General features: G+C 37.2%; 10 protein-coding genes across 14 annotated transcripts in view; 5 read left to right on the top strand and 5 right to left on the bottom strand.

The window, feature by feature from the left end:
* The window catches only part of trit1 (tRNA isopentenyltransferase 1), a 40,683-nt gene extending 36,631 nt beyond the window's left edge, over window positions 1-4,052 (bottom strand). Inside the window, exon 1 of one of the 2 annotated variants that reach the window (XR_009647535.1) lies at window positions 3,843-4,052. Coding sequence is in view for 1 of the 2 variants with exons in the window: in XM_060857132.1 (XP_060713115.1) it covers window positions 3,843-4,001 (159 nt within the window). In the remaining variant the exon portion in view is untranslated. The remainder of the gene's footprint in view (window positions 1-3,842) is intronic. The other variant, XM_060857132.1, reaches the window with a different exon arrangement.
* A 1,421-nt stretch (window positions 4,053-5,473) lies between these two features.
* On the bottom strand, window positions 5,474-10,529 carry myclb (MYCL proto-oncogene, bHLH transcription factor b). The gene is made up of 3 exons (XM_060857157.1): window positions 10,252-10,529; window positions 9,138-9,750; window positions 5,474-7,849 (listed from the first exon to the last, which is right to left on the bottom strand). Exons 2-3 carry the CDS (start codon window positions 9,700-9,702, stop codon window positions 7,206-7,208), a joined length of 1,209 nt encoding a protein of 402 aa, XP_060713140.1. The 5' UTR covers window positions 9,703-9,750; window positions 10,252-10,529; the 3' UTR covers window positions 5,474-7,205.
* A 30,785-nt stretch (window positions 10,530-41,314) lies between these two features.
* Window positions 41,315-55,272, top strand: mfsd2ab (MFSD2 lysolipid transporter A, lysophospholipid b). The gene is made up of 14 exons (XM_060897554.1): window positions 41,315-41,546; window positions 43,159-43,284; window positions 45,900-46,024; window positions 48,448-48,571; window positions 48,704-48,782; window positions 49,719-49,885; window positions 50,003-50,093; window positions 50,722-50,840; window positions 51,027-51,110; window positions 51,835-51,918; window positions 52,093-52,205; window positions 52,293-52,436; window positions 53,027-53,203; window positions 53,696-55,272. The coding sequence occupies exons 1-14, from the start codon at window positions 41,460-41,462 to the stop codon at window positions 53,748-53,750; spliced, it is 1,575 nt and encodes a 524-aa protein (XP_060753537.1). The 5' UTR covers window positions 41,315-41,459; the 3' UTR covers window positions 53,751-55,272.
* A 2,697-nt stretch (window positions 55,273-57,969) lies between these two features.
* On the top strand, window positions 57,970-64,384 carry yars1 (tyrosyl-tRNA synthetase 1). The gene is made up of 14 exons (XM_060896926.1): window positions 57,970-58,045; window positions 60,203-60,282; window positions 60,467-60,613; window positions 60,936-61,111; window positions 61,391-61,520; window positions 61,631-61,711; window positions 61,824-61,916; window positions 62,015-62,150; window positions 62,248-62,333; window positions 62,849-62,978; window positions 63,103-63,203; window positions 63,449-63,642; window positions 63,732-63,873; window positions 63,972-64,384. The coding sequence occupies exons 2-14, from the start codon at window positions 60,226-60,228 to the stop codon at window positions 64,080-64,082; spliced, it is 1,584 nt and encodes a 527-aa protein (XP_060752909.1). The 5' UTR covers window positions 57,970-58,045; window positions 60,203-60,225; the 3' UTR covers window positions 64,083-64,384.
* A 1,281-nt stretch (window positions 64,385-65,665) lies between these two features.
* Window positions 65,666-107,074, bottom strand: nhsl3 (NHS like 3). 3 transcript variants are annotated; one of them, XM_060896924.1, is made up of 8 exons: window positions 106,985-107,074; window positions 96,369-96,649; window positions 71,561-71,716; window positions 71,389-71,429; window positions 71,150-71,282; window positions 70,782-70,889; window positions 67,229-70,666; window positions 65,666-67,121 (listed from the first exon to the last, which is right to left on the bottom strand). In XM_060896924.1, the coding sequence occupies exons 2-8, from the start codon at window positions 96,616-96,618 to the stop codon at window positions 67,111-67,113; spliced, it is 4,137 nt and encodes a 1,378-aa protein (XP_060752907.1). In that variant the 5' UTR covers window positions 96,619-96,649; window positions 106,985-107,074; the 3' UTR covers window positions 65,666-67,110. The 3 variants fall into 3 exon arrangements, with proteins under 3 accessions (XP_060752907.1, XP_060752906.1, XP_060752908.1); XM_060896923.1 differs by lacking the exon at window positions 106,985-107,074 and adding an exon at window positions 97,564-97,814; XM_060896925.1 differs by lacking the exons at window positions 96,369-96,649; window positions 106,985-107,074 and adding an exon at window positions 88,918-89,347.
* Window positions 107,075-108,970: 1,896 nt separating this feature from the next.
* Window positions 108,971-113,299, top strand: sync (syncoilin, intermediate filament protein). The gene is made up of 5 exons (XM_060897016.1): window positions 108,971-109,121; window positions 110,245-110,993; window positions 112,097-112,519; window positions 112,656-112,780; window positions 112,866-113,299. The coding sequence occupies exons 2-5, from the start codon at window positions 110,259-110,261 to the stop codon at window positions 112,921-112,923; spliced, it is 1,341 nt and encodes a 446-aa protein (XP_060752999.1). The 5' UTR covers window positions 108,971-109,121; window positions 110,245-110,258; the 3' UTR covers window positions 112,924-113,299.
* Window positions 113,300-113,533: 234 nt separating this feature from the next.
* On the bottom strand, window positions 113,534-119,077 carry rbbp4 (retinoblastoma binding protein 4). The gene is made up of 12 exons (XM_060897017.1): window positions 118,918-119,077; window positions 118,317-118,464; window positions 117,537-117,682; window positions 117,252-117,425; window positions 116,179-116,294; window positions 115,901-116,061; window positions 115,236-115,362; window positions 115,056-115,133; window positions 114,888-114,964; window positions 114,723-114,780; window positions 114,497-114,607; window positions 113,534-114,213 (listed from the first exon to the last, which is right to left on the bottom strand). The coding sequence occupies exons 1-12, from the start codon at window positions 118,931-118,933 to the stop codon at window positions 114,151-114,153; spliced, it is 1,275 nt and encodes a 424-aa protein (XP_060753000.1). The 5' UTR covers window positions 118,934-119,077; the 3' UTR covers window positions 113,534-114,150.
* Window positions 119,078-119,950: 873 nt separating this feature from the next.
* On the bottom strand, window positions 119,951-132,006 carry bzw2 (basic leucine zipper and W2 domains 2). 2 transcript variants are annotated; one of them, XM_060857285.1, is made up of 12 exons: window positions 131,919-132,006; window positions 127,681-127,751; window positions 126,527-126,703; window positions 125,521-125,624; window positions 125,195-125,260; window positions 124,327-124,462; window positions 122,916-123,025; window positions 122,445-122,615; window positions 121,488-121,634; window positions 121,021-121,159; window positions 120,361-120,483; window positions 119,951-120,226 (listed from the first exon to the last, which is right to left on the bottom strand). In XM_060857285.1, exons 2-12 carry the CDS (start codon window positions 127,742-127,744, stop codon window positions 120,201-120,203), a joined length of 1,263 nt encoding a protein of 420 aa, XP_060713268.1. In that variant the 5' UTR covers window positions 127,745-127,751; window positions 131,919-132,006; the 3' UTR covers window positions 119,951-120,200. The 2 variants fall into 2 exon arrangements, with proteins under 2 accessions (XP_060713268.1, XP_060713267.1); XM_060857284.1 differs by lacking the exon at window positions 131,919-132,006 and adding an exon at window positions 128,621-128,721.
* Window positions 132,007-132,373: 367 nt separating this feature from the next.
* On the top strand, window positions 132,374-138,742 carry LOC132837544 (ankyrin repeat and MYND domain-containing protein 2-like). Its single transcript, XM_060857265.1, has 10 exons — window positions 132,374-132,458; window positions 133,065-133,129; window positions 134,624-134,762; window positions 134,997-135,095; window positions 135,213-135,373; window positions 136,444-136,658; window positions 136,771-136,906; window positions 137,804-137,932; window positions 138,097-138,226; window positions 138,564-138,742. The coding sequence occupies exons 1-10, from the start codon at window positions 132,374-132,376 to the stop codon at window positions 138,740-138,742; spliced, it is 1,338 nt and encodes a 445-aa protein (XP_060713248.1).
* A 3,438-nt stretch (window positions 138,743-142,180) lies between these two features.
* The window catches only part of sostdc1b (sclerostin domain containing 1b), a 2,442-nt gene continuing 443 nt past the window's right edge, over window positions 142,181-144,179 (top strand). Inside the window, exons 1-2 of the mRNA XM_060897590.1 lie at window positions 142,181-142,415; window positions 143,630-144,179. The exon at window positions 143,630-144,179 is cut by the window's right edge and continues 443 nt beyond it. Of these exons, the coding sequence (XP_060753573.1) occupies window positions 142,214-142,415; window positions 143,630-144,015 (588 nt within the window). The 5' untranslated portion in view covers window positions 142,181-142,213 and the 3' untranslated portion in view covers window positions 144,016-144,179. The remainder of the gene's footprint in view (window positions 142,416-143,629) is intronic.

Raw genomic sequence — 144,179 nt, 5'->3', positions numbered from 1 at the left:
AACAGGAAGGAAGCTATTGGAAGACTATTTCAAACATCTGACCTCGCTGTGACTGACCCTGGATCAGTTTCCAAATCTTTTCAGTTCATCTGCTGGTTAAAATGATAATAGTATATAAATCCTAAAAACATTCAACCATTCGTTCTTGAGATATCACGCTAAAGAGAATCTCAGTAGATGAATGGCCAGTGGAAAAAAAGCATAAAAATAATAAAGTAATATGTGGAATAATAAATTGTTTACATTAACAATAATATAGTGGGGCATGTTCTTAAACCTACAGAAAAAAAAATTCTAAGATGATGTATTAAATTTGATTGTATTCCTAAGAGAACAACATATATTTTTTATTAATATACATTTTATGAGGGGAAATAGTGGCTCAAGCAGGCTCTGGGTTGTTGATTGAAGGATTGGGTTTTAAGCCCCAGCACTGCCAAGCTGCCACTGTTGGGGCCTTGAACAAGGCCCTTAACCCTCACTAATACAAGCACTGTTTTTCGTGGCTGATCCTGTGCTCTGAGCCCAACCTCCAAAGTTGGGATATGCAGAAAAAGAATTTTGCTGTGCTCTAATGTATATGTGACAAAATAAAGGCTTCTATTCTATACATTTTTATCCTTTTAGAGTTATATTTAAGTTTGTGGAATGTGTGTAAAACAATCTAGTTCCTGTTATCACTTACATTACAGCAGCTATTAAAAAAGCATTCTCTCAGCAACCTCTCTATAAAAATATGTTACTGAGAAATAAATACAAAGTCCTCTGTACCGAAGACTCTTCCATGGTGGAACATTTTCTCTGTCTCTGTGAATAAACTGTTACTATAATAATAATAACAATGAGGCATTGATATAAACCTGTGATCTGAATTACAGCACCGCAGTCAGAGCTGATCTTTTAGAAAATTCTTATGGCAACACCTTCTGCCAATCATATTCAAGAATTCAGTTTGTTTTAATACACAGGAAATACTGAATTCTCTTAGCAATAACATCACAAGCAGACAGGACAGCAAGTAGCAAGTAGTCTCAATTTACTTTGATATATTCTCAGTGATTTATTTAACAAAAGCCAAACCTACATATAGCCACAATATATACCCATGCCATATACCCACAATCCACACTGTGATATCCAATGCTAACTTCTAACCTACTAGCTTCCCACCTCAGCAGATTCTCCTAAGCAAAAGTGCTCCAAATATTACTACCAAAGAACAATTTATTGCAAAAGTTCTTTAATTTGGAAATAATCATCATACAGCATTACTACTAGCCTCTGGTGACAACATCAGAGCACCACAGAGTTCACAAAATTTTAAAAAGTTTACAAGGGATCAGTAAAGATGCATTTTTGAGACACATGTAGGTCAGGTGTGCACTTGTGACTAATCACCTGAGGCGGATGTTAATACAAAGGCAGTGATTATATTTGGTTTTCACCATATGCATGCAACATGGCTAGTCCGCATGTTGATTGTGCATGTACACAATCTGCTCAGGTTGCAATACCAACATAAACAATGGGAGCTGTATGTGACTCAACACCATGGCGTCTCTTAATTTCTCAAACGTACTCAGGAAAGATTGGTTTAATTATCAGAGATACTATGTATACTATATCCATCTTGGTGCTTCCTTTAACCTGCTGCTTGTTAGATGGAGTCTTTAATTGACAAGGTCAGAGGTCGTCCATTGGTGGACTGTGATCAGAATGCCGACACAGTACAGTATTTCAGTGCATCAAACCGAGTACTGAAAAAAAAGCCAATAAACAAGTGAGAGCAGGGAGAAAGGGGGGAAAAAATTGAAAAGTTTAGCATTCCAGGTTTTCTAAACTTTTTTTTTTTTAATTTCATTTATCGTCTCCAGTCTGATGACATTGCCTGTTTAAAGAAAATTAAACAATGAAAACTGAACGTTTAAAGTTGAATGTAGGGAAAATGTAGTACGTGTTTATTCACACCGTATCAGTTTCTAAACAGTTGCGTCTCAGGGGTTATAGAGTTAAGTAAAAAGTGGTAACATGAGGTGTAACTACAAAACAAAACATAACCACTACAAACTGACTTAATTATAGCCAGGAACTAGTCAGTGATGCTTATTAAAAAGTAACTCCTGTTGCCTTGATGTAATGACACTTACTTATCTAGTCTTTTGTAAGCAGGGGATTTTGTGTATCTTTCATTCTTTAAATTTTAGTTGAATCCCCCTGTTCTAAATGTACAAATGGTACAGATAAACAAATGGCCTGGTAACCACAAATCAAACGTCGCTCCTGTCTACATATGGACAAGCTTTGTGTGCAATTCAACAGTCCTGAAGCCTCCTGAACACACTGTTATTTAACATGGCACAAGATGGAAACACAAAACAATGCAGAGCTGTCTGACCACAGAGCATCAAGACCACACATTCAAATCAAGAAAGCCTTAAAGGGGTTGTTTGAAATTTTGAGAGCCCTCTGCTGCATGCAAGGCAAAATGCAACTTTGAACAAATTTTTTTTAAAGAAACTCTTCCTTTTACCACCGAGTTTTTCTACTGAAACCGTATATATAGTCTTTAGGGAAATTACGTAAAGCTGTTCAGTTCTGTTCCTGCTAAGAGCTGAGCTAACTTCTGAACTAAAAAAAATTTCCTAGATCTTGAAAGGAAATCCTAGTTATTGAAATTTCCTAGAATGCAATATTGCATATTTAAAAAAAACATTGTCCAATCCAAATGCAGCTCAGAAGCAGTCAATCTTAGTACGATCTCACAAGAACCAGTATTTCTCACGTTTCCTTGTTATGTGTAGTGCGTAATGATTATTTGTTATTTTCTGTTGCCACATTTTATTAAAACTATTTAAAGTTTATTAGAATTATTGTATATTAAATAAAACTAAACCTTATTAATGCTTAAACTATTGAGATTTTCTGATGGTAACGTCAAAAAAAAAAAGCTTTCTTTATTTTGTAATTATGTCACAATTTCTATTTTTTAGGGAATTTAGGAAATCGTCTGGGGTTTTCAGGAGATTTAGTAAAAGTTGTAAAGCCTGTAAACATCATTGTTTGGTGCCACAGGGACCGAATAACATGGTCTAACCTCAAGAAGGATGCAATTAGTTTACAGTGATTTATGTTTCATCCGTATCAGCTTTGGGTTTAAACGCTTAAACGTGAAAGAAATAATTTGCCATCTCTCTCTCTCTCTCTCTCTCTCTCTCTCTTTTCATCCTCAGGAACATTACATAAAATAAATCTGTTCACACAAAAATGACTTTTGTAAAATATTAGAACAAGTTTAGTAAGAGTTGGACATTCATCTGTACAGTGTTTCTACAGAGTACTGCATGCTTGCTGTAATCTGTAGATTGTATATTGATAAGAAACATCACCATTTTAGATTTAGCTCATCAGACAGCATACTGTCCTGAATAGAACAAAACCAATATGTTCAGACATAAATAATCAGCAAAAAAAACAAACAAACATGGGATATTAATGTATGAGAACATGTCAGAAAATACATCTGTTTTAAATCATCACTGCATCAGTATTTTAGAGCTGGTTTACGGAAACAAGATGCATGCAACACAATGACAGGTCATGTTAGTAATAGTAATGTTAGTAATGTTAACTAAGCAACCTGTTCAACATTTAATATACGAGTAAAATCAATAAGAGCCATTTTATGCATCTCTTGTGATTCTGTGGGACGTCTTGATACAAGTACAAAACATTCCTGGAGGCCTATAAAACCTATAGATTCATAATCGAAACTAATGCATGTAGTTGTTGTTCAGTCTGATCTTCATGTCCAGCATTTATTTAGCAATGTAATGAAAACACACCTGCATTGAATCGGCGCTTATTATTTCCCCTTGAAGTCGTTTCCCGATCTCGAGCGCTAATTTGGACTTTCCAGTACCGGTTGCCCCTAAAATCACGACCAAAGGAGGGATTATGCCTTTCCCAAGCACACGCTGCACACCAAGAGTGGAGGCCGCCATGATGGTAGAAACTCGACGCTGCACTGCGCATGCGCACTCGAAGCGGCGCGCTGAAGGACTCTAACTTAGCAACCCAAAGTAGTTCCCATAGAAACATTGTGGCAGCATGAGACACGAGCCCCTGTGCTGAGCTTTAGTTTCCCGGAAATCCTGCGTTTGCCTATTAGACGTCTATGTTATAAAATATTGTAGATGCGTAAACATTTCGGGTAATAATGGCATTGTTTTATTGTTGTTGTTGTTTTTTTTTTGTTTTTTTTAACAAAATAGTTTTTTTTCCACATTAACAGTAACAGAACAATAAGTGGCCTTGCTCACTTACAGCTGCGCACGTGGTTTTGTTGACTTTCCAGATCCAGTTGACTCACGCGCACGTCCCGGAGTACACGAATAGCCGCCCGGTTGCTATGGAAACTGCGGCACGGGGTAAAAAAGAGATGTCAGTTGCCATGGTGATTTGTCTGGAATACGCGTCTTCGTGCCGTGCGTGAAACAATCACCGAAAGTAACACAGAAAGGAAGGCAACGTTTATTAAAAGAGCCACACAGACATCTGTAGACGGTGATAGAGATATTAAAATTGATTCCCATTTATCCCAAAGTTGGTGTAGTTTTACACTTAAGCCATGATGCTGAAAAGTAAGAAAATAAAAAAACCTTTTCTGAAAAAATCAAAAGTACATTATAACTATGTTAACATCCTTATAATCATCAACATACAGTTTTCTCTAAAATTCCTAATGCAGACTTTTTTCAGATTGGAAAACTGATAATACATTAAAGTGTAGAACTGTCAACTTTGTCCTTTTTTTAAACAGACTGAATTTTACACTCTGTAAATACATTATGAAATTATATTATCTTTAACTTCAATTTTCTTTCAATTTTCAATTTAACTTTTTAATTTTTTCAATTTATTATTATTATTCTTATTATTATTATTATTATTACTACTATTACTATTATTATTATTCATTTTATTTATTTGTTTATTTATTTTTTTCCAATTTTCTTTCCATTCCTAAAGACTAACAGTTTTATTTTCTGGAGATGGGAGACGTTTTAATATTTCACAGGTGAAGGACAATTATAAGTCAATTTTATCAGTGTTAATACGATATGTTTTACCTGGAGCTTCCATGGGCTTTTAAATGCTTATGCAAACACCATATTCAGTTTTTGATTTTGTTTGAAATACTTAGTAACCTGTAATAAATTTTAAATGTATTCACTGCATGAAATATGTTTACAATAAAAAAAATACTAAGAGGAATAATATTGTGTTATTATCATGTTATTCAGCCCAATCTGCTAAAGTCCAGAATACACAAATCATCATAACTGTAAACACAAAAAGTGCATTAGTTTTTGATTAATTCATAAAAATAAAAGGTTGTGTTTTTTTTTATTATTATTTGCTTTAAATTATGTTTTATTCCATAACATTTACTAAAGAAAACACTGAGACATGATGGTTTTCATTTTGAATTTATTAACTGTGACTTCTATGGGCTCATGAGGTACTGAACAGAAAGTGCTTAATGCTGCTGTCATGCTCCAAGTTTAACAATTAACCACAAGGAGAGACAAAGTGTAATTAGTAGCAACAAAAAAATCTAAAACAAACACAACACAAAAAAAAAAAAAAATCTGCAAAAAAGTGAAAACACTGTGACAAACCTTAATAGGAACATATGAGCTCTTAAAGCTTGGCTTTTCCACTGAAAAATAACTATAAATAAGACAGAGTGTGGAGCTTGCTGATGGTATATGCATCTTAGAGATACCTGAAAAGCCTGAAATGTCAAGAAAGGTGAAAGTGATCAGTGATGAAACAAAACTATGAGCTTCCATAGGTTTTCTTTGGATTATTTTTCAGCGCAATTAAACCTAGTCCAACACTGAAAGTGATTTACAATAAAGAATTGGCATTTATAGTGACTTAAACTTAAGACAAGGTTGAATCTAAAAAAGGATTAAGGCAGAAGATGGGAGGTGGTCATCAGTTAAGTGTAGAAAAAGTTTAGGAGTGAGAAAGCAGTGCACCGTGCAGCATGATGACATTATACCAGAAGAACTGTAAAGTTGTGTGATTCAAAGGATATTGCACTAGGAAGAATAAATGTACTGTAATAAAAAAGAAATGGGACTCTAGTAAATGAATAAAGATGCATATACCACTAGTAAAGCTTTTGTTTAAAAAAAAGGGGGGGGGCAATGAAATAGACATTAACATTACAAAGAAACACAGAACTCTGTAAGAAAATAGATTATAAAACTCTTCTCAGCATTTTGGAATTACTAACCTAATATTATCTAAACCCCTTAAAAAAAGATGATTAGGCAGTGGAAACATCAAGGTGTCAAGCAATGCAAAGTAAAGTTTTATATAGTGATTTCAGTGTTTTACTTTTTTTTGTTGTTGTTTTTACTTTTGTTAACAAAAATAGAAGCTTTGAGAAACTCTGAAATAAGATTAAGCCAAGTGGGCCAACCGGGTTTCAGAACACAGGAGGGTAAAAAATTTTCAAACAAAAAAATCTTTTTTAAATCAACAACCTCGATTTTGGTTTTAAAAAGAAAAGCATATAGAATATAATTTTACACACCTATACATCTGAGCTATTATGTACAAATGGTTACAGATGTCACAGTTTATATACACGACATATCGATAAGGCATGGACTCAGATGTGCACCAGAACAAGAACAGTTAGAAAACTGCTAAAAACTAAATAATGTGATCTTTGTAGACAAAACAGCATACAGTAAAAACCTCCTGTCTCCAAAACTCCGATCCTGATATAGTATTGTAAATGCCACACAAACTTCACTTTAAATTGTTCAAATGGCACAGCAGGGCAAAGACTTATTAAACCAGATATTATGCAGATTTCTTCACACAAATCCACCTTTGTTACGGTGGTTGAATGTGCATACAAGTTAAATGCTACGTTTCAAGCAATGTCCAAATGGAATACAATTTTCAGCAGGGCATTCTTTGGAAATTTCAGTGAAGTTTATGTAATCCACAACACACCAGGAGTATCCGTCCCCCTAACTACAGAATGAAATGTGCAAAGATCGTTGGAGAAGGAAACAAACAATAAAAGTACAGATGTGTTAAATCTTAAATAATCCCCATTTTTTACCAGGCACGCTCACAAACAGTTCTTGCAAGTGGCCCAGGTTCTGTGAGCAACTTTAAAAGCGTTTCAGTTCTGCTATCCTCCGAAGGAGCTGTTGATGCCTGTTTTTGAGATGCTTCTTCTCCTGGGCTTTTTGCTTGTCTGTGGCATGTAGCAGATGCAGGTACTCAGTCGCCTTGGTCAGAATCACCACTTTGGGTGTCTTCGGACAGTCCACGAGGCCGGGAATCTCGTCTCTCAGGGCCAGGAAGCGTGAACGCAGGTCGTTGCGTCTCTTCCTCTCCAGGAAATTGTGGTTTTTGCGTCTGTCCATGTCTTCGCTGTCTGAGCTTTGAGGGCTGGCCGGCTGCGATTTAAGGCCATGATGGGATGAGGCGAGGGGTGTCGAGGTGGGTGTTGTGGAGTGTATGGGAATGGAAACAGATGCAACAGGTGTGTGTGGTTTGCTCTCGAGCTCGTGGAGTGTGGATCCTGGCTGGGTCTGGGAGGTCTCCTGGCGGATCCTCTTGCGAGGGGGCTCTAAATCAGGGGACGGGGCGGCATAGTTGTGCTGCTGTTGGTGGATGGAGATGTGGAAGCGCTTTGTGCATGGGTCGTGTGGGTCAGCGCGCACTGTGATGGTAACCGGCTTGCGTGAGTTCACTGCCCGTGACTTGCCATGCTTGTGTTCCACCGTCACGACGTCAATCTCCTCATCATCTAAAACAAGAGATATTACAAAACATTTAACACTCAACCACTTAGAACAAATTCTACAACATTCATTTAAGATGTATCATCTGCTGTAAAGTAGGTTATTTAATACTGATCTTAGTGCATTTACATTTGGCAGATGCCTTTATCAAAAGCAACTTGTATTTTATCTAATTTTATACAACTGAGCAATTGAGGGTTAAGGGCCTTGCTCAGGGGCCCAGCAGTGGCAGCCTGGTGGACATGGGAATCAAACTCACAACCTTTCGATTGGTCCAACACATTAACCACTAGGGTACCACATCCCTTAGTACAGCTAATGTCCCATACAGCTACTGATCCATCAGACAGCATCATACATATTCTGTGGGATACTATAAAATCTAGCACTGCCTTGGTTGGGATACTATAAAATACCAAAGTAATAAACACTGACCAAAATGTTTTTTTTCCTACAGCAGCCTTTTGGTATGAATCCAAATGCATTCAAGGCCTATACTTGCGTCATAACTTTCAAGTTTCCAAAATTACTACACCATTTAATAAATGGATTTATTCAGTGACAAAAGCCAGCTTAGCTGAGTCACATGAAAATCATGCACAAGCTACAAAAGAACATTAGTAACTTGATGAAATATTCATTGGGACATTTTACGTCTGGTGGTTCTGAAGTCTAAGAGAACTGCTTGGTTTCAAAAAACTGTCTTCTTTCAGGCTGGCATTTTCTATGGTTAAGGATTTAAATTGATAAAAAGCCTTTTAAGTTTTTCCTCTCAAACATACTTTAATCCTCCATTAAACCTATCCCAAACCTTTCTGTATCTGACACAAGTCATTAATTTCAGCCACTTTTCATTGGCTCGGCCTCCAGCCCTTCACTTTCATTGCCCCGCCCATCAGTAAAACAACCCATCCTGTTGTTCAAGCTCAGGAATGTAGGACCATGGCACAAGTCCACAGAGACATTCCACATGGAGCCCGGAATGATGTTAACCTCAAAACCTGGGCAAACACACCTCTGCATGATTCTCGCGTGTTACCGTAACTGTTTAAAATCCCATGCAGAAACAGCATATTACATTGAAAAGGACAATGATGAGCAGAACACTGACTTCAGAGGTTTAATATTAAACATCAGCACACTTTTGAGAGGTTTAATCTGAACAGAAACAAGTTTTCAAGTACAACTAGACTTCGTTAAGGCGTTAATGACTCTTTCACTTGCGTTGATAGAGTCTGTGAAGCGTACTGCCCTATAACAGATGTAAATCAAGGTCAAGGACTCTGCACCTACCAGAAGAGTCTGTGTGTGACTCAGAGCCAGAGGACACCTGCTTCTTGCAGCCGCTCAGCGGGAAGGTCAACACAGCAGCCGGATCCACACAGTCGGCCATCGGATTGCTGAGAGATAACGACTCCACGTGACCACTCTGTGACCTCGAAGGGGGAATCTGGGGGACAAGAGGCACCTTGGCCACACCCTGGCATAACATGTGCTCACTGACAGCCTTTTCAAGCCTTTGAGTGGCTGAAAAGCCGCTCCACATGCAGTCCTGTAAAATTATAGAGCTGAGGTTACACTGGGCCTCTTGCTCATCGTCCTGGCCAAGAAAGTGGGACACCCACTCAAGTTTGTCCCCCAGAGATGGACACACAGCTGTTTCATCCACCCTCCTCACAGGAGACATGGGCGGTGTGGGCACCAGCTCAAACTTCTTCCAGATGTCCTCACTTGGTGCAGTGGACTTAAAGACGTCTTCATCTGGATCATGGTCATCATAGAAGTAATGTTGGTACTGATCCGGCTCCCCCATGTCCCAGCATGCATAAGGTAAAAGGCTCGCGCTGATTCCCGGCATCTAGTCTTTCAGAAGTAACCAGCAGCCACAAGTCAGAACAAACAAGACCTAAAGGAAGAAAAACATCAGAGCAACTCATCAATAAAAATAAGTCATCAATGTGTCCTTAAGCAGCCTGTAAAAGCTGTATCGAGCATAATTTGTCCTCTTCCATAAGTGTCAAATAAAGAGATTTGCATCTAATGAATAGTCAATGAAGTCATATTAGTTTATTAAAATAACGCGGCAGATAAACAAGTATTAAGTCTATTATTCAGATGAGCTCGACGCAGTCACACCGCTCCCTTAAAGGTACCGCAGAAACATATAAAAGCTGCAAGACGAGAAAAGTGTCAAAGTAGAAGTTAAAAAAAAAAAAAAAAAAAGTTTCGCAACACGTTTATATTACACAACACGATCTACACCGGGAAGTGGGTTTAGACTCTGGGTACAGAACCGGGATGGAGGAAAACAGCGCGCTTCCTCTAGCAGACTAACGCACGTTCAAATAAACAAATGTAGCTAAAAACAGCTAAAAATTAAATGAGCAGAAACAACTAATGAGCTCACCGTAAAATATTCCCCGGTGTCTGTGTCCCGCAAAACATTGATTTGAGCTGCGAAATGTCCCTTTTTCCTGTACACCAGTTTATTCACAAAGATTTCAGAGCCATAAACTCAACTCATGAAGACAAGATTCCTAATAAATCCTGAAGAAAAAAAATATATATTTTTGTATTTCTTGCGTGCAGGTTTATAGGTGCAGTTGGTCCGTGTTTTCAGTTGTCTTTTGTCAAAGACTAAGTCCAAGCTGATGTAGAGTATAAACGCAGGATTGAACCAATGCCGCTTCAGCGCACTATAGAGCTGTTAAACAACTACAGCTCTGTATTATCCTGCAGAGCGGGTGAACTCATTTACATAAAGGGCTGGTAGTATTCACGTAGCCACGCCCATTTAAAGTGACAGGCTCCAAGAAATGGTATGAAACATTTAGCCACCTGATCATTCAGAAGAATTTCATTAAATTGGTAAAGGCCAGTTATAAAATATTATATTCTAATGCTTAACCTTCTAATGCCATAACCTTATAATCTTCTACTTTTAGTGTCTGCACATTTTTTTCAATGCCATAGCTTTAGAACCATTTACTTGTACTTTTCAACAATGTCCACACATCTCTGCACTGCTCTAGCCTTTCTATTTATTTACTGTACATATGTTTACATATATATATATATATATATATATATATATATATATATATATATATATATATATATATATATATATATATATTACATGCTGTACATATGCTACATATTTATCTGCACTTGTCTATTTGCACAATTGCTACTCTTTGCACTTCTAGTAAATGTTATCTTTGCACTCCATTTTGTTGCTGCGTACCTGTACTATGCAACGACAATAAAGTTGCATCTATCTGTCTAATGTTTCTGTAAATAAGTTTGTTTTGTAAAAGGATATGAATAGATATGAATTGATGCAGAGATGATAAATGCATCCGTTACTGTCCGAACAACGGAACATAAACATTCAGCTTTAAGTATTGTTTGTTTTCAGAAATCAGGCCAAGCAGAGGAAAAAATTATATTAAAATTATTTTTCACAACCTAATGTTTTGTCCCAGTATAGCCAGTCTACAGTCTGATGAGCTGCCTTCAGATTAATGATTGATTTAAATTCATGTGACTGGCTAACCCACAATAGAGCCACAAAAGCCATGCTGGTTTGTGTTTAGCAAACTGGAGTTACTGAACTACGACCAGTTTAATCTGCTACAGTGTTTTTTCAGGTATTTAGTCCTGGAAAATGTTAATATTTTCCGTGTTTGTGAGTTTGCTGAGATTGTAAGTGGTTAAAGTAACACACAGCTGACTATATACAGTTCATGTCCAGTGGCATCCCTGCTCATCACGATAGTTTGGCTTAAGATAAGTGAATAAATGTTTGTTTTTAAGCAGAACAAACACCAGAATGAAAAATAAGCTCCTGGCTTGGCATTGTAGTTTCATGCAACTTGTGTTCAAATAATTTCTTTTACACCGAATGTAGCAGAGCCACATTATAGACTACTAAAATGAACTTCTAATTTGGACTATAATCCCTTTTGCACTAAAAAATGAGAAAATATGCGATAGTGCTAGTTGTATGTATGACAATGTGTGTGTATGTCTCTGTGTGTGTGAAATTCTTTCACACTTATCTATCACACTTATGATACTCAAAGTGTTATTTAAGAAGTCTGTCCTCAAAGCTGTGCACCAGTAATGGAAAACTTGAATGGACACCTTGAGTGAGGAAGAGAAGAGATACAAAATAGTTTCCAGCATCAGATCTGTTATCTTAAACCCTTTGTTGTTATTGTTGTTGTTGTTGTTGTTTTCAAACTAATGTTACAATGATTGTTTATGCTTTATGCTGTTTCATCTGACCAATGTCTTACCAATGCCAGTGTAAATATTGCTAATCCTTAATCTTACCCTTTAACCTAACCTGAAAATTAGCTTTAACTGTAACTGTAAGCATAAATAATGGATGTAGTCTACGGGTAAAGCATAAGTGAGGAATAAAAAAAACCTGTGTTTTAAAATAATTACTTTAAAAAGAAAGTATTTTCAGTATTTTTCATTGTAATAAATCTGTTATTCTGTCTTCACTGTAGTGCATATATTCAGTGATCACTAACTGCCTTTAGCTCGAGGCTGAAAAAGACACATTGACAAAGTGCACTGAATGCCATCTGGTGCCTTCAAGCCCTAAAGATATAGCATAAGAGGTCAAACCAGAGGTAATGTGTCTCTCAACCTCATGACTCTAAGGCTGTAATCTGGCCATGTGATCTCTGGGCAACAGGTTTATGTCCAGTGAATACCATGCTTTTCCTAAAACCCAGATTTAATATGAAATATATGATTTTCTTTCATTATAAACTTAAGTAATTAAAGTCAATGTTTATAGTTAACTCTTATTCCTTCTAGTAAAGTCATATGTACAATATGTATATCTCTATATCTATCTATATATATATATATATATATATATATATATATATATATATATATATATATATATATATATATATATATATATACATATATAGCAGCTTTTAGTAGCTCAGTCATGACAAGCATACAACCAAGTACTGTGTCCTTGGCTCAGGAGGATTTAGTAATCCTCTCTAGTGAAATGCAAATAAACCATCCTAAATATGCCAGTGCATTTTTGGTAACTCATTGGATATATCTCATTTATTGTGAAATGATTTAGTCTGCTGTGCTTTCACATAATAGCTTCCATGTCCACTGAAAATTTGACACTCAGAGAAGTGCCTGGCAAAGTTCTTCAAGTAAAATTGATTATCACATTACAATGAGCTGTAGTTTTATATGTTACAGCCTTTTACATGTTACAGATTGTGTAGGCGTATTTCCTTGGGGAGCCATTTCAAATCAATATTTATATCACAACTTTTTCAGTGACACACATTCAAGTCCACCAAACCAGAACACCAAAATGTGACGATCCACGTGTTTTACTTTTGCAAAAGTTCTACAAGCATTTGCACATTCACTTAAGATTGTAGCTATGACAAACACATCTATACCGAACCGTGGACCAAAACTAAAATATCACGCTATTACCCAATGAACTCGAGGTCAGCTGAACTTCCAGAATCTATCCTTCTTTTGCAACTTAGTTTCCTCTCAGACCCATGGATCCACCCAAAAGCCTTGCAATAACAGCTTTGCTCTTAACTTACTTCTCTTTCTCATAAACTATAGATGGATATGCACACCTCTTTTATTAAAAAGTAAAGTACAAAGAACTGGATACTTCTGTCTTCTATGACCTGATATAACCTGAATATCTACCTAGACATGCTACAAGATACCAACATCCTCACTCCAACCAAAAGTGTCTTTGCATTTGAACATTGCACCTGAACATTTGCACCTGAACATTCAATTATAGCACAATTGAATGTTGCTGTAAGAAATGTAAATCACACTTAGCACAGACATTTTGCAATTAAAATCATTCACTTACCTTACAAACCAACATGTATGCATTTTACCTCTAAATTTCTTTAAATAGCATAAAGTGTAATATGACATGAAAGTTCATTAAGTTTGGTATTGAGTTGTTTTTAATGTTGTAAATGTTTTCATTTGCAGTGAATTTTATTTCTTTATTGATATTGATTGTTCTTAACAAATGTAATTAATAATTATTATTACTATTAAAGTGTAGGCACAAAATAGTCTCATAGTCTTTCAATCCTTTTGGGAAGCTGTGCCATGGCTGATTGTTGTTTCTGCACTAAAAACAAAGGTCAGGATCCTGCGATCATGTACAATCAAAAAATGCTTTACATTAAGAATTGTGACTTTATTTTATCTTTTTTATTACAGTGTTTATATGTATAATTATATATACTTTTAAACAATTCTTTCTAATGATCATTACATTAGGAACCTCTTGATAATATTAAAACATGAATGGTTTAAAAATTCACTGCATATTAAAGTTGATGAGATACAGTGAGCAGCTTGAACAAGCCCCTTTTCGTGGCCCCTACCACAGAGACCACAGAGATTGGGAGAGAGAAGGAGAGGGAAAAGAGAAGCCTCCTCCTGAGTTGGGTGTGAATGTGGAGTGTTGGGGGTCCTTGAGCTCCTCCTCCTCAGGAGGTCCTAGCTATTTCTGATTGGTTGACTTTTAAAAGATGCACAGCTAGAGGAGACCCTCTTGTCCTCTGCAATGTCCAAATGCAAATCAAGAGCAATCCTGAGTGTATGGCCTTTTCTGTAGGAACAATCACATTCTCTATTCCATATATCCCATCTCTCTCTCTCTCTCTCTCTCTCTCTCTCTCTCTCCCTCTCTCTCTCTCTCTCTCTCTCTCTCTCTCTCTCTCTCTCTCTATATATATATATATATATATATATATATATATATATATATATATATATATATATATATATAAGGTTCAAGGATTTTTCACATAGGATTTATTGAAATATAATAGAGATAATAAAACAGTATATAGAAAAATATAATGTGAATAAAACAGAATAGAATAGAATGCATATCATTTATACAATATATATATATATACATCAAATGTTTACATCAAACATTTTGCCACATCTTGCTGATAAAATAGTTCAAAATGGCCAGATTTAAATAATCACTATTTACAGGCATTGTAAGTTGAAAAGCATCTCAGTATACACAATACATTGAGGTGGATAGGTTTTATTAGCTGAAGACCAAATCCATTTAAGTCAACCAAGAACAGGAATGTCAGGCTACAGTGGACACGAGTTTGTCCAAACTGGACAGTTGAAGATTGGAAAAACATCACCTGGTCCGATCTCAGATTCTGCATCAACACACATAGTGTAGTGTTTTCTTGGTATACACTGGGCCCCTTAATTTTATTTCAGCATTGTTTAAATGACACAGCCTAGTAGTACTGCTGACCATGTGCTTCTTTTTATGGCAAAAAGTTACCCATCTTATAATGATTACTTCCAGTATGATAGTGATGATAGTGTGCCATGTCCTATGTCAAGAGCTGCATTTAGATTAATGATAAAGGTATCAGTAAACAGGAAATAACCCTGTATGTGATCAGACTGTCAACACTACTACACAGAGAGATAATATAGTGTTGTTATTATTATTATTATTATTATTATTATTATTATTATTATAGACATGTGGGGAAGAAGTGATATGATCAGATGAGTCACCCTTTAATGCATTCCCCCAAGTGCATGTGTGGTTGTTAATGGCCTTTCACTTGTCCACTTTGACTGAAGGTTTATTATCAGTGCAAAGTTATTCTGACTGATCACCTGTCCAATGATTAAACATTTATTTACTGATGGAAGTGGTTTCTTCCATCACAATCCTTCTTCCATCTACAGGATGTAAAAGCTCACAGAATGGTCTATGACAAGACACACTGACTCAGTGTTAATGGCTCATAGGCTCAACACCTACTAAGAGATTGTATATAGATGTGTATTAACATGCATAACAAACACGGGTAGATAGATAGATAATTACATTACTGCATCAATCCCTTTATGCCTAAAAACCAATGTGTCAGAACATATTTTTAGCAACCTTATACAGTATTTTTGAATGTTTTCTATGACTATTCTGGTAGTGTAGCTGGCTGGTCGACCGTTATTCAATAAATGAACAGATGTTGCTGGTGAGATATATATGTGGAGACAGTAAAGTCAGAGAGAAAGAGAGAGAGGCAGAGAGAGAGAGAGAGAGAGTGAGAGAGAGGCAGAGAGGGAGAGAGAGCTTAATGTAGAGCCAGACAGTGAGAGAAGGTGGGGATTCTGCATAGTTGTGCTGATCCGTCACTTCAGAGGTAATGCGGACCGTACAGCTGATGCCTGATCTGATAAAATCCCAACCACACCCAGTATCTGCAAACAGCAACAGCTCAAGTTAAGTTTCTCATCATACACTTATAGTGCTCCCGTCATGGTGTCCTCAAAATCTAGATGGCAGCCAGCCAAATTAGTACATGTGATTTACACAAGGTGTGAAGCAGCACTGACATACCCCATTCCTGTCTGACAGAAAATGCCTTCAGATAGCACACTTTTTCTTCACATACAAATCAAAAACAGCTAAAGTATATATTTTTCTCTTTTAGCTTTACTACAAGTGTCTTGTGTATTGAATTTCAGGGCGTGGACTTTGTGTCTCATCTCCTCTTAGTAATCAATTTACAAAATGCCTTAGAGGATTTTCTGTGAACTGGAACAGCAGTGCTTGGTAGTGCAGTGCTGAATCGATATTATTCCTTATGGGCTATATTAAGGACAGGACTTTTTGCAGTGACTGGTATCATCTAAAGGGTGGAGAACATGGACTATTGACCAGAACAGAGGAATGAGTGGGTTTGTCATGTGACCTGATTGATAGATCATCGTTAATCCTGAAAACTGCAAGGTCTGTACTGCATTCTTGGCTGAATCAACCCTGAGAGAGACAGAGAGAGAGAGAGAGAGAGAGAGAGAGAGAGAGAGGGAGAGGGAGAGAGAGAGAGAAGAGCATGAGCTCAGCTCTGTGTACAGCTTGTTCTTGTTGAAAACTGTGCCTTGGCAGTGACAGGGTGAGAAAGATTGTGAGAGAAAGTTACAGAATTCAAGGGAGAGAGAGAGAGAGAGAGAGAGCGAGAGAGAGAGAGAGAGAGAGAGAGAGAGAGAGAGAGAGAGAGAGAGAGAGAAAGACAGAGGGAGAGAGAGAGATACAGATACAGATTGACTGAGAGTTGGGAGGGTGGTGAAGAAGGAGGCGGTGTATTTCACAGCAACAGACTCTGTTAAAACATTTCATAATCATTATCTGGTGATGAATAAATTGTCAAGGCAGAACACGCAGAGTGTTGGCATGCCGTTATGTTTAACATGCAGACTGTACAATTACTCCTTATGCTGGCAGCATATGCATTTGTACTTAAGCTTTATGTATTATGCTTTATGATATCCATTAATGACAGATTTATGGATAACATTAACAGCATTGGAAATGATGGCAACCTGCTTTTCTATCTCACCAACACACCACCACAGCTATACTACAGCTGTTGTGTCCCATGGCCAGTGCTCAGTGAAACAAACATATGAATTTAAAACGATCCTTTTGAATGCAAGTTATGAGCCAATAACTGCAAAACTGCAATAAATAAATAAATAAATAAATAAATAAAAAATACAAGCAAGCACACTAATTCTAACTAACTGAGGTTGTAAACAACAAAGTCCACTGGCTCAAACACTAGATATAAAAGACAAACAAACAACTGCCTTCTAAAAACAGGAGTCATTTCTTTACTTAAATTTGACAGTCACAAAAATTCATGTCAATGATGTATTATGTGAACACAGACTATATGCTACATATAGAGTAATAGCTTTGTAAAATTTCAATTGCCTTGCTGTTGCACTCCTAATATATTTAGATAAGAGACCTGCAATAGATATTTGTGCATATATAACTACCACCAATTATTTTCACAGTGTAAACATAGAAAACGGGTGTTCAGTGTTTCCTTTTAAAGGGAATTAAATGAAGCTTGGATTCACTTCCCTTTTCAATTAAATATTAGGACATAAGTAGAGTTCAGCTTTAAAAATATAGTCCCTACTTCCCTTTGTGAGAGTCTGAGAGAGAGAGAGAGAGAGAGAGAGAGAGAGAGAGAGAGAGAGAGAGAGAGAGAGAGAGAGATCCCTCCTCTTTCTTTCATGCTGAGTACTTCTTAATACCCACCTTCCCTATTCTATCATATGGACTAGGCCAAGTGGGCAACATCTGCCACCATTCCTCAGACTCCTTCTTGTTTCTCTTCTTGCCATGATTCTGTCCTAATCTTTTTCCTTTCTACTAGCCATTCATGTTCCTTCATCCCATCATTTAAAAATTTCAGGATTTTGCCATGTTTACTACCAAATGTATAGCGGTGACTTTATCCTGTAAGGAGGATTCCTTCACCCAGATTTATTTTGATCTCCTGCTAAAAAACACAAAGGTCATTCTTACAAGGAAATATGTTTACTTTGCCCTTCACTTAAGTGTATACTTGGGCCTTGCTCTGATTTCATTCCTCTCTCTTGTAAATGTTGTCAACATGTCACATGAGATAAGCCATTTTTGCATAAATTGTCGAGATAGGAGTGTCTTCATGATGTGTACATGGTCTAGAAACAAAACATTCCCAACATTCGCTGTTTTTATTATATATACTTGTTGTAGGGCTTGTGGCTGCCCCTGATAATTACTAAATGATTTAATGATGAAACAATGGTTATTATAGTTTTTGTTGCTTTACCATGATTACTATACATACTTTCTTCATAAAATGTGCTTTAACACATAAAAACGAAAGCTTTACAAGCACTGATTCATTCAGATTCACTGCATTTTTCCTGCTCAGAGTTGTGGTGCATCTAGAACCAGTCCCTGGAACACTGGGGCGAATGGGATGCTAGACACACCGCAGGACACCATACAGACATGTTCACACCTAGGGACGATCCCACTACCAGCATGTTTCTGAAAAGGTGGGACGTGAAGGAACTGGAGACGTGAAGGAACCTCATGCAGACACATGGGGAATGTGTGAAACACCACACAGACAGTAGGGATCCTGGAGCTTTAAGGCCACCATGGAGCACTGTAGCACTGCTTTATTAACATGGAGATAAAATGTAAAAAGTGTAAATAAGTGTGAAAGGTTATTGTGTTTAATGAAGATGAATGTAAGAGTCACTGTGCTGTAAAGTTAAACATCAATTTACAAAACATGACAATATAATGTCAATTGAAAATCTAATTTTTAAATGAGAACACGATAAAACTTATAACTTTCTATGCAGTTCCGTAAGTTACTCTGTATAATAGTGTCTGCCTCTAAATGTAAACCTTTCTTCTTCACTGCTCAAGCTGGTAGTAGACAACAGTACTGAAAAAGAAAGGATAAGTAAAATATAAAGAAAAAGGTGAATGTAAAAAATGTATTTAAAAAAAAGTTTTTTGATGCATGTGGGAATGACTAAGGTTTGGATCAAGGACACCTAGTGGTAGAATAGTGAAAATGCATCCTGCATACTTGATAGGAGTTCCAGTAAATGTAAAAATGCTGATGTTTATCTGACGCACTAATACAGGCTGGTGATATTTTGACGTTCATCTTTTTTCTTTTTCTTTTTTTTGTTCTCCAAAAATTCAAAAGAGCAGTGAGTTTTGGCAGCACTCAAAAGACTGTACCATTCAATTTCTTTGAGTCACAAAGCAGAAGCCTACTACATTCACCAAAGAGCATTTACATTTCAATACCACACTGAGTTCGCAAAGGGAGGCTGACTCTCTTCCCACTCACTCTAATAGAATACCCTTGTCATCTGGTGGGTTTTCTTTTTCTTGTGAGCCTGTGATCAAGGCTGAACCTGTATAACTTATGTGTGTTTAGGCTGAATTGTACAGTAGGAAATGAGCTCAAAGCCCCATGCACTGTAGGATCAGTGTCCTGGCCTTGCTTCAAGGCCCCCTTTTATTCACACCCACTCATCTGTAAACTTCTGCTGCCTCTGCAGTCATTGTTCAATCAGTCTACTGCACAGCTACACACACACACACACACACACACACACACACACACACACACACACACACACACACACAAACACAATAAGAGCTCATAATAACAATCCATATATACATACATATGCAGTTTATTACCCTTTTACACATTTCCATTTTCTCTTTTTTTCAAGTACTTATTTATCTTAGTATTTATTTATTTATACAGTGACACTTTAATAAGGAGACATGGCAACATATCTGTAACTGAATGAATCTATAAAATCTTTTAGTTTCCCTTAAGGCTTTAAAGTGTCTGTATCGTTAAAAATTGTGTGTAGTGGGTGGGAAAACTTTTCACATGGTCAAATATTGATATTTTCTACTGTACAGTATCTGACAGAAGTGAATACACCCCTTACATTTTTGTAAATATAATATATAATAAAATATTTTCATGTGACAACACTGAAGAAATGATACTTTGCTCTAATGTAAAGTAGCGAGTGTACAGTTTGTATAACAGTGTAAATTTGCTGTTCCCTCAAAATAACTCAACACACAACCATTAATGTCTAAACCGCTGGCTACACAAGTGAAAAAGTCCAGTTGCCACTGGAGTCCTCTTTCACTCCTCCATGTCGACATGACGGAGCTGGTGGAGGTTAGAGACCTTCCGTTTGAGGATGACCCACAGATGTTCAGTAGGGTTTAGGTCTGGAGACATGCTTGGTCAATCCATCATCTTTATCCTCAGCTTCTTTAGCAAGGTAGTGGTCATCTTGGAGGTGTTTTTGTTCTGAGTGGAACCTGTCCTGTTAAACCGCTGTATGGTCTTGGCCACCGTGCTGCAGCTCATTTTCAGGGTCTTGGCAAACTTCTTATAGTGTACGCTATTTTTATGTAGAGCAAGATTTATTTTTTAGATCCTAACAGAGTTCTTTGCCACAAGGTGACATGTTAAACTTCCAGTAACCAGTATTAGCGAGTGAGAGTGATAACACCAAATTTAACACACCTGCTCCTCATTCACACCTAAGACCTACTAACACTAACAAGTCACATGACGCTGGGGAGAGAAAATGGATAATTGGGCCAAATTTAGACATTTTCACTTAGTGGTGTACTTACTTTTGTGGGCAGCAGTTTAAACATTAATGGCTGTGTGTTGAGTTATTCTGAGGGGACAGCAAATTTACACTGTACACGCTGTATACTCACTACTTTATATTGAAGCAAAGTGTGATTTCTTCACTGTTGTCACATGAAAAGATGAAATATTTACAAAAATGTGAGGGGTGTACTCACTTTCGTGAGATACTGTGTATAGCTCTGAAAACTACCGGTGTTCCTGAAATGTGTGGTAAAATTGGCACAACATAATCTCTGTAGGAACAAGATTAGTAAAAAACAAAAAAGAATACTTCCACATTTTGAAAAAAATATCTTTTCAAGTGTAAAGTGAAGTGTTAAAGGATGTGTTAAAGTCAATACACCGTCAGGCTTGTGCATCAAATTTTCAAAAAGGAGTATTAACAAAATTAAGTAAAATTAACAAAAAGGAGTCTTTTTGCTGTTTCCCAAGTGAAGGAGTGAACTATCCATGTCCTTTTGCACTCCTATCAAACTTTTCAGCAATGGCCTGATGGAATGTGATGGTCGTTGACAGAAGAAGTGTACATTGTGGTCTGTTATCTGGTCAAGATCAAGATTAGCAGGCCGGCACAAAGGGCCATGTTGAGTCAGGAGGTCCAGATGACCCACCATGACCTGCAGCCACAGACATGTTCCCTACTTCAAAGGGCTGAACTCTCAAAACTCAACACCACATGTCAAGAGGAAGGAATGTGAGTAGCACTTGTGAGGAAAGAGGTATCAGTGTGCATAAACAGAAACCTGATTATTTCAATTTGTACAATATCAGATAATTAAGTGCTACAGATGTCTTTTCACAGTATAGGAGCTGCTTCGTATAGAGCTTTAAAAAACTACTCATACTTGAATGCACCAACTTGCTCTAACTAAACTATGAGGTAGAACCGTGTGAACATTCAGATCATTCTCAAACAGGATCAAAGACTCACATGGTGTCTCCTAAAAGTACGTAATGACCATGATATTTTGTAACAAATGTGATAGGGTCCATTTCTCAAATTATAAACAAACTAGTAGCCTGATTTAATCACAGCATCCCTGACAACAAAATTAAAGATGAATGAAAATATGGTCTTGGTTTGTTTCACAAGCTTAGTATAAGTTATTGTAATTGTTATTAACTTGACCAGTATAATTCTGTTGGTAGAATAAACATTTGAAGGTGTATGGTGTCTTTTTCATTGTGGAATTTAAGATACATTGTTTTGGTGACGTGAAAGTAAATGTAATTAATGTTCCCTGTGTCCCATGGACTAATTTAAAGATTTCTCTCCGTCATTTACCATGACACAGGTCCTGAAACAACATTCACACACTTTAAATGTTTATTTCCACAGCTCGAGGATTAAAAAAATGAGGATCAGCAGTCAGGGTTGCACTTACAATCTTTTATTGTTCGTATCATCGGAATCTCTGGAGCTGTGTGATATTTCACAGTTTTTCTCTGTGCTGTGAATGGTAATGTATCCTTGTTGCATCTTTCCTTTGATTAAGTCTGAGAGACTTTGCCTTTGTCATGCACAGTAAAGACCCAGCTGTGCCTAAGAAAACAGCTGTAGTTTTGTGATTGGTGCTAAAAGTCTATTGCTTCCTCTTTGTATACTGCACCTACAACCTAGTTGCCTCCTACTTCTCTGTGGGATGGTAAGTGTCTGTTTGTGTACGTGTAGGCGTGTAATTTAGAAAAAGAGACATCAAAAGAATCATCGTTGAACTACACTTATTGGTATTCATTGTTACTTGTACCAAAAACATCTGACGGCATGTACACAGTTCTGGTGAATCAGGCGAATGTCGGGAAGAGAATCACAACTGTTGTAAAGCAGAGACATCCTTAGCTGCCAGGACTGTACAGGGTACATCAATGATTTGCTGGGAAATCCTGCACATTCAGTATGTTCCTGATTATTCCTGGTTTAAGTAATTTAACAGAAGAAAGGTACAAGGGAATCTGTCATCAATAAAAGCTACTCAGATTTATTTAGAGAATGAATCCTGCCTCTTTTAAAACCAAATCTATTTCTACTGCATCTGTAGCATATGTGCAGTTAACAAAGACAATCATTCTGTCATGTTCCACTATAGAGAGCAAAAAAACTCTCTGCCAGGATACTAGAAAAACACTTATAGTAGCGATGTAACAGAATTGGAATATATTATCAGAAATGAACAAATAATCTGCTCTGAATGGACACACATAAGATAAGATAAGACAGATAAGAATAATCAGCACACATTTAAAAAAAAATATTTATGCAGTATTGAGTGTCACGCGGGGGGGTGACGGTGGCTTAGTGGTTAGCACATTCGCCTCACACCTCCAGGGTCGGGGTTCGATTCCCGCCTCAGCTTTGTGTGTGTGGAGTTTGCATGTTCTCCCCGTGCCTCAGGGGTTTCCTCCGGGTACTCCGGTTTCCTCCCCCGGTCCAAAGACATGCATGGTAGGTTGATTGGCATCTCTGGAAAATTGTCCCTAGTGTGTGATTGTGTGAGTGAATGAGAGTGTGTGTGTGTGCCCTGTGATGTGTTGGCACTCCGTCCAGGGTGTATCCTGCCTTGATGCCCGATGACGCCTGAGATAGGCACATGCTCCCCGTGACCTGAGGTAGTTCGGATAAGCGGTAGAAAATGAATGAATGAATGAGTGTCACAGTAGAAAATCATTCACCCTATTGTACAGAGATCGTGAGTCTGAATCCCAATGATCCCACAGCCATCTGAGGCCTTGAGCCCAAGAGTGCAAAACTGACTGTGATCTTAGTGTGGAAGGGATATACTCTCTCTCACCATATCAATCACAGTGACATTAGCCAATCATGGCCATCTGTGAACTTGTACATGCAGAAGGAGGTGGATAGTTCTTTCCTCTGTGTGTTGTGCTGCCACGTTACGTACCAGTTTGAAAAGATGAGATTGGAAGTATGTGTTTGCCTTCTTTGCCTCCTGGGCTGGGAGTTGCTGTATGATAATAGAGAGCTGGCTTGTGGGTGGGAATTTAAAAATACCCCCCAGGCTTTTTATTTAAGTCGCCAGTAACATCTACTTGGCATCTAGGGTAGCATCACATATAGGTGTTTGTCATGACTAGTATCATGCAGAATGCAACGGTGCAACAAAAAACACCCCACACCTAGATGAAAAAAAAAATTAGGCCACACCCTCTTTGTTTTAAAATCTAAATCAATATTCAGATTTCATTATTTAAGCCACTAAACAGATACAGATACACAATACAGATACAGATAGTGGTATTGCATTACATCCCAACTTATATTGGAAGTGCAGTTATTGTGCCAATTGATAGATTATCTTTAGACTACTTTTTAAGAGCCTTGTGGTTAATAATTACTGGTGTAGTTATGTGGGTATCATTAAGCAGAATATATTTTTACTGTATTGCTTGAGAATTTGAAGATTGTCTCCTATGTCACATCTTAAGACCTAGCGAGTAACAACATTACCATTAAGATTGAATTAGACTGTAATGGCTTTAATTTTGAATACACAGATGCTAAGTGTTTAATGAGAGAATTCTCTCAGCTTCCATTATAAGTAAATACTGAATTAACTGTTTTTTGTTGCTTTCTTGACACAGAAAATGTCCATAGTAAATCGCACATATTGTACAGATGTAATAAACAGATATTGAGTAGAATTAGTCCTTTAGTTTGAATGATCCCTTTAACCTCTGCTTAGTCAACAAGCATTAGGTCTGTATGTTGGAGTCAAATAACCAAAGATTCAAGTGTGAAAATAACATATTCATTAGCCTAATAGCATGCAAATAAGCCAGTCGTTTCTTTTGCTCCCAAGCCATGGTTGTGTTTTCATTGTTAACATCATCTTAACATTCATATTACTTGTTTTTTTTAAATTGGCCGTTCACAGGGGAGGATGAATAAACCTCATGAATATCACTTTGCCTTTGTTCTAGCTTTTCCAGTCAAGACCTTTGCATCAAGCCTGCATTTGTCTTTAATACCTATTGTCTTATGAGACAATTTCACTGTTTTGTCACCACCCCACAAGCTGCTGCGCTTATGAGCCAGTGCCTGAGAGAAAGCCAGACCCTTGGCATCTTTTCCACCCAAAGCAGCCATTTGTCCTCGCTCTGAGCTCTGATCATTGTGTTCCACCATTTGTACTTCAGCCACAACAATGCTTAAGACAATTCTTGTTTTTACACTGACGAGCTCTACAGGTTAAGTGAAGCTGAAGATAACTCAACTCATCCTCCTCACGCTGCATCCCTTCACACCCTCACACCCTGTCTCCTTTGTTTCTGTAGCATATGTTGCAGAAACAGTGAGGGCCAGAGGGCATCACTACCATTAGGGAGAAGTCAAGCAGGGCACATTAGCACATTAGCAGCCAGTCACCCCAGAGAGATGGACCACTACTGAGTCTGCATGGGGTTAGTGGGTGAGGGGGACTGGAGACGCACCACAGGAATTCAGATCATTCAGAGAATCCTTCTCATTGATCCACTGATCCCGCCCCTACATTATTCATTCAGGATGCTCCTCCGCAAATTCTAGCTTCTTTGTCCTACAATCACCTCTTATATGGCTTTACTCTAAAGATGTAATCTAGAACAGATTGAAGAGAGAGGAGGCTGTTATTACTGGCAGGGAGGAACAGTGTGTCTTTTGTAATGTATGCAGCTAAGAGAATGTCTGTCGAAGGGTTGTGTAGTGAGGTCTACCCGGGTCAGTGCCTGCTCTGGCCATGCTGGTGGGAAGAAAGAAACAGACAAGATAGAAAAGGAAAAAAGGGGGAAATGATGCCAGACACCATTCTCAAGAACATGTGCAGTGCCATCACTTACTCCTGTTGTCCTGGAACACAGAGAGGCCATGAGGGAGGCCATAAGGCATATCCAGGAGGCAAAGAGATGAGACCTGGTCTGTCTTATAGAACTCTCAGCAGTCACTCAGCTCTTCATGTGTGTGGGGAAAGAAGGAGTACATCTGTTTCTTACATAAGACATGAGATGGAAACCTAGCAACAGTCTTTTATTTACCGCAATTGGAAAAGAAAAAAATAGTTTGTGTTATGATACATTGAATATTGTAGATTAACATTAGTAGGGCAGCACTGTGGTACAGGAAGTAATGTTGCCACCTCACAGTTACAGTTACAGAGTTCATGTTCCTGTGTCTGCTTTGGGGTCTCTGGGCTCTCCCATTGTAAAAAAATCAAGCTAGTAAGTGTATGGACTAAGATAAATTGCCCCTTGGTATATTGCCCATATGTGTGCACTGTGCTGTGTGAAGGAGTGGCATCCCATCCAGGGTGTACTCCTATTTCATGCTCAGGTTCCCAGGATGAGCCCTGGAACCTCCTCAACCCTGGATTAAGTGGTTGAGGAAGCAATTATAATTCAGACATCATTTAATCTTTCCACAAATACACCAGATTGAGCAGTCCATTTGGTTCTGGCTAAATCACTAGTCCATGAGCTGGGGACATGCAGATTTCATGACCAGGCTTTTGAATGCTGGAACTAAAGCATGCACTCCTCCGTCCAAATCTCACTGCCTGCTGTATTACTGTGGCTGAAATGCTGTTTCTTTTGACAGTAAAGCATTTTTTACTATGCATAATAATTAGTGTACATGAATGTGTGCAGGAACACACAGGTATGTGGAAACTTTGATGAAATGTCCAGTGGAAAGCTGTAATTTAGAGCAACATGTAGTCTTGGTTTTAACTATATATTGGTAGAAAATAAAGAAGCTAGTCAGAATAGAATAATATATTTTATGCGTAAATTGTGCAGATGAAACTAAAACTTATAGTCGAAACAGTGACCAATGACTAACACAAACACAAAGTGATCGATACATCGATATTCTTTATGATCATACTCTTGTTAATTTTCCTCCATTTGTATTAATGCAGGGGGGCACGGTGGCTTAGTGGTTGGCACGTTCGCCTCACACCTCCAGGGTTGGGGTTTCTTATTACAAACAATAAAAATAACAAATCTTTGCTTATTTTAATTATGTTTTTAATACATTTGCTTTCTTAGTGTAATCATTACATATGTCAGAACTCATGATTCATTTATTTTTTTGTCAAATCACATGTTTCAAATCACTGTGTATATTAATTCTATTTATTAATTTGTATAGAAACCACAACAAATCATTTTTTACACACGGACTATTACACCTGCTTTTTAGATTAATAGTTATTAATAGTTAATGAAAAATAGGAACTGAATCTCATGAATTATTCCTACAATGTTAACTGTGTTTGGGTACATAAATAAATAAATAAATAAATCTTTACTTAAATACTTTTGTGTGATTATGAATGACTTCTGAACAACTGCAACAGCCTTAAATTGTCCAAGCCCTAAACACATGCTCTCAGCTTAAATAGGAATTTATTGAACGCTTATTATTATTGTTGGTGTGACTGCTGAGTTTGGCCAAAGATGAAATCTTCACTGTGTGTTAGCTCGATTTGAGTCCATTAGCTGTAATGAGTATGGATGAGTCTCAATACATCACAGCCCAGGTTTTTGTCTTGGCCAAGGCTTAATAGGCTATCAATCGGAGCCTCTAACGAGAATCTATGCACTGTAGCCTTGTGTGGTTATAAGCTTAGTGCTTTCTAGTCGATAAAAGATTATTCTGTTGTGTAGATGTTTCCAAAATACATCGCCCATTGTTGAACATTTATTATATTTCTACATCATGATAATTGAATAACATTTCATCACTCTTCGCAATGCTTTCATCGATATTGCATGAAAAATAGCAAAATAACTAATACATGTCTTATTGAGCATTGACACTTCTAGTGTGTTGCGTGAGTGAGATGTGCTTCAGCCTTTATCGATTCATATTAGCTGATTTTTACTGTTTATGTTAGGTGAGTTAGCTAGCTTGCTACATTATGACTTACAAGAGATTAGGTAACATACATACTGTAGCATGCAGGTAACATAAGATTTGGTTTCATGAGTCTTGTCTTTGTTCCCATTATTGTTATTCAGTGACTTGGTCTCATGTGGCTCAGTTTTTTTAATGGCAAACCTGTGCAATGGTGAGGCAAAAACAATTACAGGAACAATTAAAATAAACAGCTTTGACTAACTCACACACTTCACATCACTTCCTCACCCACACATTAGTATCAGTGATCGCTATTTTGTCAGTTGGGCTTGGCTTTAAAACATTTGTGTTATTTCTAAATTGAAAGAACTTTTAAGCATTTTTCTATACAATGGGGTGTGCTGTTATAGGAAAATAATCACTGTGACACTAATAACAGCCTGCGTCTTTTTTTTAGCAACTACAAACTGCACATTGCATGATTTATTAGTTTATAGTTGCATTTATGGTTGTGGAACATCTGCAAAAGTTAGTTCCTGTTATCACTTACATTTATAGCAGCTATAAACAGTCGTTCCCTCAGCAATGTCTCTTTTTTCTTTCTCTTGAAGTTAAGGAGGGGGAAAAAAAGCAAAACCAGGTTTACAGGTTCACTTCTGACTGTTAAAATGCTTGATAAATGTCTTCTGAGTTCTTATTCTAAACACCAGAAATCAAACACCCGAAGTATGGTGTTGCATGTGTGGTGTTTTGTGTAGTGTGTATAGTAGAGATTTTATTTGAGTCCATTGAGACAGGAGCGCTAGTAGATCTGATTGCATCTGATTTGAGTATACGCATTTCTCTTGCTCTGACAGTTCCTTCAATATTATGAGTCAAAAGAGGAGGGAAAAAGCAAGCAGGAAAGAAGCGGTTACAAGTGTTGAGTCAGCACAATGCTAAACACACTGTCAGCTTCTTCTCCTGACCACAATGATCGAGTGGAGCGTAAGCTCTCTAGGGAGATCTGGCCCTTCTGCTCATCCTAACCTCCACACACGCTCCCTTTCTGATGGTTTTTTACATTTTTTTTTTTTTTTGCACACAGACATAATTTGTGTGTAAAATGAACAAACTGCTCATCCATTAGTGTCTACATGACCTAAGCAGGAAAAGGGGGTGGAGGTAAGGCGGGGAAGAGACTACTTCTGTTCGTTTAGAAAGCTGTAAAATGCTGTCGTAATTGCACTGCGACACCTCCTACAGTGAGACACTTCTGAAAAATCAATCGCTTGAGCCGACGCAGTCAGTCGCAAATTCACCACAAATTAGCTGCAGAATTAAAGAAGAGTTCTACATATAATCAAAAGGGTGAAATGTGAGGAAATAAAATGTATTTTCATTAATGACAGGTTTATACGACCTAAATTATGTAAATAGTGCATGAGGTTCCATTAAGACTGTATAAGATCTTGTGGGATCTTGGACAGTATTTGTGTAGAGCTACTGAACCTGAAGTTTCTTAAAATTTTTCAACTTTAATCTACTTTGGAGCTGCATGGTGTTCCTCCAGAAAACGATCAAAAGAAGCATGTGTGATGGCTTCAGAAAAATTTCAGAAAAATGTCTTTTTCAACAATATTTCTGATCAATAAAGTGAAAAAGGAAGATTTGATTTACTACATCCTTTATTACATACTCTTTTATGTGTCCTTTACAGGAAGAGATCCCAGGGAAGATTAAAAAATAAGCAATATGCACTCTGTTTTGGTGAGATATATTGAAAAGTTTAGGCATCAAAGCATGGTATTGGCAAAATGAATGAATATCTGTATGAATGATCATCTTTTCTTTTTGTCTGATAGTTATAAACAGGCTAAAGTCAATAATAAAGAGCTTAAATATTTTTCTCATGCTGGAGAGAACACCCATACTGCGAGGTCCTCAAAAACCTCAGTATAACAAACTGTAGTTCGGTGTCCTGTTCTGAGGCTTCTACATGGATACAGTTTAGGAGCAAGGGGATGAATGGATCATTGTTTGAACAGCGAGGTGACAGAGCTTGGAGACTGACAGCAGCGTAGTGTGAAGCTAATGGATTCAGGCCAGTTGCCAAAATGCTGGTGTAACACTACCGGAACATATGTCCAAACTACCCAACACGTACGGCATACTTACGCTTTGGGCAGCTGGAGTGCCGAAGTGCTACAAAAAACATTGAGCAACTGGACCTGGGTCCAAACAAAGAGGCTTTCAGAGGAGAGGACAGAATCAGCTGTTGCCTTTCAGTGTGTGTGGATGTGTATTTGTATTGGAAATCCATCCATCTACAAATTCAAAACATTTATCCCAATAGTTTTTGCATCTCTGTGCTGAACAAATCTTCAGAAAAAATCTGTGCAGCTTTACTGAATTTCACATTTTGTTAGTGTAATACCTAAAAACCAAGGCAAATCATATCAGGTTTCCATGTGAACATGGAAGCTTGTTCTTCAGTTTGTCTGATGATTGTCAAGAATAATACTAGTTCAAACAATTAAACCTTCAATGAAAGTCTACAAGGACAGCAGATTTTTCAATTAGGGCAATTACAATCAATAAAGTTGACCTAATTTCCTTTTAACACAATTCACCCTATGAGTGCTTCAGTCTGAGCACAGATATGACCTCATAAACACTACAGACACGTATGCAACCAAGATGTCTTTTATATTTTCGAGCAAACAAAAGCAATTTTTATGTGTCCTGCAGTTTTTATTAAACATTTAAATTGACAGCCTTAACATGAACAAAGAAGAAGTCCATCTGTAGACTTTGATATCCACAATCTGTGAATTTATGCCCTGCAGTGTGCCCATGCATGTGCATGTGAGAGTTTAATATCAACATATCCTGTAACATGTGCTAAAGGAACCATGCTCTTGTGGTCCATTTGTTCCTGTCTCCTGAGGGAGGCTATCAGGCTTCTGTAAACTGACTCCATGACGTTGTGGACAGTTGGCCTGGCTCATCTGTCCATCAGCTCAGTTCAAAGAGCCGCTGAGTCTGCATTTGCCCCAGAGGAACTGCCACGGTCAGCCTTACAGTTTTAGAGCATGGGAGGTCCAGGCTATTTTATTGATCACGCTCACTATGGTGAGTCACACACTGCAGGGGTGAGCAGGAGTTACAATGGGAGTTCACATTTTACATGAGTGTTACTGTTTACATGTTTACATTATATATATATATATATATATATATATATATATATATATATATATATATATATATATATTCAGTGATAATATGGTCATTTTTAAATGCATCTGGTCAGTAAATGTGAACTCCCATTGTAACTCCTGCTCAGTCCTGCAGTGCATATATATATATATATAAATACACATTTTTAAGGCCAGCCACCTACTGCAGTTTTCTCATAGCTGAATGAAATATAACTTTAGAAATATACAAATGGATGTTTAATTGTGTACATGCATTATACAAGAAAAATATAATGTGTGTTTGTTTGGTATCAATGTTCCCAATTTTTTTTAATTACTTAAAAACGCCTCACACACATTACTAATCAATTAACAATTTTAATGCATGTGGCTCCTTTGAGGCAACCAATAAATATTATGTCGGTAATCATTTGAAACCAAAAATCTTTTATTATTAATCATTAAATAATCTAATAAAATGTCTGAGTGTAGCTACAGACTACTGGGAAATAAGCTTTAGTCCTGTACATGGTAAATACAATTAGCATTTAAAATTGTTGAATGATATGAGTTATAGATATAAAAACAACTTTGTACCTTTGATACACTCAGTACTATATTTTAACTTGTTTAAGAGTTAATTAGGTAGATAAATTGTTAAGTAAATAGACCTCAGTAAAACTTTCGTGCGGAATCTTTCGTGCGAGACTGTAGCTTGTGCAAGGTCCATCTGCACTGTTTCACAGTCAACAGTGTTGCACCAAAATGAGTGATGGGTCTGAAGAGATGGTGTGTGTGTGTGTGTGTGTGTGTGTGTGTGTGTGTGTGTGTGTGTGTGTGTGTGTGTGTGTGTGTGTGTGTGTGTGTGACTGTGTGTTTGTGTGTATGTGTGGTGTGTGTGTGTGTGTGTGTGTGTGTGTGTGTGTGTTGAATGTCCAGGTGTGTTTCTGAGGAAGTGGGAAGGGCATCATTGTTTGACCTTTACCCCAGTACCCAAAAAAATGTAAAGGAATGTAAGGCCTTGGCGATACCAGCGTGATGCTATCAGTTTGTCTGGGCCACACTGAGCTCCTCAACACGATGAAGTTGTGAGACATCACACCATTTAAGCCTTCTGAGCTTCCTATACTCACTGCTTGTACACTGAGACGTTGATAAACGCAACAATGACAATTCTAGCACAATGTCTCCATCTGCAGGCCATACCCAGAATTACAGCACACATTTTTATTACTCTTGGAAAACTTGAATACTCACGGGGTAGGAAAAGTACCGAGAATTCATACATAAGTGAAAGTATAGATAAGGCGTCTTAAAAAAAGACTTACTCAATTAACAGTGAATTATTCAGAGAAAAGCGCAGTCAAAAGTGTAAAATTAGACAAGCCTTTAATTTCAGCATATATTAAATACTAATGAAATATATTGAGAGTCTGAGAAATCGATATTAATTAGACCCCGAGACAGGAAGCAGCTGAAAGAACAAAAGCAGCTGAAACCTAACCCTACCCTAACAAATTAAAAAAAAATAATAATTATAAAACTAAAGGGGGCACGGTGGCTTAGTGGTTAGCACGTTCTCCTCACACCTCCAGGGTCGGGGTTCGATTCCCACCTCCACCGTGTGTGTGTGTGTGGAGTTTGCATGTTCTCCCCGTGCCTCGGGGGTTTCCTCCCCCGGTCCAAAGACATGCATGGTATGTTGATTGGCATCTCTGGAAAATTGTCACTTTTGTTTTTGTGTGTGTGTGCCCTGCGTCCAGGGTGTATCCTGCCTTGATGCCCGATGACGCCTGAGATAGGCACAGGCTCCCCGTGACCCGAGGTAGTTCGGATAAGCGGTAGAAGATGAGTGAATGAATTAAAAAACTAAAGAAATACATAATGTTAATAATAAATATATATATTATTGTTATTAATATAAGTATTATATATATATATATATATATATATATATATATATATATATATATATATATATATATATAATACTTATATTAATAACAATAATAATATATATAATAATATATATATATATAATACTACTACTAATAATAATAATAATAATACTTATTATTATTATTATTCATTTGTTTTTTTTTTTTAATTAATTAATTTATTATTATTTTTTTAAATTGTGGTGGCCTTATTGTAACTTATGTACAATCACAGCTCTAAAACAGCTTAACCAGCTGCACAATGACTATTTATTTGCTACAGTTTGTGGGACATTTTGTGTATTTTATATAGCAAATGCTGCCCTTTGTTATCTTCCAAACCTAAAAATGGCTATAATTAGTATGAGATCCAGCCTTCTGTATTATTGAAGGTTTTTGATTTGATTTTGATTTGACTTCCCATGTAGAAAGATGAAATGCTTGTTTTCCAAGACTGCAGTGAAGACTGGTGTACAAATGAACTCAACTGAGTGGGACATTTTAAATTTCATTTCATTTCAGCACAGCTACTATATAAATGTTTGAGTTTTTGTGAGCACAGATCATTGATTGTGAGTGTTTTTGTAGACACTGCTAGCTTTCTCAAATATTGCAGGCAATATTGGTGATTCACCAAAAGAGGGTGCTACAACGTGATGTTTTTGTCTGACACGTCAAACTGAAATCAAATGTGGTTTAAACAGCCTAACTTCCTTTTGTGTGTCTTATTGCTGAACTGGTGTAACTGTCATGATTCTGCACCAGAATGTTCTAAGCAATGCATACATGTTTGCCCTTACTGATGGAACAAGTCCTGAAACTTAGATTGAAGTAAATGAAGAAGAAGAAGAAGAAGAAGAAGAAGAAGAAGAAGAAGAAGAAGAAGAAGACTTTACTAATGTCACATATACAGCACAGTAAGATTCTGTCTTTGTATATCCTAACTTTGTAAGTTGGGGTCAGAGTTCAGGGTCAGTCAAGATGCAGGGGCTGATTAGCAGAGATGGGGCTTGAACGCCAATCAACAACCCAAAGCCTTAACCACTTGAGCTATTGACAACTTTCCCTCAGTAAGAATAAACTATAGATTATCTAGATGTATAGGATAGTTCTATACCTCTATAAACTTTCTATGTCTATAAACTTTTTCCCTAATCAGTGACACATGAACTCTGATGTTATTGATCTTGGTTTAATTTTTTGCATCACAAAAACCTGCCAGTTTAACAGGCGTGTGGAGACCTTGTGTGTAGACGTTGTAGATTTTTCTTTTTCTACTTCACCATTCGAGGAAACGGTTGCCATGCACATAAGCAGAGCACATGTCTGGGTATTATCTGTGCCAGAGGATGTGGGTGATATCTTTGTGGCTTCAAGATAAAGAGGATATGACATTTACAAACAATTTGTGATCTTTCTACAAAACATTTTACTTTTAATTACAACTCAGGACACACAACAAGAACTATCCTTCTGTTAAACTGTCACTAGTGCAAAATGATAGAATACATATTTCTGTGTGGTCTTGTTTGAAAAAGTTCCTGTTACTATTAAATAAGCGAATTTTGTAATAGGTTACACTTTCAAAAAGTAACAGTAAGAGCATGTCCATAGTGTCTCAAACATGAACTGCGATTGTCATTAACCAGGGCTCTTATATGAACGTGTCGGACAATATAATCTCAGCGCTGAAATCAAACTATGCTAGTCTTATAAATGCCTTTGACAGTGTTTAGTGAAATTTATATTCATGATGAATGGGACGCTGGTTAATTGTGTCTGTATCCACTTTATCTGCTTGCAAGGGTCATGACAAAATGTTCATGACTATGAAAGCAGCCTAGTTGTTGTTGTTAACATCGGGCCAAAGCATGAGAGGCAAAAGTAGAATAACACCCACCAGTTCCATCCAGGCATCCACATAGAATGTTAGCATGCTACTAAGAATTAAAACGTGACACTTTCAACACTAATTATTTCAGGTTGTATAATTCATCAGATGTCATGATTTATGAAAAAGAAAATAAAGTACATTATACATATTTCAATGTAGTGTAATATGTAATATGAGTCACCAAAGGAGATTATCCAATCTACATATTTTGTATTTTGGTACAGGTTTTATGCTGGATGCTCTTTCTGATGCATAGTATTGGTAGACTGCTGTGTATGGCCCTAACAAATTAAATTCTGCTGAAGGAAAAATCTGTGTGGTCTACAGCGTGTCTAAACTTGAACATGCACCAACACAATTTTTTTGACATTATCAGTATGAATGCCATGGCATGGCATGAGCACACTTTGAAATAACTCCCTTTGAACTCCACATGAAGAGATATAAAACTTTAAAATTGGCCTCAGATTAACTTTTAAGATAACGCTTGTAACATTTCTGAAGTCAAAATTTATCTCTCTGTTATCGTTGGTCAAAGCCACAACATCCACTGCGACAGTAAGATACTCAACTTGGCAAAAAAAGGGTATGTGTTTGACATGGCAGAATTTGATCCAAGGAATCAAAGGGCACCCAGTTAGAGCAAACATACATCCTGGTACGTGCAAAATAGCAGCATCTATTAGTTTACCTTCAGTCACCTTAGTCTCGGCAATGTTCTGGTCAGGGTGGAATTGGACCTAATAATCTAATGACTGCATGAGGGGAGAATATGGCAGGCCTGTCCATCACAAAGTATCATACACAGCTACACACACACACACACACACACACATACACACACACACACACACACACACACACCTAATGGCAATTTAATATAGTATATTTGCTTACTGACATGTTTTATGAGGTGGGGGGAAAAAAGGAGAACCCAAAAGAAACTGATCTGACAGGATTCAGTAGTCCATACACAGGTCAAGCTACACATCTACATAAAGTGTTACCTAGAGGTACTAAACTTGAATAATTGAGATATCCTTCAGTGGAGGTGAACCATTATGAAATGATTATGAAACATTAAAGTTCTTATCTTTAGAGACATGTTATTAAACTGACAAACATGGTGACATCACTGGTTTGTGCTGGGTTAGGCTGTACCAGTCTGGCTCAATGGGTGTTTGTTTGACCTGCAGCCACATGGACATGCTGTCGTACTTTGATCCCATCACCTGAGATTCTCATGCATGTGATTAATGTATAAAAATGTGTCATCAGACTAGTTAGTGTCAAATATACCATAAGGTGCCGGTTTGTTATGTGCAGCTGTCTTTAAACCTCAAAGATACACCATCATATTAGGTATTAGGTTTACTATATAATTACACTTATTGTATATAGGTATACAATTACAGTTGTAGACTATGTCGGGATGTAGGATATCTAAGGATATTGTATAACTCCTTACTAGAGACCACATTAATGGCCATGGTTTTGTATTGGGATGTTCAAGTGGTCAAGAGTCTACATACTTTTGACTATTTAGACTCTTGACCACTTGAACATCCCAATAAGATAAGATAAGATAAGATAAGATAAGATAAGATAAGATAAGATAAGATAAGATAAGATATACCTTTATTTATCCCACAATGGGGAAATTTCACTGTTACAGCAGCAAAGAGTAAGAAAATGCAAATATATAAAAAGGAATAGAGATAATATAATATACAGCATATACGAAACAAAATGTATAAAAAGATGTATATTGCACATAGGTAATATTGCATGGCCATTAATATGGAGTTAGTCTTTATTTTGCTGCTATAACAAGCTTCCCATTAGATAATGAAATGTGACTGTGGGACAAAAGAATTTGTGAAATCAAATGAGAAGATCTGGAACACAATCGGTAGCCTAATTGATTTCAGTAGTCTTGAAGTTCAGGGCTCTGTGCAGACCACTTGAGGTCTTCTACACTGGCCTTTGCACACCTTGTCGTGCAGGAACATAGTTTTAGGGACTTCCCGTCAAGGGACATCGTAATGCTACAGCATACAACATTATAGTCATTATAATTGTAATTTAAACTTTTTAGCAACAGTTTTGGGTAAGATTTCATGAGTGTGGTTTTTAGGCGTCCACATTCTTCTGCCTTGTTAGAGATATTTGAATTGTTTCTCATTGCTTTTCTGGATAAAGGAAAGGGCAGGCTTTCTATGTCCAAAGGACTTTGCTGTGCTTTTGTTTTCATGTGCGTTTGTGTTCTTGTTGTTCAAGGATGTTAGACCTATTTTGAGTACAATTTTTTTAAAATGTGGTTTTGGTGTGTCGCCGATCCTTTAGGTTACTACATCTTGAGCTACTAATTCTATATAAAAAAACTCTTTAGACTAAACAAATCCAAATAAATATAGTTGAATAGACATTAATTTTTTTTTGTTAAGTGAAAAGCAATATGTACATACTGTCCCACACAGTGCTTTCCATGTGGTCATGAAGGGACACGGTGTACATACCATACATGCAGTATCACAAAGCTTTCCTCGTGACTTTCCATAACACGTGTGTCTATGTATAGTGTTGGCCCTTGGCTCTCTTGACACAGACACACACACACACTGCTGTGCTTTACCCCTGACAAGTGCATTGGCATACAATGCGCTTGTAATCAAACACAAAAAATCACTGTGTGATAAAAGATGACTGTTATTGTTAAGACATTATAGATAAGTAAATGATATATTCAGTGCCTGAGACTTGTTCAGAGGCCTCAAGAAAATGTTGATCCTGATTTAATGAGTATATGTAGTAATTACATGTATATAGAATTGTTCTGAACAGTACTATTTCAACTTGCAGAAATGTTAAACACAACCATAAAAGAAAAACATGTTTTCTACTGCTTTTATATGTCTTCTTGCAGATATTATTTACTGTATATTTTCAGGTCTGCCTCAAACTCCTGCAGGACTCATTTTGTTTCACTTTTAAATCTCTCATGGCTTGTCTACAATTCCAGACATAATTTCCTTAATCTTGAACTACATACAAAAAGGCAGAGGTGGGTAGTAACGAGTTACATTTACTCCGTTACATTTACTTGAGTAAGTTTTTGAAAAAATTATAAAAATTTTTAGCTTCAAGTTTTTGAAAAAATTATACTTCTAGGAGTAATTTTAAATCATTATACTTTTTACTTTTACTTGAGTAGATTTGTGAAGAAGAAACTGTACTCTTACTCCGCTACATTAGGCTACAATGAGCTCGTTACTTTTCTTTTTACCTCTTTGGAATTCTACGCATCAATTTTAATGTTTTATTTTGACAGAGAGAGAAACTTCCGCTAAGGCTCTACCACGTGACTGTGTTTTACCAATCAAACGTAGTTGTGCAGTCTCGTCACGTTAACATACTCAATCTCAGCAGCGGGACGCGTTAGTTAGCAACACAAACATGTCAGAATCAACCATCGGCAATGCAGGTGAAATAGTTTGTTTCTGCATGTTTTCACACACGCACACACGTTTTACGTTGACCGCTTCCTTCCTAACCACTAAGCCACTGTGTCCCCATTATTCTGATCAAATAAAATCAAATGTCACATCAGGGATGCGGGTCAAGAGGATCATCTATTTACATGATTTTTCCTCATTAATTTATTTAAACTATTTTACATCTTTAACAGCATTACAATGAACTTTCTCTTAATCATTCCATTTAATGTGTTTTAATAAGATAAAAAAAAACATTTGCACTTAACTGTACCATTCCTACCTATATTATTTTTACATGCCTATTAGTTTAATATGCTTTAATTGAATCAAGAGATTAATAAAGAATACATGTAATTGCGGGGGGGCACGGTGGCTTAGTGGTTAGCACGTTCGCCTCACACCTCCAGGGTTGGGGGTTCGATTCCCGCCTCCACCTTGTGTGTGTGGAGTTTGCATGTTCTCCCCGCGCCTCGGGGGTTTCCTCCGGGTACTCCGGTTTCCTCCCCCGGTCCAAAGACATGCATGGTAGGTTGATTGGCATCTCTGGAAAATTGTCCGTAGTGTGTGATTGCGTGAGTGAATGAGAGTGTGTGTGTGTGCGCCCTGTGATGGGTTGGCACTCCGTCCAGGGTGTATCCTGCCTTGATGCCCGATGTCTCCTGAGATAGGCACAGGCTCCCCGTGACCCGAGGTAGTTCGGATAAGCGGTAGAAAATGAGTGAGAGAGTGAGAGAGTGTAATTGCATGGACAAGCATACACACACACACACACACACATACACACACATACACACACAAACACACAAAGAGAGAGAGTGTATAACCTTTGCACTAGCTATTATAATAGCACTTGGATGTGAAAGCTTTTTTCATGGACAAGCCTAAGAAATTCTAAATTCTAATTTCTTTTTTCTATTGCATGTTTTGTGTTCATATCTAAACAAAGAAAAAAAAAGACTCAAAGACTAATAATAGTTGCATTACTGGGAATTTTTCTGGCTTCATGTAGAACAAGAATGCTATTACAGTTCATTGTCATATATGATATAATAAAGTAAAGCTCTTTAGATCCTATCTTTTCTCTTGGTAAACTGGTCTAGCATGAAACTCTGATGCTTTCATGTTTCCCAGCATAATACTTACAAAAGTAGAATGAAACTGACCAACAGATGTGAGCCCCATAACCTAAGAGTTACTATAGGACATTGACCAAACGTAACTGCTAGTATAAAATAACTTTTTATGAGATAGTCAGCTCCCTGTATGCTCCAGATCAGAACACATAGCACTGTTTTATACCACCCATCCATAAGCTCTTCTTAACTCTAACTCATGGTGTCAGGTGATGCTGATCTACAGTAAGTGCTACTGCAGTTTACAGTAACCTGGACTAACACCTTATGGCATCTGTCAGGGCAATTAAACCAGGATAAGTGGCATTTATTAACAATTCAGTTTTTAAAGGCTGTCTTTTCTTAAGCAATCCAGATTAGTAAACAAATACTGAAGACAGTGAGGCAATATTATGACCAAATATTATCAGTATCAACACTAACAGCCACTCTAAATAAACTTATCTTATCTCCAGTTGGCACACATTTGGTCTGTATGAAATTGACTCATGATCCTGTCTCTTGCATGACATTGAATCTTAACTCTGAGAGAGTAAATATTGCCGGCTCCACGTGGACATCTAGGCTTTGCTGGCAGCCATTCAAATTATGTACGTAACTAAAACATGGACACATAAACTTCTTGCTGTGGCTAAGACTAATAAAACCCAAGGACTTATTTTGTATTTTGTGTTTGTACATTTAGAAAAAATTAAAAGATTAAGTACAAAAATTCAAAAGATATTAAATATTAGATTGAAACAGATATACTTAATATGTACTCTCTCAAATATACTTTAATGTCTACTTTAAAAAGATCAGTTACTGGCCACTATGGTGGGTAAACCTAATAAATGGATGGAATTAAAAAATTTTTGATATGAACATCTGTAATAACTGATGTTTATCACTGCCTTCTGGACATCACTAACTTTTTTACTAGCATTACAATATCTAGTATATTAGCTAGTAATTCAGGAATGTGTTGCCAATTTTAATTTCTGTGAAATTCAGTGAAACTGTGAATTTCATTTTTAGATGTTTAATGATATGATGCTTTTCTGAACTATAATAACCCTGACTTTTGGGAATGACCTTTCAGTCAGTGTCATGCTTAAATATGGTTATAGATAAATGTATTTGGAGTTTGACTATCGTACAAACAAATGTTAGTTAAAAAAGTAAACAGACAGTCTACTTTAAACATGACCCTATGTAAGGGCATGGCAAAAAGAAAAAAAAGAAAAGAAAGAACGAAAAACTAAACAAACAAAGGGCCATAAACATGTGAGTGTAAAGTGATTGTAATAGAATATTTCTCAATTAAAATAATTACTGAAGAAAAAAGATAATTTGATGAACATACAAATAAAAAACAAATAGGGCACACCCAGATGCCAGTCAAGGATCAACAGATATATACAGATTATATGTACATACATACAGTACATACAGTACATACATACATACACACACACACACATACACACACACACACACACACACACACACACACACATACATACATACATACATACACACATCCATGCACACATATATGTACATACATACATACATTCATACATATATATATATACACACACACACACACACACGCGCGCGCGCGTACTTCTCCAGATATAACTGCACCAGTGAACCGATTCTCACAGTAATACCACAGACTACATTTTCCGGTAAGTGGATGACGCCCCCACGTTTGTCACGTGAAAGCTGTGTAAAACCCTTTCCGGATGCCGAGCCTCCGTGACGATTCGTTACAAAGCATGAGGCGACTCCAGATGGGCGGAGCCACGCCCATAAATGGAAAAAAGGAGGCGAGTACTGTGTATTTCAATTAGCCGGCTTTCAGAGGCGTACAGTTTAACGTGTAGTACGTTACAAACGCCATTCACAGGAGAATTAGACTGAAAGTAAACACACAACACGGAGCAGCTTTAGCACTTTTATATCTTTTATAGCACCGTTGTGTGTTTATAGAGAAGTGACTGGGAGATGGCTAAAGGAGAAGGAGCTGAACAGTACTCTAACTCCAGTCTGCTGAGGAAACGCGATGATAATGAAGTCATAACCGCTTCTAAGGTACGTTTATACACCACATCTACATAAACATCCATTAATAACGTCATTCTGAGTCAAAATCCTCTGTTTTATATAACAGGAAAGACTCCAGTGTGGGATTAATTTACCAGCTGTGTCTCTATGGGCGTGGGTTTAGTCTAGAGACTCTACATGCTTTTAATTTACATTGGTAACAAAAAGTACTTGTTCTTAATACAGATCCAATCAGGGTTTAAAACGGGTCTGATTTTATTTATTTATTTATTTATTTATTTATTTATTTATTTATGTGATCACTGTGGGTTTGAAGTTTAAAAGTACCGCGTTTTTTTTTTTATCTCCGTCAATAAACCGGTGTATTTATTTATTTATTTTCAGGGTTTTATTTATTTATTATTTAAATAGTTTAGATGTAACCCAGCTCATTTATAAGGATAAACACGTGAGTGTGTGTATATAGAAAGAGAACCATGTGATGATCTGTGTCTATATACAGATGTGGGTGGGCAGGCATGGTACTGTATGCGACGTGTCATATACTCCAAGGGCTCGTGATCACGTCACCAAACCTGCGTGTTTCCCTTTTAATCCCGAGTCGGGCAGGAAGGCGAAACTATTTATTTATTTATTTATTTATTTATTTATAAGGTGTGGCAGCACGTGATTAAACCTTTCCACATAATTGAGATTGTGTTAAAATTCCCTCTCCAAGTTTATCAGCATGAGTTGAACAAGTTTCGAGTTTGCCCTTGTTCACACACCGTGGTGAAGGTTGTGTGTAATATATATTGTGCAACTGTGATTTGTGAAAATATTAGTGAATCACCTGCAAGTACTTGTGAGTTTTGCATCACTGACATCGCCGTAGACGTGCTTCAGACGTCTCATCGCTTCAGACTTCACACTTGGAGGTTCATGGTCAGATAAATAAGAAGAGGCGTCCTCTGGAGGATGGTGCTGTATTTTTGGTGGTTAAAGACAAAATAATCTACTTTTCCATTAACATTCAGGTTTTTCTGGTTGATCACTGATATTTTATTTTTCATAATCTATTGTGGTCATTAAACCGAAGTGACGAATATCCAGTGTGAAAACACAGCTGTCAACGTAGAAGGATGAACGTTGCCAAATACTGTGTTGAAACTCTTTACGTATAAGAACGTGAGGTAGTTCACTGGTTCATGGCTTCCTTTTGAATGATGGGTCTGATTCAGACCTTAAAGATCCTTGAAGACTTTATAGTTTTTACAAACATGATATCCTGATATGTTTTTTCAACATGTTGTTCCACCTACACCTGTTTTGTCAGCCTGCACTTGACCCTGCATCTCGATGGGCTGTGTCCCCATGGGGGGGGTGTTTCTATTTGAGTATTGTATGACAGTGTGAGATGTTTGCTAGTCAGTTTGAGGTCAGAAAATTGCGTTTCAGCTCACAAGTTATAGTACTGATCCACAGGGTGCTGATGTGTTTTTAATGGCAAACCAAGCTCTTAACAATCATTAATACACCCAGAATTATAATTGTGTATAGTTCTTTCCCACAATGTGTTTTTGAGGCTTTTGTGTACATTTTTGATTCTTTCATTCAGACTTGAAATTTATTTGAAATGTGATGTTTTTGTTTTTTTCAGGGGGAGGAGAAAAGACCTTTATCACTGTGCAATAAGCTATGTTATGCTGTAGGAGGAGCGCCTTATCAGATCACAGGATGTGCCTTGGGTTTTTTCCTCCAGATCTATCTCCTGGATGTTGCTCTGGTGAGTTAAATGCTCCTTTAAAGCTTGGTTATTCATTACTCCAAAGAGAATCGATGCATCTCCATGAGCTACTTTGTATGGATGTGGAAGTGCTGAGGAGCATTAAAGTGAATTCACTTTGTCAGTCGCCATAGCTAGAAAAACGTTCATTTACATTTCCAGCATTTGGCAGACGCCCTTATCCAGAGCAACTTTCATTATTTAATTTTTATACAACTGAGCAATTGAGGGTTAAGGGCCTTGCTCAGGGGCCCAACAGTGGCAGCTTGGTTTACCTGGGATCGAACTCACAACCTTCTGATTGGTAGCCCAACACCATAACCGCAAGGCTACCACATGCCCATCTCATCTCTTGAATCTCGTGAATTTTTCTAAATTTTTCTGGCACGAATAATTTCACTGTTATATAATTTCACAATAATAATTTTTTACACACTAAGGTGTGGTATTACAAACAGGACCACGTATTGTCACACACCTAATCACATGAAATGTTTGTGACGTTTCCATAAAGGGCAGTCAATGAGCTCAGCATTTTGGCCGACAAGCTATGATTTGCATTTGCAATATTTTAGTGCATGTGCTAATACTATAACAAGGAAGTTACACATTTATGATACAAAGCCAAAATACGATAGTCTGTTCCCAGTACACCTCCTTTATTCTTAATGGACTTCTGAACTTCCCAGTGGTAATTATACTCCATTTGTGAGCTTGTATTTTAACTTTCTGGGGCAAGTGAGTTTGTTCAAATAACGCCCCTCTGCCCTACTGACACGAAGGTGACCTCCACTTCACAAACACACAATAGAGGCATTGTGCTGGAAATGCAATACATTTAAATAATTATATTCTATCAATATGTAGTAAATTGATATAGAACTAACTATAGGCTTCTTGGCCAGATTACACTCAAACAATACTGGCTCATGGGGAAATGTAATAGCTCTTGCTTGAAAGGGCAAGTTATGATTGTTCATTCAGGACATTGAGAAACTCTTAATTATGCCGTCCTAACAAAATGTTTAAATGTAGTCAGTCCGGTCAGTTTGGCGTTGAAGACTTGAATACAGTGGCAAAGAGTTGGAATACACAAATGCTTCAAGGTTACTGTGGTGCTTTGGGTACATTCTGACCTTTACAAAACGGTCACTATGGTTCATTTGCCTTTCCAGCCTTGTACAGCCTTGTCATTCCATGCTGTGCTAGGAAAAATCCATGAACACATCATTTGTATTAATACAAAATAGTTCGTGGGAAACGCTTTGTGTGTGGGTGTACATATCTCTGTTTAAATAAGTCCTTGTGCTCGAATAAGTTCTACTTTTAAAAAATAAAATGTAAAACACAATGATACAATTTTAATAATCTGTTATGGACCATATATCTCTCAATGCAGCGCTCAGTCAAAAATGTTGCAATGCCTATATAAGTAGAATGCAGGTTGTTAAACTTGTTAAACCTTTTACATACAAGAACTCAAAATATGACGCCTTTTTTCCTTAGGCTGATGGCTGAGGAAATTCTTTTTAAATCTGTATCTTTATTTCTCTTAACTACTTATACAGCATCCAATTTCAGAATATAAAACTGGGGGGCACGGTGGCTTAGTGGTTAGCACGTTCGCCTCACACCTCCAGGGTTGGGGGTTCGATTCCCGCCTCCGCCTTGTGTGTGTGGAGTTTGCATGTTCTCCCCGTGCCTCTGGGGTTTCCTCCGTGTACTCCGGTTTCCTCCCCCGGTCCAAAGACATGCATGGTAAGTTGATTGGCATCTCTGGAAAATTGTCCGGTGTGTGTGTGTGTGTGTGTGTGTGTGTGTGTGTGTGTGTGTGTGTGTGTGTGTGTGTGTGTGTGTGTGTGTGTGTGTGTGTGTGTGTGTGTGTGTGTGTGTGTGTGTGTGTGTGTGTGTGTGTGTGTGTGTGTGTGTGTGTGTGTGTGTGTGTGTGTGTGTGTGTGTGTGTGTGTGTGTGTGTGCCCTGCGATGGGTTGGCACTCCGTCCAGGGTGTATCCTGCCTTGATGCCCGATGACGCCTGAGATGGGCACAGGCTCCCCGTGACCCGAGGTAGTTCGGATAAGCGGTAGAAGATGAGTGAGAGAGAATATAAAACTTGAGGGTGTTTCTCTGTATAATCAGCAGACACTCATTTGCATTACATCTCATCATTTTCAGTTGGTAATAGGCCCTATATCATTCATGAATGGGAATTTCAACAACAAAAAATATACGGCGGTTGAAATTTCAGATAATTTCTTTAAAAATTTGATCAAACCTTAATCAAAGCCACAGCGTTAGCTGTTTACAGAGGTGTGGTTATATAACTTCAGTCAGACCTGCTTTTATCTGGCTAGAGTTGAGAAAGAACTACAATATAGACTGATGTAAGTATTTGCTGTTTATGCTAATAACAGTTAAATACTAGTCAGGGTTATAGTGGGATGTTGTGCATAATTCTGTGCCTGCTTTACTAATACTTGATTGCACATACTTCCCAAATTAGCAGGTTAATGTTCTTTGTATTATGATCAGTGTGCTTTCTGTTTTGATTATAGATATTTATGTTTAATGCTCCATTTATGTGAGGGCTTGGTTGTTCCTCTCTCTGCTCTTTAGTTGGATCCATTCTATGCCTCCATTATCCTTTTTGTTGGGCGAGCCTGGGATGCCATCACCGACCCCACTGTGGGTTTCCTGGTCAGCCGGACTCCGTGGACCAGATTTGGGAGAATGATGCCATGGTATTATTTATTTATTTGTTTATTTATTTAATAGTATTATTTTTGTGTGTTTCTTTTCTGAGGTCATTCTTGGTACAACAGTGTTTTCCACATGTGCAATCCATTAAAGATGTATTACCCCTGCTTTATTCAAATATCTTGGGTACTTTTCTAAACTTCGTACTTTTTGTCTACATAAGATTCAAATTTCCCTTCAAAATTCTCTTCCTGAATCAAACTGGTGTCTCTTGAAGAATCCCCATGTGTTAAGCTTGTGTTTTCAGTTTTGAATGATTGGTTTAACACACCCCCTGATCCACTGTGGGGAATTACAGAACTCCACGGGGCTATTTTAGTAAGAGAGAGCATCTGGGGCATGTGCTGTACCTCTGTGGCATTGCAGGACCTCTCACATGATTCTGTTAGACAAGACATTTATTCATTTGCTCCAGTGGTCTTTAAATGTAATGGGAGTGTTAGTTTAGTTGCCAAGTCCGCTTGTTGGAGTTGACTGTGTGAAAAAGTCTAAAAAGCTCATTAGGGGCTGAGTTATATATATTGGAAAGTTGGTAGGCCTGGGGATAGGAAAAGGATTTTTAGTAGTGATTTAGTTCACAGGTTTTTGCCAGGTCAGTGGGTCCTGCCAGATCATTTGGCACTAAAGAATATCGCTGCACCTGATTCTCGCATGAGAAGATTGCTTAGTGATTAAATACAGCATTTTCCTGTGCACTAAAAGGAAATCTGGTAGTTAAACAGACCTTGTTAACTTCTAATCATTTGTGCAAAAATGTGAGTAAAGTCCTGAGGCAGTTCAGCGACTGGTTTTGGAGAATCCTTGGATGAACCCTGAACATTTAAAAAGTTGTTTTTGAGTTGGACAAGGACAGAGTTATTCACTTGGGTTGTTGATGCTGCTTCCACATTGCTGCTGCCAATTTATTGGTGAGGGCACTGACCTAAGAAAACGCCCATCCCCCTCTCTCTGATTCATTCTAGCCACAGAAACACGCCTGGTTTATCAGCAGACTCATGGAACACTTTACTGGCTGTTGACGTGCTAAATGTCTCAGGAGGAATGAACAGGCGTAATAATAATAATAATAATAATGAACGATTTCCTGAAGCTCCCAAAAGATGATTCAAAGCACAATTTCTTTTCTGATCACATTTATTGTACCCATGAATTTTGTTTAAATAAGAGTGAATCATTCTGGTTAGAGCATTAGTAATGTATTTAATATGCAAAGAAGAAAATAAGATATTCCCACATAGATATGAATAGAAGCCATGTGCTTGATGCAAGACACTACAGAGAGAGACAGAGAGATTTACACACTCACTCATTCTCTGGAGGGGGGATGAGTGTTGTCACTATATTCAAATTCCAACATCATGAGTGGCCCATACAACACACCACCGATTCTCGTCCAATCAGAGTCAAAGCCTTCCAAAAGGGAGGGGTATCTTTACAGGGTTACTTCAGTTCACAAGACGCATAAATGTTCGCCATCAAACAAGAGTGTGTCCGTAGCGACAATTATTCAGTTTTGTGCCTTTATTTAGGGCTGGATCTATTATATACTTGGTATTATTTAAGGATTTAGTTAGGAAATACTGAAAAAGAAAGCACTATAATGCATTATTGTGCTCCAACCTACATACTGCAATGGAATTGCTTGAAAGAGCAGAACAAGAAAACGAATGTGGGTGTGGTTCATATGGAATTTTAGGATTTAACATTTTACACAGCATGTCGGGACAATATCTCAACATATTAAATCTTGTCATAGGCTTGTATTATTTTCAAAGTGATGTAGGATCCTCATGAAATGGACAGATGCTAGGCAGCACTGTCATTGTGGTTTATTTTGTCTGGGTGTATTAGCCAAGAAAATATATTTATAGCAATTGAGTCATAGGTTTGTATGTTGCTTTCCGTCTCTGACCTAATATAGCCAAGTTGAAAATAAACAATGGAAGTGTTATTGTCACAAACCTGTTCACAAAACCAGTTTATTACCACTTTTTTTTTTTTTTTTTTTTTTTTTTTTGACTCATGGTGTGTCCTCCCTTCCGTTCAATTCCTACTTTCTGTGCTGTACATTCATGTTAGATGAGTAACACATCAGGGAAATGTGCAGCAATTACAGGATGTGGCCCAAAACATTGCCCATAATGAAATGTCCAGCTACTGTTCATGATTATGTAACAGTCTGACTAGATTCAGGACATGACAAAATGGAGAGGATTGCGCATTGGCGTCATGTGATTTTGAGGACAGGTATTTTTGGATATACTGGGCACATCGTGTGAATTTTCCTAAACTCCTGGAAGTTAAATTTGACTGTTAACTCCAGATATGTCTGAAGTTGCATGTGAATTGCAATGCTCAAATAATTCATAATCCAAGCCATAATTTTCTCATATCCATTTCTTTGCAGGATTATTCTGTCTACTCCCTTTGCAGTAATATCTTACTTTCTCATCTGGTACGTGCCTCCTGTGGATCAGGGTAAAGTCCTCTGGTACCTCGTATTCTACTGCCTCTTCCAGTCTCTGCAAACGGTATGGATCAGCTTGTTATGTTATGTTATGTTATGTTATTCCTCTGCATGCAAACTACCTGTAGTGCAAGTGTGTGTGAGCTAACCTTTATCTCATTTTTCTTCTTTTTTTTTTCTTTTTGTTCCATTGCAGTGCTTCCATGTGCCATACTCAGCCCTCACCATGTTCATCAGTTCAGAGCAGAAGGAGAGAGATTCAGCCACCGCCTATCGTAAGTATTTCAAGGTGCCATTAACAGTAAGGAATGAGTCACCCTTAAACATTTAAGATTCAGGAAGCCGCCCATGCTTTTATTCGTCATTAAATATTAGGCTGAATGAATGAGGTTAGAACACGTTTGATGCATTTCAGAGCACAACCACATTTAGAAGTTTAAGATTTCACATTTTTCTGTTATTCAGCTATTGAAATGTGTGTTTTCTGAACATTCTGGTTAAATATCACTTGTAAAAGCATGGAATTTATTTCTTTTATATATATATATATATATATATATATATATATATATATATATATATATATATATATATATATATATATATATATATATATATTTTTATTGCTTTTAAAATGTTTAAATATTCAAATTTGTAAATGTTTAATTATTTTTATTTAATAATAATACAATTATAATTAAAGTAGCAATAATAAGAGTAGTAATAATAATGCAAAAATCTTACATTAAATAGTAGTATTTAAGTTTTCCACACATACTTAAGAGAGTATTGCTTTTAAATCTCAAACGATGTTCTCTTGAGCAGATGCAAGTACACTTCGACAAGAGCCTTTTGCTATGCTCCCTACATTGGTTATTTATAGTAAACAGGGCAGCATTTAGAATTTAGCCTCATGTGAAAACTGGTAGCTGAAAAAAATGTGAGGTCTCTCAACATTGATGAACAACTGACCATTTTCATCATCTTGTGATACAGAATCATAGTGTGTTGAAGTTTCTAAAGTTTTGTTCTATATGCTAATTAATATTCCAGAGGATTCCCAAAATAATACTTATTAAATTTTTTATTATAGGGATGCTAACATTAAGCACTATTAGAATGAGCACACATTCTGAATGTGATACACAGTATACTGTGATAATGAGATTTATGTTCCAAACAAGCCTCATCATTGCCATTTTCCTATTCAGGTATGACTGTGGAGGTTTTGGGAACTGTCATTGGCACTGGAATACAAGGTCAGATTGTGGGGATGGCCAATGCGCCCTGCATACCGGTTGGAAATGATCTCAACTCCACTTCCCCGAATTTTGGATCTGAGCTCAACAGCAACCAAACAATTTCCCTTGAAGACACAGTAAGTTTCTGACATCTGAGTGATTGCTATGATGTTTTAGGAGTAAATGTATTTAAAGAGAATCTATTCTTGCTTGCGAGTGTTTAACACGTTACCCCACTCATATTCTTTTCTCAGAGACAGGCTTACATGATTGCCTCAGGAGTTATTTGTGCCATGTACATCCTCTGTGCCATCACACTGTTCCTTGGAGTGAAGGAACGCAAAGGTGAGCCAAAATTTTTGTTGATGTTTCCATAGAATTATGACACCTTCATTGTACCTGTCCACACCCTGATATTATTTGGATACTAACAAAGCTGGTTTCCACAGAGAGTTAGTCACACATCCTTGTGTAATGCACAAGGGATCAGGTTGGTTTAATTCATGTCGCATATTCTGTTTAGTGGACTCTTTTCCACAGCTCTCAGGTTACTCTGAGGCTGGCACTCAGTCAGGTTTAGGGGCTTGGGAATGGCACTGGGTAAACCGAGAGGAGTTCTTTTACACCAGTGACACAGATGCATCTGAAACAGGGGTCCACTTTAATAGATAGTGCTGCAGTTTGTTAGTTTATTTGGGCATATTTTGCAGGGGGAAAAAAAAAACTTTTTAACAAAGTAGTATTTGTAGAGCAGTTTCAGCCCAGAGCAGAGGAAAGCACACAACAGGAACTGTATACAGTATCCGCAGTCATGAGTGTTGACTCTTGAACAATTCACATGCTGTTCACAGAGTTTGGATGAGCTTGTGTTGAAATGTTCACAGTAGCTCCATGACTCCTTTACATTTGACATGAATTTCATTTAACATGACCAATACCTCAGCCTCTAAAATATTTTGTTTTGTTTTGATAGAAGCCTCAAAGGTACGATCCGAGCGAATGTCCTTCTTCCGGGGTATCCGTCTAGTGATGGGCCATGGTCCGTACGCCAAGCTGGTGATGGGCTTCCTCTTCACCTCTCTGGCTTTCATGGTGAGTGCTATGCCTGTTTTACAGGAGGGTGTTTGTTTTTGCGGGTTTAAGTTCAGCCACTTTTTGGGCCACCACGGCTAGTCTTAGCTATCTTTGGCTTGTGGTTTGTTTTATTTTATTAGGATTTGCACAGTGTTTTTTTTTTTTTTTTTTTTTTTTTTTATAACTCAATGTTTCTTTGTGCAGCTCTTGGAGGGCAATTTTGCTCTGTTCTGTTCCTACACCCTGGGCTACAGAGATGATTTTCAGAATGTCCTGCTGGTTGTCATGGTAAGTGTTCTTCTAAAGATTATAGCACAACATCCAGCTTTGTGACCATCTTGTGGAGGAAGCTGAGGACATGGCATTTTATTAGCTCATAGAGTAAACAAATAGAATCCATTCAGACTCAAAAAGGTCAACTTTTATTTGGTAAATTACTTTCGGATTGATAAATGAGTGTCAACAGAGTGTTTAACACAATACAAAAGTCACATTATGTATATGAAAAAATGACTTATCTGGTAATGTTTAAGGATATTTATTCAGCTCTAATCCCTATTAAAAGATAGACTATCTCAAAGTGCAATAAAACAACCCCACATTGATGCATCAGGTTTAACTAGTTGCTACAAGTGACAACTTGCTTAAAGACTCTCTCATTTAATGCTATTTAACAGCATAATGTTTCAGCACAGGATTTGGATTCACAGAAAACCTGCAAAATGCATGCTACATGTTGAATAGCCACACAGGTTGTTTTTGTTTTTTTTTTTGTTTTTTTAAACAAAGGATTAGGTTAAAAGACATGTACAGACTGATCCTGGGCTCAATTTCACTATGAATGAGGTGCCAGTTTTTGTGTAGTAACCTCACTATATAATTACTCCTTTCCTGTGGCTTTACTGGTATGAAAAGGCAGTTATAAAGCTCTTCAGAGTAAAAGGATGAATTGTGAAATGAAAAGTCTTAACCTTGACTTGTTCTAATCTGTTCTAATCTATTTTGTCTCTAGCTCTCTGCCACTCTCACCATCCCTTTCTGGCAGTGGTTCCTTACCCGATTTGGCAAGAAAACAGCCGTCTATGTTGGGACTACAGTAAGTATTAGCAGGACCATTTAAGAGGTGTGACTTGTAGCAGTGTTTAAAAATGGAGAGCAGTTTTTGGACGAAATTATTTATAATGCAGTTGAAGACTTTCTGTCTAGCGCTCATAGTACTGTAGGTGATGGATGTAATAATTCTCAATGCTCATCTTTGTAATGCTTGCAGATCGTGATTCCATTCTTGATCACAGTGGTCCTGTTGAAGAGTAATCTCATTGTGACCTACATTATTGCCTTTGCTTCTGGAGTCAGCATCGCTGCCGCCTTTCTCCTCCCCTGGTGAGTGTCGGTCAGTAAGAGAACCACTGGTCACTGACCAGCACTGCGTTGGGAATCTAACTTGTACATGTATATGTGTGTATGCAGGTCTATGCTTCCTGATGTGGTTGATGACTTCAAAGTTCTGAATCCTGAATCTCAGGGTCACGAAGCCATCTTCTACTCCTTCTACGTGTTCTTCACGAAGTTTGCCTCTGGAGTTTCTTTAGGAATTTCAACTCTAAGCCTCGAGTGAGTCAGTCTTCAGTCACACATGCCAAACAATTCTTGCTAATATTCTCTGCCTGCATGGGCCTTTGGAATGAGATTTTACAGGGAGCTTAAGCCTTTTATAGCACATTTTGCTCTGATAGGCTATGTGATTGTTTTAGGCTCAGTTACATTAACATGCAACCTCTTCTGGATAATGAAATCTTGGCAGATGAATTTAGACCTTAATAATAAGGTGATAAACATGCACATTAGATCTCATACATTTATTAAGCCAGTTTAATGTCAAAAATGGAGGGTTCCCAGGTACCAGTCAACTACTCGTAGTTTCACTTATTAACATGCCATTTTACTAGAAGTCTTTAAGCAGGAAAATCCCAAACTTCTGCTGGATTGTTTTGTCTTTTGCTGACTTAGAATAAAATCGCATGGATCTCCATCATCCATATTCTATTCTTCCTGGGGCCAAATCAGGACACTGATTATAGAAAAATTATCTTCTTACAATCTGACATTTTTCACATGAACTGTTTGTCATCAGATTATCAGATTAGTTTAAACTGGATGAGCATGAACATGTAACTAATCTTTCTAAAACAATTTCCATATAGTTTTGCAGGTTACGTAACAAGAGGCTGCACACAACCAGCTGCGGTGGATATTACACTGAAGATTCTGGTCTCTGCTGCTCCAATTGTACTAATCATCATCGGACTGATCATATTTATCTCTTATCCTATTGACGAGGTGAGGCGGCAGGGAAACCGCAAACTTCTCAACGAGCAAAGGTAAAACACACACACACACACCTTTGATATTGGACCTTTTTTTAAGGCTCCACTGTATACATGACACTTGCTTTTTTTCCCCTCATGATTGATGTATGCAGTCATTTTTAAAAAGTGAGGACTTTTTATAAATAACATCAAGCTCATTGATGATATAGAGCATAGAAAAAAAGAGTTTTAGCGGCTTTGACTGGTATGCAAAGTGATGTTCCACTATAAGGTGAATGCACCTCCTCATTACCAGAGTTAAAAAGATTTAATGTTGATGAGATGATTACAGCTTGCCTGTAATATTGTGTAAGGATGCAGCTCTGGATAGCTTTTTTTTTTTTTTTGGTCTAAAAAATTAAGCCAAGTGAGAAAGAACCCTTAGACCTTAGAAAGATTGGAACTATAATGAGCTTTCAGTCGTAGGACCTAAAAAGATTCCCCATTTTGCACATTTTAAACACTATGAACTTTATCTGACTGTTTCCCTTTCTCTTGCTCTAGGGAGCTGGAATCAGATGCAGAGTTGTCAGAATCTGAGCTGGTCAATGTGCTGTAACATCACAGAACTCTAAAGAGGGCTTCAAATTGGACGACCAAATAAGGGACCCTCAGAGAAATGCCCTCGGAGGCATTCAGGCCAATCGTGTTTACCCTATTGTGTTTTGTGACATCTAAATCGTTAGAAACCTCGAGTGGATGATCTGGAAGTGTCTGAAAGCAGACTCAATTTGTTCCCCATAGAACAAGCACAAAACACTTGACCTGTGCTCAGAGCATACGCATTTTTAGTTTATGTTGCCAATGTTAGTGCTACTCTCTAGAATGGAAGTAAGACATGTCCTGAACTTGAAAAGCACAAAGCACTCACACTACACTAAACATTTTTATACATGTTCATACTTTTGTTGTGTTGCAAAACATAAGCAGTATACTACACTGCTTTATTACAGTGCACAGAATAATTCAGTGTGTGCGTGTGTGCCATGTGTGCATGTACGTGTGTGTGTGTGCCATGTGTGCATGTACGTGTGTGTGCCATGTGTGCATTTACACGTGTGTGTGCTATGTGTGAATTTACAAGTGTGCATGTACATGTGTGCCGCGTGTGACATGTGACATGAGCATGTACATGCATAGGAAGATCTGCGTATTTAATTCATATCCCCAATCCATTTTCCTTCTATTTCTCCACACAGAATACAGTATCCGTCTAACTTTTGATCCTTTAATTGTGTTAAACAAAAGAAACGTTTAAACATCACTGTCAGTAGCACAGTTCTAGTATTTGCACAGTTATTATTAGCAGATTCGTTCCATTTGGTTTACCAGGGTGTTGAATATTAATTTATCGACATGGATGGTGTTGGTCCTGCATCGTCTACAATCTCCAATATGAGGAGAACGAAGCTCTAATTATTTAATATTTTTAATATTATGTTGGTTTGGCCATGTCAACTTTTATGTAACTCTTTAAAGGGCAGTGAAAGGTTTTTGGAGCTAATTGATGTATCCACATTTAAGATTCTTATGGTGTTACATCACTGTTTCAGTGTTTGTCCTTAATTTATATGTGAATCTGCTGCCTCTACAAAAGATGGCATAAGGGAAGCACTAGGGTTTTTATTTAAGTGTCGTCATAGTGGATGACCGTATGTATTAATCTGAAAGTGGTTTGTAAATGAAAATGAAAACCATCATATATATATATATATATATGATATATATAATTTTTTTTTTTTTTTGCATGTCATCTCTTCAGACCTAAGATGACTTGTGAATATACGTTTGTATATGTTGTCATATGTCATACATATATAATGTATCTACAAATGTTGCAGAATCTCTTGAAGGGTTTTTTTTTGTTATTTCTGCTGAGATTACTGCCATTCTACTGGTTTACTGCCAGAAGCAATTCCACTAAGGACTGTTGCTGTACATATTTATGTGTACATATGTAGATAATGTTTGTACAGTGTTTCAATATTAAGTGTTAATGATTGTTGGAAAAAGGACACTTTTGTCTTGTTATTTAAAAGCTGATTAAATCTGATTTGTTTAATAAATGCTCATTGTCTTTAGCTTTGCATTGTGTGATCTTTTTGAATGGCTCAGTGTTTTTTCCTGCTATCTTTATTCTTTGAGTCATGTCTGGAGATTTTGTTATTCAAATTCTAACCATAACCCTCATTTTCTTTTTCTTTTTGTATACCATATGGCATGCATTCATTGTAGTCTAAGAAATCTGACTTTAAAAGATTTCAAAATTTTGATGCTTTTTGTCTGCTGAATATTTCAATCAACATAGATTGATTTATTGTTATAATGTTCAGAAATTATTCCAAAATTTCATTAAAAAAAAAGAACAAAAATGAAAAGACTTTGTCTGTGCCTAGACATAGAATTACATTTTGATCTATCGCTATCAATGTGAGATTCTACATTGTAGTCAACCGAAACCCATGTGTGTTCAACTCAAACCCATGTCACTAAGGCTCATTATACCCCCTTCCATCTGTCAGTGGATCACCAGCTTCCTGATAGGCAGGAAACAACAGGGGAGACTGGGAGGTGTCACCTCCAGCATTCGGACAATCAGCACTGGCGCTCCTGAGGGATGTGTCCTCTCCCCACTTCTATTCTCCCTATACACTAATGACTGCACTTCAAGTGACCAAACTGTTAAACTCCTGAAATTTGCAGATGGTACTACGCTCATCGGTCTCATCCTAGATGGTGACGAGTCTGCATACCGGTAGGAGGTGAAGCGGCTGGTGCTATGGTCTACAGTCTGGTCTACAGTCTAGAGCTAAACACCCTCAAAACTGTGGAGATGATCGTGTACTTTAGGAACGACCCCTCAACACTACACCCCCTCACAATATCCAACAGCCTGGTGTCATCTGTGGAGGCCTTCAAGTTTCTGGGCACTACCATTTCCCAATACCTGAAATGGGACTGCAACATAAACTCCATCATCAAAAAGGACCAGTAGAGGAGCAGTAAAGATCACCACTGACCCTTCACACCCTCGACACAACCTCTTTCAGCTCCTCCCTTCTGGCAGGCGCTACAGAACTTTGCTTACTAAAACTGCCAGACACAGGAACAGTTTCTTTCCTCATGCAATCACCCTGATTAACAACTCACCATAATTATATTCCCTTCTTCATAGCATAAGTACTGCATTATCAGAACTGTCAGTCATCACATCATCCATGTATGTTACACACACTACTGCTGCTGTATATAGTACAAAAAGCATAATATTGCACAATATTGTTATTTGCACTTCCCACACTTTATGTACATAACTGATTAGTCATATATTCTGTATTCATATTTAATACTCATAATGTCTATTGTATCACATCTGCATTGTCTTGTAAAGTCTGTATTATCTTGTATAGTATAGTGTTATTTATGTCTGTACTTTTGAGAGTCACAAACAGCTAGAACCAAATTCCTTGTGTCAACACACTTGGCCAATAAACCTGATTATGATTCTGATTCTGATGTGTGTTCAACCCAAACTCATGTGTGATTCAACCCAAACGCACGTGTGTTTCAACCCAAACCCATGTGTGTTCAACCTAAACTCATGTGTTCAACCCAAACCCATGTGTGATTCAACCCCAACCCATGTGTGATTCAACCCAAACCCACGTGTGTTTCAACCCAAACCCATGTGTGATTCAACCCCAACCCATGTGTGATTCAACCCAAACCCACGTGTGTTTCAACCCAAACCCATGTGTGATTCAACCCAAACCCATGTGTGTTTCAACCCAAACACGTGTGTTTCAACCCAAACCCATGTGTGTTTCAACCCAAACCCATGTGTGTTTCAACCCCAACCCATGTGTGATTCAACCCAAACCCATGTTTAATTCAACCCCAACCCATGTGTGATTCAACCCCAACCCATGTGTGATTCAACCCATACCCATGTGTGATTCAACCTAAACCCATGTGTAATTCAACCCAAACCCATGTGTGATTCAACCCAAACCCATGTGTGATTCAACCCCAACCCATGTGTGATTCAACCCAAACCCATGTGTGATTCAACCCAAACCCATGTGTGATTCAACCCAAACCCATGTGTGATTCAACCCCAACCCATGTGTGATTCAACCCAAACCCATGTGTGATTCAACCCATACCCATGTGTGATTCAACCCAAACCCATGTGTGATTCCACCCAAACCAATGTGTGATTCAACCCAAACCCATGTGTGATTCAACCCAAACCCATGTGTGATTCAACCCAAACCCATGTGTGATTCAACCCAAACCCATGTTTAATTCAACCCCAACCCATGTGCAGAAAACTCAAAGTAGAATCAGTAGACAGTCATTGAATATTTCCAAGCTAATACTGCCAAATGATTAAAAAATATAAATAAAAAGTCAAACGTGTAAATATACAGTGATTAAACACATTAATAAAATAACCTTTGGGGTCCATCTTGTGGCTGAAGCATAGCAACTGCCGATTACATCGACGACATCGATTGGTCATCCTGACCCATCCTGGCTCGACAATTGATTATACAGCGCTGATGCAACAATGTCATTATTTCAAATCATGGGTTCAAAATAAATATAAACTCATCTAGATATAAAATGCATTTAGTTTTATTATTATTTTAAGACTTTAAATTTGTTTAATTATTAAATTACTTAATTAACAGTTATTATTATTTTATATTATACTAGTTATATTATTAATTTATTATTATTATACATATTGTGTGGTAATAAGTACCTTTATTTTGAAAAAGAAGCCTTACACCCGGAAAGACGTGTCACCGGCTTAACTACACGTTTTTCCACACCAGGAGGGTTCAGGTGCGATGTATTCTTCTCTTATCTGTATATTATATAGCAGCATATCATTCTATTTTATTAAATATATATTGGGTTAATCATTTAAAATATACATATAAAGCTAAATAGTGTAGAGGCTTACTCGTAGCTTTGTGCTAAGCTAACGTATGCTAACTGACTGAAGGCTCAGGAGGTTTAAATCTGATTTCTGTGGGTTTTTTAAACCATGCATTATATTTATTGTAAAATAAGTGCGATGTAGATAAATGCAATACATCAGGCATGCGATAGAGAATGAATAGAGGCTGAATACCAAATCTGCCTGTTGGTCATGTAGTGTTTTAAACCCCTATGTAGTGCACTAGTAATGTAATGTAATGTAATGTAATGTAATGTAATGTAATGCTGAAGATGTTGGACCTCCACTGAGATGAGGCTGACTCTGTGACTCTGTGAGGCATCTAGAGATGTTCCAGCTCCAGTTAGACTCTGCTATACTAAAGCGGAGACGCCGACTCCATCAATACAACGTTTATTAGACTGTATATTTATAATCACACCCTACAGTGTCACCCATATGAGGATGAGGTTCCCCTTTGAGTCTGGTTCCTCTCAAGGTTTCCTTTACCATTCAAGGGAGTTTTTCCTCACCACAGTCACCTGAGTCACCTCAGACTTGTTCATTAGGGATAAATACAAACACATTTAAATAGATCTAATATTAATCTTGAATTTTTGTATTGTATTTTGTATTAATCTTTATATTATTCTTTATAATAACCTTTTGAGACAATGTCAATTGTAAAAAGCGCTATACAAATAAATTTGAATTGAATTGAATTATTTAGGAAGTAGAGAAGCGTTTGGGATTAATCATTTTATTTAATGTTATTTCATTTGATCGACTCGAACTCTGACTTTAAACTCTCAGGAAACAAGGAAATATATTTTTAATACAGTCTTTAAATTGAAATCAGAGTCATACCTTATGGTACATACCTTAAAAACCACAAAAAATCCCTTTATTGAAAGCAGTTTCAATAAAATCACATTAAAAATGAAGTATAGAATAAATCACGACTGGGTTTATTATGATTATTTTCCTGGAACCGCACATACCGGTGTTTTATTCTGATTCTAGCTGTCTGATGGTTAATGTTTTGATCAGAACCACTGCATAACATTATGTGAATGTTTTGTTTTGGTTCATAAAATCAGTGCTGTTTTTGTCAGGTTCTGGGAGCTTATAATTACAATGTTTTCCTCGAGGTTACATGACAGATGAATTTGTTTTGTTGTTGTTTGTTTGTTTGTTTGTTTAACAATCTAACCCTGCCATGTACAGATGACCAATTCAGATAAACCTCTTCAAACAACTGGAAGGTGGTATAATAGTTATAGTTCAACAATACAATCCAGTATACTTTATTACAGACATCAATGTATATTTATAACTATATTTTAGAATGAAATATTATGGGAACATTCTCTCAACCAACATTAGCAAGGGCTTTTAGAATTGGATGTTGAATATTGATTTCCAGAAATAAATAATTCCTAGAAAACTAAAAAAATCTATTTTCCTGGTGATTCAGGAATCAAACACCAACATCATAAAGTGTTCACTTATTAGCCGAGCCATCTCAGTTAATAGGTTATGGGAGCATTTGCAAGAATTTACTAATCTTCATGTCATAACATCTGACATACAGTACAAGTTCCTGTGAATCATTTATTAAAACAATAACCTTTATAAATGATATTTTTTAAAGTCAGAGCTGCTGTTCAAAAACTACACAACACTCTGAGATATAAAGAGAGTATAAAATCACTGTGATTTATTCTTTACAGTTACATGTACATTATCGCATGTAACTGCACAGTCACATATTAATTTATTCTCACCTTTTATTATTTTGTATTTTACACACATCATTGTGATTTATTTTCTATAGTTGTGTACATTCTGTATGTATACACTGCACACACACTGTATACATACAGAATGTACACAACTATAGACACTGTATAAAGAGAGTGACCAAATCTGGACATAGGAGTATAAACCAAACTCAACCATAAAGGGCATTTGGTTTAAACAAAGCCACATTTATGAAAGAATAAATTATATTTGATTTCCTATTTAAGTAATGATATTTGATTTTCTGTATATTACAGTGAGTAGAGGCAGGCAGGGCACCATGGGCGAAGAGCTGAGTCCTGATGAGAAGTTTAACCTCATCACTCGGAACCTTCAGGTGAACAAAGCAAATTATTGTCTGAATCCACAATGGTGCTGTTTAAGAAATACGATCATTTTACACAAAGTTATTTGTCTTATGTCCGAACACACAAAGGACACAAGAGACATCTTGCTTGCAGGATGTTATATATACTGTTGCATGTCTATTCCATATGTGTATCTTATATCTGATCTTATAGGAGGTTCTTGGGGAGGAGAAGCTGAAGGCAGTTCTTAAGGAAAGAGAATTAAAGGTGTACTGGGGCACAGCAACCACAGGCAAGCCTCATGTAGCATACTTTGTCCCCATGTCTAAGATCGCAGACTTCCTGAAGGCTGGCTGTGAGGTGGGTTATGTGGTAATATTTTCTTTGGAGTTTTTACTTTATAAATGTGTTTATAGTTTCAGCAGCCACACTAATAATACCTACTTTAAGCATCAGTCAGCCAGTGAGTTATGGCTGAGGCTCAGCAGACATATACAATTGTAAAATGATCTATAAATAAATCTTTGAGGCTAATTCAGCAGACTCTAATCTCCCTTTTCATGTCTACTGAGATAAGAACGTATTAATGAGTTTATTCTGGAATCTAATGTGTTAAGTCAGCAATGTCCAGATTGTGTATTATTAATGTGGAAACACTTTATCACTCATTTGTGTTTGGTAGGTAACCATCCTTTTTGCTGACCTTCATGCCTACTTGGACAACATGAAGGCACCTTGGGAGCTGCTTGAGCTCCGAGTTCAATACTACGAGCAGGTCATTAAGGCCATGTTGGAGAGTATCAATGTCCCTCTGGATAAACTAAAGTTTATCAAAGGCACAGACTACCAGCTGAGCAGGTGAGAGACTGCGGTCTTCTGCTCATTATACACTATGACTATGGCATGACATCAGGGAGGTTTTCCTTGCCACTGTTCCCTCTGTCTTGTTTATTAGGGATACATATTCATTTAAATGAAATATACTACATACAGTATATAGCTTTGGAATCACTTGCAGCATCTGTTTGCCTGTATTGATGCTTAGATAGGATTGATGAAGCCTACACTAGACTAAGTAAGTAAGTATATATTTTCATCCTTTCTTGCCTCCTACACTGTTATTTCCGCTGTCTTCAGGGACTACACACTAGATGTGTACCGGCTGTCGTCCATGGTGACTGAGCATGACGCAAAGAAGGCTGGGGCTGAAGTCGTGAAGCAGGTGGAGCATCCTCTCCTGAGCGGCCTGCTCTACCCCGGATTACAGGTGCTTCACTTCATTCAGCTACTGTACATGTAAAGCTTGTACACTTTTCTTCACAAACTCTGTTGGATTTGAATCCTGAGGTCGTCGTTTATTGGTATATTGGTGTTTAGGCACTGGATGAGGAGTACTTAAAGGTGGATGCTCAGTTTGGTGGAGTGGACCAGAGGAAGATCTTCACTTTGGCTGAAAAGGTGTGAATTTGTAGGAAATGTATTATTAAGGACACAGCTATCTTTCACAACAAATTCACTTTGTGATTGTAACATGTCCACAATGATTTCCAATTGTCCTCTGTTCCTGCAGTACCTGCCATCTCTAGGTTATGCTAAAAGGATCCACATGATGAACCCCATGGTGCCCGGCCTTACAGGAGGCAAGATGAGCTCCTCTGAAGAGGTAAAGAACAGATCTGTATAACTAAAGCCATACCTTGACCCGTGACCTTTTTTTACTGTTGCTATTTCTTATTAATACTTGTGATTTGACAATTTCAGGAATCCAAGATAGATCTCCTTGACAAAAAAGAAGATGTAAAGAAGAAACTGAAGAAGGCCTTCTGTGAGCCTGGCAACATCCAAAACAATGGAGTCCTTTCCTTTGTCAAGCATGTCCTCTTCCCACTGCATTCTGGTGAGCAAAGTCACAACATTTTCATTCATTCATTCAATCTTAACTATTCATTTTTCAGAAAGATGGTTTAAAAATGGTTATCTTTTCTCTTTACTAGAATTTGTGATTAAAAGAGATCCTAAATGGGGCGGAGACAAAGTTTACAAATCGTATGAGGAAGTAGAGAAAGATTTTGCTGAGGAGGTACGTGGAGTTCGTATGGTATTTTTCTGCTTGGTATGTTTAATAGAATGAGAGATGAAGGTTTTGTAGCTGTTTTTGAGAGGACAGCATACAGACATACTCAGGAATAAATGATCATTTTATTACTAGGCCCAAAAGGCATGTAAAAGCTCCAGTGTGTAATTTTCTCAGAAACCCAAAGGACCAGGAAAAAATGTGATAATATAGGTAATATATTATTAGATATTATATTAGTTACCACATTTTACCGTACTCTTTTAGGTTTATTGGCAACTGTGTATCTGTAGTTTGTCTCCTCTTCTGATGAACTTTTTCATGTAGCACAAATGAAAAATCAAATATGTTACCAAATCGTTGGGCACCTTTAGTGAGTTTTGAAGATTTATACTCTCAAGAAAAAAAAAAGATCATTTTCTATTTTTCCATTTTCATTTTCTACGTTATCTTTAATCGCAAGATGACTGCATATTGTGCTTTACTTCTGTACTTACACTCTTTGAACATTTGTTCCATAGAAAATCCATCCAGGTGATTTAAAGGCGTCAGTTGAAGTGTCCCTGAACAAACTTCTGGATCCCATCAGGAAAAAGTTTGAGACACCAGCGTTGAAGAAATTGAGCAGTTCAGCCTATCCCTCAAAAAACAGTAAGTTCAAGCCAACAAACGTTTAGTAAACACTCTGTGGTTAGGGTTAGTATCTGTGGATAGTGTTTATTGTGAGGAAGGTGCTTTCATTCAGCCTGATAGAGAGTTTGTAACTGTTTTAAAGAGGCTGCAGTAAAAGTGAACCCCAAAAAGACAGATGATGAGGATGAGATCATCCCATCCAGACTGGACCTCAGAGTGGGCAAAATTGTCAGTGTAGAGAAGGTATGTCCTATCTACTATTTAGCAATTTATGATGTTTCATTTAAGACTGTTAATCACAGTAATTGTACTACAATTGTTGACATTTCTACTAGAGCTTTAACTGAATACTGAGCATTGATTGTGAAGCACAATATTGACAGCAAATGACTTGACTTCAATGTAGTTTAGTTCTAGTGTAGTTAACAATGTAGTTTAGTACTTTATTGTGCTTACATGCTTTTTAATTCTTATCCTACACTCCACAGCACCCAGATGCAGACGCCCTTTATTTGGAGAAGATTGATGTCGGAGAAGAGCAGCCTCGGACTGTCGTGAGTGGACTGGTGGCCTACGTTTCCCAGGAGGAGCTTCAGGACCGACTTGTGGTATTGTTATGCAATTTGAAACCTCAGAAGATGCGTGGGATCGAGTCTCAGGCTATGCTGCTCTGTGCTTCAGTGTTAGTATTCCTGATATCCAGTTTAACACAAGCTTTCAATGTATAAAGTATTGCATGCTGAGAAGGTATTTGTTTGTTGTAAATAATAGTGAAGGTGAGACCAAAAGAGTAGAGCCTTTGGATCCACCTGAAGGATCAGCACCAGGAGATCGTGTCTTTGTCGATGGATATACATCAGGAACACCGGATGATGAACTCAAGCCCAAGAAGAAGGTTTTTGAGAAGATTCAGGTATGTGAAAGTGAAATTTGAAACAAACTATGAGATGGGATTGAGGATGGTGCGCAGGTTACTGAGTTTTACATCTACGTCTGTCTATATCTCCTCAGGTGGACATGAAGATCTCAGATGAGTTGATAGCTCAGTGGAACATGAAGGATTTGATGACCAAACTAGGAAAAATCACCTGTAAATCATTGAAGGGTGGCAGCATTTGTTAAATATTCTTTCCTCTCTTCTCAAAACTCATCAAAGTGTCTTCATGGAGCTTCATTCATCCATTATATACTGTTAACAGCCTAAGAGCACTTGATCTGAAGATCACTCCAAAACTGTAATCTGTTACCCGTCATGACAAAGAAGAGACATTGTGTCATAGATCACCTTAATTTACATCAGTGTATAAAGGAAGATATGAGGATGTTAAAATAGATGGAAACAGAAGCATTATGTACTGAATTTATTGTACAAAATCAATATTATTAACCAGACCCATACGAAATAAATATGTAAAATTAAGAAATGATTTTCTTTCTCATTTTTGTTCAGAATGGTTAATAGTTGAAGTTTGATGATTGAAATGAATGAGTTAGAAAATTCCTGCTCCTTTCTAATAGGTGCAAATGCATCCCCTCATGTTTTGAAACCAAATTAAACACTTTTTAGAATATCACTTACTGCATGCATGTTCCTTTATTAGAAAACTTTTTAAAAATATTTTTTAAATGTTCATTTAAGCATATGCATCTTTTGGAAATGTTTACTAAATGAACCTCACCAAGGGTTTACAGAGACTTGGGTGTAAAATAAAAAACACCATTGTCTGCTGATCCTGTAGACAAAAGCTAATGTGTTAAATGGAAATATCAAGAGTTATGTAAGCAAACAAATAGCCAGAGAACTACAAATCACATTAGAACTGAAGGCTGGTATAAAGCAGGTCATCTCAGAACACACCTTATAGATTATGCACTTTGCTTTGAATGGGTTACAGCAGCCTACAGAGTGTTATAAGAGCATCAATAGTGGACCACTGAAATTTAAAAACAAAGCGGTGTACCTTTTTGGTGTAAAAGGGTAAAGATTAAGCCTAATGGTGTTTTTTGTGGTGCTGTTGTAATGGATTTCTTTGTATTTGTCAGGAAGCCTCATACCCAGTGAAGATTGTGTCTCTTACCAATGTTACTTACACTTGAAGGCTCACTTCAAACATAATATGAATAGCACATTGCATGGCACCAATGAATGGCTTTAGGAATACGACAGTGAGCGTTCAGTGCTTTAGTGGCCAGGTTTTAACCATGCTTACTTTAACTTGCAGCAACTGCATAATTATTCATAATAGTTATTCAGTTATTTCTACTCAGTGCAATATTTCTGCACAATGCAGCCATCCTATGATGAACAGATTATCTGATGCAATTCTGAAAGCTATAGAAGGTGCAAACAACAAATTTTGTAAAATACTTGATTATGTCTAATAAACTTGATTTTTACCTTTTAAAGAATAAAAAGACCATAATTCCAGCCATTCATTAAGTTATGTATATGATATACACACAAATGAATTACACTAGTAATTTTGTTTGGACAGATTTACAACCTTAAAGAAAGCAAAAATTGTTTCACTCTTTTTACATTGTTTTTGTTCTGGAGAACTTGCCATTTATGATGTCTGTGATTTTGAACCTTGATGTTATCGCTACTAAAAACGTATTTAAGGAGTATGAGATAAACAAGGAGGAAAATATAAAATTATAAGTAATACTAAAGCAACAGACAAAGACCAGTTGAGCATAAAAAACATCAATGGATATATTCAGACCAGATTTATAGAATATGAAATGATATTTTTACTTGAGTAGAGAAAATACATTGCATATAATTGAGAATACTGGAAAATACTCAGTGGTATAATTTACTAGTTTTAAAAGAAACCTTAAAAAAAAAGGTTCCACAATGCCAGGACTCATGACTGCCAGACTCAGAATTCATGATATAGGTTGTAAACCCAAAATATCCAAATATTTTAATGCACCTTTTTTCTCAAAGTATCAATACTATTTGTAATTGACATTAGTTAAGAAGCAGATGTTACTGTCTTGGTCATTTCATTAGAAATAGTTCAGCATATGTAGCTTGCAAAGTGCTTTTTCTAGAAATAATAATAAAAAGTCATTTTTAATGTAATAAACATTAAACACACCTGTCAAGCACATTCAGTGTATACTGTGATTTCCTTAAGCATGTGTAACATATTATATACAATTATAAAGATGCAGGTGGCCAATTCTATAAGACGCACTCAAAATGTATTAATCATAGCATTAGCCTCTTCCATATACACAATATGGCCTAAAGATTGTTCACATTTGACCATCACTCCCACATGCGCTTGCTGTTGCCACAAATCTGGAAGCAAACAAATGTATAGAATATCTTAATATGTTGTAGCATTACAATTAACAAAGAGCCCCAAACATGTAACAGCCTGACAATGCACCTGTGCACAAAGTGAGGTCCACAAAGAATGGTCTATAAAATTTAAAGAAGTCAAGTGTCCTGCACCGAGCCCAGACCTCATCCCTGCAGAACACCTTTGTGATTAAATAGAATGCAGACTACACCGCAGGCCTAACGCTAATGCTCTTGTGGCTGAATTGGTAAATGTTTCAAGATCTAATGGAAGACCTTTTCAAAAAAGTAAAGTTTATTATAAGAGCAAAGAAATACAAAGTTCAAATTGTCTGCAATACAATTTTCATATGGGTGTGATGATCAGGAGTCAGCAAACCTTTGGTTATGTAGTGTAAATAGAGGATATAAAATGTAATAATGAGCATAGAATGCATAATTGTGTTGGGAAAGAGGTCTTTGATCAGCAGTGCCTACTACCCATTATAACCAATATATGATAGATTAACATTGGAGTTAAATAATAAACTTAGGAATTTACAAGATCTAACTGCGCAACCACCCCTAATAATATAAGGTGATTTATAATTTGCCAAAAGAGACAAGTTGTATTGTGTAGAAAAATATGCCAAAGCTACAGTAAAGCTATTATATCAAAAGAATTGGTACCAAATCCATTTTTTTTTTTTGCTTAAATATGAAGGCCATGTTCAGGCTAAGGCTTTTACAATAGAACAGTGACATTGTCCACAATTGCTACACATTGTCTTTGCTAACTTCCTTTTCCTTGTGTTGAACATTTCTCCCAAAGCATTATGCAAGAAACCTTGTAGTTTATTCTTTACCTGAAAAAGAAATGTATATAGTGTAAAACACATCAAAAATCATACAATCATACAATATGTATATGATATCATTTATTTATTTTAAAGATTATATATGTATTTCCTACCTGTGGTGGAGGGAACTTGCTGGCCAGCAGATTGATTATTTGCTACTCCGTTATTTTGTTTACTTGAAGAGCCGATAGTTGTAAGCTTTGTGACAGTTCCGACTTTTTCTGATGGATTTGTTGCATATACTGGTTTCTTTGCAACAGGTGGTGGAACCTTGTGATGCTTCTTTATGCAATTTGGAACTGTTGAATTCTGCTGATCAGAAATTTGCATAAGCTCTGCTGCAAGGCTCTGCTTCAGGCTGGCCTGGGCCTCTGGAGATATGGCTGTTTCAATAACAACTTTCTTTGTGCTTTTGGAGAAAATGAAGCTGGCTGTAGAGGCAGGGGACTTACAATCATCAAGTGTCTTAGGGGACGGTACAGGCACATCATTACTGTTTGCAGTGGGGGTTGGCAAACGTAGACTGGGCCTTGCTGGGAAGCCACTAGAAGACATGGCTGCTGTCTTCATGCGTATAGCCTCCTGAAGGCGCATGGAAGGAGCTTGAGATGCCTTCACAGGAGACTCCATGGATTTTATGCAGGATTTGCGAATAGGTTTTTGTGGAGTTACTTGACTAGACACAAACAGATCTTGGTCTGTTTTGGTCTCTGTAACTTTTTGTGATAGGTCTTCTTGGTCTTCAACATTTACAGTCCGTAAACGAACCATTTGAAGTAGAGAAGGTGTGACAAGGGGAATGTTTGCATCCTCTTTAGGAATAGGTGCACATTTCTGTGTGGAAGAAAGTCCTTTGCATCTGCTGTCTTTACTTATTAAACTTGGTTGTCTTTTGAAATTAACTGTGGACTGATCTTCCACTGGAACGGAAGGTGTAATTTTTAAATCAGTAGCGAGTGGATCATGTTGAGGTGGAAGGGGGGTTTCTTGAGGCAGAGAATGTAAAGGTATATCCTGTGATTTGGAAGATTTCAAATAACTTTCTGAAGATACAAGAGTTTCTGCACCAACTAGATCAATGTAACTTTGTGAAACATTCTCGAAAGATTGTGGTTTAGCATGTGTTTGATCAAACAGTTTGTTCTCTGACACATTTGGAATGCTATCAGTTAGTGGAGGTTCATGTAATATTTTCTCCACTAATGTTGTGCTCTGAATAATTTTTGGATCTGGATTTTGCTCAGTGTGAATGGTTATGTCTGACAAATCAGCTGACTCCTCAGAAGGCGCACTGTCTCCCTGTCCTGATAATTCTACCTTGTAATTCTCAGATATGACAATAAATGTTTCTTGCATGTCTGGTGGTGGAGGTGGAGGGAAGTCTATTTCATCCTGTCCAATTACTAAGTCAGATGAGTCGTCCATAGGTGGTGGTGGTGGAGGCCAGGAAGGCTCTACAGTGGGTAGTTCTTTTTCAATTTCAGGCTGTACTTCTTCCTCCTGTAATAGTACAGACACTGAGCATACTGAAGACATTTCAGACCCAGTGGGTGGTGGTGGAGGAGAATGTTCAGGAGGTGGAGAGGGAGATGGAGCAATACCAATGTCTCTAGGACCTTCAACACTTAGACTTTTTGTTGTTCTGTGATTGAGGATCTCTTTATCAGTAGAATGTTTAACAAAATTCTGGTCTGCTGTTTTCTCTATCTCTGGGGTTGAAAAGTCATTCTCTGGCAAAATAACAGTACTAACATTACATGACTCAATGACAAAGTGCTCTTTTAACATCAATATTTGATTCATTTTTTCTTCTGATTGCAATTTCTTGGAATTTACTGAATCTTCTTGCTTAATTTTTAGCTCTTCTGAATTTTCATGCATTCTTTTGTGCATAACATGACCCACTTGTTCCTTTTTATCCAGAATAACCTGTTCTTGTACTAAAATGTGCTCATTCGTGGCTGATTTATTCTCTGAATGGGTTCCATTTGTTTCAGTTTCTACCGATATTTTTCTTTGACCACAATATTGGATAGTGGTATCTATTGTGTCCTGATTTTTCATGATTAAAATGTCTGTGTGATCATTTTTTTGAAGCTCTTGTATCCTGTGGGCACTTGTACTCGGACCACATAAAAGTTTAGTTGTGCATTCATTGTGAACCCAGGTTTCAGGGGGTGGGGGACAAGGCGCTTTTACCTTTGGAGGAGGAGGAATGTTAAACAAGTCCCTGAGGGTTGCTGAAGGTGGTGGAGTCACTAAGTTTTTTATCGTTGTTACAGCAGGAGAGATCTTTGGTGGCTGTGATTGAGTACTGTGGGTATGTGTAAGCTGATTGGCTGAATCTGATACATTTGATGACAGGGAAACCAAGGATGAGGAGACTGAAACTGCAGGAGAAATCCGTGTTCCTGTCCTCTCTGGCTTTGGAGGCTTCAGCTTCTGCTTTCTTGGAGAGCTAGGACAAATATCTTTAGAATAATGAGTGGGTGTCCCACTTTGACTTGAATATCCACTTGAAGGCGATAGAGTTCTTTCAAATATATCTTGTGGGGATGAGTTATTTGATTCAGATTGATCTTTGGTAGGGTCTTGAAGAGGTTTCTGTGGACTGACAGTCACAGAAAAGTTAGAGTCATCATAAAATGGTGACACTGGAGACTGGGTAGAGATAGTTTCAGTGTAGGATGATGTAGCATCTTCTTTTTTACTAAGAGCTACATCTGGTTGCCTGCCATTGGAATCTAGGTATTTCAAATCTTTAGTGCTTGCCAGTTGCCTTGGGCCTTGTTTAAGTTTTTCATGGTGTAAAGAGTATGTTCTCCTTGGTGGTGCTGGTGGTAATTTAGCCTTCATTACTGATAGGTTACGAGAACACAATCGACTGTTTTGGGCAGTTTCCGCAACATCACAACTTATTGAGCTCTTCAGACTCATTTGTTCCTCATGTGAAGACGGAATGCTTCCTTTAAAAGAGGTGGTGGAAGGCTGCGAGACAATAGTCTCAGAAGATTGTGAATGGCTCCATTTAGAGCTGGTGGAATTTGGTTCATCATGAGTACCTCCTCCTGAGCGTGAAGAAGCTGGACTTGCAGGTGCTAAGCTGCTCTTGCTAACTGTACGTACACTCCGCCGGTTGCAGCTTCTATCAATTTCTATCACATCTATTGCAGAAGGTAGGATTGCATTAGGAATTATAGTGGATAAATATGTAGCCTGTGGTGAGATAGACATAACAGGACCTTGTGGTTCTTGCAAGAGGGCAGAGGAAGTTGTTATTCCAGGTACAGCAAGAGACCTGGGTCTCTGGGACATTTGTGTTCCAGATTTAATGTTAAGAAGGAAGTCATCTCTGTACACCGCATATATGTGATGGCTGAGAAGTTGATCATCTCTAGAAACCTGAAGGGTTTCAATATCCTGTAGGTGTACACGTGCCCCTTCATTATTTGTTATAGGCACCTCTCCATCAATTCTTGGGATTATGACTCTACCAGATGAATCTTCACCTCCATCATTTTGGATCTGAAGTAAAGCTACCCTCCCCATACCTGTCAGAAGTTAAAAAACTTGATAATAACCATGCATTTTTTAAAATTGATAATAATTTTCTATTATATTGTTTCAATATGGAGTAGTAGTTAAATCAGTGATTAAATGACATACATAATTCTTTCTGAATCTGCTGTGGTATGCCCATAATTGTCGTTCTTCTGCTCCTTTTTCTGGGGTTGTCCAGCCTCTTCACAGGGTTCAGAGGCTTAAATGTTGAACCTACGAAGTTTATAGAATATTTTTACAAATTTAATGAAATTGAAATTTACAGAATAATTCTGTTATTCCAATTTTCACCACTGTTAAATTTAGAATTATGTTTTATATTTATACGACAGCACGGCAATGACACAAAATGACCTTTGGTTTGGTAACATTCTCTTTCGCCTCAGGCTGCATCATACTAACTATCAGTGATTATTTTAACACATCTGCATGTCTTTTTGTGTTTTATTTCCTAGTTAAGGCAGTGAATGTACCTTGGCGTGTTAGCACAGGTCTTGATGACATTGCAGATACAACAGATGAATTGTCAGCAGTGCTGTCAAAGCTCAGATGTCTAGCACTTTCTTCACAGTTGACATCATTTTCTGTTTGTGCTGTTTCTGTGGACTGCACACACACACAAAAAAAAAAACAGTAAGGCTATATGAAGTCATATTTTTAATAAATAATTTAATAAAATCTGTGCTCTGTTTTTGATGAAAAGAAAACTCACAACAGGCTGATCATCCTCAAGGTCCCTTGCAGTGTTATGCTCTGTATTTGAAATTGGGAAAACACTCATCAGCACTCGGCTTCACTTATATGCTATTACTATTACTGTATGTAATATTACTGTATGTAATAAATGAAGAATTTAAATTATTAGAGTTCTATATCATTCTCACCTTCTTGTTGTACTTGTAGTAGTCCTTTTTGGGCTTCAGTGTGCAGATCTTCCAGATACTTTGGCCTGCTACCTTCAATAAACACATTCTCCTGGTATTGTTGGGAGGCTGTGTAATGCACTGCCAGTTTCGACTGCTCGTCATGCTTTTGTCCAGCTGGAGATGGGGAGATAGATAGAGAGTAGAGAGAAAGGGTAGCTTATGTTAGATATCACTGGGATTGTTCACTTTATTCAAATATGAACAAGCACAGCTGACTGCCTGACACTTGCAGAGCCTTTAATGATTCAGAAGCAGGTTCTGCTTATTCTACATTCAAATAAAACTTTAATTAAACATGGATATTAGAAGAGTAAATAGACATCCTCATTTTTAATCAGTGTAGCATACCGGCCTTTGCTGGTCACTGTGCCATGATTCCTGACTGGTTGTTGACTGTTACATGGACAATAGTGAGAAACATGAAACTTCAAGTTGACCTTTTGTAACTGTCTAAGAAACAGTAAGAAGCTTCTTACTAGAAGCCACTGGTCCCCCTATCAGCTTCCTAATGTCCCCTGAGTACCTTGAACTCTGGTTGAGAACAAAAATGTAGCTCTTCTGAAATCATTGGGATGCAAACATGATGAAAGGCTTCTGGTCTAAAAAGGGAGATTTCTTTAAAAGAAATCCCCTTGGCTTTTTATTTCAGTTTTCCGCCTACCAGGCATCAACTATTAAGTGTCTAGATTAGCAGCTACCCCATGGGGGTGTCAGGTAACTTAACTGTGAAGACGGTGACTCTGATACCATGCAGAGCTTAAAAACTAATGTGGCACATCTAGCAACATGAAGCAGATTAAGTTAATTGTTAACTATATTAAAACTTCCTAAATACTTCCAAATCCATCAGCATTAAGTGGTCAGGAGATGCGGAAAAAGGAAAGCAACACTCGAGAATAACAAGTGCAATCCTCTATGTCCTACTTCCAATCCTTTTGTCTCAGGCTTATGATAAAATACAGATCTGACAGATGATTAGAAATTATTAGAAATTAGAGATGATTAGATATTAAAGATATAAACTTTTCACAATCCATTCATCTGATCAGAGTGCAACTGCAGTGCCAAGGATACAAACTCAAACCTAATCCAACTCCTAATAAAACAAAGGTCTTATATCCCCCTCCCTCCTAATGAATTATGATGAAATATGATTAAAGATATTGACGGTATTAAAAAAATTTAGTCACACAACCATTTCTCTTATAATAATTTTAACGTAGGTTACAACTTGGAAAGTTAGTTGTTGTCCAGATTTACTTAAACGAATAGAACGATAAAAGTAAAGCATTTAGTAAATACAAGTTTTTAGGAATACATCTAAGTTAGACTCCTTTTTGCCTCAAATAAAATGATGAGAATCTGTGTTTTTCTACTCACCCTTCTTCTTGAAGACTGACAGAAGTGATTGAAATGTTTTACCCAGAAACACCACCATCCTTTCCTTGAGACAAAAATCTACAAACTGATTACTGAACTGAATTCCAAAGTGAAGTAAAGATAAAGGTCCATCTAACGCTAAATGATGCTTTCAGCATCATGACAAAGTTCAAACTGCAGATGCCACAGAAAGGATGCTGCGAGATAGCTGATATGCGGCAGACTGTTGAAGGATAAATCGAGAGAAAACAATATGAGCTGCTGCTTGGTCCCAGCTCCCTCCCAGCCCTTCCTCTTTCCTCTAAACAACTCCCCTCCTTTTGTCACACATAACCCCCCCCTGGACCACTCAGGAGTTTGGCTGCTTTTACTTCTTTGATCTCTCTAACCGAACTTGGGCTCTCATTACCCAACAAAGAACCAAATTCTCTTTTACTTTCTTCTAAACACCACGGGTGGCGCTTCTATTAAACTTTGTTAACATTCTCTAAATATTTAATTCTTTACTTTGATTTTGAATTTTATCGTAACAATTACTTCTATGCAGTATAATTCTACAAAAAAATGGTCATGTTCTATAGAGGATTTTAATGAAAACCATATTTAAAACTATCCAGAGAATCTGTGAACCCTTTTATTTAGTAATACTTCACAGACCTACCATATTAACTGTACTTAAATTTACACAAAAAAGGTGAAAAACACATAATTCATTTTCATTAGTGATGGTCTTGAAAAATTAGTCCATACTGACAATTCTCCACTGTTTCTCCAGTAAGGAATCATAAAGGAGCCATTTTACTGGTACCACCAGAGTGTGGTTAGCCATTACTCAATGTAATTTTCCTCATGATACATCTTAGCAGGTAGTACAGCTGTGATTTACTTTAGCCTAACAGGAGGGATGCACTTTTGGACCATGTACCCAGCCTCCCAATGTCTCCTTCGCTGCACAGACACTGATTTTGGCACTGGTTTTGGACTCAAATGGATTTGGCTTAGAAATGAGGCACCATTTCAAAAAGACATACAAAAGGAGTTATTTGGGTTGGTGTGTTGCCAACTCTTGGTTTGTCCAGGGGGTTAATCCTTTTTGTCTATGTGTTGATTTCACTGCTTCACCTGTCATTTTAATCTCACACTTCTTGCTCCTCACTCCTTCCTTTAACTAGTGTCCTTTTAGCCATCAGTGTGGTCAGTGGTTTCTGATTTCTGCTCCATACTTATATAGTTCTCAGACAGTTATCTGCCAAGCGTAAGTGCAGTTCTTTCTGTAGCTGTGACTCAGATTCTTCCTGCAAACTGTATACAGCAAGACACACTGCTGAGGCAATCTTGACTATATAAACACCTGTGGTATAGAGTATGCATTATTGATACACACTTGGGCAAACATGGTTGGCGTTATTTTTGAAAACTAAAGGCGGGACACACCAAATGCAAATTGTGTGCCCCCTGTTTCTGTTGTCCCTTCTTGCAAACTAAATTAATATTTATCAGGAGATCCTAAAGCCACCATCTGGCACATGATAAAGGGTGTGGGGCATGCTTATGAGACCAGCAAAAAGACCCCAACTTTCTACACTCAGCCAAGTCTACATAGCAGTCTTTGCAAATGACCCATGGGGGCTATTTTATGCTAAATCTTTTGGCTGTGGCTCACACCGAATGCTATTATTAAAAAAAAAAAAATGAAAAAATTGAAAGTTAATGGACCATAAACACTTAAAGTAATATAAATAGATTTTTTGCATGTGGTGCTTGATTGTGCATACACTTCCGGACTCAATGAATTTTACCTTTAGTTGGTGAAATACAATGTTTTGTGTACAGAGTATTTTGGCATGAAAAATTTGTTGAATTTGGGTCATAAATGATTCTGGGAATGTTTGCGGTCAATAATGAGAAGTGAGTTAATTCCACTGGCAGCCATGCATCTGTTTCACACATGCTGTGGTATCTGAAGCAGTCCTTTTTTATACCTTAATTTCCTTTATTCTCTCACATTGTACAAGATGAGCCAATTTAGGCACTAGTTTTCAAAATCATACATTTCAATCAAGTCAAAATGCCCTTTTAAAAGACAAGACTGACTTCAAGACTCTACATCACTTTATGCAAAGTGTGCAAAGTTTATAACTGTTGAAGGTTTCATTTAGCTCATTAAAAAGTCTGCTAGTAACAAAGTCTGCTACTACCAGAAGATGTCCACCAGGTGGTGCTACACTTCAGACCTTCAAGGCTTCACTAGGCTCTCTCTCTCCTAGTGTTTATGAGAATATGATGGAATTTGAGTGGGCTTCTTTGATTTGGGAGGACAGGCCTCAAGCCTTTTGTGTGTGGATATATTTCAAATGAATACTTTTCTTTTGAAAGACTGATGTCAAACACAGACATACCAGTTGTTTAGTTCATGATGAGCTATGTCTAGATTTTTATCCTGAGCAGGATTATTTACCTCTAATGCAGCATTTAACCAACCTCTGATCTGTCTCTGATGCCTATAACACACACATATAAGCTTGTACTCTCAGCCTTCATTAAATATGTTCTATCCAAACTCCATTTATATCAATATGGACAACAACATCTACAGTACCAGAACAATTTTATCTAGGGGAGAGCAAAAGGTCTGGTGAGGTCTTCGTGTTCCCATAAGACAGCGTTTCTGAGACTGAGGTAGTGGGTTAGAGGAACATCTGCTGGTGATGAAAAGGAGCCAGATGAGCTCTGAGTCTGAGCTCATCACAAAGCAGATCTCCACCCTCCAAAGACACTGTCTGGAAAAATCCCAGTCCATGAGTCCATTGTGTTAGTGCATTGTTCTAGGATCTTCACAATCCAGTGTGTTTTACATGTACAGAAAGCTGTGAACATGCCCTTTAACTGCACTGGAGTAACACAGGAGACCACTCTGTTATACAGATATCAGTAAAAAAGGTAATAAACCAATGAGAAACACACAATGCTTTCTGTTTTGTACATCTTGCACTACACTATATATATATATGCCAGGTGAAAAACTGAAGACAATATTTATTCCCATATATTACCTTCTGGAAATCATTCTTCTTCAAAAACAATTTGTTTTTAGCAAATAGAAGGAGATATATTGCGTATATCAGGGCATCTTTGACCTACTACCTCCTCCACAGTGACTCTTTAGTAATAATTCTCAATCATCAGGCTTTCTTATTTTAGTTCAGCCTGCTCCACAGCAGCACATCCAATTATTATCAGCATTAAATAAATCAGAGTTGTTTATTCTCACTGTGACCTGGCTGCAATCCTAAACAATATTATGAACGTCACAGAACTCCTACACAAACACATTCAAGGCTGAAAGCTTCATCACTAGTGTTCTATTAATAACTAGATTTGTGACATTGACTGGTAGTGATGTCTTCTGTGCATCTCTGAGTCACATTTCAGCTTGGTTTGCATCCAGACTGAGAATCAATCAATATTGACCTTTCTAGCATTAAAATGTTCCACATGGTATTATGCAGGTTTTTTTTTTTTTTAATCACAAAATATCTCAGACTAAAAACTCTACTGATGTGGCTTCTGATGTACTGCAAATACAACCCAGATTCAACCCAAGATTGGATTGAAAACACTCACACCGCTGTTCTCATTTTCTTTTAAAGTTTCTCTCAAATCCTTCCTTTGGTGACTCACCCTGGAACGTGGATGGTGAATGGTTTTACTGTAATGCCTTTTATACACATGATCTAAAGGAATGTCCCAGTATTATTTTAACCCTATCTCTATCTACCAGTTCTGTAGCCTCTGGGAGAAGAAGTAAAGCATTTCATTATTTTCCCTGTATGAGGAAAAAATGTCCATAATGAAAGAACCGCTATTGGTACAAACATGAAACTTTTATGGAAAATATATTCATAGAATGAATTATTAATTTCCTCAGTCAAAGAGCTCTAAGTTAGGAATTAGTCACAACTACATGTTGTGAAACAATAAGGCCCATGTTAACACTTACAAACAAATAAGACAATCAGCTAATCATGGTAGCAAAACACTTCATCCTTTATACTTATCCATCCATAAAATTAGCTGCATCTTTACCTTGGACTGCTGGATTTGTTACTGGAAATTTATGCTACATAAACAGCTCACAGAAACCTTCACCATTTTATTAAGAATTTATGTTCATATGCAGCATCTTCCACACAGGTCCCTGTATAATATGTTACTGTAAAAACAAAACATATTGGAAAGAGTGCATTAATATAATCCTGTGATTTGCCTTTTAGCTGGCACGAGTGTCAGAGATGCAAAAAGATTTAACACCTTGTAACCAACCGTACTGCGATTGGAACAGCACTATGGTTAAAATACTGTAATATTCATCCATTATGATATTACTTTATACAGAGAGATGGACTAATAAGATATGTCACTGAATGGCTCCAGTGCAGTTGAACGGTGGATTAAACTACGAAGGAACAGCTTTGGTAAGATTTATTTAATCACAATGGTTTCATCATAAGACTTTAACTTTAATTTAGTGTCATAGCTACTAAATTACTTTCTATTAGACTTCCGTCGTAGTGTATTTCTATTATAAATAAAGTTTTGGGTCTCAGTACAAGCAAAAACAGCAAGGCACTGAGCAAGGCTATGGAAGGCAAAGCAGAACCTCTGATTAGAGGAAACAGAACAGGTGTGATTGCTCAGTGAATCTGTGTAAGGTCATGTGATGAGCAGGGGCTGATGGTGATGATAACCACAACCTAAACACCCATATACTGTACTAGGGATCAAAGTGTGTAGCGTTTGGGTTTCCAACCTGCTGGCATATTCCTTTAATATTGCACCTACTTAATTTATTAGTGTACATCTGAAGGGCATCCAATCACTTATGAAGCAGTGTTCTGTAAAAATATACTGATCAGATTGCTAAAATGCTTTAAAAGATGTCTTGTGCATCTCAGCTTTGAGATAAAGCGCTGCATAAATCGTGCATGCTGTATATCTCAGGAATGCTGCAGAAAGCCACATCTCATTTTCGGCCAATTTTGATTATATACTTTATAATCAGGATTGAACCACTGACTGTGTTTTCTTCTTTAGGGCGGTAGAGCTAATTTGAGCACTGGAAAAAACATTTCTCTCATGGGGAATATAGTGTAACTGGAAAAAATCTAAACTAACTATTTTATGATTACATTATGTCATTATGCCAGCATAAACAAATCTTTGATTGCATGCCAGGGAGTATTTGGTGTGATGTTCCAAGAATAAGAAAAGAATAAGGAAAAAATAAACAAAATCAACTGGACTAACTCACTAGCTTTATTTAGCCTATAAATATATAGTCTGACACCAAACTCTCAAAGTGGAACCTACTAAACCTGCAGTATCCTCCATCGCACTCATTGTGTCTAACATTTCCTCTCCATACACCACTGTACATATTCAATTTTTATTTTATTTTTCACAGGTTTAACAGCACTACTGGCTGTTGTCAGTCAGTATGATGACAGTTTAGCTTCTAGTCCGTTCATGTATCGGATCACCATTTAAGGCACCTTAAAAACATTTGAGAGCATTACTGTAAAGGAACATACAGTAAACTTCTGTATCGCTTTAGACCATTTGTTGTTCTCGATCTTTCTACATAAATAAATAAAAATATATAAGTAGCAGTAAAATTCAAGTAAAAAAAGATGTTTGTCAGACTCCACTGATGGTCTGTTGTTTGTTTTTAAAAATGAATGTTGTTTTGGAGACGATGATTTTTTTTAACCACCTTGTGTCATGCAACAGTCCTAAACTATTATATAATCAAGAACACTTTTGTATTCGACATTGTATATTTCGATCTGAATATTAAAAAAAAAGTAAAATTGCTATATTATTCTATTATTATTGTTATTTCAGGCTGTTTTAACCTTTTTTACCCATTTGTTTTTAAATACTTATGTTCATTTTATTATTAAAAATCTCTAAAACAACCAGTCTTGTCTCGGTTCATGACTTGTTTTTGTTTATAACCCCCAAACACCACAGTGCTGATGTAATCAATAAAGATGGTCAATTTGTCTCTCAGTGATCTTAAGCCTCAATATTCTTAGCAGGTAATTTATATCAGGGGAGGATAAAATATAAGCCCAGGCCATGGATTTATATATCGGTGTTCTATTTAAAGTTCTCCAGCATACAAAAATGTTCAGTAGGCAGTTTATATAACATAAGCTCCAATTTTTTTATTCACACTTCCAAAGCACGTTATTTCTGTGGTAAATCCCATCTTCTTCTGCACTACATACACAAAATAAGGATGTGATCTGACTGTTAGTTGTTGGTTAACTAGCTAGGATGGATGCAAGACAATCAGGAATATGCAGGGACGTGAAAACCCTGAGGAAAAAAACAGTACAATGCAACGGATAAATACCTTGCATTTAAACATATTATCAATAAAACAAGAATCTCAAATAATGTTTTTACTTCACTTTTATGTAGTGACCAGAGAAAAGCACAGCTCATAAACACTGGCTTTGTGTCACGAACGGAATCATGCTTCATTAGCACGGAGAGAGATGTCTCTTTATCATCAGGAAAAGGTAATGATATGGACTATGACTATGAATTTATGAAGTCAACCCTCTCAAGTATTTTCTAATTTTCTAATGCTTGTATTAATGAACTTAATAAATTTGCTTACATACTTTCAGTTCAGTTGTTTTTTTGGCCAGGGCAAACACAACATGAGACTGGGCAAGTACAATGGAGCTTTCATGCATCCAGTGAGTTAGCTAATAAAGCTTTAAACTTTGTCCATACCTGCATAGATAAAGGGTTTACATTGTAGATAAACAGAAGCATCTGAGCATGCAACATTTTTTGCTTGTTTTAGATTGATCTCTTAATCCTGGGATTAGGAGTTCACATTTTCGTCATTGTGTGATATTGAATACACAAACAAACTTATAAATCTGCTTGTGTTGAGTTCCATTTAAAAGTCTGCCACTTGGTGATGCACATGGCAATAATGTCCAGATGCAATAAAAGTGGAAAGTGTTTGCAAGGATATAAATAATATACGAAATTCCTTCCATGATTGTTGAATGTTTGTTCCATGCAGATGTAGGCATCTAGCAGTCTAAGAAAGACTTTAATTCAGGAATAATTACAGCCTCTATAAACACCCAAAGCAAGCTATTGTGGACAGGCTATGGATCTTTTAGTGTGTGACTTTGCTTTTGCACACTAGCAGACTTCATTTCCTTTATTTTATTTCTGTCCCCTTTTGTTTATATCTTATGTTACATTTTAATATCCAGAGAGGACTTGCACTCAACCCCAAAGACACAAACAGTGCTTCATGAAGGTTGTGATATTTAATAGGACAGGTCTATAAGTATCTTAAACTATCAGTAACTGGATGCTACTCTTATGAATGATAAGTACATATAGACACAGGAACACATGTCATTCATCACATGGCAGGTCCATGCTTCATCTTTTATAAATCAAGTGTTTCAAGTCTGTTATTATGATGTTTCTCTTTTAAAACAGCAAGCTGGGAAAACAGTGAATACTTGTGAACAACAGTGTGAAAAGTTGTGAATACTGTGCAAATGCACAAAATCTACAGTTCTGTTATTGTCCCATTGTGTAATTTGTACTTTAAAGGCACTATGTATGCGTTGTAATAATGATCTACTTCATTCCTGTTACGTGCTATTGTATTCACTTGGACCTTTTCATCACTGCTGATAACATGTTATTGATGTGTCAGGAAAGCAGGAGTAAATTAGACCAGGAGGAACCCAAAGCAAGGAGGTTTAACCCTGTTTATTCACTTTAAACAACTGTAAATGATTGTCTGAATCTTGTATGAAGCAAGTATCAGCCTGCCTTCTTCATGTTATTCTGTGCATTTTTGTCTAATGACCATTGTTGGTGACAGCATGCTTGGTTCCCTAAAAGTAAAAAAGCCATTTGTTAACAACATATAAAATGATGTTGATGCCAAACTTAAACCTTATTTTTATGCATTTTTTCCTAGACAGAAAGGAAGGGCTTAACCCCGTTAGCCCATATATACAGTACCACCAGGCACTGCAGGCACGACACTTAAAAAAAGGAAAAGTGGTATGGAACACAGCTATTTTAGGTATATTAAAATGTAGACTTTTGGTCTTTCCTTACTGCTTTTGATGTAATCTGATGTAAACTTTAACCCTACACAGACAAGACTTTAAGCTTGTGATGTCTTCAAGACAGCTGGGTTGTTACTCTGACTTAAAATTAAACACCAGTACAGAAAGCTGAGAGCTATGCAGCCATTAAGACCCTGTAATTGTGAGGTGACCTGCTCTGTGGAACAAAGATAAATTTGGATTCAACAAATCATAGCTTTAAGATCATCTGACACTAGTTAATGGAGTGCTTCAGCTTCCGACACTGAATTAGAAGCTTTGTAAGAGTAATGGGAGTGAAACTCTCACAGTACAATAAAACACACAAGGAAAGTAAGTGCAGGAGCTCAGCTTTAAGCATGAAACCACACCCTGTCTACTGCCATTACAATCTACAGTTAAATGAAAGCCTGGTGTTCACATTTTGCTGAATATGTCCTCCTGTATGATAGATGTGTATTAGATAAAAATGAAAACGCAAAGCTGTTGGAAAATAATAGAAAGCTATAGATACAATATAAAAGATACAAAGTCACATGCTTATGGTCTATGGATAAACTACAGATCTGACTACTTGAATAAAGCTAGAATATAAATTACTAATTATCTTTGTTTTTTACATCAAACTGCAATCAGGCAGTTCAACCAAACCTGGAATAAAAAGTAGTTCTGAAAATTGGAATCTTTGAGAAATGCAGCATGTGCTCTAAAACAGTTTATTTCTTTATTTATTTCTGTTTCTCTGAAAGTAAAAAAAAATCTCTCATGTGACCCATGGGCTCTTGGCAAAATACAGTGAATCTTTCTTACATGGAGATGTAGAGGAAAATTCAATTCCCCCACTTATGCTAATGATAAACAGAACCTGTGTATAAGTACGTGTTCATTCCCTTGTTAACATCAACATTAGATATCTTTATGGCTAATGGCCATTGTCTGATTCTTATCTAGGACACACACATTTCATTATGGTTCATGTTTGATATTGTGATCTACATAAAAATAATCAGAGTAGCTTATTTTTTTATTTGCTCCTCTGATGAGCCACAATGAACTCGCAGCCATTTGTAAACCCACAAAATGCATCAAATTCCCATTTGCTCCAGAAATCTAACCTCACCATTATCCCTTTAAATAAACTAAGCAATATTTTTTTCCTGTTTGCCTTTTTCATCTATAGCACAATAGCCTATTCCATCTGGTCACTTATACTTGAGGAAAACAGGTTTTTAAACGATAAAAAAATCCCTGTTGAATATCTCATTTCACCCCAGCTTGTGCAGATGGATCTAATGACAGGAAATTATGATGCAAATGGTCCTAATGACTGGCAGTGTGCAGTGGACTGGTTAATATTCTGTCCACTCAGTGGAGGTTGCCTGACACAGAGAGCAGTGTGATAACAGACTGTGCTGAAGGAATGTTTTACACAACTACATTTGCGCTTTTTCTGTGTCAGGACACAAAAATAAACCTGGCATCAGATTTATCAGGGATTTAGATCATACTTTGTCACATACAGCCTTGATCCGGGGTTCAGGTTCAGCCCTGAGCTTTCTGTGTTTCCTCAGTGTTTTCCTCCACCTTCAAATGCACAATTTTCTACTCACTTCTGGTGCAACTCAACAGTAGATATAGTGGATATATTACATATTATATATTACACAATAATTGAGAGGTTTAGAGCTGCCAAATAATGTCATATTAAATCTTTAAATTAAGATATATCTTCAGAGACTATTCATTCTGCCTCAATACATTAGCAATATATTAAATTATTATTAAATTTGTGTGTGTGTATGTGTGAATGTGAGTGTGTGTATGTGTTCCAGGATTAGTCCTGCATCGCATCTAAAATGTCCCAGGATAAAGCCTTTACTAAAGATAATGAAATCAATACAAAATGCTGTTAAAACAACCCTCACCCTTTCATTAAACTTCCAATTGTTTAAAAGTTGGAAACTCAACCTTTTTTTTAGATTCTCCTTTTGGAGGCTTTTAGATCTGAAACTCTTCATTTTGACATTCACAGGTAAGCAGACAAACTTGCAGACTGCAGTTCTGCTTTAAAGAGTCAGCAAAGCTATTTACAAGAGATGTGAGAAAAAGTGAAAAGCAAATGACCCTTAACATCCGAATTTCCCTTAGTCACCACTCAACCATTTATACGACACTAAATCAGGAGGTTAACAGTAAGACAAGAGGTCTGGTGTTGGATTACATTTCATAAATAAAATATATATATTTCAAGTATATCTTCATGGCGATGCTTTGTCAGTGTGATTTAAACGAGTATAATGCAGAAATTATCATGAATTGGTGCTTGTCTTGTCTCCTGGAGTCTAATATCTTAACTCAATTTGTGCCTAATGGAGGAAAGGAAGTGGCTGCTCAGGGCTCCATTACAGCCAGGCACAGAGGGCTTTGTATTAGAAACCCTTTCTCTAGCTAAGCACTCGTTCTCTTTGCTTCATCTAAAAATATCCAGCTAATATTTCTAAATGTCATTCAAAAGCAAAGGGTTTCCAAGGTGGTGTATGTGTATTTATACTGCATATTTAACATCGCTGCTTTTGAATCCTTGAATCCAAAAGGTAGAAATTCATTTTCGATAACCTCTGTCAGGAGCAGCATCTGTCATTCTAAACACAGGTTTGTATTAATGTGGTCATTGTAATATGTTATCCTTTGTATAGTTACTAGTAATTCTCAGGCACTTGTATGGTGGAAGCTCTACAGCAACATATCCTGTCATGTTCTATTCCTTTAATAATAGTCAGTTCTAGGTGTGAAATCTCCTGCATCTCTGTTAAGCTGAAATATTATGGAAATAACCTCAAGGCCACTAATAATGCTCAGCAAAGCTGAAAATCACAACCCGCCATTAGGCTTTATTAATTATTGTGTTCTTATAGATATTAAATCTTAAATTAAATCACTCAGATTAAATAGGTTTAATCCAAACCTTAATTACTCAAAACAAGTAAGCCTTTACAAACAATGTGTGAATAAATAGACATGTAAATACACATAGATAAACTAATATCTATAAGAAAACAATAAAGAGGGGGGGTCTGCATGTCATTTCAGAATAAATAGAATAAATTATATTCTAATTATATAGAAACGATAATAAAAAAATGAAATTGGTATCTAGTCTACTTTCTTCAGTTTAATGCTGAGAAAAACTAAAATTACTGAATTGTTCAGAGTTTCTGGATTTATGTACATCACAATCGAGATCCATGGGAGATTTTGAGATTTATTGTATGTGGTTGTAAATCGTCATACAGAACACATACTAGTATATTATATATATTACACATACTAGTATATATTACAGTAGTAGTGTGATCAGGGTTGCAGAAAGCACAGAAGCAAAGTTACAGAGCACTCATCTACAGAGAAAGCTTAATTTTTTTGGGAAGCATTGATAGTCCGGTTCAGTATGACTGCAAAACGTTTCCCGACATTAGATTCATAAAGCTAATAGCTAACATAGCTAATGTCTCTGTGTAATGTACTGCAGTACTAGAGGTCTGTTTTATGAATATTAATGACTAGTGGTTAGTCTCAGTAAAAATGTACTGCAGCTTATTGAAAATATATTGGCATGATTTCCAGAGTAAAAATCATTTCTGGTTTTTGTATGGACATTTAAAATCATACAAAAATTATTAAAAGATCCTCTTAGGGTTAATATATATAACCAGACTTTTTCTCTAGAGGTAAAACTCCCTGCATTGTCCTGCAATAACACCCCCCACCACAACCACCACCACCACCCTTTATGCAAGTCTTTTTTTTCTTTATGCAAGTTAATACTCAAGGACAGAAGACAGAGATTAAAATGTTATCATTAATAGCCATGAATCTTATCTGGAAAAATGCTAACTAAAACATACTGTTGTACTGAATAGGTCTAGGTCGAGGCTAGCCTTGTTACCAAGCAACGCAAGAAAGTGACGGGGTGTGAAAAGGAGCAAATGTCTGTCTAAGACAAAATCACTAGACAAAAATGGGTCATGTTTTTTCATGCTTATGACCATTGCTTATATTATAACTCTGGAGCCGGTTTGCCCTTTGTGAACACATTTGATGCCAAAATGTGGACACCTTTATGGCCCGAGGCATCCACTTTCCTCAGGCATCCATGAAGTTAGCTCTCAAAATGAAAGTAGTTGTGGGGATTGAAGGGGTGAAAATTGAATAAGTAAAAGCAAACTATAGTAACGTTTCTTGCTAACTTTTAGAGCTGCAATAAGTTGGATGTTTTCCTCTCTGTATTGTAAGTTCATTAAGATGCTCCAGTGAATAAGCCTCTCTAACTACTTTGTTATTTAGTAGTCTTCTTTATTCACCTCATTATAATATTCATATCCTTTTAAAACCTAAAACTTTAGTGATTCATTGTGAAGATTTCTTAGGGTGGGTTTATCACAGGTGAGAAAATACATGTTTTTTTATGTGAGGAAAAACATGTGTGGGGAAGTGTTGATCTTAAACATTCATTAAAAGGCATCATCAATCTTAAAACAAATTAACCAGCAGGCTGTCTCATTCTTGAGTGCATTTCCATAGCTAAGAACAGGCCTCGGTCCAGCTGGTTGCTCGGTGAGTATTTCTCACAGTCACTGTCTTGCTGGCCCTTTGTGTCAGCATTAAACTGAAGAAAGTACACTAGATACCAATTTAATTTTTTTTGTTATCATTTCTATATAATTAGAATATAACTTATTCTATTTATTCTGAAATGACCTGCAGACCCTCTGACACAAAGAAGGAGACCTCAGTGGAGCATTGCATTTGTTTTAACATTTGTTGTTCAAGTCATATGCTTTTTGACCGGAGATAAATAAGGTCAGAATAATAATTGTGTCAAGACAATCTTAAGTAAAGTCCCCCCTCTCTTTCACGCTCACTCTCTCACGCTCACTCTCACTCTCACTCAGTTTGTCATGAGCTGTAATTCTGGCAGTATTTTGTTTATACTGAGTAATTTATAATTAAATAAAATCAATGAAACAATGTGCCTTTATATAAGATTGTTTTTCAAAACGTGTCTATCATAGCTTAACTTATTTTTAAGTGCTTAGTAACATACCTTGTGGCATCCCACTAGGGTAATGCATATTGGTTCCCAAATCAGCTATAAAACCTTGCAGTAACGGCTTACTTTTATAAGCAATAGCTCTTAAGGACTGAGCAATAATGACTAGTCATTCTCCTTAATGGCTTACTCATAACTGTTTCAGATGTGCATGTGTCACATCACTGTTGAACAAAGACTTACAGTAAGCTGCTTTCCTTAGCATGTTCAAATATAGAGATTTGTTACGTATAATTCAGGGTCATCAGATTATTCTGTTACATCCTGCAAAAGTCATTTATACAGAATATCTGGATAAAATGCACTGATGCAGCTCACTGATGGTCTTTAGACTCAGCACTACAGTGAATAAATATGAATAAATCCCCCTGATATTTTTCTCTGGCTTCCCTTCACAGCATTGTTATTCTCTTCATGCATTCAAGCTCTCTTATCTGTACATACTGAGTATAAAGATGAGTCAGAGATAATGGGAAATGCTGTACGTTAGTCCTTACTGTATACTATTAAATCAGCGTTAATACACTAGAAGTGAAAACAAGGTACTTATGACACATTTTATGTTTGTTTCATTAGCAGTAACAAACATATAATTAGCAGAATGTTTATTTCTTCCATGACTAAGAACATACTTATGTCTGAAGAGTGGAATATAGAAAACAGCCACTGGATGTTATTATGATATAATTGTGTATCATTGTGAGTGTATGAAATGAATATTATTAATTTCAGATTAACCTCAAAGAATACTATCACTATTCTGCAATTATTTTTTATTTTTAGTTAATTAAATTTTTTAAAATTGCATTAATGTTAATTAAGTCAAAAATAATGATAAAATGTCAACAGTGTTTTTGTGTATATCATGACCAGTCATGACCTTTAAAAGTCATCTGTCATCATTAAGAACTTAACGCCTATTCAACCTCTGATTAAAGCTCATCATTAGATGATCAACGTGATCATTGTAATGATCAAACATTGTAAATGTTCTAAAGCTTAAACAGCAAGAATCAGAGGATCTTCATATTGACAAGACCTTCTGCTGTGTTCAGTCATGTGTGAGGTATCTGAGCGGTATTCAGCCCTTGAGAAAATAAAATCCTTCTCTCTGAATGTGGCACACAAAGACAAGCAGAGGACACATCTATACACTACAAGTGCTGCCATTAACATTTTTTTTAAATCTATTTTCAGATAATAATATTATTATTATTATTATTATTATTATTATTATTATTATTATTATTATTATTATTATTACACATTAACCTAGTTGAAAGGTCATAGTTTTCCCTTAAATAAGTGACAATCAGACAGTTGGTGGAAACTGAGTGGTGAAAACACAGGAAAAACCTCACATTTCCACACACTGCTCTTTAAGTATTGTCTCTAAGTATTGAATCAAACCCTAATACTATACTACCTGTTCTGTCATAATAAGATATTCAGTTAAAAATACGTCATTGTTTTGACATGTAGTCTGAGTCCGATTTGAAAGTAAAGTAAATGAAAGCATAGGGCCTAAATGCTACAGCTGGGACTGACAGTGTGCTTCAAGGCAAAGACAGTAATAAAATGTATTTTTGTATTCATAAACTGTTCTCTTTGTGTGATTATATATCTGCTCTTTTTTTCTGTTTACTTCAAGCTCACAGATCTCGAGATTTAAAACAGTAGACGTACTGTCTATCAGAAGCAAAACACCTTGTAAATAAGCCTAATTAAGAGACATAACAAAACAGAACAAACAGCAACTTTGATAGAAAGACAATGGCTTTAGTAGCCTGAGAAGACCTGCTAAGTGCGAACCTGTTTGTTGGCTATTATTTAGCTGTGAGAGAGAAAATCTGAGAAAGAAAAAAAGAAAAACACACCATGAGTCCCTGTCTGACTCGCTCAGAAAAAATAACAACGTTTATAATAGCATAATATTTTAATAATAACATTTCAGAATAATAATAATAATAATTACATTTCATATTTCTTGGTTAGACTTTCGAATACTATAATCACAAAAATCATGATGCAACAGAATACCTGTGTGGAACTGCTGATGTTGTCTTACCTTTGTAGAGCTGAGTAATGATGTGTAAGCATATGAAAACTTGCACATGTTGCAGGATGAATGCACAAAAGTCAAAGAGCTTATACATGCATATTGTATAGTAACAATAAAATGAGATTACTTTAGGATTCTACAGCATTAACAACAGCCATTGCTAATTATAGGTCAGAAAGGCACTGGGTGAGTCCTTCTGCTAACATGGACGCTATAAATGTAAAGGAAGCGGCATTTTTAAAAAGATATATTATTATTATTATTATTATTATTATTATTATTATTATTATTATTATTATATTTAATTTTCTTCATTTAACCCACCACAGTCATGTCATGAGATCATTAGTTTTCAGTATTGTTGAACTTTCAAGCTCTCCCAAGTTTCATTATGGATGTAAAATATTTTGGTACTTAGTTAACTTAGTAACTGTATGGATTTGTTCTGGATTAGGATCAGACTTCATTTTGTACAAAAAATGTTAGCATTTCCTGATCTTATCCTACCTTAACTAAACACAATGTTATTACTAGGTATAACAGAAAATAAGAAAACAAACTGTCCCAAAACAAACACTTTCCATGTTCCTACCTGGTTTTAACTTGTCCACATGTCCAATATTCCACAAAGCCTTAACTTTACTTGAGTGATGGTTGGTGATAAAATTGGCCTTTGCCTTCTTTTTGCTGATGGGGTTTCCCATGACAGTACTGTAGTTTCCCCAAGAGTACTAGATCATTGGTTCCAAAGTGTACATGAGATCTGCCACATCTGGAACCTCCTACTCCTTTAGCTCCTCATTTGTCTCCCTGATGACTCCCTACTCCAGCTGCAGATGCAGGACAGTGCGATCACACTATGTGCAGTGCCAACAATGCAGGCTGCTTGTGTGCATGGTGTATATGAACACCACCCTCTCTTCCTTGTTTAGAACACTCTGCTTTCAGTGGTGATCAGTTACGGATCGCTCTAGTGAGGAAGGAGGGATTGCAGCCAGCCCTTTCTGGCCCTACCCACCCCTGATAACACACACATACAGTACTGTATACACTTATTTCAGGTTAAGCAGTTTAGCTTAACCAGTATTTAGAGGAAAATCAAAGTAATCACAAGTGTTCATGGATGTTCCTCTGTCCTGTCATTCAATCATTATATTCATTTATTCTCTGTTCTCTAGAACATTCTCTCTCTCTCTCTCTCTCTCTCTCTCTCTCTCTCTCTCTCTCTCTCTCTCTCTCTCCCTATCTGTGGTCAGGTAATCTAATATGCTTTTCAGTTTTCAGTGCCCTACTTAGTCAATCCTTTTATGTTGTGCTTTTTCACACGAACATCCCTGATCTGTTAGCTAGGTGTGCTCTTTTCATAACCAGTAGTCCACCACCAATACTTGCGATAAAAAGGCACATGTGAAAATACTGCTTTAACTAGTAAACATGTCCACATGCACCACTTCTCAACATACTTCATCTAAATAGAGAAACAATAACAATCCAAATGGTACATATTTGAGATAAAAGTGTACTTTTCAGTAATTTAGGCATAATGACATTACCACTGATATTAAATTGATTTAACTTTCATGGCTAATTCTACTGTATTTGAGAGTGAGGCAGTTATTTAGCATTGTGAACTTATTTGCACATGTTAGGGATTATATATCATATTCAAATAGAGAAATTTCATTATATTTACAAATAAAAATGTAAAAGATGTGATTACATATGTAAGTAATCTCCACATTGCTGAGAAACCAGTAAAACAGTAGAAAATCATTTGCCATTTGATATAGCATAGTCTGTTGAAATACCTACATGCAATTAAAGTGTCTCAGTATCTCAATACAAACACACCAGGTCCAAGAAGGACCTAGTGTTTTTTTAGAAAACATAAAAAGTGTGACGGTTAGTAACTGACAGCCAGTGATTGAGCAGCTAGCTTATAGATGTTGGTCGTTTTAAGCTAATGGCTGATTAAATCCATGCTGACATAGCTAAGTGAAATGATTCTCCCATTCTATATCCTATACTGTCTGTAATTCTGCAAATATCTGTACTGATGTGACCTTTATAAAGTTTACACCTCTGTTCAGTCTGTTGTCATGACTGTCCTTACATGCGATTGCATGTTTCGTATCTTTTTATGTCTTGTATTTTTATTGATTTCATTTAAGTCTGTATTAATGGAGCAACTGCCAAATTCACTCCAAGTCAAATTCCTTGAAAATAAATATAAAATATAACAGTGTCTGAAATGACTTCTGCTGACGATTAGATGTTTTGTCACTAGTGCAGTGATTGAGTTTCTCACACGTACTGGTGCATAGACATGCACGTGACATTATTGATTAGGAACCTGGAAGCCTGTGGGGAAGGGATCTGTTCACATTATAGATGTATATTGGTCTTACAACCTCAGAAATACTGGATCTGAGGAAGGAAATCAAGCAATCAGACATGTAACATAAACACACCTTAAATGCTGCCCATTTATGAGTTTACATTACATTATAAACAGAAGGCCAGCCTTCTTCAGTCCTCTCACTGCTCCATTCCAATAAATTGTCTCTCCTCTATTGATTTCTTTCCTGCCCAGAAAATGCACGTTGTTATTTTAGTAGGCTTGTGATCTGAAGAAGTGGATATTGCATGACAAAGATATAATGCCCTCAGGGGTGCATGGTGCTTTACTTAGAATGGCTTTCTTGTTCTAGGTTATAAAGGGTAACTGCTATCTTTAAAATGCAGCCAGACATCTAAATAGCACCAAAAAGTGAATGCTGTGGGTTTTTTATGGGCACTTTTTTTATGTATCTAAAGACCCGGCATAATTGTTAAGAAGCTGATAAAAAAAATGAAAAAATGACAATAAAAAATGTAAGGATGATATGATACTCATTGCTTAACACATTGTCCTGTGGTAATGATCAAATGAGGACGAATGACTTTTAGAACCATAGAAAGATTCTCACCCATATTTGCACAAACCCTAGCTCACTACCCCACTGCTGTAATCCTGTTATCTGGAAGGCTATTAAAATACCTGAACACAGCCTAAGCCAGTGTAAGTTTAATGCCATGGGAAGAGACGGTCCATGGAGCAAGTGAGGAAAATGAGCAGTGAACAAGGCTTTTCTTTCGTCCTGTTACAGATGCAGGCTACTGATGGAGTGTTTTGGTTCATACTGCCCTCTTCTGGATGAGACACACACATTTGGCAAACCTGTTTAAAAAATCACAGAATGCTTTCTGTTTGTCTGGATCATCAAACTGGGCAGAAATCCTCCTTCAACATTTAGGTAAATTAAATGTTTTCTAGCTCTCAAATCCACTACTGTGTTAAATGAGCTGTAAATCTGCCATGCTGGAATGAGGGTTGAAACACAGCTGGAACGGAGACGAAATTCCATCCAGCTGCATTCCATCAGGTGGAGAGACTGGCAGGCTCTCAGAGCACTCACCTGGTGCCAGCATGCACCTATTCAGAGTCTCAGACACTGCTTGTTGTGGTATTCATGACCAGTGGTATTTGTGACTAACTAAAAGAATCAGGAACTGATAAGTAAGATTCCTGAATGCAAGCTGGCATTGTTCTGGCTTGATGCCAGTAGCATGATGTTTTTTTTCTTTTCAGGAAATCTTTGTGTCCATTGTGTCCTGTCTCCATTCCTAGCATGCTTAGGTCTGAGCTATGTACAGGGTAGGCAGAAGAATCTCAAGGTTAATGACATATGAATCACCATGATGTTAATATACTGAAGGTATTCAGTATGTATTCTGGTACACAGCTGGTTAGGTGTAGTGACAGGAACAGGAAAAGTTCAGTATAAAGTGAGTAAAAGGAATGTAGTGTGTGTAAGTTTGTTTTATTTATTTATTCATTTTATTATTTTATGTGATAATGTTTTGATATGTGTAAAGATTTCATGTTTCAAGATGTGTATCATAGATTTTTTTTAAAATAACCTGCTTTTTATCGTTGATAAAAAGTTACTATAGCGCTAACAATAGCTCATGGTAAAAGACTTGCTCCAGACATTTGTCCTGTCTGCTTTTGTTAGACACTCAGTAACCACGCTACAGAAAATTCTGTAGGTATATTTTATTACTTTATCTTTTAACTGCTATGTTGGACCCACCATTGAATGTCACTGTGTATACAAAAGTTATAAAAGTTAAAAGTTTGTATATAGTTCTGTTCTTTTGGTCCTAAAAGAAACATTGAATAAAAAGTTCAATGCACATTTGTCAAGGCCATGACAATGCTGTCTTATCCAAAGGCCTCTGGCTCCGTGCCCATTTCATTACAGCCACTGTGTTTCAGATGGCTGAGATAGGAGGGCAGCAGGATGTTCCTAGAACTAAAATAAAAGAGAGGGGGAAAAAAAATGTGTGTGTGATGGAGGGTGGTTTTGAGGTAACACACCGGCTGCTATGACAACAGGAAAGGGAGTTTATTGTATCTCTGGTGATCTCTGTTATTGTTGGTTACAAGGGTCTGGTCTGGTAGTCTGGTCTAAAGTTCTGTGTGTGTGTGTGTGTGTGTGTGTGTGTGTCTGTGTGTGTGTGTGAGAGAGAGAGAGAGGGAGAGAGAGAGGGAGAGAGAGAGAGAGAGAGAGAGAGAGAGAGAGTGCATATATGTCATAAAAATATGGGTGTATCCAGCATGACCCTGTTTGAGGCCACTTTGCCTGTGACCTTGTCAGCTTGGTTTAATACATGATCTACATCACTGTGATTATCCCCTGCAGTGCTGAACTATTTCAGTCCGTTCACACTGTCACCTCCTCTGTGTCAGTGGACTAACATCACAGTCGCCATATCTCAAGCCACCATTCAGCCGATGGATCAAAGCTACACAAAATCTAACTACGAAAGGATTACTCGCGTAGCTTTTCCCACTGTTGATGTTAAAAGATGTGTACAAGAGTGCTGACTCCTAGTTTCCTAGTAAAAAGAAGACAATGGCTTCCTAAGTAATTGTGGACTGAGTCATAGCACATAAAGACAACACTCAAGTTGATTTGCCAAGCAGGTGGTGGAAAGAAGCAAAGTGAGAGAGGTCAGGTGAAGTAAATAGTAAGAGTGGATGTGTCACCAGGTGTATTCATTACTGACACTTACATAGAGAGAGACAACAAAACCCCACACACCGAGAGAGAGACAGACACACATGAGATGAACAGGAAGAGCTGGAGTTGCACTCTGAATCTTAAACATCTTTATCATTCCAATTTCTAAATACGTTTGTGTAGATTATGCCTTTTATACTTAAAAAGAGCAATTATTTTCTCTCTATCTTTCAGCCTCTTAATTCTTTCTAGCTTTTTTTCACTAATTTTTACTGGAAGGACCTGACTCACATTGCTGTTTCTTGTAACTATATCCCTTTCTCAAGTTTTGCTGTGATTGCTGAATATGTATTAAGAAGGCTGAGTAAAAATCTTTAATACAAAAAAATCAATAATAAGTCAAAAATGGTGGTCCTGGGATTTGATTGCGTCTAGCACAACTAATCAAACCTTACTCTGGAGCAATAACAATATAAATAAATTGATTCTATTTAACATAATATATTATTCTATACATGCATCCAAACACTGTCCATCTGTGATTAAACACTAGTTCACATTAAATAAGTGTTAAAACTCTTTCCACATGCTTTCCACAACTATTTTAACATTGTATCCTTCAGCAACATGCCTTGTTCTTTGTGGAGTCCTCTGAGTTCACCGGGTGAGAAAACCATGCCAGCAAGGCCTTTCATCTCCTGCATGCGGTTACATATTTGTTTTCGGGTGACGTATTGTGAGCATCTATATCACTGTCACTAGACATCATTAAACATTCAGCTGTGTGTTTTTCCAGTGTAATTATCAAGCGGTCACGTTTCACCCCCTCCTCCACGTCCATTTGAGCACAGATCTCCACCCTGTAGTGACGTTCCCATAACTGATAACAAACAGACATTACATTTGCTCATAACAAAACTATTAACATGTTTCCATTTGGCTCTGCTTGACATTTCCAATACACTGAGGATGCATAACGCTTATCATTAATCCTACTTGGAAGAAAAGAAACAAAAACAAAGAAAAAAGGCTTTATCTTTACATTACACAATCCAGTATGGATATACGAAGGGGCTGTCGGAATGGGTGTGAGTGTATACTGTATGTGTGTAACATGTCCTAACCTGGACAGAGACTGAGGGAATCCCACACACAGTGATCTCACGTTATACAGACTCGACTGCATCGAGCCCCTTGAGGCGAGGAAAGGGGTGGATGGAGACCAAGTACAATGAAACAACGCTGACGCAATGGTTTAGTGCTGCACTATCAAGCACACAGCCCATAGATGTGCCTGAATCAGGACAGCGGTGTGGGCTCTCAGGATAGAGGAGAGGCCCAAAACAGCAGGTCTGTTTACACTGTTAGAAAAATAAGTACCATACTGATCTCTAAGGGAGAACTATGTATGCAGTGTGTACTCTCAGTTGTTGTTTAAATCCAAATCAAACCTTAATCCTCTATTCTAAATCACCTTCTATATCCCTGTAAGTATGGGATCAGTTTCATTTTACATTGTCTATAATCAATTTCATCCACATCTCTTCCACATAATTCATTTTAAATATGTTAATAGATGATTAAGGAAAATATGATCCAAATACACATTCATTTATTTCTTTAAAATGTAATATGCATGATATAGTTTTTCTTTCTCTTGCTGATGGACTTCAGTTGTAGACAGTATATAAAGACAAATTTATGCAATAGGGAATATGGACTATTGATTGTTAAACATCGATAACTGGTTTCTCAAGGCAAAGCAGAAGAAAAGGGATATGTTAATAATCTACTAAACATCATCAGCCAGAACCTAACGGCATATTATTTAGAAGTAGTTGATAGGCTGGTTGTTAACCGTCTACACATGGTTGACTGGTTTTAAAGTGTCTACATTGGACTAACAAAATTAAGTTTTACCAAAACCTCAGACAAGTTGTATAACTCGGTAAGCACATTCCCTGCATAGACACTAAGGTCACCTCTGTGACTTTTATTTAGCAATTTTGTTTCTTAGCAGTTTAAGCTCAAGTGTATTAGCAACCTAAGGATTCAAATAACATAACAATGTGCAGTGGGGTAAACAATATAGCATAATAAGCAGTAATGAAGGGCTGAAGTGGCTATAACTGTATGCATGTGTAATTCTAGCTCCCTGTAATTCTGCATTTCAGGAGTTGTAAAGTCTGAGAGAACAGAAAGCAAAAGAAGAAAGAGTCTGAGAAAGAGGGTGTGTTCTAATTAAAAACACATCTAATAATGAATTCACTCTCTCATCTCTTTGGATCAATACAGCATTGTGTCTTTAATCTCCCACATCTCTCGCATAGCCCTGTCGACATTCTGGCTCACACTGCCTGCTATCTACTGCATGCCATGATCAAAGTTTTCATCCTGAATGGAAGATCAGGATCCAGAAGATAAACTCAAAGACCCAATGCCTCCAACACGATCATATACTCATGAAGAGCATTCGGGTAGACCTCCAAGCCTTATTATTAGATTTTAATAGTACAGAAATTGTATAATGTACTTACTTTAGAACTAAAAGTACTTTTTAAACATCCATACTATATATTTCACCCAACAGGTCAAAACAATCTTGAGCCAGTGTGTAAACAGCTTTCCACTTAGTCCACAAAGCTCACCAAGCAGGTTTCAAGAATGACTCTCAAAGATGAGCCCTGTGGTCCCACATATTGTGCTACCACTGGCTGAAATACGGGCTTTGTGCACTTCGAATCAACAATGTTCCTTACAGTGACATAACAACACTCTGAAACAAGACTGACCCAAATAGTCAACCAGACCACAAACTAACTACAAATCACATGCATAGAATTTCTCAAAATTCACAAAAATGCCTCAGACATTGTCATACCGTACCAGGACCTGACAAGACAGAAGGATAAGAAGTGGATAAATGAAACAACTATAAAGATTACACACTAAAAACAACTGAAATGTGACTTACCTTTGGAAACATCATAATTGTCAACATCCAGCATGATGGTGCTACACTCTCCAGTCCAACCTCCCAACCTCCCTGATCGACTTTGACCATTACTGACAATCCTCTTAGGTTTACTGCCTTTAAACCAGCTGAAAGTCCGACTCAGAGATGAGCCTCGCTTCTTCCTGCTCTTGCTGATTTTATTCTGAAGGGCCAGCATCTCCGTGATGTCCTTGGGCACCAGGTCCCCTGTGGAGCTGCTCCTGGACATCCTTTACTTTCACTTACTCAGATCCTGTCACCTGTTACAGCAGTTGCATTGGTGAAAAAAAAGAAAAATGGTACTTTTTACTCATATATATGTACCATAAAGGTATTCAGTGATTCTGGTAAAAAGTAGCTGTTCAAAACACAGTCCTCCCTTCACATGCACACACTATATCTGCTGCCTAGGCTAAAAGGCTCGAGTGCATGGATTTTTCTACATCTTTATGGATAATAGATTAACAGAACAGTCAAGACATACATTAAGAAGGAGTGTTAAGGGACCAAAGAGTCAGGAATGCAGTCAATCCAGACTCGTGGCTAGCTTGCTCAAGTGATATCAGCAAATCCAAAGGTTAGTGCTCTGTGGGACAAGTATTTTATCAATGGCTCGCATGCAGTTCAGGTGATTATAAGCTTTTGTTTAGCTAGCATGTCCAGTATGTTATAAGTAAGGGAAAAAATGCCTTCTCATTAAGCCTCATGAAAACTGAAAAAAGCAGAAGAAAACAAAATGGGAGAAAGGAAAAGACAAAAAAATGCAGAAAAACTCCACTCCCTGTCAGAGGTATGTAATAGAAAACTCTTAGCTTTGCCACAAGCACGTTGTTTTTTGCAGGATAGTGCCTGTGGCAGAAATCTCTCAGAGCAGAAGGATGCAGCGTTTAGACTGTAACTACTCAGCCTCTGTAATACGCAATAGTGTGCATCAGACAACCAGAAAATGAGAGCTGCTCAAATGAGAAACACACTCCTGAACACATCCCCAATGTAAAACAATCATCCTCAAACCCACCCATTAACACTCAAACTGTTTACAAGCTGAAATACAGTCAAAATGATATACTTCAAACTCTATATGTTATATAATACAGACCTATTCTACTCTAACATGAACAGTTAACACTTACATGCTCTGGTGGTCATGCATTCATACATATTACATACGTACACGAACACTCCTAAGGGGATCTTCCCTTCTTTTCTTGTTTGGATTATTCTCTCAGTCACATTGGAGCTTTGCTGTGCTGTTTATTCAGTTCTTCTGGGGTGACTGAATCTCCATGCTGGTCAGTCCTCCCCCTTCTGTCTGCTACAGCTCCACTGCTGCCCTGGCCTCTGTTCAACTCCGCAAAGAGGAACTGCAAACTCACACGTGTATTCCAGCCAGTGCTGTTTCACAATGACAGACTGCCTCCCTTTCTCACTCTCTTGCTCTCTCCCCTCTCTCTCTCTCTCTCTCTCTTTCTATATCTCTCTCTCTCTCTCTCTGTGTCTTTCTCTCATACCCACGCACACCCCTCTCCGCCTTGCTTGTCGCTCCCAGACAGAGCTTTTCTGTTGTTTCCCTTGTTTTCTCATGTCTTGTTTTTTTCAATATTCCTTTCCAGAGCTTGCTCATGTTTCACAGGTAGTTGCATATCACGCCATTAGGTGAAAGCCTATCTAGTTAGCATCTGTTTATAATTAACTTTATGTAGAATTTCTCTTTTAGCAACAGAAATCTGGATGAAACAAAGACAGAAAAACCAATTCCTCAATAAGCAGGAAGAATACCTACTCAAACATTCTGTGAACAACAGTCAGAGTTCAACAGGTAAAATATGAGTTTTTCATTTCACGTGACCCACCATGACCTAACAACCTACTTATCTCACACTCTCCTATCCTTAGATAGATAGATGAAGGAAGGATGAAATTCAAATTTATATACAAATATTTGTTTATTCATTTTATTTGGACTAAAATTCTTACAAAAAATACCTCAAAAGACTATTTCCTTAATCTCTTACAGCAAAATTGCATGAATTGGCTATTTTCTGCTGTTTCACAGAGGAGCGAAGCTATAAAGTTGAAAATAAGTATAACGCAAGCAAATGATGGCATGCCACATGGGAGTCAGTGATGGGGAAATGGTGCAGGGCTCATCTGGATTCAATAAAGATATGATAGTGTAGAGCTGAGCTTACTTTCTAAGGGGACCGTACACACTATGCTGGCTTTCTCATTGTGTACCTGCTTGTACTATAAATGGTGGGGGTTAATGTAAGTACAGAGCAATGAGTTTTGGTATTTATTAAAAACACATTCTTGGGGTTCTGGTATGCAGATGGAGCTGGTATACATAGGCTAACATATGCATATAAGCACAGAAATGCATATAATATGAAAGCTTATATTTTATAGCATCCATATCAGATTATTTGCTATTAAAAATTGATTCATTATTTTGGATGATTTTGGATCCATGCATAATAACACCGTGCTATTAAAAAAACATTATCCCATACAGAAGATTAATTCAGTAGCTCAGATCAGTTACAATCATTTTAAGTGATCACATAGAGTGAACCTCCCCATATAAAACCTGTGTACTTGCTTATGTAACCTGCCTATAAATCTGAACATGAGAAGGTATCTCAGAAGGAAGTATTCTATGCAAACATTCAATTCTGACCCAATTAACCCAATCCTTTCTTTTTTATGATTGGCTAGTAGCATGTTTATTTTTTATGTTTTGTGTTGTATTCTTCTGTTGTATGTTTAAAAATCGAATAATTTATATATCTTTTAATGGAACCATCAGTTACAAAATGGCAAAAACACTCCTTTTCAACAAGTCTTGATTTGTTTTGTCGGATTCTTCAGCAAGAATCAGATATATTAGGGGAAAATATTTGTTTTCATCCAAAGCCCTTGTGATCAAACTAAGTCTAATATATCTGTCCTCTGTACGTTTCTTCTGCACTGATGATATATAGCAACTGATTATTCTTCTCAGAAATAACCATATTGCAGGTGTTGGTTAATGGATTCTTTCTCATGTGAGTCAGTGGAAATTTAACTGGGTTTAAATCTAAACACAGATAACAGTGCTATGTGGACTAGGATATGTATCTAAGAAGATCCAATATGCACTCTAAACAGTGGAGGTTTTTTTTTATTGTGCTTGTTTGGCTTTTCCAAGCACAGATGGAGCTCTTATGGACCAAAGCAGACTGGGTTGAGTAAATCAGTGCTTTCTGGGGATCACTATCTCAATCTTTTTTTAAGGCTTCAAGACATAGACACATTTTTAGGAATGTTCGCCTGATGTGTTATTTGGGTGTGGATACTTAGTGTTGAGTCTGACTGCAAGAGTTTGGGCAGAATAAAGAGAGGCAACAGGAGAAGGAGAACCCCTGTACATAACCATTTGAAGTATAGGGTGGGGCTGGAGTGAGTCAAACTCAAGTTTAGTCACTCCAAACAGATTGAAATGTTTAAATGCTGCTATAGCAACTATGAAGAAAACAGTCTTCTGCTATTCCATACAAAAAGTATTTTTTCTGGTAAAACTATGGGGTACTAAAAGCAGAGTTCATTTCTGTACAGCTGTGCATGAACATTAACCACCAGAATATCCTGAACTCTGTGTGCAGTCTTTGATCTGGCAAAGCCAATTTTCTCCAAGTGCAATGGAACAAAACAAAACAGTCTTAGCAATCAACCAAGAAAATGCACATTCTGCATCATAACCTTCAACCAATAAGCACATGTTTCAACATACCAACTAACCAGCTTCTTGTGTATGCCCAGAGTATAGCCTTCTCATATGGATGATCAAAATATAAAACAAGTGTCCACACATATGTGTGCGTTCATAATTAAAATGGTGGAATATTCAATACATGAATACTGCTAATACTATAAATAGGAAAACTATTTGTCCTAATTCAAGAGCTTTTCCAAAAACATTGACCCTAGAACTGTCCAGTTTCGATGAGCCTGTGCCCACTGTAGCCTCATGTTCCTGAGCTTTTCTGCTCAGCACAGGTATAAAGAGTGGTTATTTGAGCTACTGTAGACTTCCTGTCGGTTTGAACCGATCTGGGCATTCTCCTCTGACCATTAACAGGGAATTTCCACCCACAGAAGTGCCACTCAATGGAGGTTTTTATGCTTTTGCTACTGAGTGAAGGAGGCATTATTTTTTCAGGTTATCCATCTGTCCGTCAGTGTGTCTGTCTGAGATTCCAATTAACATAATATCCAGAGAACCTCTGCTTGAAATCCTGTAGGGTTTATATCATTCCATGCAATATACTTCTGTAGTATGATTGGCTTATTTAATAGTTGAATCAATATGTACAGGTATAAGTGACACTGAGTGTCTGCCATGCATAGAAAATATTTCAGACTACAAAACCCCAGTTTAAATAGCCATAGAGTCAGTGATGAGAGCTGAGGCAACAAGCAGGAAATCCCCTGTGCCAGCAGGACTAAGCCACCCGTTCCCTATTCCTCATTATCCCACTGCTCCTCTCTTTGTCCTCTGCATACTGAATTTCATTCTGCACCAATGAGGGGCTCTGCTGATAACACAACCATACACACTGTTCCACATATACACAACAAGCAGGCAAAGAATAAGTAACAAAGCCGTCTATTTTGGGTGCACAACACATAGACATTAGCTCAACTTTGTGTATCTCTCACATGAACATTAAACAAATGTGTCTAGTGTGATGTAGATTGTTTGATGTCATCACAATCTCACAGCAACATCACTGCACTGTCCAGAGTTAATTTATCATGGATGCACACACAGACAGATCGAGAGCAAGCCAAAAGTGTGCCTTGAATTCCTAAACATGAACATGTATATAGAATCTATACATGACAAACAGGAAAAAAAATCTATTCAGTAGTCTGCTGATTACTATCATAATTCTGTATAAAGCCTACAAGCTTTCATGCAGTGGTTCTCTGGGTATTATGTTAATTGGAATCTCAGCCAGACAAACTTGTGTTTATCAATTTGGGTTTTTTTTCTCAAATTTATTAAAGGGTTAAATGGAGAAATACTATTAGTTTGTGGTCCATTATGAGTCATTTACTTTTGCACTTCCTGCCCTCAATAAAACCCACAGGTGAAAGCATAAATAAGATATGCAACATTCCTGACAATCAGTACCATCATCGTAAATTTCACATTTCATAAGTAAAATGAGAACATTCTGTTTCATGCTTCTGAGCATTCCATCAACTAAAACCTATATGACTGACTTAAAGTCTGCCACAGGGGACAGGATGTTTCCCCAAAACGTCGACAGAGCTGTTTCTACACTGACAGGTCTGATTTGATGAATTAACCTTTCCTTTCAGAGGTATATAAAATCTCTTTGTTGTCAGTGCAACTTTAGAAACACACACATGCGCACACACACACAAACATAATCAACATTATCTCAAAAGAGTGTAATGTAAACTAGTATAATATGGTTTGTAATGTTGGATCAAATATTAATGGACTCCAATTATGACAGTTACAGATGAAGTTACTAATGACCACAAACATATGTGGTGGGTTCCTTGTTGTTGTTGTTGTTTTTGGGTTCAGGAGAACTAGGTGCTTTTGTCTACATGAACAAACTGAAAATCAGAAAAGGGTGGTACCTTATTTTTTGTTATTTATATTTTTATTTTTTGTATTATAATTATAAATATCCTTAACCCTAACATACATTTGAATTTTATTCTGGAAAAAGCCCCAGTAATCAAGTCGGAAACAGTGAAAGAATGAATCAAAGCTGCATCTCTCATTCTCTGTCTCTCCCTCTCTCTCTGTCTATCTCTCTCTCTCTCGCTCTCTCTCTCACTCTCTCATATGCACGCACACACTCACACAAACACTCTTTTTTACTTTCCTGCTGAGTCAGCAAACCGTTGAAAGATCAGACATGCAGTCTGCTTAATTATTCCTTCCTTCTTTTCTCTCTGTTTAGGGGAATAGGCACATGTCCAGGCATGGAGATGACCTTCTATCTCTCTCACCCTTAGGCCTCTCCATCCTCGGGGCACACTGAGAGGCTGAATGTCCTGGAATTCCTCCACCTTGCTCCATTTGCAGCACACAAAGGCCTGGAGAAAATGTTTGTGTCAGTTTTTTTCCACATCCCTGAAACTGTGGAGTTGAACAAAGTGGGCGTTTTGTTTTAAGTTACAGACATGCTTGCTCTGCTTCCGTTTCTAGATGGTTAATTATTGCCTGGGCCAAGAGAGCCTGAACACACATTTATTCATTGTAGTCCTAAATATACAGTATGTTTGCTGGTGCTGCATGAGCATTCCTCATCTTAAATTGAGCATTAAATCACTGGATGATGTTTTCATTCAGGACATTACTGCTCAGATGGACTTTGTTTTGTTTTTGTCTTTTTCCATGTACACCTTTAGTTCTGGATCTCTGCTCAGGAAGCTGCACCCTGCTGACTGAAAAACTGGTCTGGTCTTTCCTTTGTCTATAGGACACAATATATCAGTTTATAATGGAATATTTGAAGAATGGAAATAATTTACAGTCAGAGACAATGATGAGCAACCTTTAGATTTTTTTTTGTTGTTGTAATCATATTTGAGCTCATCCCTGTTGTTTGATATATTTGATATGATTTACATGTCCAAATGTTACTAAGGACAGTAAGGCAGAGAGAAATAGTTTTGCTCTCCTGTGAATTATGATGTTTCAGTCCTCTTTCTATTACTGTTCTGTGGTTATAGTTTCACAGTAAATGTGATATGTGTATTTTAACTATTATTGCATTTTCTCCAATAGCAGTGCTAATGAATGAGAGATTAGCCAGTCTGTTGTTGTGTGAAAAATATCTGGGCTTCACCGCCATACATGTCTGTCTGCTGTGGGGTCAGGTAGCGGCCGTCCAATCACACCTGTCCATTGCAGATTTCGGCGGTAGAGCTCAAACACAATACCACCACCCACCCCCACCCACCGAACAATCTGAACCAATATGATGAGTTTTTTTGACCCTACAAAAGCCACCTAGGCAGATTTGACAGGTTTTTAGTATTTGTACTATTTACTGTCTTAGTACGCACACAAGCAATAGTAGTTTCAGGAAACATTAGGTTTGGCATGTGATTATTCATTAATTTGGCAGATGTCTGTCTCAAAGGCAGACATTTGTCCTGATTTATAGGTGAACAGTTGAAAATTAAAAGTGTTACTGTTTTTTCCGGAATCCAGGGGAACAGAAATATAACTCACAAGCGCCTTCTCACTCAAAACTTAACCACTGAACTACCACTAATGTATTTTAGACTGAAAGAGCATAGAATTGTGTATTTTGAGTACATTTATTGCTGTTTGTTGAAACAGAAATGAATGAGAATTTCAAATGACATTATATCAATATCAATATTTGTTTTCTGTGACTGAAATGATTGCAACATTCACCCATGCTTTTAGCAAGCAACAATACAGCTGCTGAAATAAAAATCATCCAATGTTTCCACACTCATCACTTCTTTTGACCTGTCTCTGCCATGTGTGTGTGGAGCTTGCGTGTTATCCCTGTTTCTTGGGGGTTTCCTCCAGGTACTCCAGTTTCCTCCCCAGTCCACATATGTGTTGTAGGCTGATCGGCATGTCTAAATTGCCCATATGGATGTGAGTGTGTGTGCAATTGTGCCCTGTCCTAGAGCATCCTGCCATCCGTCTGTCCGTCCGTCCATCCATCCATCCATCCATCCATCCATCCAACTACCTATCTATCTATCTATCTATCTATCTATCTATCTATCTATCTATCTATCTATCTATCTATCTATCTATCTATCTATCTAGTGCACCTGGCATATGGTCTGATAAATGTTAAGTACTAGAAGCCAGACTGTCATATGTTCATTGCAGAGTCACAGCTGTACGTAGACCAGATAAAAGTGGTAACTTGGAACAGCTTTGTGTTACTGTGTTATCACTCATTTGTAGTCTGGGTTGTGTTATGAGATGTTTATATAAGGCAACAAGCTCTGTTTGTTTACAGTTTGTTTTCCGGCCAACCAATTCATAGTAAAACATCTCTATTCTTGCACACATGGAAAAACTGGGGTTATGGCATTGGTATCTTTTTGACCATTAGTGAATTCCGAAAAACATGCAGTGCTGTAGCAGTGGGAAAAGGGTTGGGTTTAAATAGAATTCAAGATATATACCAGATATATCCAAACAAATCACCTCCTCTCATTCCCAAACAATACAGTATAAGCAATGCTGTAATTTTTTATATGAAGCATTATTAGAGTAGATATACAGTTTATTAATTGATTTTCAATAATTGTCAATTGGTTGGTGGAACTTACAGCATATGTCTATCTCAAATCTATATTCTAAGCCTTAACATTTACAGTCAATACACAGGACTACCGTTGTTAATTCTCCACCAAAAGCACACTGATCTGAATTAAATATGTAGTGACACATGTAGCAACTGATGGAATTTTCCCTCCATTTTTCATGCCCATATTCATTGTGACAATTAACAGTGGCACAATTCAGAAAACATGTAATTACCAAGCAGCTGAATGAAAGATAAGGATAGGTTTGTTTTAATTTGCCTCAAAGGCTTCATTATTACTGTCATCATTATTTTTCTTTGCAGCCTTTTGAGGTGACATTGTTTGGGAGTGTCTGAAACAGTTGGGTTCACTAGAAACCTGTTCTAGGAAACAGGGGCAAAAGTTATTCAATTGAAAGTTTGACTTTCCAGATAAAACCGTCATTGTATCAGAAATGATGATGTGAAGCTTACTTTGTCGGATATTTTAATAGTTAAAGTGTGTGTGCTATATCGATTATGCAAGCCTGCAACATTATAACACACTTAACCTGAATGCCTGGTGGATGGATGATTTCATATTTGCAGAATATGGTTTCACAATTTTTGTCTAACAAATGCCTGAGATATTTTGCAAAAATGTAGTGATTAAGTAATCCACTATACCAGGTGCATCCTAGGACAATTTACTACATCATTTACTGTACATCACAAATTTCCAGACAAGTGTGTGATCTAAAATATGAAAAGTGCCTTAGAGACCATTACAACACCATTGCAAAATGTATGAAATCAAAATGATTTCTGAGAAATGAGTATGACCTTCAGCATGAGACACATAACACAAAAACATGGATGGAAAGTAACAAGCTAGATGTACTTTCACTACATGCTTGTACATGGTTCACAATAAAATGATATAAAATAAATTATATCAGTTACAGTTTAAAAGATAATATGTGCAAATTTGAAATAATTGAATTCAAGACCCAATGAAGCAGTTCTTACTGAAGTGCTGCACTTTGGGGCAAAATATTTAGTCTGCGGAAAAAGCCTAAGACAGCGAAGATAGATCAACATCAACAAGTGTCTTCGGTTTTAAATGCTTTATAGTAAAAATGTAATAATAATCCGCAAATTACCCAAATAGACATCAGTATTTCACAACTTAACATGCATCCTGCATCCTGTAATGATATGTAGATCCATCTCTGCACTGCTATAGCCTTTATATTTATTTACTGTACATATGTTTACATATATACAGTATATCTATATATATAACCTGCTGTACATATGCTACATATTTATCTGCACTTGTTAATGTGTACTTTATTATAACTTTGTGTACCTGTACTATGCAATGACAATAAAGTTCTATCTATCTATCTATCTATCTATCTATCTATCTATCTATCTATCTATCTATCTATCTATCTATCTATCTATCTATCTATAAGTCATTAGCAGAGTTAGATGAGATAAGCAGATCTGTGAATGTTATACAGAGTGAAAACTACCTATCGTGTTGACTATATCTGCTGATACAACCTATAAGCAATGCTCAGGGGTTAATGTGTATGTGTATTTTTGCTAGATAGCTAACTATGTCGCTGGAAACATGTTTTAATTAATATCAGCTAGCTAATTAATCCAGTTATTTAATTAGCTAGCTAGTAAACATGACCTTCCTCTTCATGTTGTTTATAATTAAGGTTGTATTACAGTAATCACTTGCTTAGTTACAATTTAAATTTACAAAATAAATAAATAAATAAATAAATAAATAAAGAACTTTGTAAACACAAGTAGCTTGTCCCTAAATAACTATTTACTCTAACTTAAGAATTATCACTATAGTAACAACTGAAGTCGGTGTGTTTTGTGCTCATTTCTTTCACCTCTGGTAATGATGATGTCTAAAGTGTAAAATTATACAAATAACAAATTTTGCAAGAACAGAATATGCAGTTCTGCAAAAAAAAAAAAAAAAAAAAAAAAACAAAAAAAAAAAAAAAAAACGAAGCAAATGACAGAAAGAACCTTGGCTGCTTTCTCAAATCCAAATGAAATCCACTCAACACATGTTTATTATACAGTAGCAGTGCTGTTGCATTCCAGAGAGGTTTTCTACAGGCTGTGATTCAGAGAGAGAGAGAGAGAGAGAGAGAGAGAGAGAGAGAGAGAGAGAGAGAGAGAGAGAGAAAGATTCACATTGGTGTGAATGTAAAAAGAATGATAAAAGGAAAAAACTACCTCCTCCCAGAGATCTGCTGGACTCTTCTAAAACAAATGAACATTCCTGAAGACTTCACAGGTCCTCATGGCTCAATCTGCATGGATAAGAGCTTGAGAGGGCAGAGGACTGGGAATGGGATTTCTTACACTCCTTCATAGACTTAAGAGTGCGCTTAGGTTTGGGATGGGAAATGAAAAAAGAAACTAAACAGCGCCGCTCTGTGGTCATAGCAGAGAATCACAGTTTGAATGAAGATTAACAATGAATTACTGACGCTTCGTTAAAAAAAAAATAATATGCATAAATATAACATCTTTTTACTTATTCTTTAATATCAGGTTTTTTAGTAGAGGATTAACAACGATCTAATGTATACAATTATAATTTTAAATAACTGTTAATAACAGATTACAAATTCAAATTGTTAAAAGTCTTAAATAAACAAAGAATCAAAAGAATATTTTTATTATTAATTATTATTATTATTATTATTATTATTATTATTATTGTCATTATTATTATAATAATAATAATAATAACTTTTTTTGACTACCAGTCTTAGTTAAACAGAAGCTGAGCATCACCACTTTGTGGTCATAAAGGAGAAACACACTACTGGGAACTCTGGGAGTTTATGGTGCAGGAAAGCCCCTGGAAGCCAGTGCTCTTTTCCATTAGCTCATGTCCACCTGTTTGACTCCTCTCTATCAACACAGCTCAAATCGTTCATACGTTATTTCTTTTAACATTTTATTCTTTCACTAGAAACTTCCCCAGGCACATGGTATGATGGCTCCTGCAATGATATGATGTTTAAAAAAACAATGTAAATCATATGCTATGGACTTCACCTTCACTAGTGAATGCTGATGAACAAATTTATTTCTGAACTTACATTTTTTTACTCCTGTTTTCCCAAACAAGTCATTTTCATTAGAAATTAGTTGCATAATAAATATATATTAGACTAATGGTGTTGATTGTTTATTGATTTATTGTTGATTGACTTAACTTACCCAAAATGCTCTGCAGTCATTCTCACTAATCAGAACAATGACCAGGAAATCTCTCTCAAGAGAATCACAGGCAGATCCGAAGATCCATATAATCTAATTCTCAGCTTTGAAATAAAATAGAATAGCGTAAATCATATTATAATAGAGTATGCATTAAATGTCACAAGCTGCATGTGTAGTACATTGCTGTATTTACCAAATAAAGAGATATTTAATCTTATTCTGAAATTTGGAAATATTTTTTACTCATTAATAGTGCTTAAATGACTGGAGATTCATATACATAAAAGTAAATAATACAGTATGTTTATTAATTGCACCATATTCATAAGTGAACCGAGAAATCCTTCTGTCTTCAAAGAGGTCATGTAAAGTACAGTGTCTATTTAGAGTAGCTTTGGCATTGAACAGGCATGGAGGGAATTCAGAACCGTTAGACTCGCTAAGTCTTACACTTTGTCATCGTGGCTTCTCCAGCTTCATGGTTGCACTCTGTTTGTGATAGATTTCAGTTACTGGTAGGCTTGATGATAGCCAGGCTTTTAGGTCATGTTATAATAAACGACATCATTATTTAGGATTATTCAGAAGTTGTCCTCTGTGAAGCTCATCAGTAAAGCTTATTTCATATTAAAACGTAGCACTTGATACGTATGCAGTATTCGGTACAAGAGTGTGATGTTTTGAACCTGGACACAGATTTGCAGCTAGCGCTTCCTTTGGTTTTCCCAGCTATCATAGTGTTACATTTATCTGGATGCCCTTTTGTAAATCCCATTTAATACTTCTGTGTTGTCATGAACACTATGCTCCTAATTGGATTCTGACATTTATTTATATAAAATACTCTTTCTGAAGCCTCATTGGTTTATATCAGCTGGTCAGCTCCCAGTGGACCTCTTTGTACATGCTCAGTTTAAGATGGACTCTATGTTTAACTGGCTCATATTTCGTCCCTCCTACTGTTTATTCGTAAATGTAAACAGAGTCCAAGTTGCCTGGGTGAGTCGGCAGTCTGGGAGAAAGAAACCAGATGTCCCATGTCTCCCTCTTATTTTCTGACTTCTCCTGGCTCTTACTCACTACTTGGATATTGCTCTGAGGCTGTGGGGGAAAGAAACCTACTGTAATGACTGTGGTGAGTACCTGGCATGTTAACTTTCTTTGTACAAAATACATTCTAATTAATCTAAGACAATATAAAAGAAATATAATATAAAAAATATAAATGTAAAAGAAAAATGTGTAGATACATTTGTGCAAGATCTTGATGTTTGGCTTTTCTTGGTCATTTTAAGGGTCTGAATGAAATTTTGTCTAATTTCAACCTAACAAATTTGTTTAACAAATGTTATTACTAGAGGTCTGTTTGATATGTTGTTGATGCATCAGGGGAGAAACAGACAATGGAAGATTTAATTATACATTTCAAATGTTCTTCGTATTGAAGAATGCGAGTTCATAGTGGGTTTTGTACCAGTGTGCCAGTGGAATGTGCCATGCCTGTGCCCATGACTGCCAGCTGCTCTCTCTGAGCTTGCCGTTGTACCTACTGACCCCATTTACCAGGGACATGTTCTGTCAGACCATATAGGGTATCAAAGACAGTAATATCACATTTTTTCCCAAGGGTACACATGGAAAAAGTGCACATATTTGCTCTAGAGCTGGAATTGAGGTACAAGCTGCAACTTGGAGGCTTGGTTGTTTGGCCCATGGTGATGAAAACGTCAGTATCCATCATCTATTCTTTATCTTTCCCAAAAAATGGATGTATATTCTGATAATGGACCACACAATACTAACTTGTTCAGTACTGTATTTTTGTCTGTAGGCTAATCATCTATCAGCTGTTCATTAGGCTTGTGCAGCTGCTACTTAATCTGTCACATGCCTCTCAGATCTTAAATTCCACTCAGCATTACCTCCATGTCCATTTATTACACAGTGCTATCCAAAACTCACAAAGCATCCAAACATTATGGTTGTTCAACAAGATCTCTCTCATCACCCACAACCAAACAAGGATGGTTACCAAGAGTCACAAATCAAGTTTTCTCATAAGTTTAACATGCCTCAAAGTTTCCTTGGAGAATGAATAGTGCTCTAAAGGGATTTTGTAGGTTTATACAAAAAAAGTTCTTAGAGGTACTGATTAAAAACTCTTTAGGTTTAGGATTTATAATGTAAATAAATTTGACCTGTAAACGACAGAATTATAAACTAGCCAGTAATTCATAGCAAAGTATATTTATTCACAGGTAATAAACTGAAAATGGCTGAACAAGACATTGGCTTGAAGGAACACAGTGGGGTTCTGTCTGAGCCCAAGGAAAAACATGATCCATTATTTATTGAGGAAGATGAAGATTACTTTGAAGATTGCTTGGATGAGATTCAAGCTGCATTTGCTCTTCCTGGCGATTCCATGCCCTATTCACAACAATGTCAGGAAACCTTGCATGTTGAATTTAATGTACTTATGAGACAGATGCTGGCACAGCTAGATGCATTTGAAGGCACTCATGAGACCAAATCTACTCTTCCATCTTTATTCTCAGAAAGAGAGAACATTTTAGTAACCAGTTGTTTAAAGGATAGTGCCGAGTATGAAGACTGTATTTCAGACACAGCAGAATCTATGGCAGTAGCTGAGCCTGAAGGCAGCACTGTTGTACCAGAGCTGTCTGCAACAATGGAGCTAAAGCAGCTGGGGACAACATTCGAGAGCTGCATTGAGGAGGTGAGCCGACTAGAGTGCATGAAAGAGGAGCTGGTGCAGGAGCTTCTCGAGCTGGAGAAACCCATGGAGGAGGAGGCTCGTGCTTTGAGAAGTGAGCTTGAGGAGGCCCAGAAGCTCCTGTCTAAGGCCATGCTGCAGAGACAGAATCTGCTGAATGAGATGCGACTCTTCAAGCGACGCTTGTTTGCTACTGCCAGGGACTGTGCACAGAGCCAGATGACTTTGGTCATACATCAGAAAGAAGTGGAGCAGCTAAAGGAAGAACAGGTACAGTGATGTGTAATTGTGTGTCTGTCTGCCTCTCTATCTGCGAGTATAAACATTCATATTAGGAATATGGGACAAAGATAGCCCAAATCAATCACTCACTCACTCACTCACTCACTCACTCACTCACTCACTCACTCACTCACTCACTCACTCACTCACTCACTCACTCACTCACTCACTCACTCACTCACTCACTCACTCACTCACTCACTCACTCACTCACTCACTCACTCAATCACTCACTCACTCACTCACTCTATCTATCTATCTATCTATCTATCTATCTATCTATCTATCTATCTATCTATCTATCTATCTATCTATCTATCACTTTGTTAGGAACACTATACTAAACTTGGGTAGACTTTCCTTTTCCCCTGAAATCAGCTGGAAACATTTCATTGAGCTTCCATTCCATGTTGAAATGTGCACTTTCACAAGTGCACTTTCATGCTGTGAATCTCATAACAAACCCAAGCGACCATATCCCAAAGGTATTCTTTTCAATCCAGTGACTGGGAAGACCACTGCAGAACACTGAAATCCTTGTGATGTTTATGAGACCAGTTTGAGATGCTTTGTAAAATGGTGCATTATCATTCTGGAAGTAGCCATTATCAGATGGGCAAATTATGGCCATGAAGTGATGCACATGGTCCACAAACCATTACACCACCTCCACTAGCCTGCATTGTTCATACACAGCAGGTTGGGTCCATGTTGTTTGTGCCAAATTGTGACCCTATCACCTGTGTGCTTCAGCAGAAACTGAGATTCATCAGATCAGGCTTTATTTCGAACTGTCCAGTATTCATAAGCCTGTGCCCGATGCCACCTGATGTGGACTTCTGCAGTTGTAGCCCATCCACGCCTCCAAGGTTTGAGGAGATGCTTTTCTGCTCAACACAATTGTACAGAGTAGTTTTTTGAGGTTCTGTAGTGTTTCTGTCAGTTCAAACCAGTCAAAACATTCTTCATTGACCTCTCTCATCAACAGAGAAACAATTTCCCTCCACAGAACTGCCGTACACTAAATGTTTTTTTCTTCATTGCCCCATTCTGAGTAAACTGTCTAATGCTGCATTGTCCTCTTCAATCAGGAGGAGATGAAGGCTTTTGTTGAGAAGTTGATTGAAGTCATTGATCAGCTTCATTCTGAACACCAAATCCAAGTGCAGACCCTACAAAATCAGACAAATAACATGGCCCAGGAATCCAGCAAGGACAAGACCCACTCGTACCTGTCTCAAGGCCGACGTGCATCCCTCGACCTACAGCAGTACTTGCAGGGCGGAATCAAAGCACTGGAGGAGTTTTACGAGCCCAGGCTGGTAGCCTTACTAAAGAGACGGCAAAGTAGCACTGATGCTTTAATAAAGTACAGGGAGCAGTCCCAAGAGCTGAAAACCCAGTTGGGGCCCCTGAAAGAGGAAGAACAGAGGCTGGGACTAGAGAGGACCCGCCTGGAGGAGCGCATCTACCTGATGGAGAAGCAGAGAAAGGAAAATGTGGAACAATACCGTGTATGTAATTAAGTCTGTACACATCATTTTGAGTATGTATAGTTATCGATGTTGAAACATATATTATTGCATATAACTGATCCTGAAGCGATAGTTGCAAGATATAATGTACTAAAGCCTTTTCTTTTTTTCACAGGAAACAATAGACCGCCTAGAGGAGAGCAGCCGAGAACTAAAAACTGAACTTCAGATACAGATTAATAAACTAAAAGACATGGAGGAACTTAAGAAAAGTCTGGCCAAGCAGCTATACTTCTATAGGCAAGTGTTATTGTTCATGTAAATGAATATATTTACAAAATAATAAGACGAATACCAGATAAATGTTGTATTTTTAATTATACAGGGAAAGCTTAGAGGGACACCCTCCACAGGACATCCTACTGATGGAAGAAAAAACCTGATTGACGAAGACAAACATGGCCTAACGTTGCAGTTTGGTAGTGACAGAAGTTCTTCTAGCTGTTTCTGCAGGGATTGTCTGATTGCTTAATTCTTAAATGTAAATAATCTCTCATTGCACTGCCACACTTTTAATAGCATAAACATGCATGTGGTTGCCCTTTATAAATTTTCCAAAGCTGGCAGATGTTAACATGTAATGTACCAGCACCACTCAGCCTCTCTGCAATGTCACAACAGCAAGGAACGTGTGATGGAGACTGCGCAGATTTGAATCTTTAATCTGCCTACTTAAACAGCTCAGAACTTTCTAGACATACTTGCAGTGTTGATCGGGATGTGAGTCAGAGTGGAGGAAATAAAGCTTTATACACAACAGTCTAAGTGCCAGTGACTTGTCTTTAAGGCACCAAACAAGACGAGACACGAGAGAAGATGGACATATTAGGGCATAATGGAAGAACGATGAGAACATGCTGTCTGAACGACGCTGAACAGGTTTAGATAAGCCTCAATAATGAGTTGAAGCGCTTTATTATAATCAGTGTGAACATACTTAAATAAATCAAAATGCTTGAGCCAAAGGGTATAATCATTATTATGGCTGAATCATTTCAATGAAAAACAGTTTATTCTCAATGTTCTGTACAACAGTGTGGACATAAAGAAAGAGACTGAAAAACACAAAATGATTTAGAATATTAAAGACAATAACATGACAGACCATTGTTGAGGAAAAGTACAAAACGAAGAGTACACAAGTCTCCATGTGGACCCTTGATAACATTTGCTTGAATGACTCAAATTTCAGCCATGTAAAAATAAATCTAAAATAAGTAACCTACTGACATCCACCACAATTTGACTATGGTAATTAGGTATGTGGGCATAAGCATCATTTGGGTTCAATTTTACATCCTTTTAGCCAAGACAAGCCCTTAGAATGTAAAGGCTATGGGATAAACATTAGAAGAAAAAGAAAGGATGGGAGCTTAATAAGCCGTATTGAAAATTAAGAGCAACCAATTTCTCTTAGAAAAATACACTTTTCATATTAAAGAGAACATTTTTAATTCACTTCTCTTTCTCTCAAGAAACTTCATTTTGAGTATTATGAGAGTGACTGAAGATGCAACCAATGCAGTTCACCCCTTCAGAAAACTGGTGAGCATGGTCATGTGAGACAGTGAGGCGTGGTGGATGCTCAAAGTTCTACAATGTTTTTTTTTTTATCCCTGGACCTCTGTGTCTGCTGCTCCTTCAGGGTCCTCATCATTGTAGATGTTCTCTGCCTGCAGAATAACAGTGAAAAATGGGATCAGGGATTGTTCCTGTTTATATAGACATGATAAAATCTGTATCTTCTACAGCACATTACTAAGCACCATCCATTCAGAGGAACATCTCTTAAGTAAAATAAACAGATGACCTAAATACCACACACTGATTATACATCAGCCTGACTGTTTAATCTTAACCATTGCTTCAGTGCATTTTGGTTTAGTTGTAAATCTTAACAGAACCGTTTTACACTAGCTTTCAGAACAGCTTAATGTGCGGAACATATTGACTTACCATCTGCCAGACTTGCATGATGTTGTCCTCAGACACAGAGCAGATCACCCATGGCTCATTGGGGTTCCAGGAGAAGTCTGAGATCTTTGCTGTGTGCCCACCATGGATGAACTGACAGGAGAAAAACATAACTATTTAATCAATATATAAAAGACACGTGCAAATACATATACAAATCTGTACATGGCTGTATAACTAATCAATGACGCAATCTGCTGCTTCTCACCAGTAATTCAGGAGGTCCATCTTCTGCATCTTCTGGTGACTGCTCCTCACCAATTTTACTACACACAAAATAAACAAATAAAGGTTCAGTATAAGAATGTGATGATTAGAGCAAATTATTTTTGTTCTTTGAGAACTCAGGAATGGAGTAAAAGTAAATGGTCACCTGAGATCCCAAACATTGAGACGTCTGTCTGTTCCACTAGAGGCCAGGATGGTCTCGTTATGAGGTGACCACTGAACCTGTAAGCAACATTAAAAGGTCAGGGAAATTTGCATTCAAGATTAATCAAGTCATCTTAATGACAAGTCATTTTTATAGCTATTCCCATACCTGGAATATTTCATCTTTGTGTGACTCAAAGGAATGCAGCTTCAACTTAAGGTTCCTGAGATCCCACAAGGCAACAGTCTATTAAAAAAAAGAAAGTTTATAGTGGGATTTAAAAAAAAAAAAATTATAAAATATTCTTTACATGAGACAAGATTAAGGCTCTTCAACTATTGTTCCTACCTTGTCAGCAGATCCAGTAGCCAGGATGAACTCACTGTAAGGATTGAATGAGAGGCAATTGACCTCTGCAGTGTGTGCATCTACTGCATGACTGGGCTTGGATGTGTTATTAGAGCGTGTATCCCAACTGAGACAGAAAATGTAGATAGCTTTTTATTACCAAACACTAAAAAACATCTTTTATAAAAGTACTAGTTCTTCCAGAGGCGTTTATAGCTGTGTTGACTACACCTACTAAGAGTTTTAATGAAAAGCATTTACACTTGCAGTCAGATGTGCAACTGTTAATTAAATGCGATTTCTACATTGCATATGATATGCACATTGTCTTGTAACAGAATGTACTTTTTTTCCCTGGTTTCCAGTTATTCCAGATAAATGCTAGATTGCTTTGTACCTCTGGCTTTGCATAGCAGATTTAATTTACGTTAATGCGGGCACAAGATCATCAATTTTCAATGCGACTGGGAGAGGGATGCATTTACACCCATATAACACTTGGCTAAAATGGCTTTCGGGCATCTTGGAGTGATCTGCGGCAAGGCAATTAAATCTCTCATTTGTGAGCACTTGCATTTACCGGTGAATAATTCTACCCAGATTTTTTTTTAGAGGCTTTAAAAGGCCCGGGTGCCCTTATGCTTAAATAATCTAAACTAACTTACATCATCAGTTTCTGGTCATCTGCTACTGATCCAAAGAGCGATTCATGCAGAAGGTGCCAGGACACATCCTCCACCACAGCAGTGTGACCAGTGAAAATGGTCTTAGCATCGACTATTTTCCCTTCCTTGGGTACTGTGCTGATATCCCACAGACAGATCGTCTGAGAACATAAGAGAGGACATCATAAGCCCATTGCTGTGTGTACAGATTTTACAATGCAGTGATCTGACAGTATATTTAGCAGTGATAATGTGAAAACAGGAATGTTGCATCTTACATGATCATCAGAGGCACTGAGGAGGCAGCCACTTAAGTTGGGGTTCCATGACAGACCATAGCCCTCTTTCTGATGTCCTCTCAATCGCAGGTCAGGAGTGCATTCTCCAGAGGGGTCTACAGGAAATTGGCAATGAGAGACTTAAAGCTTCAGGACCCAAGATTCCTTCTAGGTTCAGGATTCTCTGGCAGAAAACTGTCATTTCAGGCTACATGTGGAATCACAGTTAAAGAACATAAGCTGTACGATCTTGTTCCTCCACTGCACAGATGAACCTCCCCTCTGTAGGCATGCACATACAGACAATACCAGGGAAGTAACTAGTAACTGACACCAGTGGTGGGACTAGTGACTTACTATTTAGTAGTATGCGATTTTGGATGCTGCAACTAACTTAGTATCTGTAGATTAAATAAATGCAGTATGGTGTAGTGTTTAATTTGTTCTCCAGTCTAGGGAAAAAAAAAAGTTTGACATAACCTAGAACTTCGAAACTCCACACCAGAGGATACAAAGATAAAGTCTGGCCAAGCAATGACCTTGAATCACTAATTTTCTCTAAAAAATTAGATAAACTCTTCCACACCTTCCTGTCCCTTTTATATCATAATATCAAACCTTTTGTTTTTTTAATCTGTTGCTTGTTCCCATTTAAAATTTTGACTGAACTTCTTTCATACCAAAACGTGGAACAAAAAATTTCCCTTCAATTCTGACCCAGAACAAGGGTGCAAATAAAATTTCAGGGTTTACAGGGTGATTCAGATCAATACCCACTTTAAAAAAAATATTCATAGGTTGCTATAGCAATGTGGGAAACACCTGAAAAGCACCCACTTTTGCTTTCATCATTAAAGTAGTCAGACCAAAAGGCAAACGAATTATTGTTCTTCTTTGCCTATTAGAGACCACACATTTAAACACACTATCCTCCCCTGATAATGTCTAATATAATCTAATGTTTTATATAATTTTCATAACAGCAAGAAATTTTTTCAAAAAGCTACAAAACACCAATTTCAAATTTCATTAGCATTTTAACAGACTTTGACATTAACAAAAGATGTTCTTACCTGGTTTGGATGGGTGTTTGGTGTAATCAAAGACCAGCACATCACTGGTTGGAGTCTTGGTGGCAATGATGCAGGGGTTTTGAGGCATGTAGCGGGCCCGGTTCACTTCTCCTTCATGGTTAATCTTGATCTCAATCTCAATCTTGCCACTCACTGATCCAAAGCCACCAAACTCTGAAATCAAACAAGAAAGACTTTATAAAACAACACGAAGGTATGATATACACATGTCCATGCTTATCAAATACCTAGTAGCTTATCACCAAACTACATAAACACTCTTACCTCCTTTTTCACTGTCGTAATGTGAGGCATCAAACTGGGTATCATCATTTGGCAGCTGAACGCTGGCAATGACCAGGTGGTTTTGCTCATCAGAGGTGTGGGTGCCGAGAACCAGCCGATGGACACTGTAGTCTTTCCCCTCAGGCCTGCGGGGTACAGCACACAATATTTCTTAATTCTAAAGCAGATGCAACTAAGATCAAACTCTTAAATAAATAAATAAATAAAATTCTGTTCAGAAAAAGGATGATGTTGCCCCTGAATTCCTCAGTTTGATTGTAATTCATCTTAAGCACAGGTTTTGTCCATTCTGTTATACATGCATGAAACACTTTACATAAGAAAACTGCACAGTAAACATTTAAAGGACTGGTACTTGAAAACTGATGTGATGGACTACCTGGTGACCCTGTACTTCAGATGGGAACGTGATGGACTACCTGGTGACCCTGTGCTTCAGATGGGTTTGTGATTAAATACCCGGTGACCCTGTGCTTCAGATGGGAACGTGATGGTCAATTCAGTGACCCTGTGCTTTAAATGGGAACATGATGGCCAATTCAGTGACCCTGTGCTTCAGATGGGAACGTGATTGTCTACCTGGTGACGTGATGGTCTACCTGGTGACCCTGTGCTTCACCTGGGAACGTGATGGACTACCTGGTGACCCTGTGCTTCACCTGGGAACGTGATGGACTACCTGGTGACCCTGTGCTTCACCTGGGAACGTGATGGACAACTCGGTGACCCTGTGCTTCAGATAGGAACGTGATGGACTACCTGGTGACATCAGGGAGCCATTGCGCGGTGAGACTCGGCCACTCGAGTGCGTGGGTCATCACCAGGTCGTAGAGGAACGGCGTGTTTTTCTTCCATATCTTGTACTCCTCATTGATCACCCGCTCCTCAACCGCATCATCAAAAGCAGCTGCAACACACCAAATGGAAAATCGGCCACTTGTGAACATGTGAACGACCGAACTTCCACCTCAGGCACTAAACAATCTACATCTATACACCTCAGACAACACTTCATGACTTCTATTACAAGTCATTCTTATAAGCCCTAACTGTACTGAGACTAGCATGCTAATTCATTCAAAAAGCTCCAACCAGCCCGACCTGTCAACTATTTACAGCAGTGTAACTTTCATTCCTGGTCTAATTCAGAGTCTAACACAAGACAGAACACGTCTGCAAATTAAATAGTTTATAAAAAGTTAAAACGCACAGCAGCTTTGTTTGTAACGACGTTAGCTAGTAATATGGCGGGACGCGCGAGGCCTGTGTTGATACGCAAATGCTAACAATTAGCAACATTAGCTTTGCTGTTGAAGTAGCTAATAAAGCCGGAATTTTAGTCTCGTTAAACAGCGCTTACCTTCTTTATCTGCCATGCCGAGTCAGTGAGTAATAATTATACACCTACAAATAACCGATCACCACGAACGGAGCTTCCACATTGACGAGTGCAAGATGCTCTTTGTCTCTGGCTGCTGTACACGTTCGCGCCAACTACAGCCGGAACCGCAGAAACGTCCACCAATCAGAGAGCAGCAGCAGGAACCGCAAAAATCTCCACCAATCAGAGAGCAGCAGCGACACCGAACGCACTGCACCCGGGACAGAAGAGTTTCCATCAATCAGAGAGCAGCAGCCGTCATAGCACGCTTTACACCAATCAGGAAGCAGTATCCGTTACAACACGCTCTCTACCAATCATGGAGCAGCAGCCGTCACAGCACGCTCTCTACCAATCAGGAAGCAGTATCCATTACAACACGATCTCCACCAATCAGGAAACAGTATCCAGTACCGCACGCTTTCCACCAATCAGAGAGCAGTAGCCAACACGGCGCGCGCAAAAACACAGAAATTCCCCATCGTTAGAGTTTGATATTTTTTGGAAATTTTATAATATTCTGATTATATTATATTTGGTTATGTAACTGACAAGGAACATTTGCTAAAGGGTCATTTTTAGGTACAGATATTTGTTATAACAATGTAATCATTACTCATAAAGTGTGCATTTATTATTATTATTATTATTATTATTATTATTATTATTATTATTACATTTTTATGTATTCATTTTGTATTATTATTACTCTTTTAAACAAAAAATCCTAAGCGAAGGCTATACTGGAAGCCTCATCACCTATGCAGTGCAACAACATATTAGATATAAAAATATAGTGCTTGATTTATGCCACTAAAGCATTCTGGTTTTAAAAAGCTTACTTTATTGGGTGAAAACAATTACAATAAATACTTCAGCATTTTCACTGCATTACAGTTTTTTTGGGGAAAAAATAAAGCTACAAACCTCTGATCACCCCACGTCAGTAAAAAGTGAAATTAGGCTTTCAGGATTAAGATTTAAGATGTTTAAGTGACAATTCAACAAGAGATGGTGCATATAAAAACCATTTTATTAATAAAAATCAGTCATACATACAAGTCGGTTTGTTCAATACAATATTTGAGAAGCTGATTCACAAAGTGCCTGAAAAGCATTAGTAAAGAATATGTGTCTTGTTAAAAGGTTATGTATGGCTTTTCCACCGGTTGTGCTTGAGTGTCTAGGAGTCTTCCTACTACAGTGCATTAACAGGCTGGCCTCGGAGAGCAGTGTGCAGTGATCGTCAGACATCCCGAATGCTAATCTTCTCTCTCAGATTCAGATTCTGCCAGAGAGAGTGCCATACACACTTAATGACTTTACATCAGCAGTGGCTAGTATGATATATATGCAGCAAAGCAAAAATGAGAATGAAGCAGAGTTTATACTTTTTCCAACATCTCTGTAAAACCTGCGTACCTTCCTCTGCATTCTGAAGCCACTCTACGAATTTCTTCATCTGCTCCAGAAAGACACTTTTCCCTTTGGCAGAATGGGCATCTTTGTACCATTTTAAAATGGCTTCCTCGCTAAGGACATCAGCTAACAACGGAAAAGGGATCACAGTCACATGAAGACCGTTTGAAAAATCTAATTTATACAATGCCCCAAATGTAGTAAATCTGCTGAGATGTGTTTGTTGTCCGGGGAAGGGGATGGTATTTTTTATTAGCATCATAGCTCAATGAAAAGCTAATGTGTAATTGACCTCACACAAAATCTTTCTCAGAAGTTATTATATTTTATTATATTTAGGCATTCTTTATTATTCCCGAGTGTCTAGGCACTCTTTAAATGACTTGAAAAATCATACTTATATTCATATATTTAGCAGCTGCTTCACTGAAAATGTTTATTGTAAATTCAAACAGGTTATTTAGAGATTGGTTTAAATGACATGTTCAACATTTTTATTTGAAGCAAGTATATAATTTAGGGACAAAATATATTTGGTTGGACAAAACACACACATCTTTTGTTGATCAGTTACATTCAGGGTAAGGGGTAAATTAAGCAAGTATTATTTCCCCCAAGCTATTTGTATCTACATACCGTAACAGAACAAGTGAGATTTTGTACCTTTGTAGAACAGCACCACTATCTTGGAGAAGGATTTCATGAAGTGGATGTTGTCATAGCAGTACTCCTGAATCTTCAGTAGCAAGACCAGTTCAGATTGACCCTGAGTACTGAACACAGCCAGCAGTGGAGCATAGTGCTAAACAAAAAAGTGAGACATCAGGGTGACTAATCAGTGAAGGGTAATGAATACAATTATGAAATAGCAGAATAGATTCATAAGACTGAACAGAGTTGAAAGTACTCTGCAGTTTTGCTCAGGATTTAAGTTTTATGAGCAGCCTGAACTGTCCAGAAAACTAATATACTATGAAAGTCAACAACTACACTCTGAATAAATTGCTTAGCTCTCCTAAACAACTACCTTCCTACACCCAGGGACATGTACATTAGTATAACAGTCACTGCAGTAGGATGGCAAAATGTATTTAATACGATTGAAGAGAACACCTCAGAAACCTACATACCTTTAGGTGTTTGAGGGCCTGCTCAGTAACCAGCTCTTCTTTCTTGTTCCACTCCACAGCATTCATAAGGCAGGACCAGAGTAAGCCAATTACAGCCTGCTCTTGCAGATCATTCCTCTTCATTTCCTCCTTAACATACACCACAATCTGAAAATGACATTGGACATCTCGTCAACACCCGTGCACACTTAAAAAGGTATGTATTTATTTATTTTAGATCTTTCAATATTTTTAAAAGGAAAAAACAAAGTTATGTTTTGATTGCATTTTCTGTTGAGATGCATATCAGGAGAAGCAATGCTGTTACCAAACAGCTTAATGTATAGTTTTAAACACTAACAGTGGACAATGGTGAATCCTGATGAGCAAAGTGAACGTTTAGCAGGATGGTCTTTGTTGGGTGCAGCAAAACAGAGTTGGGTTATTTTTTTCTCAGTAGGCTTTCTGACAGCTGTGTTTCTGACTCTGCTATAAGGTCAAAGATGAAACATGACTTTTGAATCAGTAGACTCATCTTTTAGTAAATGTATTTACATTTAAATGTATACATTTAAAAATATATAATAGAGAGAATAAAACAGGTTGTTCTGTTAAACGAAAATGATCAACGGCAGGGTGGTTTGTTGCACAATTTTACAGTTAGTCCAATTTGCTAATTAATAAACAATGATACTCATATTTTTTATGCATTTATAGTTACATTTATCTTTAAATTTAAGGTTGTCTCTTATGTACGGTAGTATATATAAACACCAACAAAATACCAAATAAACATCTTTAGAGCTTTACAGTCTTGCAACTAAATATACTGTCAGAGCTGCTGATCAGCAGTTAATCAACATGATCTGTCCAATCAGAACCAAGACTTCAAAGTAAATAGGACGTTACGAATGTTAAAATACATCCAAAGGGATGATGACTTTAAGGGAAAGTGTATAAATGTGGAGGCATGCTCACCTCACTGATGGGACACTCTTGAGACAGACGCTCTTGCAGTTCTTTCTGCAGCTCCTTGCGAGTGCCCAAAGACTGCTGCACACGCAAGTATTCCGACAGCTCCTTCAGCCCAGCTTCATTAAAGTACATGGAGAAGTGCTCCACATTTTGCTTGTTGGCAGGAAACAGTTCCTGAGCAGATGGAATAAATGTGACCTTAGATGTATAAATGTGAGTTAATAAACCAGGTTAAATAGAGAATTACAAATAGCTTATTAATTACTTTAAAATGTATTAATAATATGCAAAAACAAAGTCTAAGCTGTAAGATTATCCTGTGTCTTTTCTGTTTACCATGTCCAGTTCTCACGGTCATGAAAGTTTAGAGCAAACACCTACACAGATCTGCTGATCCTCTCAAATTTAGCATGTTTACAATATTAAATATCATCTATTATTAAACCGCAGGCGATTTTCCACACACAAACATACAAGAAGTTTCTTATCCAGGCTGGCCTTTCTTAGGGCTGAAGTCAGGGCATTGGCATCTTTCTCAGCTATCCATGCCTTGAACAGCTTCACTGCAAAGGAAGCAGCGATTCCTGTATAATAAGATAAATGGGAAACTAATTGAAACAATCAAATTCCCACAAATATAGAAGGATGATTCCACAAACACTACAGTATAATATATATGGTGTACAATTCCAAATAACTTTTACTGGCAATGAATAGTCACAAAAATAGGCATGTATCTAAAATTAAAACAATTTAAACCTATAAATGTAAGATGTAAGTATTGCTTAGCTAGCACACTCATGCAAAGTATCCTATCACTACAGGGATATCTATACATCTGTTTTAATGACAGTATGAGAACTTCACAAATGTTTTCTCACTTGGCAGAAAATGTTATACTTATAAGGTCGGTTTGAGGCAGCTTTGACATGGTACATTAACATGCTGGAAGTAATTGTTAGAAGATGGGTAAATTGTGGCCATAAGAGAAGGTACACATTCAAAATGTCTAAGATCCCATTTTCCCCCATTCTGATGGTTGATGTGAAAAATACCTGAGGCCTGTATCTACATGATTTTATGTACTGCACTGCTGCAACACAAGTGGCTGATTAAATAATTGCTTGAATGTTTTGATGTACAGGAGTTCTTAATAATTATTTTGACTCTGTGGTGGCCTCAGCCATATTCTCTGGTGTGGTATGCTGGTGCAGCAGCATCTCTACTGCAGAAAGGAAGAGATTGAACCAGCTGATCAGGAAGGCCAGCTCAGTCCTGGGGATTCCTCTGGACACTGTACAGGAGGTGGGGGAAAGGAGGATGGTAGCAAAACTATCATCATTGCTGGAGAAGGACTCTCACCCCCTGTATGAATCGGTTTCATCTCTGAGCAGCTCCTTCAGTGACAGACTGTTACATCCTAAGTGTATGAAGGAGCAATACAGGCAGTCTTTTCTCACTTTTACAGTAATTAGATAATTTCACACTGGATTACTGTTTAACTGCAATAATAACAATAACAAAGTATTTTAAACAACACATTTGCAATAACAGAAATTTTAAAACGTGCAATATTACCTGTGTGCAGTATGACTGTTAGAGTAACTACTTACTCATGGTCTCTGTTTTCTTCTTTGTATTTATACATTGTGTTGTATATATGCTGTATACTATATTATGTCTTTTTTTATACATTTTTGCATTTCTTATTCTTTGCTGCTGTAACAGAGAAATTTCCCCATTGGGGGATGAATAAAGGTATATCTTATCTTATCTTATAAAGTGCTCAGTGAGTGTAAAACACTTGAGTGGTTATTGAGGATTAACGAATGTCAAATCAAATGTGAAATCTTTTCAAGCTTAATGTATAACATTTTTCACAAACCTTCTTTCACTATGTTATCACTGAAAAGGCTGGTAAGGATGGCAGGTGGCAGTGTGCCAGTGGCCAGCAGGACGCCAGTCATCATGGCAAGTTTTGCCTGCTCGGACTCAGTGAAGGCTTTCAGAAAGAGAAGCAGCTGTCCAGAAGAAACAGTACCAAACAGAAAGAGTTGATGTTAAACAAAAAAGAAAGAAAGAAAACAACAAAACACTGATTTGCATTGTTCCACATCATTGCCTATCCATATCTACGTGTAGATCCACATATTTATATTATACAAAAGTATAAAACACTGAATAGTTAACTTCTTAATTATAAAGCATCCAGAAACTTTGACATAATGAGTATTTATTAACTACAGTTTCAAAGGTCCACAATTAGGTAGTTTGGTTATTATACCTCAGACACACCTTATTATGAAATATCTAGACTCACATGTTGAAACTGCCAGGTGTCTGATTCAGAATCATGAGTCAGCTTGCAGCTTATCCAAAAAATCAATTTGAAGTAGAAGATAAAGACTAATGGGATAATACAATGACGGCTACACAGTACTGTATAATAAGCATTAATGTGTTCTGATCTCAGTGTAATATTCTTATTAATCAGCAAAGCTCTGAAAAAATAAAATGATCGCTCAGATGTGGTCACTTTCATAATTAAAGTGCAAACATATAATTAGAGTGTGCCAGACAAGTTATAAGATGGAGCAACAGAGACAACAGTGACTCATCCTGATAAACAGCACAGAGCTCTTATACCATAGCAGTATTTACACTGATTCTGATGAAAAATGCAAGAAGAACTATTTTACCTCAACACAGTATAAACACCATCTGTTGGAAGAAGTACAGTACAATGAAAGTACCTTTTTTATTTCCTCCTCAAAAGCCTTCTCCAGATATTTGTATCTCCTGATAAGTTTATTGAAAACCTGGCAATATGTGCATGAACAAAATGAAAAAAAAAATAAAAATAAATTTAACAAATGTCATTTCCAGCCAGTTAAGTGTTAGTTTACATGAATAATAAAGATTTGCAGGATTAATGTATAAAACATAATACAGGGAGTGTTAAGAAGATCTGTACTTCAGACCATTTAAAGTGACACAGTATGACTGCTTTTCTGCTTTTACCATACAGAAAGGTGGAGTCAACAAAGGGATACAACATCTTAGCATGACCAAGCATTACCTGAGCATAGCTGCGAACAGCAGTGTGATTTTCCTCTGTAGTGAACACACAGTGGACTGTCACCTTGGTCTTGTCCCCATCATCAATGCGTGTTCCCCCAGGGGCTGGAAAGCAATCAGATGTTAGAGGTTACTGGTGTATTGGTTTGCATGACTGTACATTGCTTGGATCAGTAAACCCTACGGTGATGAGGTCAACAAGGGAGAAAAAAAACACAGCAACTCTACACCAACACCACATGCAGTATGTAAGCCACATACATTATATGGCCAAAAGGTATATGTCAGTTGACATGTGACAATGTTCTTCCACTCCAAATTATGCAAACAATGTGTTCATGTTCATGTGTTCATGAACTGGTTTGGGCTTCTTAGTTGCAGGAAATGGCAACTGTAATTCTACAGTATACAAAACCATCCTATACAACTATGACCTTCTAAGATTTCTACACACTTTTGCCTATATACAGTATAGAGATAGAATTAATATAAATTGTTTTAATAAGATGCTTTCTAGGTCACTCTGCAATAATTTAGAGAAATGGTCACGGCTATAAATAACACATAAGTGAACAGACAAGGCAGATCAAATGAATGTATGAAACAAAAAGTAGCTGTTATTTGGATTTATTTAAATGAATGTGAGGTTGACAAACTGGCCATAGCAACAAACTGTTTACAGTAATTGCATATCTACTGTATGTGCATTTACATTTAAATGTATTTCTACTCAATGTTACTCACTTTCACTGAAATGTTTCAAGGCAGATTTCATACTTGTTCCTTTGATGAGTGCAACTTTATACAAACCCCAAATTAAACCCCATCAATGCACCTCTGCTCTTGATCATGATACTAAGCATAACTTCAGCATTTCCAAGAAACTTCCATATACAATTATATTCCATATAATATATATTATATTAAATGTAGAAAAAGCTATTTAAAATATGTTAAAGAAAAAACTATCACAGACACCATTAACATTTTGCTTTCTTGGTTCATACCAAGCATGCTCCCAGCAATGAGGATGTCAAACAGAGTGTCAGCATAGCGACGGTAGTCCAATCTCGAACCGCTGACATCCAGAAACTTGGCTACAGCATCTAGATCACCCCCAGCTTCGTTGAGGCCCTGAATGATTGTATCTCTGAAAACCGTGGGCTCAAACTTCTCCTTTTCATCTGCAATAACAAGAAAGTAATAAGAACCAAGTCAACCGGGAGACGTGTACATACTGGTATGGACTGGTACATATTACTTTTTAATTAAGTGGTTATTAAAGACATTTCTCTTCTGTATAACTGAAAGTTGTGCATCAATGTGAGCATTTGAGAATGGATACTGCAGTTTTTAATGAGATTTAGAAGTTAATTACAGTCCATCATTACTGTACATGGTTCACAAATAAATCAGACTACATGAGTGGAAGCACATACTAACAGTCTGGCTGTGGCAGTGACAGTGACACCCCACTTCTGAACACTCAAAAGCACCTACTGAGCAAGGCTTTGAAGTGTGACACCAGTGTTCTGGGTTAAAAAACACCCTCACATTTGGCAGTCACAGGTCCCTGTGGAACATTTTGTAGGCCAAGCTAGGCTCGAGATGAAACATTTTTTCCATGAGCATTTGTCTTTCAAGCATTGTACTGCAGTCACAGCCATTTAGCTCTAATTTATTTAAATCATGTAAAGCCTGTTTTAAAAGTCCTGCATCTGATCCAGTGTGGGCAGCTTCAATTCTGCTGCTCCTGATCTGTGTGTGTGTGTGCGTGCATGTGTGCGTGCGTGCTTGTGTGTGTGTGCGTGTGTGTGTTTTTCAGGTTGAAAAATAAGCAGCAGTAGTGGGGTGGTAGGGGGTCTGTAAACAGTTTAGTGTTGTGTAAGAACAGACACAAACAGGCTATTAATGGAAGGCAGAGAGCTGTTACAGGGACTTTTGCAACAGCGAGTGAAAGACTGCAGCAGATGAATACCGTAGGGGAGTGTGTATGCGTGTGTGTGCACTAACATGGATAAGCGCCCAGAGAAACTTGGATAAATGTCATTTTGGAAGTAATTCTTAAACAGCCTTGAAGACAAAAAAAAGCTATTTAATCGAGCTAAATCACTATAGCGTATAACAATGGAGCTGGACAGTGCTAAAAATGGACACTCACCCCTTTTCCTAGTCTTAAACCTTTGGCCTGTAAGCACTGGCTTCTGTTGCTTACCGGTATTCATAAAAGTCCTGAAAAGAAAAAAATAAAGGTTATTGAACAAGTCAGATGATTTTATCCAGACTCAAAGAATTTCAGTCGCAAAGAAAAAACATTCGCATGCCAGTACAAATCGGAAGTCTAAAGATATCATAAGTCTGAAATATATCCAGAACCAGAAGTCTGTACTGAACATTAAAGGAATTATCCAAAGAAATTCAACCAGTAGTGCATGTGGATGTCTACAGGTAGTTGCTGGGGCATTCATTATATGCAAAAAAAAAACCATTTTTTAGAGGATGTTTTAATGTCTTCTTCTGTTTAAGTAAAATTAAGCTCTAAAAGTGAATATTCCATCCTTTCAGACTACTTGTAACCAATGTAGCATACAGTGCCTCGATTTCCACTTGATCTCACAGAAGCCACACAATTCTGAGCAAAGCATTTTTCTTACTGTATTGCTCTCTCATGCATGAATTCACATCACAACGTTGCTAATAAACAATTTTTGACAATTCAACTGCCCTTAGATTTCTATTATTAGGTCACAAGATTTCACAGCAAACATGACAAGTATTCTCTGTATTTATCACAAATATTATACATGCAGCAAATATAAATTAAGTTTAAAAATTATGTTCAAATTATAAGAACTTGTTATCTGAAGCCAATCCAGGTAATAATAGTCAAAAACCTGATACCACTTCATGAAACAATCATTCAGAAAGCAAAGGTGCAGTAAATTTATAACACCTAACTTTTTCACACCCTTATTTTCAGTAACGGATTCTGTGCCAGGTATTTCCCACGCATCATCACGAACACGTTCCTGAACACACAGCTTATCTGAGGTGAAATGGTAAAGAGAGAACAAAAAAAGCCTGCTTCTTGAAAAGCTTACCAGCTGTAATGTCCTTTCCACTATAGATTGAGAGTGATGCGTGTGTATCTCTCTGAGCACTCCAGCACAAAGTGACTGCTGTGGTCAGGCTCACACTGCTCTGTGCTAAATATAGAGGAGCTCATCTCTGTGACCGCATAAACATCAGTAAGCCAGCCATGGGTCATGTGTCTTATTACAGTAAGGACATGTCTGAACATAGTCTATTGCCTGGCATTGTGCAGATGCACACACACACACTGCAAATACTGTACAGTACATGAAACTACTACATTAACAATAAGAGAATATTTCAGTATAGCTTTCACTATTTGCCTCATCAAACTTTCCAAAGCAGTTACAAATTTATTCTTCCTTTTGAACATGTAGGTCCATCTCTGAATAGACAAAACCCTTTAATTACAGAATTCATGAATTTGTTTGCAAGAGCTGCCCTTAATGAAAGTAAGTTGTAAGTGTCTTTTTCCATTTTGCATATATGCATAATTCTTTTCAGGTGCACAATCACTAATAATGCCCTAATCAAGCCATTACAGTCAACATTTAATAATCTAGTAATCACAGAAATAATAATCACTAAAATCCATTTCTTAAGCAAAATTTCCTGTTCTAGCTTTTTCAAAGGTATTTTTTGATGTTCCTCTGTGGCTAATGAGTACATACTGTAAGACCAACTCCCACAATTAAGCACTTGCATCTAAATTAGAAATAAGTGCTGCCTACACTGCAATAACTACTGAAACTACTGAAATGTGAGACGGCATGAAGACGGCGACTGGAACTGAATTTTGAACCCAATTCTGAAGGAGCAAAAAAGGTACGTTTTACACAAATAATGGAGTTCAGTTTAAGGAATCATTGTTTATATAGTAGAAAAAAGTTTATTTTTTTCCTTCCAACAAGAAACGTTAAACTCTTTCAAACAAAAGTTTCTTAAGGAATCAATTCTGCAATTTCTCCAAATCAAAATACACAATTTTTAAAGAGATACTAGATACATAATGCACCATAATCTACTGTTTTCTCTCTGGTGTGTTTCATGTATTGTCCCTGTTATTCAGCTAATTTTCATTTATAATGGCATGGACACACTGTAATTCTCAGCTTAAGCTAGTCATTTCTCACAACACTGACTCCAAGTAAACAGGAGATACCAGATCACCCTGGCAGCCTTCCCCAAAATTGGACACAAGAAATACAAGTTCCACCAGGGTTATTTTCACTTCGGATTTAAGCAGCCAGGATTTCTTTAACCACTGTCCACTGAAAATAACAGCATTGCATTTGTTAGCTGTGCACAAAAGGCATCAGACACAAGCAATGGCTGTATTTGTAAGCTGGTATCTCTGAAGCTAGAGGAAGTCTCTGGGTGTCGTCTCTGGCTTAATTTACACAGTGAGAATTAGCAGGGAAACTGCGTCACCCAGACAGAGATCACACCTTGCAAGTGAAAGAGGAGCCTGAGTCGTGCTTCACTCTTTAATAACATCAGATACGAGTGTCAGAAAGAGGAAGTCCCACTCCTTTATTATACTGGACAATAAAATACATCTCATCCAATACTGTAATGACGTTTTTGTTCACTATACATAACAATAACACATTTCTGGTGATTATAAAACTGGAATTGTACAACTGTATAAAGTTACAGTGAAAAGGACAGTGAAAAATGGGAAAAACCTGTATGGGTGGACAAGAAAAATACTGTATTAAATTATGTTCTTCAGCTGCTGAGAGTTGAAGGCTGTTGACAGTGCTGTGTTAGCTTGGATATGGCAGTAAATCTGTAAGCATAAGTCTTACCCCAACACAGAGATATCAGATGATATAATGCCCTAAATTCAAGCACGGAAGAAGCCCTACAATATGGTGAATTTAGGTAAAAGGGAAAGAGTAAAAGGCAGCCTAAAAGCCTAAAAGAACAGGAGTGTGATAATAGACAATTCCAATACTAGACTACTGAGAAAAAGGCATCAGGACTTAACTAGGAGAATTTCTAATTTAGTAGAAAAGCTAGCGAGTGATGGATGATAGTAAGCCATATATTCTGGGGCTTATAGTTTAGCTAGCTTGCTGACTATTAGGTGACCAATTAATTCTGTAGCATTTTCTTTTCCAAACCATATGTTGAGGAAATAGCAAAAAAAGCACAAATACACCATTTGTCAGATGCCCCTATCCAGAGAGACTTACATTTATCCTGTTTAATAAACCTTATGATCTGTACTCCAACATTTTTTGTCACTGAGCTGCCACAAGTCTTAATTGCAAATTGGATAATAACACTACTGTATGTGCACTCTTTTCATAAAACTCATATAACTTCCTACAAAGTGCTCAGACCTTTTTGTACAACAATACCTCACATTCTCATCATCTCCTGGCTAGTATACAATTTGGACATTGTCCTGCCCAGGCCTTCAAATTTCCATAGCCATGCAATAATTGGGCATGTTTACAGTGTGGCGGTGTCACCAGTCTTAAACGTCAGGACTGCTTAAAATACTCCAGACCAGAAAAACTGTGATTTCACAGATGAGATGGTGTCAGTGGAAGTGCATCCAACGCCTCCATATGTATATTTGTTTGAACGGATGGGCGAACCAGATCAAATCAGATCAGGATAAGAAGTGTTCACGTTTTAATAATAATAAAGAGTAAAAAACGTCAGCTTGCTGAAGCACAGTCATGTAAATTACAACCTATAGTCTTTTTTTTTTCAACAAAATCATTCACCTGGTAAAATGTGTCGCAAGGGTTGTATTTATATACTGGAAAATGATTCTTTTCTGCACTTTATTATGAAAACACTTTGCTGAGGTCTTCTTGTATTTCACAGAATGATGGCATGCATTATAAGGCATGAATAATAAGGAATAAAAACCCAAAAAACAAAAAAGTTATCCAGAATAAACAGGATATGTATTATGTGGAATGTATTAGCAATTTTCAGCAATGTTGATTAGTTTATATTACATGACTTTGACTTTGACTTTGAGGTTAAATCCCAGCTTACATATTTATTTTCAATAAAGAGAACTAAGGCTTAAAAGCTTATCCACAATAACGTTTAAAGTAACTTGGTTCCACTGTTTAAATACGTGTTAAACAGGGACATATAGATGTTCATGCACCTTGATGAACAACACAGTTTCCTGGACTCTTACATAGAGCCACTGAACAGCTGACATATAAACACACAGCTTTACACCAGTACAGAATAACACAGGGACGAAAACTACAGCACGATAAACTAATTAAAAACCAATGTTTGATTTAAAACATATATTTTTTTTACCTGACAGTGGGTTTAATCTTCAGAAGAGTTTGAAGCACCAGTGTTAAGAACCACTAAGTCTCACTCATCCACAAGGAGAAGCACTGAAATGCACTCAGAGCAGTCTATACTTGACCAGACCAAGGAGTTTATTATTACTTCATAAATCTACATTACAAATCAGGTACACTATAAGTATAACAATACACATGATTAAAGTTCTATTCAATACCAAATGAGGCATTTCAACCTATAGTAAAAAACTACTTGTTTCAGCCCGATTATACTTGAAGGCGCTTTTTTTGTCTCCCCCTTTTGGGAAACTGCAAATGGTATGATCCTAATAAAGGCTTTTCTTCCACGGCTACAGTGTTATAAATTGAGGGGTTTCTGTATATATGCGGCTACATTAAAGAGAATAAATAAAGGTGTTTTTTTTATTCCTATTAAGAATAAACATACGAATTTAGATTAAAATGACAACTCAAGAGAACACAGCTAAAACCAAGAGAGGTGATTTAACATCTGCTGAAAAAGAGATGCTACAGGTTGCTGCTGCAGGTATAAGACCTAAAAAAAACCCCACATTTTTATCTTTAAAATTGAAAACCTTATATTGTTTATATTATATTATTAAACCATACACGTTTAATAATTTGTTGTTAATTCATTCATTTAATTTTAAATTATTTTTTTTAATTTAATTTATTTTTAATTTAATTTACATTTTTTTGTTAATTTACTGTATTTGTTTTTGTTAATTTACAAATACTTCACTACTGAATATTGGTGTAAGGGATGATCTAAACACTGGATCAGTATCACCTGCTCTTCTGACTATTTTATACCTTGAATAAGTGTGAAGGTGATTTCCATGCATGTACTTTGAATAACTTGACAAAAGAAATTTGTAGAGAGTTGGTTTGGTCACTATTGGTTATTGGGTACCAAATCTCAGTCAATACTTTGAGGCCACTGATATCGGTGTTGTTCTGAATAATTATGTAAGCAGCTAATTCTAAGACGATAAGATTATGTAGAACTGATGTACACAGTTTTATATGATTTTATGTTTCTACATTGCTGATCATTTATTATCATATATGTGTAGCTGCTAAGTATCTATTAGTTTGTTATTGTTTGACCCAGCAAATCTTTTCTGTGCAGGGGATGTGCAAGAGGCCACTCGGCTTCTCAACAGTAAAGAAGTACGGGTTAACTGTCTGGATGAGGTAAGAGTAATGAAATCTTCTTTGTAGTATATAAACAGAAAGACAAATATGGCTCATGTTGTTATAAGAAAATAAATCAGTGAACGGTGATGTGATGTGGCCCAATGCAAGCCTATCATTAAGTTGATTATTCTCAGCTAGCAGCATTTTCATTTCAATTCAATTAAAAATGTATTTGTATAGCACTTTTAACAATGGCCATTGTCTCAAAGCAGCTTTACAGAACATAAAAAACATAATATAAAAAGTTTAATATTATACAAATATTAATATGATACAAAAATTTGAGATTAATATTAGACTTATAATTAAATGTGTTTGTATTTATCCAAGCCTGAGGTGACTGTGGCAAGGAAAAACAACCTTAGATGGAAAAGGAAGAAACCTTGAGAGCAACCAGACTTAAAAGGGAATCCATCGTCATTTGGGTGAAAGTAGATAGCGTGATTATAAATATACAGTGCGACAATTGTGTAATGATGAGGAGGTTTCTTTTCTATTTTCTATTACACCGCATCAATTTGCCAATAGTTGATTAATTATTCATTAAAACATTACACCTCATACTTTATTAGTGCAGTTGTACATCCATGAAACAAGTTAGTTCCTGTTATCACTTATAGGAGCTATAAGCTATAGTCCTTCACTCATAAGCAAAAATACAGCTTGATTTTGTACAGAGAAACCACAAAGCCCCCTGTCCGGAAGACTTTTCTACTTTTCACAAACTTAATCTTACAGCTTTACAGTACCTCTGACTGTTACAAAGCATGGACACTGGGGATTCCCTCTAAAATACAAGAAATATGTCTCCTCACAGAAAATGTCACCATATCAATAAGGACATTATTTAAAATCCATTTATGTGGAGTGTCGGTCATACAGGTCCTATAGTATAGTTACTATAGTTGCTATAGTAACCACTTGCAAGCAATACTGTTAACGTTACTGTTACTGTTAAATTTACGTTGTAAATTTTGTTAGTGTGCAAATTATGTAATTATTTATTATGTGAGGTTGTGCAGTGCCTGATGGAGCGAATTACAGTAACAACACATGCTGTCCATTGTTAGACAGACATATGGTGGAGACTCGTGAGAGGCGGACGTGCAGCTCAAAGGGATTTTTATAATGGAGAGGCGGTACTCACTGTAGCCCACAATACAGGCTTCTTCAAACTCTTTTGTCAAAAAATAGATTGGTTTAAAGCAGAAAACCACAAGCCTCCTGCCTGTCAAACTCAGATGTGTGGCATGCAGTCTGTGCCACCAACGCACTCAGACAGCGATGGGCAAAAATCAGCTCAGATTATGAGTCATAAAGATAACATGCAAATGAAGTAAAAATGTTCGTTGATTAGAGGCAGAAAAAAATAAAACGTGTTGTTGCTTTAAATAATCAAATTGGACGTCTGTTCTTAAAAATGCATTCCAATAAAAGGTGTAGTTTCTCACATCTGTGTATTTTATGTTTTCTCATGACCCTGTCATCCAGAATGGCATGACACCCCTCATGCATGCAGCTTATAAAGGGCAAGCAGACTTATGCAGGCTATTGCTACAGCATGGAGCTGATGTCAACTGTAATGAGCATGAGTATGGCTATACCGCTCTTATGTTCGCCAGCCTTTCAGGTGACAACACAAATCATTTCAGGGGTAAAAATTAGTAGTTGTTTGGAGAATCAATCAACTAAAATAAGTTAAAAAAAAAAAAAGTAGTATTAAGTATATATATATATATATATATATATATATATATATATATATATATATATATATATATATATATATATATAGTAAAAGTATATTATTTGTGCTCATTTTTTTGGAGTAAATATTCCTAGCTCTAGTAAAATTTATGCCTAGGCAATGCTGAGATTACATGGATGATGCTGGATGCTGGGGCAGAGACCGATTTGGTCAACTCTGTGGGCCGGACAGCAGCACAAATGGCCGCTTTTGTAGGTGAGTAAAGCAGGTAATGCTCACAGACAGGCAAATATTACAAACAGCTCACAAACTTAAATTATATACAACCACAAACATCTGTGCTATCAGCTATCTTGTTTCTTGTATTTTCAGGCCAGCATGACTGCGTGACTGTGATCAATAACTTCTTCTCACGAACAAGATTAGAATACTACACCAGACCACAAGGCTTAGAGAAGGAACCCATTCTTCCTCCAAAACTGGCAGGACCTTTACATAAAATCATCATGAACACCAACCTTAACCCAGTCAAGGTAAGGATTGTAAATCTATATATTTTCCTGCAAATATCATTCTCTTTAAACATCCAGAGGAACCTATATACACATATGGCTAGAGATTATCATAAAATATACAAGGAAATATTCTTTCCATGAATGTAGCAAGTGAGTTAAGATTCACTAATGTGTCCACAAAAGGAAATGTGACAGTTTGTAGCCTGAAAAATACCAGGTGAGTTTTAGTGAGTCTGTGGCCATGAAAGCTTTAGATTTCTGATCATGTCTGACATGATCTTCCACTGAGTGGAAACCAATGTGGTCTTCTACTGCTGTAGCCTGTACAATTAAACATTTGTTGTTAAATGCGTATTGAGATGCTTTTTTGCTTATCAGGGTTATAATGAATAATTACAGGAGTTAGTACACAGTTTCTGGAAGCTCAAACAATCTGGCCATTTTCCTCTGTGCTCTCTAATCAACACAATATTTCCACCCACAGAACTGTTGCTCACTCAGTGTTTTTTGTTTTTTGAACCATTCTTTATAAACAGTTGAGTTTGTTCTTTGAGAAAATTAGATTAGCAAAGATCAGCAGTTTATGAAAGACTTGGCATGGCAACATCCATGCCATGGCTAAAGTCATATACATCACATTTTTTCCATTCTGATTTTGTGAACATTAACTGAAGCTCTCGACAGGTAGCTACATGATTTTATTCATCATTCTGCTGCCACATGATCAGCTGATTGATCACAGCATAAATGAAAAGTGTTCAGGTGTTCCTTTTAAAGTGTTATGTGGGTGTGGATGTACAGTATATAAATACCATCACTTTGGAAATTCTTGCAAAGTAAAGACTCACAGAAAACCGGTGTCATTGGATATTATGTTCCTTATGTCGGTTGGATCATGGTCTCTTAAGCTATCTAAGATATCTTGCTCTTATTATTTTTGGGTGAGTCAAAGGAATATCGTAAGAAGTTCCTGGAAGACTGCAAGCTGATTAAAATTTTGCTGAAGTATTTTTTTCCCCCTATTCCTTTTATTCTTTTATCATTCTCCTTATCTTAAATCCCACCCATCCTTCTACTCTCTCGGTTAGATGGTGATGATGGTGAAAGAAAGCCCGCTCCTAGTAGATGTTGTAGCTCTAGAGAAGTGTTACCATGTGATGGATCTACTGTGTGAGCAGTGTGTGAAGCAGCAGGACATGAATGAAGTGCTGGCTATGAAGATGCACTACATCAGCTGTGTTTTACAAAAGTGCCTGGCCTTCTTACAAGAGCGTGATGACAAACTAGACGCTCTCCTCAAGAGGTAATTTTACTGTCAACCACCATAAAGTGATGCAAATATCAGTTTTTTATCACTTATTATTCATTAATAATATTATTTGTTCTACAAATGGTAATTTTGGGATTGTTTTAAGTCTTTTAAAAGGCAGAGATGGTGATGGCTTTCCTCAGTACCAGGAGAAATTTATTCGTGACTGTATTCGGAAGTTTCCTTACTGCGAGGCGACTCTGTTGCACCAGCTGGTCGAAAACATAGCTCCAGTGGAAATTGTTAGTGAAATTATATGACTTATTACTAACATTTTGATTTTTGTTGACTTTTCCTTGTGAAACCTGTAACCTACATATGCTACACTTTGTATATAGGTCATATGAGTGCTATAAAGGGGGCACGGTGGCTTAGTGGTTAGCACGTTCGCCTCACACCTTCAGGGTCGGGGTTCGATTCCCACCTCCGCCTTGTGTGTGTGGAGTTTGCATGTTCTCCCCGTGCCTCGGGGGTTTCCTCCGGGTACTCCGGTTTCCTCCCCCGGTCCAAAGACATGCATGGTAGGTTGATTGGCATATCTGGAAAATTGTCCGTAGTGTGTGATTGCGTCAGTGAATGAGAGTGTGTGTGTGTGCCCTGGGATGGGTTGGCACTCCGTCCAGGGTGTATCCTGCCTTGATGCCTGATGACGCCTGAGATAGGCACAGGCTCCCCGTGACCCGAAAAGAGTTCGGATAAGCGGTAGAAGATGAGTGAGTGAGTGAGAGAGTGCTATAAATAAGCTCCTTGTGTATTCATTCTTGATAGAGCATGTATATAGTAGTTTAGGAAGACGTACTGTATTTAGCAGAAAAGATTAATTTCATGGTATAGTCCAGTCTGTTTTAGTCCCAAATCATTTCAATTACCTTAAAAATCACTTTAATTTGCAATCTTGGTGTTCTCCTTCTTTTAGGCTTCAGGCTTCTGTTTATATTCCTGGGCTTTTTTTTCATTAAATTACAACATACAGGTCATATGTAGTTTTTCCACGTGAGGTCGGATCAGTTACGGGAAATTTTCAGTGGAATTGCAATTTACCTCACAGGCAGAAAAAAGTTAAAATTAGAAACTTAGGACATTAGTTTAGAAACTTAGATATACAAGTGTTAAATCAGCAAACTGTTTGTTGTTTCTAGGGGCACTCCCCAACAGCCTACTCAGTTCTTACTCAGGCATTAACGGGTCAGATGGCTCTAATGGATACCGAGTTTTGTGCTACATGTGGAGAGAGGGGAGCTGATGAGAAGTGTTTGTTCTGCGAAATGGTACAGAGGCTGTCCGTTTTATATCATTTAATGCATTTTTAATCTTGACAGGATGTGATTCATAGTTGCGAGTTCTGTGTATTTAGACTCAGTATTTTTACCAAATGGTGAGCACCGGTAGTTAAAGGCATATAATAACTATTATGATTTTTTTTTCTTTCTAGGTTGTCTATTGTGGACAGGCTTGTCAGAGGTTGCACTGGTTCACTCATAAAAAAGTGTGTAAAGCCCTGCAGCGACAAAGAGAATTTCAAAGTAAAGACTCTGCCAGTCTGAGAGAAATCCCTGGACATGGTAAAATATTGCCATGTGATTCTGTCTTTTTTAATTGTGTGTGGGAGATGCTGGTATGAATTTTCAGACACACCAACTAGCAGGTAACTACAGTATAAGAAATGCACTGGAAAAAATTGGAATAGCAAAGATCTAATATGTAATTATTAGTTATTAGTCACACAGAAGAATTAAAAGCTGATCATGAGACACTTTCATGATCATGAGCAAAAAATTGATTAATAAATTCAACAGGACATGTGAGGCTTTTTTGTGTCTCTCTGATAGGATAGCATTTTATGACTCATGTGATTGCTTCCTCTACTGTCCACTCAGCTCTAATGCTTTGTTTCTTCAGCCAATGCTCATGATTTGATGGAGGGAAATTGCACCTCATTGCTGAGTCTCTGTTTGGGATTTGCGGAACTTGGACGTTCACATTCTTTTTCTGAGAACTACCCTGACCCTTCGAATGCTGTTGCAGAGGCCATGTCTGGCTGCCAGGACTGGGGAAGAGACGGCCATCCATCATCCTGACTATTAACCCTCTGCTCATTCACCATTCATTTTAACCAGGAAGAACACAACCAGTTCCCTTCATGACCGGGAAACACTCAGTTCTACAGTCAGTCCTAAACCTTGAGTGATATCGAAAGAATCATTAGACCCAATTATGATACTGTGGGTGTATTGGGGTTCTTTTTAAACGTATTGTACTTGAAATCATTTCTAAAAAGGAAATCCTCTGTTGTAGGGCTCTACACACTACCTTTAAGGGTTCCCCTAAGAGCTTTTAGAGAGTATACAGCACTACCAGTCAAAATGTGTAGGCAATTTTGATAAAAAAAAGGTTTATGGTTGAAATTTGCTTCTGGACAACTATAATGAAGATACTGTGCATATATAAATGTATTTCTGAATCAAATTCAAAAAAAATCATACCAGGAATACTATATTTAAAGTACTGTATATGTACTTTAATTTGCTTCAGAGTTACATAATTGCACTTTACTCTATACTGTTCATTTTCTAATATAATAGTAATATGAAGAGAACATTTTGACTGATGGTGTGCTTTTGAAATGACATAAGGGCTTACTTATACTGGACAACTACAGTGCAGAACAACTCTTTTTTCCTATTACACCTCCTCCTTGAACAATTTTTACTTTTATTTCCATTTTTTAAAATAAATTTCTGTCTTGTAATCCTGTCAATTAATTTATTTTTCACAAATTGTTAAATATTTTATGACTCATATTTCTCTGAATAAACATTTAATAAACTGATTCATTCATTGGTGACTTTCTTAAATATAACAGGGTAGTTATGGTTAATTAAAAAAATAACCAGACCAAAGTTGATATTATATGATAGTATAAATATAAAAAACTTGTTAGGCAGAGGTTGCAGGTTCTGTGTGCTGAGACTTTTATGGTAGTGTGATATTTATGACAGCAGAGGGCGGTTTTTATCCACTTACTGTAGTCTCCAATCCAAGTTATTACAGCATTCTACTATTCTACTATGGATTTGATATTTACAATTGCAGGCTGTATTCCTGGATGTTGACTGCTGAAGTTGAATTGTCTTGTCAGCACTTTAAAAATGGTTGATTGTATCTTCAATAATTTGAAGTTGCCTAAAGCCTAGAAAACTTAATGGTGCTTTTCTACATTTTTCTAATTTCATTATACTCATCATAAATGGTCTGCCTTTAATCTATGCTTTCTATCTCTAAATTTGTAATATTATCCATTTAGAAGTGTGTGGGTGGTGTGTGTGTCTGTGTGTGTGTGTGTGTGTGTGTGTGTGTGTGTGTGTGTGTGTGTGTGTGTGTGTGTGTGTGTGTGTGTGTGTGTGTGTTTGAAGATCAGCTTTCAATGCTTCTTTAAGTCTTGTTTTTTCCAGCATCTAGATCGGCTACCCACAAGGCTTTACCACAGTATGTAACAAAATAACATGGATTAACTCTGACTATAAAGATCTTAGGATGAGATCTCAGACATGAAAAGTGACAGTCTGAACAAAACTTTGCAATCTGGAGCCATACAGTAAAAAGTTATTCCTGGTCCTCATAGATTCTGTGAGCTACTGTATATTACCTAATTGTACCCTGTCAAAATGTAGTGCACTCTCTAAATAAACAAATAATACAAAATTACAGTTTAGTTTACAAATTATTCTGACTAAAATGTAAAAAAACAAAAAATCAATACAGTACATATACCACTCAAGAAGATTAATTAACTGCCTTAACAACCTGGTTCCATGATGATGATGATGATTTGGCCTCCTGACTCACAAAACAATAATACAAATAATTAATATTTTTAAATTAATATTTATTTGCATATGCAAAATGTTTTTAAAACTAATTAATGAAATAATTAATTTAAATTTTTATTTAGGAGACTTTTTAAAATGCATCGTTACTGTCCTTCTGGGAGTTTGTGAGTACCTATATATCGAGTCACACACCTCTAGTTTATGATGAACTTATAATATTCTAAAATAGCATGTAAAATAATTTTGCATATAAATTATTTTCTACTAAAATCCTTAAAAAAATTTCTGAGCTTTTTGTAATTGCCATGAGCTTGACATACACATCCTATCACCGGGGACTTGGGGCACAAGGCAAACCAATCACAGTCCACAATCACATACACACTCACAGTACAAACAGTTTAGAGAGTCCAGTCAGCCTACAATGCATCTCTTTGGACTGGGTAATGAAACCAGAGCACCCAGAGGAACGCCCTGAATGACAGGGTGAAAACTAAATATGTAACAAAATGTATTGCAAGAATAATTAAATGAATTATTAGGTGCTTGTCACAGTGGGAAATGAGCAGAACAGAGGTGATCTTCTCAGACTTTCCCATGCTTGGTACTGTTGAATACATCCTAAGGCATTTCTGCTGATTTGTGTAGAGCTCTTCACCTTCAGCTGAATGCTTTGTTCCTCATCTCATCTTATCCCAAGAGATCAGATCACCCTCTAGGCCAGAGAGGGTCTGTGTAATGTTCTCTTGTCATGTTGCATGTCAGTATGCTCATAACTCATAGTAAGTGCTGTAACCAGTCTGTCTCTCATGGGAGATTATCTCTTCCTGCTCTGTCTTCACTTCTCAATTTATCAAAGTCAAAAAGCACAAAAGAACTATCTCAGATATCTGCTTTTCAGATAAAGAAATTAGCAAATGCCACCTCATATCATATGGCTTTTATATTCTGCTTTTCAAGCCTAAGGGTGGAACATTCAGAGATTGAGACAAAGCTTACTACTGTATAGTATATTCTGACATTTTTTTTTATTTGAAATATTCCCCAATCAATTTTAGCTTCCAAAATATTTGGCCCTGTTCACAGGATTCTGCTGATTTTCAATTTATGAAGAGTGATAAAGAATATGCTCAACAAGTAGGCTTGCATTGTCTTTACTGGATAAACACACAATAAAAAAGTTCATATTGATTGCATGTTGGAATACTTTAAAGTTGTGTTGTGTTCAATATTTACAACCATGACTGTGTTGGAATTACATCAATTAAAATTCAGAATAAATATTTTCTGAATAACAAAATTAATTAATGGTTAAAAGTTTTAGAAATACTTTGCAGAACTGATTCATATGTATAGTTATAATAGTTTCAGAAAATAATCAAATTTAAACAACGAGCACCTTTTCTAATTTTCAGTCTTCTTTCACATTATGCAAGTCCATGGTGATGACAACAAAAATTGAATAGTGAAACCACAGGAATCTGCTCAGATGTGCATGGTGTAGGCTTTCCAGCTTGAACATGACTACATTATCAGCACCTACCAGCAATGCAAGCGCACACCCATTTCTTACAACCCACATTTGCCAGGCATGTGCTGTTGGCTGAAGGCGGGGAGGGATAAGTATAAAACCATTTAACCATATGAGCAACAGGTAATATCACCTCACTCATGCAATGATTAAAGCCTCACTGAGCACTGGAAGCCTACTGGTGTTATATGCGCTTGAACATGCGTTTTTACTGGCTGATGACTGTCTTATGTGCTCTGCTGAAGGGCTGTTATGGAGTTCAGAATGGTGCCACAGAACTGTCGGATGGCATCGTGCCCTCTTCGCTCCAGGAATCTCAAACCAATGGCTCTGTATCTGTGAACGAAGCGCGCGGTGGCGGAAGACGCGCAGAAAACACAGCGCAAAGAGGTGCGTAGCGCAGTCTTCAGTCTGCACAACATAATACTGTATGTCATCGTTGTTTTCTGGTTAAAAGGATGCATTAATGCTCATGCATCTTATACATCTTCAGTAACCAATGTGGAGTGTTAAAGAAATGCGCACCGCAGCTCTTTACACTGAAAACAAGATTATACACCAAATATAAGATTTTTAAACACATTTCTAGACATTTTTCGAAATAATTTCAAGCTTAGATGTCTTGGCAGATCGACAGATAAATATTGTGCTAATATTCTATAAATAAATGTCAATATATGTAAATATATATTCATATAGACAACATTTAAAACCTGAAATTTGGAAAAAAGTAATTGTATCAATAATCTTACATTTGGTTTATAGTAAAATTCTAATATTACTAGATCTATGTGATTATATTCAAGACATTATGTAGTGTATGATTTTCTTACAAATATAAGCATTAAAATAAGTTCTCTTTAAGATCTAAGTATTTTTAATTGAACAAATGAATTTTCTAAGTGAAAATATCTTGAATATGGTCAAATTATTAAATAATATCTGTTAATTATCTAAATTATCTAATGTTAGTCTTTGTAAAATTAAATTATTAAATTGAAATAAATGTTCTGCCAATACAATAAGACAAATCTAACTTTAAAATCAGGTTAAAAGTATCTGCAAATTGCTTTAATAATGATGTGTTGATTAATGATGAATGTGTTTTATTGCAATCCTGTATATGTAGATTTTGTTTAAATAATTGTGAAACCCCTGAATGTTTTCATATGCATCAGTGATTTACAAGAAATCTTGTAAGCATGTTCAGAAATAAAGATACCATTTTCACTTGTCACTGGGGTGATACCAGCTTTTAAATATTTTGTGTGTATATTTTACTTGGAACCCTTTATAAAGGACAGTGATAACTCAAGGGTTTAAGGCTCTGGGTTATTGCTTGGAAGGTCAGGGTTCAAGCCCCAGCACTTCCACTGTTGGGCAATTGAGCAAGGCCTTTTTCCCTCTCTGCTCCAGGGCCACTGCATCATGGCTGATTGTGCACTGTCACCCACCATCCTACCCTGAGATATGCCAAGAAAAGTATTTCACTCTGCTGTATTTTATATATATAGGGTTTGTAAACTTTATTTCTGACACAGGGTTCAGCCTGCAGTATCGCTGCAGTCTCTACATCTTTGAATATAACTGCTTGTTCTTTACAGAGCAAAATCAGTTGGGCTGCAGAGAGCTGCGCTCTACCAAGTACATATCAGACGGTCAGTGCACCAGCCTGAAGGCAGTGAATGAGCTGGTGTGTGCTGGTGAGTGTCTGCCTGCTCACCTGCTACCCAACTGGATTGGAGGAGGATACTGGGCACGGCGGGATGTGTCTGAGTGGAGGTGCGTGAATGAGCATGTACGCACGCAGCGTGTCAAGCTCTGGTGCCGTGATGGAAGTACACGCACGTACAAGATTGCTGCCGTGACGTCCTGCACTTGTAAGCGCTACACACGACAACACAATGAGTCAGAGCTGAAACCTTCATCTAAGAAGTACACCTCGAAGAAAAGCCGTGGAGCAAATACAGAGGCTCAAAGCATGGTTTAGTTCATTCTTAGCTGAAAAGGCCACTGTCAGCATTTTCTAACCTCACATCACCTTTCTGTACTGGAAAGCCACAGATTTTCAAAAACACTGACTCATGATAAGATATTGAACTTGTAATAGGATCTCTTAATGATGTCTGCATTTTCTAGTCTGTTTGCAATTAA

This window comes from Tachysurus vachellii, chromosome 21 (genome assembly GCF_030014155.1).
Source record: "Tachysurus vachellii isolate PV-2020 chromosome 21, HZAU_Pvac_v1, whole genome shotgun sequence".
Lineage (NCBI taxonomy): Eukaryota > Metazoa > Chordata > Actinopteri > Siluriformes > Bagridae > Tachysurus > Tachysurus vachellii.
Note: the sequence above shows the minus strand (reverse complement) of the source record. Positions and strands in the feature narration are given on the sequence as shown.

Bases quoted from the DNA above. Each gene is read 5' to 3' on its own strand.
- yars1 (XM_060896926.1), top strand. From the start codon at position 60,226: ATGGGCGAAGAGCTGAGTCCTGATGAGAAGTTTAACCTCATCACTCGG. The intron at 60,614-60,935 runs GTGGGTTATGTG...TGTGTTTGGTAG, and splicing joins TCCTGAAGGCTGGCTGTGAG to GTAACCATCCTTTTTGCTGA. The intron at 61,917-62,014 runs GTAAAGAACAGA...TGACAATTTCAG, and splicing joins AGATGAGCTCCTCTGAAGAG to GAATCCAAGATAGATCTCCT.
- mfsd2ab (XM_060897554.1), top strand. From the start codon at position 41,460: ATGGCTAAAGGAGAAGGAGCTGAACAGTACTCTAACTCCAGTCTGCTG. The intron at 41,547-43,158 runs GTACGTTTATAC...TGTTTTTTTCAG, and splicing joins AAGTCATAACCGCTTCTAAG to GGGGAGGAGAAAAGACCTTT. The intron at 53,204-53,695 runs GTAAAACACACA...CTCTTGCTCTAG, and splicing joins AAACTTCTCAACGAGCAAAG to GGAGCTGGAATCAGATGCAG.
- myclb (XM_060857157.1), bottom strand. From the start codon at position 9,702: ATGCCGGGAATCAGCGCGAGCCTTTTACCTTATGCATGCTGGGACATG. The intron at 7,850-9,137 runs GTAGGTGCAGAG...CTCTTGTTTTAG, and splicing joins GTCACACACAGACTCTTCTG to ATGATGAGGAGATTGACGTC.
- rbbp4 (XM_060897017.1), bottom strand. The intron at 117,683-118,316 runs GTAGTCCATCAC...TGTACCCCGCAG, and splicing joins TGGCTCCCTGATGTCACCAG to GCCTGAGGGGAAAGACTACA. The intron at 116,295-117,251 runs GTAAGAACATCT...AATTTCCTGTAG, and splicing joins CAAACACCCATCCAAACCAG to ACCCCTCTGGAGAATGCACT.
- nhsl3 (XM_060896924.1), bottom strand. From the start codon at position 96,618: ATGTCCAGGAGCAGCTCCACAGGGGACCTGGTGCCCAAGGACATCACG. The intron at 71,283-71,388 runs GTGAGTTTTCTT...GTGTGTGTGCAG, and splicing joins TTGAGGATGATCAGCCTGTT to TCCACAGAAACAGCACAAAC. The intron at 70,890-71,149 runs GTACATTCACTG...TAAACTTCGTAG, and splicing joins ACCTGTGCTAACACGCCAAG to GTTCAACATTTAAGCCTCTG.
- sync (XM_060897016.1), top strand. From the start codon at position 110,259: ATGGCTGAACAAGACATTGGCTTGAAGGAACACAGTGGGGTTCTGTCT. The intron at 110,994-112,096 runs GTACAGTGATGT...CTCTTCAATCAG, and splicing joins AGCAGCTAAAGGAAGAACAG to GAGGAGATGAAGGCTTTTGT. The intron at 112,520-112,655 runs GTATGTAATTAA...TTTTTTTCACAG, and splicing joins AAAATGTGGAACAATACCGT to GAAACAATAGACCGCCTAGA.
- LOC132837544 (XM_060857265.1), top strand. From the start codon at position 132,374: ATGACAACTCAAGAGAACACAGCTAAAACCAAGAGAGGTGATTTAACA. The intron at 132,459-133,064 runs GTATAAGACCTA...TTTTCTGTGCAG, and splicing joins GCTACAGGTTGCTGCTGCAG to GGGATGTGCAAGAGGCCACT. The intron at 134,763-134,996 runs GTGACAACACAA...ATTTATGCCTAG, and splicing joins TATGTTCGCCAGCCTTTCAG to GCAATGCTGAGATTACATGG.
- bzw2 (XM_060857285.1), bottom strand. From the start codon at position 127,744: ATGAATACCGGTAAGCAACAGAAGCCAGTGCTTACAGGCCAAAGGTTT. The intron at 126,704-127,680 runs GTGAGTGTCCAT...TTGTTATTGCAG, and splicing joins GTTTAAGACTAGGAAAAGGG to ATGAAAAGGAGAAGTTTGAG. The intron at 123,026-124,326 runs GTTTGTGAAAAA...CTTATTATACAG, and splicing joins TGATAACATAGTGAAAGAAG to GAATCGCTGCTTCCTTTGCA.